We start from the raw sequence: 111,951 nt of genomic DNA, 5'->3' as shown, positions 1-111,951 counted from the left end.
GGATCTTTTGAGATTGGCCTCTTCCTCTCAGCGTAATGCCTTTGAGATTCATCCAAGTTATTGGTGTATCGATAGCAGTTCTTTCATTTTTATCGCTGACTTATTCCATGGTATGGATATACCAGTTTATTTACTCATTCACCGCTGGAGGGCATTTGGATTGTTTCCAGTGTGTGACATTTCTGCGTGAACTGAAATTTTCACTTTGCTAGTGCAAACACCCAAGAGAGGGCTTGATGGGTCATGTGGTGAGTGGATATTTACTTGGTAAGAAACTACCAAACTTCTCCAGAGCGGCTGCACCATCAAGCACTCCCGGCAGCAAGGTACATTTGCTCACCGGTCCCATCAGCACTTTACCAGGTGTCAGTGCTTTTTGAATTTTAGCCATTCTCATAGGCGTGTAATGGGGTTTCACTGGGGTTTCAATTTGCATTTCCTTAATGACTAGCAGTGAGGAACATCTTCTGATATTCTTATTTATCATTTATATATCCTCTTTGGTGAAGTATCTGTTCAAGTCTTATTCACTTTTCAGTTGAGTTCTTTGTTTTCTTACAGTTGAATTTTGAGAGTTTTTTTAATAAATTCTGAATACAAGTCCCTTTTCAGACGTGTGATTTGCAAATATGTTCTCCCAGTCTGTAGTTTATTTCATTCTCTTAGCAGTGTCTCTCACAGAGCAAAAGTTTTTAATTTTGACAAAATCCAATTTATCCATTTGTTTCCTTCTATAGACGGTGCTTTGGGTACCACAAAAGACACTTTCTAATGGCAGGGTGTACAATTCACAATGAAGATATGAAAGTTATGAACATCTGTGCACCCATTTGCAAAGCATCAACATTTTTTGAGCTACACTTATACAAAATATAAGAAGAAACAGACGGAAGCATGTAATAGAAAACTAATTCATTGCTCTTAGCCCAGGATAAATCAAATGGACCAAAAAAGAAATGAATGTAGAAAGGGTTTAATAGAATATAAAAAGTCTGAATAACATACTAAGGCAAATCCGACTGATCTATATAATGAATACTGTATGCTGAAAACAGAGAACAGATCTCTTTTGCAGGTGCCAATGGAACATTCTAATGCAGACTTTACCATGCATTAGACCAAAGGAAGAAAACACCTCCCCGAAAGAATTATACGGTATTTCATCAGTGGTCAGGGACGAGTCAGAGAGATGGGGCCTGGGGTTGCACTGGGCTGTGGGTCCTGAGAGCGACTCAGAAAGCACTGACCTCCCCTGACCATGGGCAACCCATGCCCTCAGGCCCTGTCCAGGCTGAGGAGGGTGGCATTCTGCTGTAGGGAGAGGCCTCTGGGTGTGGGAGTGGAGGGGAGTGGAGGTGTGAGGTCCCAAACTATGAGGAGGAGGCACCCCTGGAAACTGCAGAGACCATCACCTGTCCTTCTCCCCCAGAGTTCATCCTGCTTCTGCTCTTGCCCCTCAGAACGCTGGGGCAATACCCTAGCACCTCTCACCCGGACCCCGTCGTCTTAATGGTCCAAGATAGCTAGAAGGTCTGACAGGCAGAATCCCAGGAGGGAGAGAGCAACGGAGGGAGGGAGGGAGGGACAGTAGGCAGGAAGGGAGGAGGGGAGAGTGGGAGGCAAGTAGGAAGCTGTCCCTGGAAGCGCAGGGACCCACCCCCATCCCTTTTCATTTCTCAGACTCTAGGAGTTAACTTTCTGGAAGTCACAGGAGAGGTGACTGGCTCTGAAGCACAACCCCGTCTCAGGACAGAGCTCCTGTCCAAAATCCAGGGCCTCCACTTACCAGCTGATGAAAGTAAGCAAAAGCTTAACCTCTCTGTGTGTCAGTTTCAGTCTCCTGACTGTTAAGGTGTAAGGATTACAGGATTTATCCCTTTGGAATGTTGCGAGTGAGGATGAAATAGGGCGATGCTTTGCCACGTGATCAGTCCGGCAGCTGGCAAACAAGCCCCCAGCAAATGCTAATGTGGAAGTAACCCTGAGTCTGGGCTACTCACCAACCCCACTCTGGTGTCCCCATGTTGTAGACATTCACCTTGGGTCTACAGCTGTCCACAGGACCACTGGCCATGCGGCTAACCTTGCAGTCAGCCCCAGACCGGCCCTGCTGGCCTCTGCACCACTCCTGGATCCAATGCCTGGTGTCCCTGGACCACAGCCAGGTTCATTCAAGGAACCTCTGCTTTGGGATGGCTCTCATTGGCTGGCTGATACCTGCAGGGCAGCCAGGAGCAGCTGGGAACATTTACAGGAGCTCCCTGGGTGTCACAGATAGCACTTACTTCAACCTTGCCAGCTGTTCCCAAGAAGTCATCCAAGATACACTGCTAACCTTTAAACCGAAACCATCATCAGGGTTAGCTGGAGCCTGTGTGAAACCAGGATCTGAGCGAGCAACAGTTCAGCGCTCCAGGATCCATCAGGTGGGTGCTGCTGGATCCTGAGTTCCTTCAGGGTTCTGACACAGAGCAGATAAAATGATAACACAGGGCTAAGTGCACTCACTGTGAATTAAATTACACTTTTCATTTCTTTCAGAACCATTACGGCTTCTGGATGGAAACCAGCCCCAGAAGGGTCCTGATTAATTAGGCCGGGTCACAGGGATATGAAACCCCCGCTCCACCCTGTCCTCAGCTAGAAAAGGGGAGAAAATAAAGGATGTTTGATGAACTGCATGGGAAAAACTGTGAACTGGTTAAATAGTTAACAGAACTGTGAAAATAAAATTAGACTATCCAGAGACTGTCTTAAAAATGTGTGAAATACTCAAAACTAGCAAAAGAGGGGAAAGGTAAAAACAGGATGGATGGATGAGTCCAAGGAGGAATCATATGAAATGATGAAACTCGGATCAAGTATGAATGTTAGGCCAACCTTCAGGAGGGGTCACAGGGAGGGGTGGGGAGAGGGGAGGAAAGCCTCTCGCATGGCTCAGGCTCCCAACTCTGCAGATCAACAACCTGGCTTAACGTGGATTGTAGCAGAGGTCACATCAGGCGCCCTCTAGCCCTAGGTGGGGGCAGTCCTGCAGAATATCCTTGGCCTGAACTAGCGCCCCTGACTCGCTATGAGCACGGGGGTGATGGGAGGACCCCGGTGGGAGCGCCGCGTCTGGAAACCCTTTGCAGCCCTCACCCTTCCACCCCCAGCGCGCTCACTGGCCCCCGCCTAGTCGGTCCCTCCTCCGGGAGCGCGCGCGACGGAGACGCTCGGCGCTACCTGCCGCGGCAGAGCCGGGGCCCGGCCAGGCCCACGCCCAGCGCCCTCCAGCGGATGACCACCTCGCAGCGCCCGAGAACCAGTGCGTGTCCGTGGAGAAGCAGCTGGGGACAGCAGAGGTCCCAAGTCACAGAAATCGCAGGGTGGGGACGTTCACGAAAGAAAGGGGGTGGGCGGGATTCCCTGGCGGTCCAGTGCTTAGGACTCCGCGCTTTCACTGCGGTGAGCCCGGGGTTCAATCCCTGGTTGGCGAACTAAGATACCGCAAGCCGCAGGGTGCGGCCGGAAAAAAAAAAAAGAAAAAAAAGGAGCGGGGAAGGCGGGTACCGGGGTGGGGGACATCATCCCTGAATTGAAACATTTTAGAAGTGTGTTTCAGTCTTGCACTGACAAGGCAAAGGAAGCCTTCAGGCGGTTTGGCAAACGTCTGCTATCCCCAGTATCTGCCCCACCTTCTTCCTTAGTATTAGGACAGCCAAGGTTTAGATGAGTAACCTGTCATCCAGAACAAAAACTGTATCTCTGAACTTCCTGTATAGCCAGTTATGACCTTAGAATTAAGTTCTGACCAGTGGGATAGAAACTGAAGTGCTGTGTCTGTGATTTCCAAGAAATGTCCTTAAAGGGAGGAGCGATGCCCTTCTTCAGTCCTTCCTCCTTCCTGCTGGCTGGGAATGTAGATGTGATGGCTGAGGCTCCAGCAACCATATTACACCATGTAGTGGAAGCTACATACTGAAGACAGTTAAGTAACAAAATTCTCTGTAAAGGAACCAGGTCCCCGATATCAAGGGCACCCTGCCAACCCTGCATGGCCTACTTATGGGTCCCTTTTATCTAAGAGAGAAATACATTTCCATTACATTTCATTCAAGCCATTACTGTGTGGTTTTCTGTCTCACATAGCTGAACTGAATAAACAGAGGAGATAAGAATCCTTTTTGTTGGCAGAGGTAGGCAAGGACTGTAACGGAAGTAGGGGTTCCCCGTGTTAACAAAGGTGGGAGACAGAGATGCAAGGAAAGTATCAATAGAATTGGCAGCATTGGTGATAGAAGTCAGATTGATTACTGGATAAACAGACATGGTGAAGGAAGAAATGGATCAAGGATATCTCTGTAGTGGCAGCTGTGTAGGGTGGGGTCACAGAGGACATTGGGGAGGTTAACATGTTGGACTATGTAGGGACAGGTGTCACGGCTAGACAGGTGAGGTCCCTGTGTTGACAAAGGTTGGAGAGAGGCTAAAGGTAAAAAGAGGAATTGTTTCTGGAAGTTCTATCCATTTTAAAGAACGAGTTCAAGTCCCTGTCCATCTCCCTTGGTGGCCAGAAGCGTCCCTGTTAGTTCTTGTATCCGCTGACTGCCCACAGCACCTCCTGCTGACCCACACAGCCTGTTGATCCAGAGGAGGTCAGTTTGGCCTGACTGTGAGGGCAACTCGTCCAGCATTTCTCCTCATGTAGTCCTCAGACCACCCTCATGGGACTGCCCTGACGACCTGTTAAAAACACAGACTTAAGAACTCCCCTCAATACCAGATGGATCAGCCCCCTAAATAGCTCCATGATTCTGACATATACTCAAGTCCAATCCACCTTTTTTTTTTTTTTTTTTTTGCGGTTCACGGGCCTCTCACTGCTGTGGCCTCTCCCATTGCGGAGCACAGGCTCCGGACGCGCAGGCTCAGCAGGCTCACGGGTCCAGCCGCTCCGCGGCATGTGGGATCCTCCCAGACCGGGGCACGAACCCGTGTCCCCTGCATTGGCAGGCGGACTCCCAACCACTGCACCACCAGGGAAGCCCCACCTTTTTATATGTCAGGAAACAGAGGCCCAGACAAGGAGTGTGGCCCCTCCAGAGGTCTCCCTGCCCGTCAGCAGAACACTGAGAACCCAGTCCAGGGCTTGCTCCAATGCCCTGTGGATCTCCCAACACCTGCATCCTTTATCTTGGCTCTCTCCAGTGGTCAGCTGCTAATTTTAAAACTCTCTGAGATGCGGACACAATCTGCATGATCTCCTCCATGCTCACAATCCTGGGACAAACTGCCAGCTGAGGACACACCGTGTCTCCTCGGCGCATCTCCCAGAGCTGTGTGCGGCTGCAGAGCCCTGGCCTCCTTCTGCAGCACCTCCCGAGCAGGCACAGGGCCTGCATGCCCTAGGACTCCACGCAGACTTGCAGATTCTTCTGGCTGGACATTCAACTGACCCCTCCCTGACCCAGGGCCTGGGGAAGCACAGTAGGGGCTCCAAGATCAGAATACCCTCCTCAGATCCCAACCTAACCCCCTACCAGGCCTGCCTGCCCTTCCTCCCATCTCCCTAGTGCAGCCCTGCCCCTGCCTTCCCCATGCCTGTGGAAGGCGGAGAAGGGTATTGACATAACTAGCTGCATCCCCTTTCTGCCCCAGAATCTGAAGCGTCTTCATGCACAACTTCCCCTTCCCTCTCCTACTGGCCGACCTTCCATATTCCACCCCCAGCTCCACTCCACCCCACCCCCGCCAAAACAAAGTTCTGACTGGCTTCAGAAGACTCCACAAATCTAGAAAAAAGGTACAGATGAACAAGTTTGCAAGGCACAGAGACACAGATGTAGAGAACAAATGTACAGACACCAAGGGAGGAAAGCGGGGGTGGGGGTGGGGGGATGAACTGAGAGATTGGGATTGACATGTATACACCAACATGTATAAAACAGATAATAAGAACCTGCTGCATAAAAAACTAAATTAAATTAAATTTAAAAAAAAGGAAATCTCCACAACCAGCCTTGCCCTTACCTGCCATGGATTCCCCCACAGGTACTGCCCCACTGATGCCATTTCCAAGCGCAGGAGCCAGCACTCACCTCTCCGAGGAGGTCTCTGCTGGGCCAACTCCTAGAACATGCCGTCTTTTCACCTTCTAAGCTATCACTAGTTCATGACAACCCCAGGCTATAAGCTGTCCCTGACCTCGCTATCTCCGTGGCCCGGGCCTAGGACTTCATGACTACAGAAGTCAGGTGAGGCGACCGCGTGGCACAGCCCGTTCAGGAGAGTGACAAGGAGGCAAGCCCCCATCACCCCCAAGACCTTTAATGGGCCATCCCAGTTTCCAAGGCTGGAGCGGCTGCCTTCGGCGCCACCTGGCGGCCGCCGCCCGAAAGCGGAGAGTGGACCCAGCGCGGGCCGGCTCCCGCGGGACGGTTGGGTAGGCTGGAGGGGGGTCGCCCATCTTATAGAGCCGAGACCAAGCGGCCCAGGGCCTGGCACGTCTCTGGATTCCCGCGGATCCCGCGGTCCTCGCGAGACCCCGAGACCCGGTGCCACCCGGCCCCTAGCGGCGGCGGACGGCCTCGTCGGACGCTGCGGGGCGCTCGGCGGCCGAGTGAGCGTGCGCGCACGCGCCCGCCCCACGCATCGCCCCGCACCGCCGCGCGCTCGCACGCACGCACACCCCGACGCTCGCCCGCGCCGGGCGGTCTCCCACGCAGTGAGCGGGTAGCGAGCTCCAGAGCTAGCTACCCCGGGAGAGGAAGGCGCTTACGCGCGGCGAGCTAGAGCGGGCACACCAAGACCCATTTTTTTCCACCTCACTTCGCGCGCGGGGACGCCGCCGTGGCCGCACCGTCCTCATGGGTGACCCCCTCAGGGCGGGACCTGGGGGTCCGTGGGGCCCAGGGCCTTCCGACCAGGCTGCGCGAGCCCAGACCAGGCCGCTCCCACCGGCCGGCCGCGGCGGCCAATGAGAGCCTGGCGTGGTGATGTCATGCCCCGACCGGATCCTGGTGACGAGGAGTCCGAGGTCACCCGTCAGGGAACCGGCGCACACCCACCCGCGGGGGTTCCGGAAGTTTCCACTGCGGCGGCGGCCTCACCCCGCAGCCTCGCGCGTGCCACCACGTTGGCCTTCCCTGTCTGGTGTCCCGGAGTCACCTCTCCCTCCCCCCGGGGGTCTCCTCCCTCTTTGGGGGTCCCCTTCGTGTCCCCTCGTGATCTCATGTTCACATCCTCATTCTCACAGGTGTCACCTTTTCTCCACCGGTGCCACTCGGGCCCCTGAGGGGGTCCTCAACCGCATTTTCACGTACCGGTCCTCCCATGCCACCCCTGCTCTGTCGTGGCCAGGGACGCTCATTTATTCGGCCCCCAGCCCCGACTTGTCAATGTGTCCAAGTGTGTCCGTCCGTCTGTGAATGTCGGTCACTGCGTTTGTCTCTGGCTGTCACTGCATGAGACTGTCCGTCTGCATGTGTCTGTCTCCGCGGGCTTCTGTCCTTCTGTCTGTCCCTGTGGGTGTCTGCTCCGCCGCTGAGGGTCTTTCTGTCGTGTCTGTCACTGCGTGTCTGTCCGTCTGTCGGCGTCTGTCACTGGAGTGCGTCTGGGCCCCGGGGTCTCTGGGTCTGGGCTCCGAGAGAGGGAGAGGGAGAGGAGGTGGCAGCCCGGGGAGGCGGGGAGGGGCGGGGGCGGAGACAGTGGGCGGGGGCGGGCGGGGGCGCCGAGCGGCCCGGAGGGGGTGTGTGCGGGGGGCCGGAGGCGGCGGCTGTCAGAGTCGGCTCAGCCTGCGCTGGGGAACATCGGCCGCCTCCAGCTCCCGGCGCGGCCCGGCCCGGCCGCCTCAGGTGAGTCTCCCGCCCCGCCCAGGACCCTCCTCCGGCCCGCGGCCCATTCCGCATCCCGGGAACGGTGCGCGCCCCGAGGGACCCAGGCTCCCAAACAGGACGCCCACCGCGCCCCGGGGCCTGCCCAGCGACGCCCCCCGACGCCCCACACTCACCCTTAACTCTTCCCTCACCGCCGCATACTTAACGATTGCCCGCGCGGGAGACAGCATCCCGCAGGGCCAGCTGCCGCCTCTGCTCTCGAATTCCTGTGGGGACCCCCGAGCGCCGCTGCCCCTGCTCGCCCCCAAGTCTGGGGCCACTGGAAGATGCCTCCTGCTTGGGGGCGGAATCCAAGCTGCGCAGGTTCCTGGAGCCCGGCTGGGCCCTCCGGGATCCCGCGACCCCAGCGCCCCTGCGCAGCTCCCAGCCGAAGCCCCCTCCCTGGCCCAGGCGTCCCCCTCCCGCGGGGACTCCGTCTCTATTTTAGGGGAAGGGGAGGCTTAGCGGAAGCCCCGAGTTATAATTAGCCCCACTCGGGTTTCCTAGTTAATCTCCATCACCACCACCCCAGCTCAGGGCGGCGAGGGCTGGGTGAGGGGTGACCGGCGGGAGAGGGGGGAGTTCCGACCCGGGGAATTTTGATCCCTTGGCTGGAGATGCCGGAACCGCAGCAGCTGCTGCCCCAAAATAGCGCCCCTGCCCCTGCAGCCGGGGATCTCCGGAGCTCCGAGAACGCAGGCGTCCCGCCTCGCCCTTCAGACCCCTCGGCAATGCCCGCGAGCCCCCAGACCCCCGCCCCAAGTTCCCGTCTCCTGGACTCGGGGCGGGGAGCGCCGTCCTTTTCTCGGTCTTTACTGCCCCCCGCTGGCGGCAGCGTGCACCGCAGCATCGGATGGATGGGGGACTCGAGTCCTGTGGGGCCAGGGCTAGAGAGCCTGTTGGCTGAGGCTAGGCGAGGGGGGTGCGCAGTTGACGGGCATTCGCGGGTACCAACGCGCTGTGTCAGACAGTGGATGAGGCGGGGCTGGGTGGGGCAGGGTGTGGAGTAGGCAGGATTTGGGGTACCCTGGGAACTGCGACTCCCACACCCTGAATGCCCAACCCACACCCCCCCAGGGTACGGCCCTGGCCAACTGCATGAGAGGCTGAGCCTTCACGCCACCTCAAGCTCCCCCGTCGGCGCCTCCCGTCAGTGAGGGCCCCGCCTCTGTCGGGTGGACTGTGCGTGGCCTTCGGCCTCTGGTGCTGGTGCCCCGCACTGCTCGAACTGGGCCCAAGGCAGTCCACCCAGCTGGGGGAAGGAAGTGAGGGCGGTGGGTCTTCTGCGGGGCAGGGGAGGGTATTGCTTTGCAGGTCTGTCTCTGTTCCCTGCATTTGTCCGTCTGGGTGTATGTGTGTGTGCCTGACCTCTGTCCCCTCTTGCATCTCCCTGTCTGTGTCCTTGTCTCTGCCTGTCTCCCTCCCTCCCTCCATTTCTCTCCTTTCTGCCAACCTGCCCCACCTCCTCTGCAGCTCAGTGATAACCCCTGGGCAAGAGTGTTACCTAATCATCTTCTCCCTCCTGGCAGCTTTGAACCTTCACCCTCTGCCTTTCTTTCTCCCAGCAGACGCCTGCCTGCCCTGGCAGCCATGAGGCCCCCGTGGTGTCCCCTGCACACGCCCTCCCTGGCTTCCCCGCTCCTTCTCCTCCTCTTCCTCCTGGGAGGAGGGGCAGAGGCTGAGGGCTCAGAGGACCCAGAGCTGCTGGTGACGGTGCGTGGGGGCCGGCTACGGGGCCTCCGCCTAATGGCCCCTGGGGGCCCTGTCTCTGCTTTTCTGGGCATCCCCTTCGCAGAGCCACCTGTGGGCCCCCGTCGCTTTCTGCCACCAGAGCCCAAGCGGCCCTGGCCAGGGGTGCTGAATGCCACAGCCTTCCAAAGAGTCTGCTACCAATATGTAGACACCTTGTACCCCGGCTTTGAGGGCACCGAGATGTGGAACCCCAACCGTGAGCTGAGCGAGGACTGCCTCTACCTCAATGTGTGGACACCGTACCCCCGGCCTGCGTCCCCCACCCCTGTCCTCGTCTGGATCTACGGGGGTGGCTTCTACAGCGGGGCCTCCTCCCTGGACGTGTATGATGGTCGCTTCCTGGCCCAGGCCGAGGGGACTGTGCTGGTGTCCATGAACTACCGGGTGGGAGCCTTTGGCTTCTTGGCCCTGCCGGGGAGCCGGGAGGCCCCAGGCAATGTGGGTCTACTGGATCAGAGGCTGGCACTGCAGTGGGTGCAGGAGAACGTAGCAGCCTTCGGAGGGGATCCAACGTCAGTGACTCTGTTTGGGGAAAGCGCAGGTGCCGCCTCCGTGGGCATGCACCTGCTGTCCCCACCCAGCCGGGGCCTGTTCCACAGGGCCGTGCTGCAGAGCGGGGCACCCAATGGGCCCTGGGCCACAGTGGGTGTGGGAGAGGCCCGCCGCAGGGCCACGCTGCTGGCCCGCCTCGTGGGCTGTCCGCCTGGTGGGGCTGGTGGCAATGACACAGACCTGGTGGCCTGCCTGCGGACGCGGCCGTCTCAGAATCTGGTGGACCACGAGTGGCACGTGCTGCCTCAGGAAAGCGTCTTCCGCTTCTCCTTCGTGCCTGTGGTGGATGGAGACTTCCTCAGTGACACGCCCGAAGCCCTCATCAATGCTGGAGACTTCCATGGCCTGCAGGTGACTAGTGGCTGGAGGGGGTGGAACTGCTTCCTCTAGGCCTGTTCTTCACCTGCCCCTCCCCGTGGGGACCCAGGCATGAGGGCTCCTCAAAACCCACTCCCAAAGGCCCAGGCTTCTGGGCCCCATGGCCCGCTCCTCTCCCCTGAGGGCTCAATCCCAGGGTGGTCAGTGGGACAGAGAGGAAAGGAAATGTGGGTGTATTTTCTCTTTCTCTCTTTCCCTTCCCCAATCTCGAACTCTCTTCCTCCCTGGTCCTGGGTCTATAACTGTTCACCTCTCTGGCTCTTTGTCCATCTGTTTCTGTCTGCCTGTCTGTCTGTGCTTCCCCTCCCCCCATCCCTCCGTCCTGTCCCCTCAGGTGCTGGTGGGTGTGGTGAAGGATGAGGGATCCTATTTTCTGGTTTACGGGGCCCCAGGCTTCAGCAAAGACAACGAGTCTCTCATCAGCCGGGCCCAGTTCCTGGCCGGGGTGCGGGTCGGGGTCCCCCAGGCAAGTGACCTGGCTGCCGAGGCTGTGGTCCTGCATTACACAGACTGGCTGCACCCTGAGGACCCGGCGCGCCTGAGGGAGGCCATGAGTGATGTGGTGGGCGACCACAACGTCGTGTGCCCCGTAGCCCAGCTGGCTGGGCGACTGGCCGCCCAAGGCGCTCGCGTCTATGCCTACATCTTTGAACACCGTGCATCCACGCTCTCCTGGCCCCTCTGGATGGGGGTGCCCCACGGCTACGAGATCGAGTTTATCTTCGGGCTCCCCCTGGAACCCTCGCTAAACTACACTGTCGAGGAGAGAACTTTTGCCCAACGACTGATGAGATACTGGGCCAACTTCGCCCGCACAGGGTCAGCGGGGCTGAGGGGAGGAGGGCCTCCAGGAGCCAGGGAGGCAAGGGGCGGGGGGAACAGACAGAGAGGGAGGGAGACAAGCAGAAAGGGCGGGGGGGGGGGGGGGGGGAGGCGGGGGGCGAGTTCACAAAGGAAAGGAGACAAAGGGGGAGAGAGAAAATGACAAAGGAGACCCCAAGAGAAGGGAAGGAGGGAGGAAGGCAAGGTGGCAGATCCTGATGAGACAAGGACAGAGCTGAGGGAGGCAAAGAGAAGAGACAGACAAGGAGAGACAGACAAAGGAGTTACCAGAGCAGTTAGGAGTGTGGATTGTAGAACTGGATCAATTGGACCAGTGATGATTTTTTTAGCTGTGACACACACAAATGCACACACACGCACACAGTTTACCTGTCTGAAGAAGGGGACCATAAATATCCCATCACATGGGTGTCCGCAGAAGTAAACATGATGTTTGTAGAGATAGGACTGGGCCTGAGTATATAGTAAGGGCTCAGGAAGTCATAGCAATTTTTTAAATGGGAGAAACAAAGATGGAGCAGAAAAATCGAGGGGAATAAAAAGAGGAACAACAGAAAGAGGGAGGGCAGGAGGGAGGGGAAGACTCTGGAGTATGGAGCATATTGGAAAAGAGAAAGGATGAAGGAGAATGTGGGAGGGAGGAGACGGGGCTCTCCCTGGAGCCTAAGAGGGAACGGCATGGGTCAGGAAGCAGCCTGCCTCCTCCTACTCTCCATCTCCATTCCCCAGCCCCCAGGGGCTGAGCTTTCCCTTTCCTTCCGCAGGGACCCCAATGACCCCCGAGACCCCAAAGCCCCGCAGTGGCCACCATACACGGCGGGAGCGCAGCAGTACGTGAGCCTGAACCTGCGGCCACTAGAGGTGCGGCGGGGGCTGCGCGCCCAGGCCTGCGCCTTCTGGAACCGCTTCCTACCCAAATTGCTCAGCGCCACCGGTACGCAGGGGCCAGCGGGCAGGGGCTGGGAGGAGGCGGGGGAGAAAAGGGGCGCGGAGAGAGAGAGGGAACTGGGAGCCGGCCGGGTGTAACCCCTCTCTTCTCCCCCCAGCCTCGGAGGTCCCCTGCACCTGCTCAGGCCCCGACCACGGGGAGGCTGCCCCGAGGCCCAGGCCCGGCCTCCCCCTGTCCCTCCTCCTCCTCCTCCTCTTCCTCCTCCTCTCCCGGCTCCTGCGGCTGTGACCACGGCCTCTTCCCCCTCCGGCCTCAGGGGGCCCCTCCTCTAATGAGTGGTCTGACTGTGGGGAAGGGTTCCACTCAGGGATCTCCGACCCAGCGCCCCCTGCCTCCTCAAACCGAGAAACTCAAACTGGACAGGGCTGGGGGCAGGGGGGTGGGGTGGGGTGGGAGGACACCTACGACCCATCTCAGGGATCCACACGCCTTTATTGTTTAAATGGAAATGAAAAAGCCAATTTTCTTTTTTTATAAAATTATTATTTGGAGCCTGAGCTTGGTGTTGGGGTGGGAGGGAGGCCCTAGGGCTAGATAGCACCCCCCAGTGGGGCTATAACCGCCAACCATTTCTGTCTCTTCTCTTTTCCCCACCAACCCACGGATCCTCCTCCTCTGATCCCTTCTGTCCCCGTCTTCCGGTCATTTTCTCCCCCTCCCTCCTCCTTCCCGCCATCCTTCTCTGGCCCCGCCTCTACCCTCGTCCTTCCCCTGGTCTTCCGTCTGTTGCGTGTTCTCCTGATCCTCTTTCCACCACCCAACGTGGTCTCCTACATTCTCCGTGTGCCCTCCCTGAACTCACGCCCCCCTCCATGTCCGTTCCCGTCCTTCCCCATGTCCTCCCCCCCACCCACTTGCCGGGCACCCTGGCCGCAGACACGCTGGACGAGGCTGAGCGCCAGTGGAAGGCTGAGTTCCACCGCTGGAGCTCCTACATGGTGCACTGGAAGAACCAGTTTGACCATTACAGCAAGCAGGATCGCTGCTCAGACCTGTGACCCAGGAGGGACCCCCTCGTCCCGCTGCCCTACCCGCTCCGCCCGGCCCCTCAGCTGTATATACTATTTATTTAAGGGTTGGGATATAACACAGAGGATCCCTAGACCCTGCCCACCCACCCCCGACTTTCCCCTGGGGCTCCCCGCCCTCTGCATGCCTCGGGCCGAGCCCCCTCCCCCGCGGTGCCTTCGCCCCTCTGGGCTGCCAATAAACTGTTACAGCCACAGGAGTGTGCGCGCCTGGGGAGCCAGGGTCCAGGCAGAATGCCTCAACCACTGGGATTGAGTGAATGGAGGGATGGCTGCTAAAGCCGGCGGGAAGAGCGGATCTGAGGGGTGGGGTGATGGGCGCCCGCGCCACGCCCCCGCCGCTGCGTCGAGTACTTTCCGCCCGGCGAGGTGGAGCTCACGCCTGCGCAGTGAGGACGGCGGCGCGGACGCGGCGGTGCATTGTGGGAGCCCCGTGCGGCGGCTTGGTGGTGGTTGCCGCGGGGCGCGCCACGCGATTAAGCCTGGGGCCAGGCGAGAGCGACCCCAGGGACTGTACGCCCGCAGTTAGCCCAAGACTCGGGGCCGAGAGGAAGCGCTAGAGCGCGGAGTTCTCCCTGGAGTTCGCTCCGCGCCGCCTGGAGAACGGATCTGCCCGGCCCGGCGACCGCCGCTCCCGCCCACCGCCCTGGAGCCGCTGAAGGACGTCCACCTGGGCCTGGCCCCGCCCGGCCGCGGTGGCGGCCGCGCTCGCCTGGCCCTCCTCTCGGGCCATTACATTTACTATCATTACGGCTGCGACGGCGTGGACGACCGGGGCTGGGGCTGCGGCTACCGCACTCTGCAAACGCTGTGCTCGTGGCCAGAGGGCCGGCCGGCGGGCGTACCCGAACTGGCTGCAGTGCAGGCGGCCCTGGAGGACATGGGCGACAAGCCCCCCGGGTTCCGGGGCTCTCGGAGCTGGATCGGCTGTGTAGAGGCCAGCCTCTGCCTTGACCACTTCGGGGGTCCCCAAGGGCGCCTATGTCACGTGCCCCGTGGAGCAGGGCTTCAGGGGGAATTGGAGAGGCTTTATTCCCACTTCGCAGGGGGCGGGGGACCTGTAATGGTTGGAGGGGATGCGGATGCCCGGTCGAAGGCCTTGCTGGGAGTGTGCCTGGGGCCAGGCACGGAAGCCTACGTCCTGGTATTGGACCCTCACTGCTGGGGTGCCCCGAAAAACCCCAGTGAACTACAGGCTGCTGGCTGGGTGGGCTGGCGAGAGGTGAGCACAGCCTTTGACCCCAACTCCTTCTACAACCTGTGCTTGACCAGCTGTAACTCAAAAAAGCAGCTGCCCACCCTGGACTGAGGCTTCTCTAGCGCCATACCCGTTGATCTAACCCATCTCAAAGGCAGAGGCTGCCTGATGTCAGACCCTCAGGAAGCCCCAGCAGAGCCTGGGATCTTTGGTGTCAATAAAGTGGCAAGGCCCAGCCAACCATGGCCCCAGCTAATTTTTGGGAGCATCTGGGGAAGTATATTACATATATACATTAAGCCAGGAGTCACCACTCAAGTGTTTTTATTGGCAGTAGGGCTGAACGTACAAAAACTTCTCGGAGCTGGATGGGACAAGGCAGTCACAAGTATAGGTGATAACCAGGAGCGAGGAAACGTATATGACTCAAAAGAAATCCACATCATCTGGAGCATCCAGGTCACGGTATTCCACAATGGCCCGTGGGTCTCCACGGACCATCCTGTGAGATTAGAGAGAGGTAAGAGGGGGTGAGATTTGAGGGTCCCTGAAAGGGAGTTTGAAGAGGGCCAAGAAAATTTAGACACCTTAGCCCAGTCTCACCTGTTTCGGGGTTTCCCAGGATAACCTCCCTGGCCTCGGAAGGCATCATAGTTCCCTCGGCCAGCACCATAGGGAGCATGGGGATATGGAGGCCCTCCTGTGGGCACTGCAGGGCGAACAGCACCAGCTATGAAAAAGATCAGTGTTGAGTTGAAAAACTGTGACCTCAACTACATCCTAGCTAAGTTTTCTTTCTCCCAGCCCCAGTCCAGGTCCTTTCAACTCCCTCTTACACTTACCTCCATAGCCCAAGATGGGGGGCCGGGGCTGACCATAGGGCATCAGGCCCTGGGGAGTCTGGTGTGGGTAGGGGAGTCCCGGGGTCAGACCTGGGGGGAGTACAATACGGACAGGGACATGAATTACTGCGGGGCGGGGGGGGGGGGGGTGGGGGGGGGGGCGGGGCAGTGGCGGGAGATGGACAGCTGGCTTTTTAGTAATATGGCCTGAGAGTGGGGTAGAAACTTCTCAGGATACAACAAGTTAAAGAGAACCAGGAGGGGCTTCCGTGGTGGTGCAGTGGTTAAGAATCCGCCTGCCAATGCAGGGGACACGGGTTCGAGCCCTGGTCCTGGAAGATCCCACACGCCTCGGAGCAACTAAGCCTGTGCGCCACAACTACCGAGCCTGCGCTCTACAGAGCTCGCAAGCCACAACTACTGAAGCCCGCGTGCCTAGAGCCCGTGCTCCACAACAAAAGAAGCCACCGCAATGAATGAGAAGCCCACGCACCGCAACAAAGAGTAGTCCCCGCTCGCCGCAACTAGAGAAAGCCCGCGCACAGCGACGGAGACCCAACGCAGCCAAAAATAAATAAATAAATAAAACCAGGAGTCTTTGAACAGTCAAGGGAGAGGGAATGGGGCAGACCCTCATGGATCGTATCTTACTCTGGGCAGGGCCAGGTGGCTGAGCTGGCTTTATCTCAGGCAGAGCTGGTCGCTTGGCATCAGTGAGAAAGTTGTTAAAAAATGCAACCTCCTTCTTTACTTCCTCAATTTTCTCTGCATGCTTGTTGAAGATATGTTTGCGTACAAACTCAGGGCCCTGGGTGAACAGAGGAGGGGGTGAGAACTGAGTCAGCAATGAGGGTTCCCTAGCTCCCCAGATCCAACCTGCAAGGACACTCCACCTCCCCTCTGTCTCATCCCAATGAGCAGTTCCTCCCCAGGCTCTGAGGCGGCTTCCCGGCTGAATCCTGTCCTCCCACAGTCCTAACACACAAATGTCTAACATCCCAGACCTTGAATTTCTTGCCACTGAGAGGGCACAGCCACTTATCCTTGCCCAGTTCCTGGGTGTTGGAGGTCACAAACTTTTCCACTTCCTGCTCAGGGTCTTTGCGACCCATCTTCTGGGCCTCTTCCTCTGAAAGAGATTCCCGCACACTCAGCAGTGGAGTCAGCTTCTCCTCAAATGTCTTCTGCCATTCTAGCACTGTGGTTTTGGAACAGACGGAGAGCAGGTTGGAGAAGGGAGCCCGGAGGCGGGGATTAGAGGAGAGGGTGGCAGAGCATTGCTACCAGAGCAGAACTAAGGCCAGAGGCAGCTGGGAGAGAAGGAAACCAGGAGTGGGAAAGCTGGGAGGTCACCTTCTCCATGACTGATGCGGTTGGGCGGCATGGGCCCCCGAACATGGATGATGCCACAGCGGTTGGGCATCTCGTCCTCATTGGGGTACTCGCACGTGTTATAATAATCCAGGGAATGCACGATGCGCAAATATAGGAGGAGTTTGTCCAAAACCTAAGAGAAATGAGAAGCTGAGAGTTCCCCCTTTACCGCCCCGAGCCAGGCTCTCCCATGCCCCCACCCTCTGCGCCCACTGGCACCTTGATCAGCTTCTCGTCCCGCTCCACGTTGATCTCGGCGGGGTTCCCTTCCTTAGGGGGCTCCTCAGGAGGGGCCCCCCCACTGCTCCCCAGCAGCTCCTCCTCCTCGGCGCTCACTTCCTCAATCAGGTAGTCGGTGATATTCTTCAAGATGGGGTTCTGCGAGGGCAGACTCTGGTAGGGTGGGAGAGGCAGAGCAGACAAAACTCCTCAGGGTAGCCTAGGAACCTTCTCACTCGAAAAGGCAATGTGGGGCAGAAAGGAGTTCAGGGCTTGGCTGGGCTGTTACATTTGCCTCATTATTTGTCTTAATTTGTGTATGTGTTCTGCCCTAGCCAATAAATAATCACCAATACCAGTCTGTTTTGTTGGAAGCTGGAGATGCTGCTCAGGAGGAGAGGGGCAAATACGGGGGTGGGTACAAGGGGGTCAGTGCTACAGACCAGGTAAGGCCAGAGGTGCCCACAGCAGATGAGGGGGAACCAGCGGCTCTTTAACAAGTTCCACGAGGAGTCACTAACCGTTGGCAGAGGAGGCGTCCCAGGCTCAGAGGCCCAGAGCTGGGTCCTGTCATCCAGCGTATGGATCAGCTTGGCCGCCAGCTTGATGTCGTTGCGCACTATCTGCTTGTGCTGGGTGATGCCGTTGACGTTGCGGACGCGGCGCGTCAGGTCTCTGTTCACGCCAGGGCTCAGCTCACACTCCCGGAGCTGGAGGGAACAGAAGGCTCACCAACACTTGCCGAAGAAGAGCCACTCACAGACTGGCCCGACCGAGCACGCCAGCGATCCGACTGAGCTCCCCAAGGACAGGGGCCAGGGGTGCCTTGTTCACGGGAACAGTCTCAGAGCCAAACCGAGAGACAACTGCACACAATTCACGGGAGCAGACTGAACGGACGAAATAAGGAGCAGGTGGATGAAGCCACCAATGAACGAAGGGATCAGAGACTGTGTGGAGCGGGGGGGAGCCCCGCCTTCTCTCCCTCAACAGCCCCACTCCCAGGACTCACTCGGATATTCTGCAGGTTCCAACAGATCTCTTTAATGTTAACGCTGCGGTCAAAGGTCACCCAGCCACGACGGAAAAACCTAAACAAGAAAACGTCAGCATAATCCTGGGATGGACGTGATGTTGGCCACCAATCTTCCCCTGCACCTTTTCCCCAAGGTATCCAGGGTCACACCTCCCTCCATTCCCTACCTCCTCTCGGGCTGGGGCTCCGATAATGCCACGCGCATAAAGCCGGGGTATCTTTTACAAAGCTGGAAAAGCAGAAACAGAAGCCCCACTTGTGATTCAAGGATTCACTTCTTCCTCCAATCCCCATGTCCTCAGAACCCTGGGGAACTGCCTTTTCATCCTTCCTTGGACTAGGAAGAAACAATTAAGGGCTTAAGAATAACAGCACTTGAAAGCAAACCATGCAAGCAGGGCCAGCCCCTGTGAAGGGCGTGGGCCCATGGGAAGGGGGCCTCCCCATCAGAGAAACAGAGATGTAGGTCAGAAGCAGTGCCAGGTTATCTTCTCGCTGTCGCCCCACCCGAAGCAATGGAGCCTGGGCGTCATCCCTGCCCCAGTGCCATTCTTCCCCACTCACAGAAATGATCTCAGCCCGGGAGATGTTGGGCGCAATGTTGCGCATGAAGAGCGAGCAAGTCTTATGCAGCGGCCGGGGTTTACACTCCAGCCCAGCAGCGTCCTTGGGCTTCTCCCGCTCTTCTTCCTTGGGCTTCTCCTTTTCCTTGAGTGCTTCCTCTATGCAGGAAGTGGTGGGAGTTGGTGAAAATTTATTGTCAGTTGAGGAGGGGAGGATAGAGAAGCTGTCAAATCTCCCCGCACCAGTCCCTCCCAAAAGGCCACCCTCCCATCAATTTCACCAACCTCTCACCTCCCCCCGCCACACCGGTCCGTATGAAGAGACTGGACTAGAAGCAAAGAAAATAAAACCTACCAGCCTCCTCCTTCTCCTCCTCGGCCTGGCCACTCTCCGACTCCGACTCCGACTCGGACACACTGCCTTCGTCAAAGCTGTCATCACCACTATGCTTCCTATTCCGCTTCTTGCTGCTCTGTAAGAGCCACAGCAAGGGGAGATGAGTCAGGTACCAGGACCCAGCCCCGACACCGACCCTGTGCAAAGGAGAGCCCACCTTTTTGGCTTCTTTCTCAGAGTCTTCTTTCTTCTCTTCCTTGTCCCCATCACCCTCGGATTTCTTGGTTTTGTCATCACTAGAACTGTCGTTTTCGGCCTACAGGTAGAGACAAATCACCAGGGATGTTGGTCTCCCCTTCAGCCTTTGTCAGAGGGCCCCGCCCACCCTCCACAGCTGAGCCCACAAGTTCGCCTCTCCCCCACCCGAGACACAACCCCCGAGGCAGCCCCATTCTCCTGCCCAGGCGGCACAGGCAGCACCCAGAAGCCCCAGCACTCAGACCTGTTTGCCGTCCTCTTTCTTGTCATCCTTCTCATTGGTCTTGCGTTCTCCATCGCCCAGGCCTGGTCCAACCCGGCCTTCCTCTTTCTTGCTGGGCTCCCCGGGCTTCCCTGCCTGTTCCTCCTCCTCCTCCTGCTCCAGGATGCGTAGGTCATTCTCTGTACCTCCTTCCATCTTAATCACAGCTACCAACAAAGGGAGCAGAGGTCACCATCCAAGGGTCCTGGCTTTCAGCCTCTGGCTTTCTGTCCATCTATTTCCATTTTCAACCAAGGCCTTGGTGACCAGACAATCCCACCCCTCCCAATCCACCCACCTGCATCCAGCATCTTGACAATGGCATCAGCTTTGTCTATGTCCAGCAGAAGATTATCAAACCAGCCGCTCTCCATGAGGGACAGGAATACCCTCAGTCGGTTTTGCAGGGCCCCCCGGGCCTCCTGCCGACGCTTCCCCACCTCATCTGGGTGGTACTTAGACCGAAACCTGGGAAGGAAGTGGGGAGGGAAGAGGCCAAACCGTCACTGGAGGCCAGAGCCAGGACATGGGGAGGGGCCCAGGAAAATCAGGGGAAAGCCCCCATCCTCTCACACCCACAAAAGATCATAAAAGCAGAGATGAGGGGAGAGGGGTGCACTAGAACCACCCAATCCCCCCAAAAGGAACCAGAGGTTATGCTCTGAGAAGATCTAGGGAAGAGCCAGGAACTAAGAGCTCTGGATCTGGAAAGAGCATGACTACAGGGGGAGCCAGGGCTGGAGGCAGACTGACTGCCCTGAGCATCTGGGAAACACAAATTTTAAAAAGTGTAGTTTCCCAAAGCTTCCCAGAGGAACGCTAAGGAAATAGTAGGCCCCAAAGAACCTCCCTCTCCTTGCCAACCCCAAACTAGAGTCATTAAAAGGATTGCTCCCACCAGCTCCCTCCATCCCTTGGTGGAAGACAGGGAAACCTGAAATCACCAGAAAGGAAAAGCCAAAAAAGGCAGGATACCTTTCTCCCCCCTTGGGAAGATAAGCAGATGGTGAAGGGACAGGGGAAGAGCAAAGGGAGAAACTGAAGTGCCCTTATAACCTCAGGTACTGCCCACAGGGATCGAGAGAGGACAGGGTGGGGGGTTAGGATAGATCATGAAAAAGGAAACACTTAAATTAGGACCCTGGGCAGGGGGGCAGGAGTCGGGGGGAGGGACAGAAGAAATCAGGCTATGCAAAAAAGAAAGGAGAAAGTGAGAGGAAGTCCCAGAAGTCAAAAACAAAAAGGAAAACTAAAGACCAAACAGACTAGGGGGAGGAAAAAAAAACAGTAGAAAGAAGCGTTAGGCAGGAGCAAGAACAAGGACGGAGAAAGAAGGAAAGGGTCACGAGAGAGTGAGACAAAGACACAGATTAGGAAGAAAGAGGAGACGGTGACAGAACAGAACCACGAGTTGAGCGTAAGAGGAAAGGAAAGCCGCAGGCGTCACCTCCAGGATCTTTACCTTGGCCGCTTGGTCAAACAGAGCTCAAGATTTAACTAGCCGCGCCCAGGGCCCATGCTGGCTGGTGGGCCACCGGCTGGCTCCTGGCTGGGGCGCCCGGCCCGGATGCCCCACCCCCGCGGACTCCGCGGTGGCGGCCCTGACTGTCTAGCTGCCTGAGCAATCACACTGAGCTAGACCGCTGCATTGTGCACAGCGGTGCCCTGCCTGTCTGCCTGGCCGGGGCAGCGCCGTCAGCCCAGGGGCTCATGTATGGGCTGGGTATGGTGGGGGTGGAGGTGGGTTTGCTCCGAGCTCCGTCGATGAGCGGGTGTAGTTCCCAGTTCTGGCTCTTTTCAAGGAGGAGGAGCAGAAAGAGGATGAGGAGGAGGAGGAGCAGGAAGGGGGGAAAAGATGGTTGATTAAAATCAAAACATCCACAAAAGGAAAAAAATTAAAATTCTTTTTCTGTCAAACGACACTGAGATCTTTGCTTTTCTTGTCTGGATTCACTCGTTGCTTTTGGGAGGATGCCATAGCCACACAGGGTCCCGGCGATCAGGGATGACAATGACCCAGTATCAGCGAGTGGGAAGCAGTCTGTTTGCTGCCCCAAGGGAACAGGTGGCTCTGGCCAGCTGCCTGGAGGCGTCTCACTCACTGAGGACAGTGGGGAAGGGAGATGGCGTGGGGGCTGTGGTGGACGTGGAAGTGAGGAGGAGAACCCATCAGCCAGTGCTGTGACGCTTCCCATCCCCCACCCCCAGGAAGTTCTGGATTGGGGAAAATGGGAAGAGGACAGGGCTGCAGGCTCCGCTGGCGGGGCCAGGGGAAACATGCCAGGGAAAAGACAGCAGGAGAGGAGGGGCACTCACCACTCCTCATCTTTATGAGCCAGGAAGAAATCCTGCATCTGCTGCCTCCGGAAATCCAGCTTGTAGTCGTTATAGCGCTTAACTGCCTCTGTCTCATCCACAGAGTCATCCAAAGACAGGAGAAACTCCTTGAAGGTCTTCATCACAGGTGGCGGCACACCCAAGTCGATCTCTGCTATGCTGCCCAGCCTGAGGGGGGGCCCCGTCAGGAAGTCTTGGTTGTGGGGGAAGAGGGTGGGGGGATGGCGGGCCGAGGTAGCCAGCTGCCCCCTTCCTTCGCCCACCAGGAACATGACCCCAGGCGCCAGCTGCGGCCACCCCCACGGGCACGCCAGTGTGCCTGACGCACTTCTCCTGGCTCCAGCCGTGGTCTTCAGCAGCCCCAATCCACCCCCAGGCCTACCGACTCCCTTCTCCCAAGAACCCCAGAACCGCAGGTCTTTACCTGGCCTGGATAGGCAGGACATGGTGCTGCATGATGTGGACGTCTGGATGAACCCAGGGCTGAGGGGGGCCGTAAGCTGGGCCCCCACCCCCCCCAGCATAGGGCATCTCATAGCCACTGTGGTATGGGTCAGAGCTGTGCTCATCCCTGAGGGTGGGGGACACAAAAGTCAGACAGAGAAGGCCATCACGTCTCCTGAGCGCAAAGGCAGATGGGACAGAGGGAGGGGCACACCTGCCACGTGGTCTCTCACCCAAGGGTTTAGAGGAACCAAAAAAGATGGGTTTATGGGAGCTCTGAGAAAAGGAAATGACCAAGAAAGTTCTCAGCAGAAGTGAGGGAAGACAGCTGAGGCCCAGGCAGAACTGAGGCTGAGAAGAGAAGACAGAGAAACCGTGGCCATCTCACCAGTCTCGCCTCATGCGCTTCTGCGGGGGGCTGAGCTCGTGTCGGGGAGGAGAGAAGCGCTCTCGCCGATTCCTGTCATAGTCACGATATTCACCCCGACTGCGGCGCTCCCGGCCACGGTCCCACTCTCTGGAGATAAGAACAAGTAGCAGTAAATAAAGACACAGTTGGATATCCCAAGATCACACTCTTGGACAGGCCCTTCCCATCGTATTTGAGACACGAGACTAAAAGCCTGAAATTATAAAACTTCCCTCTAAGAGGAAAAAAACTCTTGTCTACTTCCATCACTTCAGCCATTCCCCACAAACTGATGGCCTGCCAACTCCTCCAGCCTGGCCTTTTTCCTGAGCTTCAGACCAACATCAACAACCCCTCCTAGACGACCACTATCACCTCAAAATCAACATGTCAGAATCGAGCCTATTATTTCTATCACTATGGGCCCAAACTTGCTTCCCCTCTCCTGTTTCCCACTCTCAGTTGCACCAACATTATCGCCAGGTATCCAGTTATCAAGTGTCACCCTCACCACTAATGTGTTACTGGCTTGTTAATCCTCTGCCTCAAATGAAAGCTGTCCTTTTCCGTGCCATCCCCACAAACTCTGCCCTAGTCCACGTGCCCTGGTTCTGGCCATTTCTCCTTTAAGTGCAGCCTTGGTTTGTCTTCCCTACCTCTGGTCTCTCCCCTTCCTCCACTCCAAGGTCAAAGTGATCTTTCTCAAACACAAATCCAACCATGCCATGCCCTTGCTTAAATGCCAGTACAAAATACAATTCAAAACCTTGGTTCCTGGCTTCCCTGGTGGCACAGTGGTTAAGAATATGCCTGCCAATGCAGGGGACAGGGGTTTGAGCCCTGGTCCAGGAAGATCCCACATGCCACGGAGCAACTAAGGCCATGTGTCACAACTACTGAGCCTGTGTTCTAGAGCCCACGAGCCACAACTACTGAAGCCCGTGTGCCTAGAGACCGTGCTCCGCAACAAGAGAAGCCACCGCAACGAGAAGCCTGCGCAACGCAATGAAGAGTAGCCCCCGCTCGCCACAACTAGAGAAGCCCACATGTAGCAACAAAGACCCAATGCAGCCAAAAATAAATAAATAAAATTTATTAAAAAAAAAAAAAAAAAAAAAAAACCTTGGTTCCTGGCTGTCATTCCAGGTTCTCTACCCGTTACCAGCCAACCCCATCTCCATCTAATAGAATAAAAAAGAAAATCCTCTGCTATAACCCAGTGGTTTTCAAACTGTTCAGTCTTGGGACCCCCTTTACACTCTTAAAAATTACTGAAGATTGAAGAGCTTTTGCTTATGTGCATGAGATCTCTCAGTACTTAACTGTATTCATAATTAGAACAGAAAAAAATACCTAATAATTTTGAAGTTATATAATAACACAAACTACCCATTTATACATTTTTATAAAAAATGGCTATTTTACAAAAAAATTTAGTGAGAAAAGTTGCATTGTTATTTCATTTACAAATCTTTTCAAGGTCTGGCTTAATAGAGGCAGCTGGATTCTCATAGTATATACTTCTCCATTCAACCTATTATGATACGCTGTTTGGTTGAAAAATAAGAAGATCTGGCCTCACAGTGATATGTAGTTGGAAAAGGGAACACTTTAATAACCTTTTCAGATAGCTGGGGATATTCTTTGCTTTTGATACTACCCAAAACTTGGCAAGAGATAGCTTCTTAAAGACTAGCTGCAATGTTGAATCTGAAACTAAATCAATGAACATTTTGTACTCTATATTAAAATTCATTATTCTACCTTGCTCTTTGAAAAGATCTTCACACATCTCGTTACACAGTATCAAAATATCATAATCATTAGTATCACTCCCTATCTCACCAGAAAAGTCTTTAAAGTAATAGGAAGCTGTCAAGCTGACACTGGTAGATACAAGTTTTCCAAAATTTTAGTTTACACTGGGAAGTTCCACTTCCCCACTGGCAACAAAACTGACAATTTTCCTTAAAGTAACAAGTTCTCTTTTTTCAAAATGTCTACCAAATACCCAGATATGAATAAGCACTGTTTGATAGCCTTCCATTCAGGTAACAAACCTGAAGTGGGGGGTGGGGGAGGATGAGGACTGTTAGTTCAGCTCACAACTCAATCCCACAAATACTCCTCCTCAAGGTAACCACCACACTACATGCAGAAGTGCTTTATGCATCCTTCCTATCATCACATGTATTGAAAACCATATAGTCAGCCTTCCCTGGTGGCGCAGTGGTTAAGAACCCGCCTGCCGATGCAGGGGACACGGGTTCAAGCCCTGGTCCAGGAAGATCCCACATGTTGCAGAGCAGCTAAGCCCGTGCGCCACAACTACTGAGCCTGCGCTCTAGAGCCCTCGAGCCACAACTACTGAGCCCACACACCACAGCTACTGAAGCCTGCGTGCCTTGAGCCCGTGCTCCGCAACGAGAAGCCACCACAATTAGAAGCACGTGCACCGCCACGAAGAGTAGCCCTCGCTCTCCGCAACCTGAGAAAGCCCACACGCAGCAGTGAAGACCCAATGCAGCCAAAACTCAATTAATTAACTTAAAAAGAAAACAACACGTAGTCAAGAATCCAATTTAATAAAGTTTAAAATTCTTATTGCTTCATTCATGACATGAAGTGAAACTTTTTTTTTAACTGTCTGGTGCCACTGCCTTGATTTGCACTAAGGCAGCAGCAGTTTTACCCACCACTGCTACAGTACCAAATGTCAGTACAGTGAAAACAACAAGACTATCTATCTTAATATTACTATGAAAATAGCTGTAAGCTAACAACAAATGCTGGAGAGGATGTGGAGAAAAGGGGACCCTCCTACACTGTTGGTGGGAAGGTAAGTTGGCGCAGCCACTGTGGAGAACAGTAATGGAGAGTCCTCAAAAAACTAAAAATAGTTGCCGTATGATGCAGCAATCCCACTCCTGGGCATGTATCTGGACAAAACTATAATTCAAAAAGATACATGCACTCCTATGTTCATAGCAGCACTATTCACAATAGCCAAGACATGGAAACAACCTAAATGTCCACCAACAAATGAATGAATAAACAAGATATGGTAAATATATGCAATGGAATACTACTTAGCCATAAAAAAGAATGAGATAATGCCATTTGTAACAACATGGATGGACCTAGAGGTTATCATACTAAGTCAAGTAAGTCAGAAAGAGAAAGATAAATACCATATGATACCACTTATACATGGAATCTAAACTATGACACAAATGAACTGTTATAAAACAGAAACAAACTCATAGAGAAGAGACTTGTGGCTGCCGGGGGGTGGGGAGGAATGCGGTGGGAGTTTGGCTTAGCAGATGCAAACTATTTTCTATAGAATGGACAAACAACAAGGTCCTACTGTAGAGCACAGGGAGCTATATTCACTATCCTGCAATACACCATAATGAAAAAGAATTTTTTAAAAATAATAAAAATTAAAAAGAAAATAAAAAATAGTTGTAAGCTTAGGGGCTTCCCTGGTGGCGCAGTGGTTAAGAATCCGCCTGCCAATGCAGGGGACACGGGTTCGAGCCCTGGTCCGGGAAGATCCCACATGCTGCAGAGCAACTAAGTCCGTGCTCCACAACTACTGAGCCTGCGCTCTAGAGCCCGCAAGCCATAACTACTGAGCCCATGTGCCACAACTACTGAAGCCCGCACGCCTAGAGCCCGTGCTCCGCAACAAGAGAAGCCACCACAATGAGAAGCCTGCGCACCGCAACCAAGAATAGCCCCCGCTCGCCGCAACTAGAGAAAGCCCGTGTGCAGCAACAAAGACCCAATGCAGCCAAAAATAAACAAAATAAATTTAAAAGAAATAGTTGTAAGCTCAAAGACCTCTTAGGGATTTTGAGAACCACTACTCTAAAAAAACTAGAACACGTGCTTTTTTCTGTGCACAACATTATGCCCCCAACTCCAAGGTGCACACTCCACCTGTGTCTGAGGAATCCCCACTCATCTTTCCAAGCCTTGCTAGGTGTCCCTTTCCTGTCGCTCTCCCCTACAACGCCTCCACCACTTGTCCCCTCCCTCAGATCTGTTCCCTCAACATTTCACATCTTCATCATGACCTCTCATATATACTCATTTGCAAAATACACCCAAGGCCATTTTGCCCCACACTCCAAGCCCCAGACTGTAAACTCCTTAAGGGCAATAACTATACCGTAGCCAGCTTCAGAATTAAGAACACCTTTTGTTGTCATCTGACATTCTTAGAAGATACTAAACAAAGTGCCACATAAAGTCTCCACAGTGAAGAGATATACTGACTGAACGAACGATTTACTGAACTCACTTTTCAAAACAACACTGAATGAATAAATGCTATTGCAATAAGCCACCTCAAACTTTTTCCCTGATAACCTGTTTCCAAATCAAGCCTGCGCCATCAGCTCACCGATTAGATATTTATGATGTCCCTTAGATAAAAGTCTTCCACAGTTCCTTTCAATATCAGCTGTTTCTCTTTTTTTAAATAAATTTATTTATTTAATTTTTGGGTCTTTGTGGCTACGCGTAGTCTTTCTTTAGTTGCACTGCGCAGGCTTCTCATTATGGTGGCTTCTCTTGTTGCGTAGCACGGGCTCTAGGTGCTCGGGCTTCAGTAGTTGCGGCACGCGGGCTCAGTAGTTGTGGCTCGCGGCCTCTAGAGCGCAGGCTCAGTAGTTGTGGTGCATGGGCTTAGTTGCTCCTCGGCATGTGGGATCTTCCTGGACCGGGGCTTGAACCCATGTCCCCTGCATTGGCAGGCGGATTCCCAACCACTGTGCCACCAGGGAAGCCCCTATCAGCTGTTTCTTAACAGAAACACCTCAACTATAATTAACTCAAGAACATCCCAAAAAGCTAATCACTAGCTGAGTCAAACCTAATCAATTAACCCAACCATCACTATTCAAAGAACTCTTTCAGTTTTTAGGCTAGACTATTACAAGAAATTTACATATCCTGCTAGGGTACTTGTCTGACAACCTCTCCAGTCAAGTCAATTCCGTAACAATTCCGTAATACTACTTTTTTTGAATCAACATTTTTGGGGTATAATTTACAAACAATAAAACACACACAAAAACACTGGTTTTTCATACTTAAACTCTTACCTCTATTGCTTTGATCTGCTGGACATTTCAAAAATCAAGTCACAGCTAGCTCCTTGGCCAAGAGCAAACAGGCTGAACCACATGAAACGGTCAAGTATGAGCGATTTCATATGGTTCGCTCTAATAAAACCTTAAGGGAAATGCAACGAGACTTGAATGCAAGAGAATAAGACGGGGGACGAAATTAAGAAAAAGCAGTGTCTTACCGATCATTCCAATCATCCCCTCGACGTCTTTCATCTCTTTCCCGGGAACGGTCATAGTCGCTGCGCTCTCTTCTAAACTTGTCCCTGCGCCTTCGATCATATTCGTCATCACTGTCACCCATGGCGCGGAAAGAAGGGGCCTGGAGCCCGGACAGGAATAATCGGGGTGTTGAACAATGACGACAGGAGCAAAGGATTCCCCCCCACTCCTTGAAGCAGCACGCCCGCCTCCCTCCGCAAAGGCCAACCTTCCGCTGTCCCCGCCAGCCTAAGCCCTCGGCCCCGGCAGCTGTAGGGATCCGACTCTCCACTCTCCCCCAGGGGCCTCCACGCCCACCTCCCCGCCCACCCGCAGGCCCCTGTCCCAGCTGCCGGCCACAGCCCGGCTCTCCAGGCCCCTCCCCTCCCCCACCAAGGATCGGTGGTGGCCGTTCGTCTCTCGCTCAGGCCAGCAGATTCTCCCGGTGACCTGGGCCCGCCCCTTGCCTCGGGCGCGCGACGGGGATTGCGAGTGTGAGAGGGAGACACAGGGCTCTCAGCGACTGGGCCGAGTAGACGCGAACAAAGTGGGACAGCAGAAGATGGGCGGTCGGCTCGCGCCGCCCGAGCTGCGCCTGCGTCACTCGCAGAACGGCGCCTCGGCTCACAAACTACAACCCGCCGAGCATGATCTGGAACCAACTCAAAGAAGCAAAGGCGGGGAGCACCAGGGACTGATGGGAAGGGGCGGGGAGCCGGAAGTCTCGCGCTCTTTACGGGACGAGAACTGCGGGCGAGAGGAACTACGGGAGCAGAGCGGGACCAAGCGTAGCTTCGGGAGGGAGATAGAACCCTCAGGGCGTGAGGGGAAGTTTCCTCCCGCCGAGGTCGAAGGTCGCGCTTTCCCGGATGTGCCCGGGGTCTGAAACAGTTCGCGTCCAGCCGCTTTCTCCCCAGCTGTGATCACGGAGCCTCCGGACCTCATCGGGGGTGGTTCCCCTTCTTGCGCAGGGCGCGGGTTTGGGGAGTGAGGACGTTTAGCGGATACGGCAACCATTTTAAAGCATTTTCTACCATTTTGTGGTCCCATCAGAGAACCAGCCTTTGTTGGTGCACGTGCTACCTGCAAAATCCATTGTTCCTACTCTTCTTCCAGACAGGCACCCCATCTTTAAGCAAAAGTGGCAAACCCCAACCAGTACTTTGATGAGATCGGTTATAGGTTTAGGGCCTGACCACCAAGCAGGATCTGGGTTGCCCCGGATTAAATGCACCCCCCCCCCCGCCTTGTTCAGTGAGTTGAGTGTGAAGACTTGCTTAGAATAGGAAATGCTGCAGCCCTGCTCCCAGCGCTGAGAGGAGGGGTGTCTTTACAGAAACTACATTAAAAAGAGTGTACAGTAGAGTTGCAAAAAAAAAACTGGCCCAGGACTAAGAAGACCCTTCTGAACTTGCTTCTGCCATTTGGGAGCGATCGATGTAAGCTGAAGTCACTTTTTGTTTTTTGGGGGGTTTTTTTGGCCGTGCTGCTCAGCATGAGGGAATCTTAGTTCCCAGACCAGGGATCGAACCTTTCCCCCCTGCAGTGGAAGCTCAGAGTCCTAACCACTGGACCACCAGGGAAGCCCCAGGAAGTCACTTCTTAGCCAAAAACGCAGGCAGTCACAGCAACCGTGCTTGTGTTGTTCTGCTGTGAGAATCAGATAAGAAAACAGACTCCAAAGTGTTTTACAAACTCTCGAGGGATGATTATTTCATGATTGGAGGAAAAGGAGACAGCATTTGGTGACAAAGTTATAAAGGTAGATGTCGGGGAGGGTGGTTGATGGGAAGGGAGAACACAGCAGGTGCTCCTGGGGGGACTCAGCAGTCGGTGGTGACGGTGGCTGAGAGCTCCTGGATGCGCCAGGCACTGCAAGCCTTGCACAAGATGTGCCCATCCAGCGGGTAGCAGCCCTGACACTCGCCCTCAGACGAGAGCAGCAGCCCACACTCCTGTTCGGAAAGAAGCAACAGCTTTCCATCAGGCCCGGACCCCTGAGTTCCTTCTCGCTCGTGCTCAGCACCCCAGACCCCAATAACCCTTTTTCCCTTGCCCAGCCCTCCTACCTCACACTTGTAACAGCCAATGTGAAAACTGCGATCCAGAGCTACGATTCGCACGGTCTCCTCCTGACCTGGCTCAGGCATGATGGCCCCACCACACACTGAGCATCTTGGGGCAAACTTCCTGGAGTGGAAGGGAACCAAGGAGGCTGTCAAGCCCCAGGGTTAGAGGGAACTAACAACAGAGCCCAGAGAAGGTGGGATGCAGGAGGGAACGGGAGAGGCCAGAGGTAAGGTAGGGTCTTGGATCTTAGGGAAAGAGAGTGATTTTAATGAGAAGGAGGCATGGCCAGGGGTGTGAAACAGGAGCGTCTGGTACCGGGATATGAAGGAGAGATGAGGTAGGTGGGAAAGGCCAGGCCAGACATCCTAAGACAAAAGGTGGGGACCCCGCTGACCTGTGGAAGTCCTCAATGCAGTGGATCTGGCTGGTGGCATCCACAGTGAAAGGGATGCCGTCGAGGCCGCGGTGGCACACCACACAGGTGAAGCAGCCAGGGTGGTAGGCCTTCCCCATAGCCCGCAGAATCCGGTCCAGGATGGGCTGGGAGCACGTGGAGCACTTCTCCAGGGTGGCCTGTCGGGCAGGAGGGCAGGAAGGTCGGGGGCTGGGGACACCCACGGCAGCCCTTACAGGCATCCTGCCAGCCTACCCATCTGTTTCTGTAGCCCCCTGCATGTGATTCAGTGAAAGGTGGCCTTGAACAGATCTGAGTGCACGCCCCAGCACTGCAGCTTCCTGGACAAATTATTTAACCTCCCTGAGCTTCAGTTTCCTTCAGTAGTAATATCTGCCTCACATTCCCTTAAATCTAAAATAAATGCCTCGGGACTTCCCTGGTGGTCCAGTGGTTAAGAATCCTCCTTCCAATACAGGGGACGCAGGGTCGATCCCTGGTCGGGGAACTGAGATACCACATGCCGTGGGGCAACTAAGCCCATGCGCCACAACTAGAGAGCCTGCGTGCCGCAAACTACAGAGCCCATGCACCCTGGAGCCAGAGAGCCACAATTGGAGGAGAGAAAACCCGTGCACAACAACGAAGAGCCCGTGTGCCGCAGCAAAAGATCGTCGTCCTTCCTCTCCAGCAGCCCGTGTATTGCTACTGACTTCGTTCATCTCCTCTTGTGTATCAGTTTTAGTCCCCCTGCTTCAAGCCCTATTCCTCTCTGGGGCTTGGATATCGAGTTCCCATCTCAGACTGGAAACCTCCCCCCCCGCCAGCCCCAACCACTCACCACATAGCAGCTCTCACAATATGCCCTCCTCTCCACGGCGTAGAAATGCTGGCCCCGGAGCTGGGCCCGGCACGTAGAACACACAAAGCAGCCAACGTGAAAGACGCGGTCCAGGGCCACGACCCCGGCCCCATCCCCGACCACATCTTCTCCGCAGCCACCACACCGGCCTGGGGACGGGCAGGGACAGGGTCAATCTGCACAGGCCGGGAAGTTGGATCCACGGGCCTTCTGACTCTCCAGCCCCATCTCCCCTTTCCCGCCCCACCCGGGGTCAGCTCACCCACCGAAGTACTCCCCGCTGGGTGGGTGGTTCATGTCGTGCACCAGCTTCTTGGTCAGCCTCTCAAGCTCCTCCTCGGGAGGCTGGCTCAGGGGGACCTGGGAGGTGAGAATCAGGGGCTTGGCCCTACCTCTACCTCTACCTCTAGCTCCTGACGCTGTCACTGAGGGTGACCGGGCAATTCTACCCAGAGAGTTCATCGGAGAACATCCCAGCTCAGGGGCCAGGGGTGCCCCTGCAGGAGCCAGTGTGCATATCTAGACCCCTTCCTCCTTTGTTTCCTGACCTGCCCCCACCCGCAGAGGATCCAGAGCTCCAGCGCCGCAGACCTCTGACAACCGGGACGTGAAACCCCACCCACACCCCACCTGGTCAGCGTCCAGTTGTCTTTGAGGACCCCAAATCCCAGTGCCCAGGGGCTTACCTGGGACCCGTACCCGCCTCCTCTTCCTCCGGCAGAGCTGGAGACCCCAGCAACCTCTTCTTTGCCCCCCGGCCCTGGCTCGCGGTGGCTCCTATAGCCAGCCCCCCAGACTTCACCTCGGCCTGGGAGAGGAAAGTGGGGCCCCGGGAGGGGCCCAGAGGCCTGAGAGGCCCCCCGCCTGGGGGGGCCACAGCCCCTCACTGGTTGTGCCACCTTCACTTGCACAGGGAAGGCAGGGCCGGCAGGGGTGCTGGCCGTAGCATAGGAGGCTGGAGTGGGGCCCCCATAGGGGGACGCTGGGAGCGGCGGGGGAGGAACACCCCCTCCATTCGGCTTCAGGGAGCCTGAGCCTGAGCCTGAGCGGTAGGCAGGGGGCTGAGGGGGCTCGTAAGCCTGGGGAGAAACGCAGACCAGAAGGAGTGAGCTGGGCCCATTCTAGGACACACATCTGTAGAACCCCCTACCCCATGTGGCACCCAGGCAAGTACTGGTTTTGACAAGGGGCCTCCCTCAAGTGGTTGACAACCTAGTGAGTCTTGGTGACCCAGCTTCCTCCACGCTGGTGTGGGCATCACTCACACAGAGGGGGAGAGCGGGTGAGAATTCAGAGTAGGGACCAGGCTTGGGAGGGGAGGGGGAGGGGTACGGGACAAGGACCGGAAGGGACAGGGGCAGGACAGGGGAGTCACCTGCCGGTCAGGCCGCCTTGGGGCGTGACCTCGACCCCCGTCCAACTCAGCCAGCATGCTGGTCAGGGAATCTATCTCAGCATCCAGACTTCCTGGGCGCAAGCCCCCCCTGTCTGCGGGGAGCCCCTGGGGATGGAGCAAAAGCAGGGAGAAAGCAAATCACACGGTCTCCTCTCCTGTCCTAAGCCCCCCCCACCCCCCAATCCCCGTGCTCACCTGCGAGCGCTGGGGTGCTCCATGGCACCCCACCCAGGCCAGCCCCCGATCCTCCGGTCCCCCAGGGGCCTGGTAACACTGCTCAGATGGGAGGGGGCAAAAATTGACCCTGGGGTGGGGCTGGAGTGCTGGGTTGAGGGAAGAGAGAGTGAAGGTAGGGTTGGGGAAGGAGAGGGTGACACTTGTGGACGCCGCCGTCTTGGGTCCCTCTTCTCCCCTCCCCCACGCCCCCACCCCCGCACTTGGGGTCCGCGGATGGGGCAGGAGGCAGGGAGGGCCGCGAGGGGGCAGGGGCGGCGAGGTCCAGCCGGGCTTGGGAAGGGGCGGCAGTGGCGGGCTCAGCAGGAGGCAGGAGCCACTGGACAGAGGTGAGCGCTGGTGGCCCGGTGGCCTCCTCGGCCGCACTGGGCTGCCTTACCTGCTCCGTGGGCCGCCGGCGGCCCCGAGGCGCCTCGGGGGAGCCCTCTCCCCTGAGGGGCTCTGGCAGGCTCCGGCTGCTTCGGGGTGAGCCAGGTGGGCCCGGACATGGCCTGGAAAGGGGGACCCCAGACAGCGGTCAGGGCCCCACGGAGCCCCGGGCCTCTGACTTTGATCCCTTCTTCTGTCCCACACCTCGCTTGGGACTCCAGGAAAGAAACTTTTTCTGGCTTTTTTTTTTCCCCTTCCTCCCTAATTTTGGGTACGGCCACGCCCCCGGTGACGTCACCGCATTCCTGGGGGAGGGTCACGTGGCCCCCTAGGCCCTAAACTGCCGTCCCTCCCCGAGTTGGGCCCCCTCCTGCGAGCAGGGAGGGCTTTCCTCGAGAGCCTGAGTCTGGGGGCTGCAGGAAGCCTCCATCTCCACCAGCTTCCCCCAGGCCCGGAGCCCCGGGTCCCGCACGTGGCCCCCTCGCCGCTGGGACGCTCCAGCGCCCCTCTTTCCCCATCCCCCATACAGATTTCTCCCTCTTTCCATCCCAGCTACCCGCCCCCCTCCAGAAACGCCAGGCCAACGCGTAGTGTTTTGATCTTTTATTCACGTTCGGCAGTTAGAAAAATAAAACAGAACAAAAACATCAAAACCCCAGTGGTCGGGGAGTCTGTTGGGCGAGGTGGGGAGACTGAGGTAGCCTAGAGTCACAAGCGGAGACCCAGCCCCCGTCAAGGCACGGGTGAAGGGAGGGAGTCCAGTGGGGGAGGGAGCCCTCCCCCGTGGTGGCGGGGACAGCTGCCCTGCGTTAGTTAGTGCACCGGGGCCCCTCTCCCAGAGACCGAGAGATGACAGAGACCAGGATCCCCTAATACCTCCACCAGGGTCCGAGTCCCATGTGCCAGGAGGGTGGAAGGCGGCCCTTCCCCTCCTCACCCCATAATCAAGGTGGGCCACCCGATTACGATTACCTAGACACTCTCTACCTGGAATGGGCGTCAGAGATCAGTGCAAGTGACGGGGGTGACGCCATGAACAAGCAGCGTGGGGCCCAGATCGCGGCTCAGAACTTCCAGCAGCGCCAGGTAGCGAGGATAGCGAGCAGGGTCAGCAGGTGGCCGAGGCAGGTACAGGAAGGTCAGGGCAGTGGCGGGCCCCTCCTCGCCATCCCCACCCTCAGGGCCACCAGGCCCCCCTCCTCCGCCGCGCCCCTGCTGGGCCCGAACCAGGGCGTTGGCGCTACATGCCAGGGCCTCTGCCTCGGCGTCTCCCCGCCTGCCGTTCACGAAGTCCCCTTCCTCCTCCTCCTCAGGCTCCTGGGACGACGCAGACCCCTCGCCCCACACCACCTCCTGCACCTGGGCCCGGATCCTCAGCTGGCTCAGCAGTGCCCGCAGCCGCCCCTCGGCTGCCCCTGGCGCCTCGCGAGGCCCCAGGCACAAGAAGATCCGCAGGCGGGCACTGTGCCAAGCAGGCACCATGCCCAAGATGGTTGCCATCTGCAGCAGGAAGAGGCCGCAGACATCCACGTAGCCGGGCCCGCCCCGGGGCCGCAGCAGGTTGAGGGGCCACACGTCCACGTGATGCAGCTGAGAGGTGCCCCCAGATCCCCGGCTTAGCCGCTCGGGGGGCAGGGCTCCACAGGCCCGGGCCAGAACCACATTCTTGTTCATCTTCAGGGCGTCTGCCACTGTAGCCACGTAGTCCTGGGGACTGAGAGCCCGGGGGCTTCCTGGAGCCCGGGGTGGAGGGAACAGGGTGCTCAGGGCTGGGGACCCGCCCTCCTGGGTGCCATCCGCAGGCTCAGAGAAAGCTGGGTCCGTCAGGAAGTGGTCCTGGGGTGCAGCATCATCGTAGAAACCCAGGACCAGCGTGTTGGGCTTCATGCCACCTGGCGTAGGCAGGAAGGAACCCACAGGGATCAGACTCATGGCTGAGTTCGCACTATGCTAATAGGGGTCCACTCCCACCTGCTGACAGCAACGTGTGTCAGCCATCAGGTATGACATGTGCATTACGCTTGGCCTCTTAAGGCAACATTATGCACATCTGCATAATGACTTTTAGTTTTCCCGAACACTCTCACATGCATTTATTTGATTTATCTCCATGACTAGTCTCCCCCATTTACACAGGCAAAGTTCGCCTTAGAATTCTTGTAACTAAGAAGCACTTCCGTTCAGGGGCAGTAGGATGTATTCACTCTGGGCTTCAACACCGTTTTCATGATAGGAGATACAAGTCTGACTCCACTGGCAGATGGGACCCCCTGATCAGTCAAGCTCCTGGCCTCAATCCCCAGGGAAACACCGCTCAGACCCTGCTAGGGGAGGATGAGAACTCAGGGCTGGGTCTGCACAATGCGTTTCTATGACTGCAAAGCCCTAACGACAGCGTGTCCAAAGCACTGTCCCCTGTGAGCCCCCATCTGCACGCTGGCTGGAGCCCCCATCCTGTTGAAAGCACTTGGTGTTTTAACTCATCTGATCCTTGAAGCAACAGTATGAGGTAGGGACTATTACTCACCCCCTTTTACAGATAAGGAACCTGAGACCCAGAGAGGTGAAGTCACTTGCCCAAAGGCTCATGGCTGATAGACACTGGGGCCAGCAAGTGAACACGATGTACCCAGCACCAGAGCCCATTCTCTGAGCCCCCAGGCTGGTGGTGCACCAACCACAAAGTCCCCAGTCCCTGCTGACAGCTCCTGGGTTTTAGTATCTCAACAACGAATATGGAATCGGATAATTTCCCCTGTACCAGGGCTGAGTTTACAGGAAGACTCAGACCTCCTCCAAGACCCCTTCTCACGGGACAAAAGGTGTACTCAAAATCTGCCAGTATATCAAATTCTCCATGCTGGGGGATTAACCACTTAAAGGAAACCTTTTCCTTTTCATTTGAATCATTTTCTGCAGGATGAATTGCGTGAAAGGAGTGGTCTCTTGGTCCAGAGACCAAGGGTCTCTCCCCAACAAAAGGTGGGGCTGAGGAGAGACGAGCCCTCAGATGCTCCAGGTTCTAGCTAACAACGCTTGATAACACCCCTAAAACACCTTGGCAGGTGGGAACTCCAACTGATCTTGCAAATTAAACTAGTCACACCCCCTCCTGAGCATTTCCCAGGGTTCTGATTGACACCGACCAGGGCAATGTCCAACACTTGAACTTTAGCCAGATTGTAAGTGGAGCAGGAAGCATGCGTTCAGAGACGGCACAGGCGCCAGTCCCGGGGTTGAGAAAGATGGAGGCGCTGAGTAGGGATCTGGAGGAAGCTGGTGAGCTGGGCTGGAGGCCTTGGCACAAAGACACAGTCACGGAGCTGGGACTGTTCCACTCCATGCGACAGCATCAGACCCACACACCCCTGGCATCCTTTGTAGTCTCTGGGAGCCACGTTACACGGCCCCCTACTTCTCTGCTGCTCTCAAGGCCCAGCTGAGATACCACCTCATCACAAAACCTCTGCTGGCCACATCGGTGACAGTGGTCTTCCTCTCTCTGAACTCTGGTGGTTAGAAAGCATCTACCCTAGATTTGATAGGGCAGCCCCACCTCAAATACTTCTCCCACTGCCCCCTGAAAGACGACATGTTCTGCAGAGCCTGTGCCCCAAGCATGGGTCAGAAAGAAAACAAACAAACGGTGTTGCTCCATCTCTAGTCCTTAAGGCATCACCTCGGAGACCTTATCACACACTGTCTTTTATCTTTGAGAACCAAGTCCTGTCTGCACTAGATTGTGGGTTCCTTTTGGAGTTTGCAATCTGTGGTTGACTCTCTGGGGGAGGGGAGCAGAGACTGAGAGGGGCCACGGAGTGAAGCAACTCACCAAGACCCGAGATCCGCAGCAGGTGCTGAGCCCCCTGGCGCACGGAGGGCGAGAGGGTGAGGTCCACGAAGGCCTTCACTTGGGCCCGGTCCACCAGGCTCAGCCACGCCCCGTACTGTGGCTGCACGGGGTCCGAGGGCAGGGAGTCTGCGGAGGAGGCAGGCAGCCCATGTGGGCCAGATTCACGTACTTTCTCCTAGAGTCCAAGTCCACATGGGCAGAAAAGAAAGGTCTGGGCGGGGGTATGGCTGGTAGGGAGGGTCATCTGGGAAGAAGCACGAGGCCTCTGGGGCACAAAGAACACAAAGAGCTTCTGGGAAGGGGAGGGAGAGAGAGGTCGGGGCGGAGGGGTGAGTGGAGGGCAACTGACCGAGGTCTCCCAGGGTGACATGGCCCAGCACATAGAGGCCCCCTTTCTTGAGCTGGTTGGCCAACCGCAGCAGAGGCAGCGCGCCCCGGGGGTTCCCCACCAGCAGCAGCAGCTGCGGCCGCCAGAACTTCACGTGGTCCTTCCGGACGTCCAGCCGGAGCAGGTACTTCCGCACCTGGGGACCAGGCGAGGTGACAGGAGGAAGGGCTCGGGGCGCGGCGCCCATTCACCACCTGGGCCGGAACCAGCCGCAGGCAGCCGGGGGAAGAGGAGGCCTCCTCCGGGCGTGGGCGTTCCCGTCCCAGCCCTCTCCCCCTCCCCTCCCCTCCCCCTCCCCCTCCCCTCCCCTCCCCCTCCCCCTCCCCTCCCCTCCCCCTCCCCCTCCCCCCCTCCCCTCCCCCTCCCCCCCTCCCCCCACCTGATGGAAAAGCAGGGCCTGGCTGACGTAACCCCAGCTGCTGGGGCCTCCTCGAGCCGTAAGCAGGGCAGAAAGCAGGCCCATGAGAAGCAGGGAGCCGCCAGCGGCCCCGGGGCTGATGAGGAACATCATGAGCAGGCAGGAGGCCACCCCCAGCAAGCACGTGTGCCAGGAGAAGAGGCTGAAGGTGGGGCTGGGGGCCGACACAGAAGGAAGGAGGCTGGGGCTGCCCCGACAGCGAGCCGCTCCACTCCATCCCCAGCCTCCGCCCGCCCGGTCCCAGGCCTTCCCACCCCTCCCTCCCTTTCTCTGGGGACACAGGCATCTCCTTCGCTCACCGGAAGTTGGGGGCCGAGGCCCACTCGAGGCTCAGGCAGGACAGGTCCACGGCAGCGTAGGCCACCAAGTAGAAGACAGTGACCACGGCGGCCAGCGTGTTCAGCTTCCCAGCCAGGAGCACCAGCTGGACACAGACCAAGAGGCTGGGCGTTCATCCACGCGCCCTGCTCCCCATCAAACGCCAACACATCCTGCCTTTTCAGGCACGTCTCCCAGTGCGCGTCTGACCCTTCCTGGTCCCGCGAGTGTAACCAGGGGAGGCTTACGGTGAGGGTGAGGGTGAGGGCAGCTTGAAGAGGAAAGCTTACCTGCACTAGGCCCCAAGAATACAGCACGGCTCCCCAGGGGTTCCCCCCTTGGGATATAACCTTAGCTGGCGCCAGGATCACTCCTGTGCAAACGGAAATGCAGCGTACACATCAGCCTGGGCCAAGGGGGGGACCGAGACAGACACAGGAGGGTGCGCTCAGAGCCGGGCACGAGGCAGGGGACAGCGCACCAAAGAGGTTGTCCTGGGCCAGGGCGTGGAGGATGCGGGAGGCGCCGATGAGGGAGCTCATGGAGGCTGAGAGCGATGTGGCATAGATACCGGTCAGCACCAGCGGGGACCACAGGCTGATGGCTTGGAAGAACCCATAGTCCTCCTGCAGCAGGATCCTACAGGGAAGGAAAGGAGGAGGGTGCAGATCATAAATGTACATCCATCCTAGGGGCCTGCTGAGAACAGTTCTCACAACACTGGCTGAGGTTAAGCGCTGGGTATTCTGAGCTGACCCCAGCCCTGATCTCAAGGACCGTATTAATAGATCGAGTGTGCCCAGGGGTTAGACTTGGCATTCACTGGCTGTCGTTGGGCCGCTTTGGATTTCATCACAGGGTGGACGTTCCCAACAGTACGGGCACAAGAAGCCAAATATTTATGGAAATACAAACGGACTAGAAAGCTCTTCCCCACCCCACCCCCAAGCCGAGTACTTACAATAGTACCAGGCACAAAGCAAATGCTGGCTTCGGGTTGGCTGTTACCATGTAGCCAGCCCTCCACATCCAGGGCAGCAGCTCTAACTCTCTCCCAGTGGGAGGCACAGTCCCCATTTTCTCCACACCACCCAACAGCTTGGGTATCTGCCCCCACCCCGCCCTGGCCCATGCTTCCCTTGGCGATCCAGGTGTGACAATGCCTCCACTCCACCCCCTCAGGACCAGGCTCACCCCCTCCCCAGGCACCTGTCACAGGTGAAGCTGGAGAGGAAGAAAAGCAGGATGTAGATGAAGAAAGTATAGGCAACGGCAACAATCGTGCCCAGAGGAATGGCCCGGCTGGGATCCTTCAGCTCCCCTGGAGGGCAGGGAGCAGAGAGAGGGAGGTCAACCCTCCACCATGCCCTGTATCCCTGAACCTTCAGTGCTCTGTAGAGGCGCAAGGTGGCAAGGCAGCCCCCTCCCCCAAGGACTCTCACCTGACATGTTGGCCCCAGCCATGATGCCTGTGCAGCCGTTAAAAAGGACGGCAAAGACGCTAGCAAAGGTCATCGTGGCCCCCGTGGTGTAGTCCTTGGCGTAGCCAGCTGAGGAGAGGGGAATCGTTCCCAGGGAGGAGAGGGGATCAGCATCCGTCCTAGGGATCCGGCGTTTTGGCCCTGCTACCCTCTCCTCACGTTCTAAACCTGCCCCCACTGCCTCTCCACCAGCCTCACCAGCTCACCGAGACCCAGCCCTGACCCGTCTCTGGCCCTGGCTCAGCTGACCTCATCACCTCCTTCTCCCCACACTTCTCCGTTCCTCCCTCCAGGCCTTCATCCACGCTCTTTCCTCAGACGCCTTCCCTCCACCTCCTATCTGAATTTCCCAACCCGGCTCACGCCACCTCTAGCTCCACCGGCCCGTGCCCTCCCCGGCCCAAACCCAGGTCTCCCTCCTCTGGACTCCTCTGTGCTTCTTGTCTACCTGAATTACACTCGGTCCTATTATGCAGTTTGTTTCCTGAATGTACATCTTATCTCTCCAACTAAACAAGTTCCTCTAAGGTAGGGACTGTCTCGTGGTCACTCTCGTGCCCAGCTGGGTCAAACAGACAGCGGCCAATACACGCCCAACAGATCTTAATCAACTTGTACTGCTCCAGGTCCAGACCTCCCGCCCCTGATTTTCTCTGACATCTCTTCTCATCCAGGGATTCCAAGCCCCCCCCACACACACACACGCCCGCCCCTCGCCCCGAGAACCCCAGGGCTCCTGCACCCAGCTCACCGCCCAGATTGGCCTTCAGGGTGCTGCTGTTGAAGCCGGTGAAGTGGCCAACCTGGGGCGGCAGGGAGGAACCGTTGGGGCCAGGCCTAGGGGTCAAGAGGATGTCCCTGGGCCTCACAGCCACAAAGCTGACCAGCACAGAGGCCAGGGAACCGGAGACCAGCAGGAATGTGAGGAAGGAGGCACGGGCGTAGAGACCGGCCCCCAGGGTGCAGACCCCGCCCACCAGGCCCAGCAGCAAGGAGCCGTAGAGCAGGTTCCAGCCGTAGCCCTGTGGTAGGGTGCGGAGCCCGCTGGACCCTGTGGCATCTGTAGAGAGGAAGGAACAGAGTTAGAAAGCCAGACCCCCAAGGAGGGACCCCAACCATGACTCAAAGCAGGAAGGGACCCCATCTTTGGCCCACCAGTCCTCAGAGAGGCCATCTTTCCCACTCCCCCGCCCAACGGTACCCCAGCATCCTAGCCCTGCCTGATGGGTACCACCAATCTTGCTCTGTCAATTTTAGGAGTGTTAATCTGGCCTCCCTGACTAGATGGGAAGCTCCTCACAGGCCAGGACATTCTCTCGGATGTCGGGATGTCTGCACGAGGCTGGGCACAGAGCAGGAGCTCAAGAAAGTTGAGCATCTCTCCTGGAGAGGGCTTCTCTCCCTGCCATGATCCCAGAATCCGAGACCCGGCAAATCCTCAGAGCTGCCCAGACCAGCGTGGGGAGCACAAACCAGCCCCGAAGACATCAAGCATGGCCTCCACCAGCCCCAGCAGGGAGACAGCACAGCCACAGACGTTAGCCAGGTAGAACATGAGGCCAATGCTGCCCCCGACCTCAGGCCCCAGGGTGCGACTGATCATGACTGAAAGTGGAAGCAGGGGGTGAGCGTTAAGGGAAAAGAAAGTGAACTGGAGCGTGAGGAAGGGCCCGGGCACGCAGCACCATGCAGCTAGCCCTCCAGGCCTCCTCTCCCTGAACACACGGGACTGTGCCCAGAGGCAGTGCGTCCCACTGCAGCCACTCCCAAGCCACGTGGCTTTGCCCAAGTCACTAACGCTCTTGAAGGTCCTCGTCCATAAGATGAATACTACCTAACTGACAGGACGGTCAAGTAGAACCAAAATGGCAGCTGGGAAGACACCTGGTGAACTGGAAAGTAGCACTACCGTGTCAGGTCGTGTTTGTCCGCTTCCCCATACCAACCTGTCTGCTGGACATTCATTAGAACTTGTCCCCTCTTGTCCTACCCCCCAGGGGATGCAGGGAGGGGCCCTCTCCTCCCCGCTATAAGACAGAAGAGCCCAGACCCCTGTCCACCGACGTTGGAGGATACAGTAGGCTCCGCCCCCTCGCACAGCTCCATTGGTAGCGATGGCACAGACGGAGAGGACAGTGAGTGCCAGGATGAGGTAGGCAACCAGGAGCATGGCCAAAGCCTGCAGCAGCCCAGCGTGGCCCACCACGAACCCTGCGACAGGAGTGGCAAAGCAGGTGAGACGGCGGCTCACCCATCGCACCCCCCACCCCACCCCAAGCCCTTCATCCACCCGCGTCTCCCAGGGCCCTTCCCCAACCTCATCCCAGTCCCACCCCACTGCACCCCCAAGTAAACCCCTGCCACTCACCAATCCTCAAGAAGACAACTATACTGAACATGGACAGGACCGTGGGTACCACCACACCCAAGAAGGTGGAGAGCTTCCGGGCAGACGCCCCTCCAGGACCCCCGGCCCCACTGGCAGGGAAGGAAACCCCCTCCTCCCCCAGGAGCCGGTAGGCCAGCAGAGGAGAGCTCTCATTGGCCATGGTCGACAGCGGGCAGAGGAAGCCGCCAATGGGTTATGAAGCCTGCAAAGAGTTTGCTGAGTGGAAGGCAGCTCCGTGGAGCCCCCCACAAAACACCTCTAACCAAACACCCAGAAGCTTCCCCAAAAAGGAAACACACACACAGACACACTCATGTTCACCAACAACTCAAAGAGTTAGTGGAGGGCAGACTGGTCCCGGCCACTGCCCCAACAATGGCAGACTCTTAAGCCTCAGCAGTGGGTACCATGGCCCCTCCCAGCTCCTGAGGCCACCCCTTCTCCCGTATCCCTGAGACTAGGGATGGCAGTGGCTCTGGAAAGGTGCAAAGATCCTCCGCCTTCTTAACTAGCAGCGCAAAAGGAAGCAAATCCTCCAGAAGGGAAGTGAGTGATGGGCAGGAGGCCCTCCTCACCCCATCCTCCGGAGTCCTGAGCCGCGCCCCAAGATCCTCCATGCAATCACCTCATCCCCGGGCGATAAGAAACTTCCGAATCTTCCAAAGCCCCACCCTCCATCAACACTCTCCCTCAACCCATCTCAAACAGCCTCCTCTTTCCTTAATCTCACCAGATTCCTCCCACCCACACAGGCGTCCCCCAAACTCCACCGCCCCAACGACTCCTCGACGACCAAAACAAAAACACCGTCCGGCGACACAAGGTGGTCCTCCTCCCCGCACCGGTTCCTGCCCACTTTCTCCCGGGGCGGGTTGGAGGGGGCCGAGATTCGCTCCTCCCCGGCCAGGCGCACCCTCACCGCCCGGGTGTGGCAGGGCGTTCACTTACCCACCGGAGGACGCAGCCGCTCAGGAGTGATCCCCGAGAGCCGGAGGGTCCGCTACTGGCGGAGGGGGCAAGGGTGCCGGAAAGACAGCTGTGGCTACCGGGATGCCAGGCCTCGAGCCTGACCCACCCCCAGCACACAAGCGCCCCATTGGTCCCCGGGCTCGGCCCCGCCCCGTGGGCGAGCCCGGGGAAGCCCCACCCCACCCAGCTCTCGCTGCCTGCGAGGCTCCCGCCCCACGTGCGACCCGGGTGCTGCTCGGGGTCGCCACTCGGACGGGCGTCTCCGGCAGGGTGTGGGCCACAGCTCCCACTGCGCCTATCACCCTGGTGCAAACAGGCGCCCGCCGCGCGGGCGGGACCCCACTCGGAGCTCGGAGGCGTCCGGAGGAGACACTGCTGAAAGGGGCGTGTCATGACGGCGGAAGGCCTCCGGCAGGTAGGCGGGGCCACAACACCTAGCCCAGGTGCGCCACCCGGAACGCGCGGCCCTACTCCTCCAGCCTCTCGGATCCTTGCAAAGCCCACCAGGTCCCAGCCTCAGCCCTCGCCCCTGCGGCGCCCTTCCCTCGCGCCCGGTCCAGCCCACTGGCTGCTCTCCTCTCTTCCGCCACCAGAGGGAGCCATTGGCCGCCGATCCGGGCGAGCCCTGGAGGCGCAAGCCGCCGTAGGTCGGACTGGTCCCCCGCCCGCTTTCGCGCCTCCCCGCAACGTTGTCCCCTCCAGACTTTTGAACCTCTGAGAGTTAGGACCCACTCCTCACTCTACAGGTGCCATCAACGTCGGCACCACCTGGCAACGTTTCCTCATCTGTAAAATGGGGATTAACTAGACCCTCCCGGTTAAGGTTGCTGTGAGTGTTGCAATAAACTAATAGGCACTTGAGAACAATACCGAAATGTTCAACAACTCATTTGCATAGGGTACTACATGACATATGCATAACCACTTTGTGAGGTAGATCCCGCTATGATTTCCATTTTTCACATTAGCAAACTGAAGTTTGGAGAACTTCAGTAATAATTTCCTAACTTTATAGAGTCCTTCATGGTTACACTGTCATTTGAGCCTCAGGAAATGAACACCGCTTTTCCTGCCACTGGCCTTTGGCTGTAAATTATCTGCAACCTTTCCCTAGGAGAGGAAGGGGCTCAAAGCAGCACAAATGTGGCTTTGCCAGGAAGAGGTCTCATGAGCAGTTAAACTGGCATTTTCAGTGGTCATCTCTGCTACCCACAACACGGAGCTTGGCTCCTGGGTCTCTCCAACATCCCTCCTGTCACAATTTTTGGTGATTTCAACATCCACATGGATGGGACTTCCAACACCCTGGGCTGGCAGGTGCTTAAACTCCACTTCTGCATAGATCTCACCCTCCATCCCACCCAATGGTGATGCCTAGACTTTGTCATTACCAGTAATGTACCCTCTCCTCTTTTCATTCACCACTTCTAGTTATGCCTGTTGAGGAAAAAAAATAATCTGACACTTGCTAAAACAGTAAAGAAGACTTTATTCAGAGCTATTGAAATAGGTGTCAAGACCCACAGTAGGGGAGAGAGAACGGGCTCAACTCCAAATACAGCAAAAACAGCTGGGGATTTAGAGCCAACAAGCAGAATGAGGGGGTCAGTGAATGTAGAATTACTAGGAGGAAGCACCAAGCATTGGGGGATTCTAGCTAAAGTGACTTAACAGGATCCTTGCTGAAGGCAGGCCAGGGTGATCAGATATGAAGGGTGGGTGGGTTCTCTCTAAACTGAGCTAGGAAGGCCCAGCAAGGATGGGGGCTAAGGTCGAAGCCTAGTCCAGAAGAAGGTTCAGAGGAAACTGACTGAAGTTTGGTCAAGGGGAGGGTCTTTGTCATGCCCTGACCCGAACACTCCTCCACCTCACTGGTGCCTCAATCCATTGATCCTGCCCTCTGCCCACTGTCCCCCACTGACTTCCCTTCTTACCCAGCTTAAAGTTCACGGTCACTGAAAAGCACTCCCTTGCCCCTCTCTCACTTTATTACACCTCCTGGCAAAATCACAGCCCCGGTAAATGCAACTATCCTCCCGTTCAGTCTCCTTTGCTGGTTCTTCCTCATCTCTTGTCTCAACTCTGGAGCACTCCTAGGTGTTAGAGGAACAGCCAAGAGGCCACTGTGGACTGGAGGCTCCACTGAGCACTGGAAGTTCAGTCCACAGACATCTTTTCACCACTTACACCCACTCCCTTGGTGATCGCATCCAATCCTCTAGTTTTAAATACCATCTCTATAACAGTGCCTTAAGGGTGTATCTACAGCCCAGATCTCTACTCTGAACTTCAGACTTCCAAGAACATACTAACATCTCTGCTCGCACATCAAACGGGCAACTCAAACTTGGCATATCCAAAATCCAACGCCTGAACATACCCCCACAACCTACGCCTCTTGTGCTTGTCCCACTTGCCCAGGTGCTTAGGTCAAAAACCTTGGGCTTGTGCTTGAAAACTCTCTCTTACACCCCACATCCAACCCATCAGCAATTCCTTTGGCCTCTACTTTTTTTTTTTGGCCTCTACTTTTAAAATACAACCAGTATCCAACCCCAATTTACCACCCTAGTCCAAGTCACCATCATCTCTTGCCTGCATTATTGCGACAGCTCCCTGACTGGTGGCCCCCTAACTGGTGTGTCTGCTTCTGCCCTGGCCCCTACATTCTATTCTCAACACATCGGAGTGATGCTATTAAAGCAAGTATCCATTCATGACACTTCCCCTTTCAAAACTGTCCAGTGGTTTCCCATTTTCCTCAGAGTAAAAATCAAAGTCCCTTAAGGTAACCGTACTTACCTTCTGATTCATCGACTACAGTCCAGCTACCAGGTTATACCTCCTGCCTTAGCATAAGTATTAACAGCATATCCTTCGCTCAGAAGTGACCCAGAGAGGTCTACATATTACATGGGCACCCTACGCATGAAGCCCTACCCGATCTGCATCCTGCCCTCACCTCTGCTCATTTCCTGATCTTACCCCACAACGACCTCTGGGCTGTGTCCAAGAACGCCCTGTGGGCACACAGGGCATGAGCCTCCTTTGTCTTCCGAACTCAAATATTATCTTCTTAGTGAAATCTTCTCTGCCGGTCCCATTTAAATATTGAACTACACCTTCCTTCCCATCCCACTTTCCTATTTTTTTTTCTCCATAGCTCTTAACACTAATAATACATGTCGTTTACTTGTGTATCTTGTTCATTGACTGTCCATTCCCAACAGAAAGTTAAGCTCCACGAAACAGGAACTTGTCTTTTCTTCTCTGCTCTGGCTCCGGTACTTCTAACAGCCCCCGGCACTCGAGGGGACCTCAGGAACCATTCCCTGACGGTTCTGGGAACCATCGCGGACCTGAGGGCTTGCTCCTCACGTGACTGCATGGGCCCCGCCCCGCCCGCTGTGAAAGGAATATGGCGGCGCCCAGGGTAGCCTCAGAGAGAGGGCAACCAAAGAGAGGGCGCCAGCTTGCTAGAGCGTCCGCGCCGCCGCCTAGTCTGCGGGCGAGTCCTGGGAAAGCGTGAATTCTTAGGCGAAGTGCTGGTCCACCTCCCCACCATTTTTAAAAGAAAAAGGAATTAGCTAACCCTCAGAAACTGCCTGGGCTGACCTGCCTACCGTCTCCCCACCGCTTGGGATTCCCGGGATTCGAGGCGTGTAGGACGAGGTTGTGGGATTCAGTATCTAGATTTTTCTCCCCTCGTGTTGGCTCCCACTTATTAGGTCACCTCGGGGTGTCCCCCCAGCCTCCAGTTCTAGGAATCCCCGAACACACACCCGGACCGCCCCTCGGAGATAGGACGTCCAATCCCCGCCCCCGGGTGCCCCAACTCCGAGTTCAGGCCCTAAAGGCCAATTCCCCGGCGGTCGAGCCTCCCTACCCCCGCCGTGAGCTCCCCAGGATTAAGTCTCGTGAATCCGGACCCCCCCCACCTCCACCAGGCCCCAGGGGCAGATGAGCCCTTGGCCACCGCCCCTACAGTTTCCTGCAGGCCCAGCAAACAAAAGGCTCGGGAAGAGAGGCGAGGCTGAGCAGGGCGCCCTTCCTGCAGTAACAGCTGATGGAGCAAAATGACCCAGGAGGGAGAGGAGGGGATGGATGAAATTCCAGGGTTCCTGGAGGACCGCAGCGGGAGGCCAGACTCCTGGATCCTGGGGAGGGAGGGAGGGAGTACAGGAAAGCGGCGGTGGAGGGCCCAGGCCGGACCCCGGAGTTCGCTGGGCTCTACCAGATCCCAACCGCCCTGGTGGGGGGGATGTCAACACTGGATTTCAGGTGAGCTCTCAGGCCCCCACGCTGGAATGGTGGGGGCTGGGAGAGGCCTGACGGGCTGCGTCATCTCCTCTGGGCGCAGCCTACCGCCCCCTGGCCCGACCTGCTACCCTCGGTGCAGGCCCCACCCTGGCCTGGCTTCCTGCTCCTCCCCAGGCACGGAGCTTTCCCTGCCAAGCTCCACGAACTAGCCTGGGGGCTTCTGGTCCCAGCAGGACCTCGGTAGCCTAGCCCCCAGCCACGAATAGTCCTTGTATTCCCGCCTAGAGCCATTGCCCCTGCCCCCATCCCGGTCAAGGATACAATGGTAAGGGAAGGGCCCTGTCCAGTGGGTGGGGGGATGCTGGCATGGAGGGGGGGGCTTGGCCTCATATCCTGTCAGGCTGCCAAGGGAAGAGAGGAAACAAAAGACTTCCCCCTGCTGGGACAATGAGCCTCCCATTACCTCTCCCCGGCCTCCCTCCCGCACTACCCACCCCCAGCCCTCCCTTTAAGCTCTGGTCCCCAGCCCCCTTGCCTCCGTTCTCTACCTCCTTGCCTTCTGGTAGCCTTGGCCTCTGTGGTGAGCTCTGCCCTTCCTCCGCCCTCCTTCTTATCGGCTCGCACTGATGCTTGCTCCCAGTCTTGGCAGTTTCAGTCCTCTGCCACTCCATCAGTGCTCAGGGTCCTTCCTCTTCCCCGTCACCAAGATTGGGGGCTGGCTGAGCCAGGCTCTGGTGACTGTTAGGGGCCAAATCACACCCCTTTAATGTCTAGTGGGGAGTAGGGGCTCCACAAGAGAAAGGGTCCAAGGCTGAGGGAGGGAAGTGCCCTCAGCCTGGCCTGGGTGAGCGAGGAAGGAGGAAAAGGACACGTGTGTCCTACAGGTCCTTGGAGGTGGGGCTGGAAGGCTGTCCTGTATGCTGAGTGCGGCGTCAGGCCCACCTGCTGGCTACTAGCTGAGTGCATTGCACAGGTCACTTAACCTTCCGAGGCTGTCTCATTTTTAAAGTGGATATCATGAGAACGCCCATCCGCTTACGGGGTTCCTATGATGATTTAAATTCGATAATGCTTGTTTAGAAAAAAAAAAGGTGAAGTAGTAAAGCTTTCCTCAGTCTTCCCAATCTCTACAGCCTCCCCCACACCCCCATTCCCACTCCCCGCAGTTTCCACCGCCATCATATGCCAATAACTCCCAAACTGGTATCTCCAGCCAAAAACCTGTCTCTGAGCTGCAGACCCATTGAGCTCAGATCTAGCTCACTTCTGGCCCCGCCTGGATGGTGCACAGGGATCTGAAACGCAACACGCCCATCATCTTCCTGCCCGTTTCACTAGCTCCCACCAAGCTGCCCAGTCCCTCACCGTCCCAGCCAGGCTCCAGGTCCTGCCCACTCTAGCTCCTTGGCATCTTTTGAATCCTCCCCCCTCCCCCCCCCACACACTCATCCATGTCAGTTCAAGCCCTCACTGTCATTTGGAGAACTGCATTTGGTTTCTCTGCCTTCAACCTTGATCACTTTCAATCTATTCTCCAAAGTTGTACAAGTGGGAACAAATCTGACGATGTTGCTTCTTTGCCAAAAACCCTTCGGTTTCAGGTCTCCAGCTCATCCATCGTCACTATCCCTGCACTCCACACCCTGGCGATGTGAACGCAGCTTGAGGACAATCTCACCACATCCATGCTTTTGTACTTGCTGTTCCTTCTGCCTTGAAAGCAACCTTTCCCGCCATTCTCCTCCGGGACTCATTCAGATAGCATCATCTTCTCCAGAAAGCTCACCTTGAACCTGCAGGCTGGATTCGTGTGCTTCCTCTGTGATACCATAGGACCCTCTGCCTGCCACCCTTTATGCTCAACACGTCACCTCCTGTGTTCTGTTGAGGTTTTATGGCAATTTTTACCCCTGGGCTGTCAAGTCCTAGCAGGTAGAGGATAACTTTGTATTTCCAGGCCTGGTTCATAGTAATTCTTCAAAAAGTAATTATTGGGGCACTTCCCGGGCAGTCCAGTGGTTGGGACTCTGCACTTCCACTTCAGAGGGGCACGGGTTCGATCCCTGGTCAGGGAACTAAGATCCCACAGGCCTTGTGGCGTGGCCAAAAAAACCCCCATATATATATATATATATATATATATATATATATATATATATATATACAAAAAATTATTGCTGAATAAATTAAAGAATGACCAATCAATAAGGGGATAAATAGTCCACAAATATTTATTGAGCATTTACTATGAGAAAGCCTTGCATGGGACTTAAAGCAGTGAACACAACGTATGTTGCACCTGCTTTCATGAAGCTTAGAGCCACATACAAGCAAATATACAATCACTAATAAATTAAGGCATGTGTCTATTACAACTTTGCATATGATGAGTTCAGGAAGGTTTGTGGTGGTCATAGGAGCAGTGGATTCAGGTTTTTTGGGTCCTGATGCTTTTGTTTGTTTGTTTAATTTATTTATTTTTGGCTGCGTTGGGTCTTTGTTGCAGTACGCGGGCTTCTCATTGCAGTGGCTTCTCTTGTTGCAGAGCACAGGCTCTAGGCGCCCGGGCTTCAGGAGTTGTGCCTCGCGGGCTCTGGAGCACAGGCTCAGTAGTTGTGGCGCACAGGCTTAGCTGCTCCGAGGCATGTGGGATCTTACCGGACCAGGGCTCGAACCCGTGTCCCCTGCATCAGCAGGCGGATTCTTAACTACTGAGCCACCAGGGAAGCCCGGTCCTGATGTTTTTACAATTTGGGGGAACCCTCCTTAAGAAAACAAAAACAAAACCATGAATATAAAATTAGATGTAAAAGTTAATGTTTACCTAGATTGAGAAATCACAACCAGTTGCAATGTTAAGGTGATAAAACACCATAAATATTACAAAATCTAGAAATATTTGTAGTTAATAGCTGCCAACACATCGCTATAATAATTTCATGTCCTTTTTCTTAGATACGAACTCTTTGACCACCTCTTCATATGATAATGATTTTATAATATTATTTTCTATTCTCTTTGTCTTTCTCTAGTATGGCCAATTCAGTTTTTTTTCTTTCATTGTTGAGAGTTTATAAAAACCTCATTGAGCTTTACAGCTTATTACTGGTACTGTCAGAATCTCTATCAAATTCCTTTCGTGTAAGAGGTGTGAGATTTGGGGCCATTTCAAACATTCTCCTATTGTGAGTCACCTTGAAAACTGTTTAAATTGATGGCACTCATTAACCAGGGTGGTGGGAGGAGCTTGGAAGGTGAGGGGTGCCTACATTTAAACTTGCTGAGCTCCCAGGTAAACTTAACTCTAGACTTGACAGGGTCAGGTGGGCCTTACAAGGGGAACTTGGATATGGGAAAAGGAGTGATGATTTCTACAACTGATGGTGAAAGGGGTGATTTGTTTGTTGTTTGTTTATTACATACAGAAAAAAGTCCAAACTCCAAGCCCACTCCAAACAATTGTAACCAGGTGGATAGCAAAGAGAAAACCCTACCAGCTGCTGGGGGAGAGGTGTGCTCCACACAGGCACTGCCACAGCGATATATTGATCATGGACAGGGAACAGGGACGACAGCCACATATTTGGGCTGGGAGGACAGTGAAGTACTCTAAGTGCTCTAATAATAAAGGAAGGAGGGCTCGAGGTTTGTTTGGGTCTGTGGAGCAAGCATCAAACCAGGTAGTGACATGGATGCTCACCTGACACTCAGTGGATACTGAATTAGCTTGCCTGCGAAGTGGTCCAAGGGTGGAGGAAATGACCTCACACCCCCAGGAGAGACCGAGGATGATTTTTGAGGATAGGAGTGAAAAATCTCAGCTATCATCTCCATGGAAGAGGGAAATAATGGGATTTCCACCAGAGTATATAGACCTTTGAGGTGAGAAGCCCTGTTTTACAAATCTTGCAAACTGGCACGGTGATCACCTGGCACACAGTAGATGTTCAATAAAGGTTTCATTTTAATCATTCCTTGTTTGGTGTACACTAGATATTAGGAACTGAATTACCTGCTGGGGGGTGGGGGCTGATGACCTATGATGGGGGATCAACTGGGTATTTTCTTAGCTGTGGTGCTTTGCTCGCTCTAGCTGAGGGAGTCCTGGTGCTCAGGGGGTCAGAAATACAGGGTTTGAATCTGCGGTGAGCTGTTGTATCTTTTCACCCCTCCAGTCTCATCAGCCCCTTGCTCCACCCAGCCTCATTTCTCTGTGCACCTGGGTTTCTCTTCCATTCTGGCCATGCACCGACTCCCCCCCACCCAACCATGATGATGAACTGCATCCCCCATCAAAGGAGACAATTCAAGCAACCAAGAGCCTGAGGTGGGGTTGAGGGCAGGGCCCAGGAGGAGACACAATCGTAACTCTTAGAGGCTAGAGAATGAGTGCAGAGCGAGAGCAGGGGAAGGTGCGTCCGCAGGAGATGGATAGCCTGGAGGAGAAACTGAACAAGGGATACTGGGCTTGGATCGGGGAGGGAGGAGGGAATTCCCAGCCCTGGCCTGGTCTGCCTGGCTCCAGCCAAGCTGGCTGTTTCCTGCCCCCTGTGACCCCCCACCCCCACCCCGGAGCAGGACCCAGGCAGGGCTAGGAGGAAGGGCAAGGGTGTGGGGAGCACCACTTGTGGCAGCAAGATAAGTGCGCTGGGACAAGAGGTCACTGCAGGCCTGGCTGTCCTCGCTGTGGGTTAGAGGGGCTTGGCAACCCCCCAAGCACCAAGGACTCCTCTTTCCCTCTCTCGACTGCTCAGCTCCTCTGTACTCGGCCCCCCTTAAATACCTTCTGAGTCTAAGCTCTTTCCTTCCAGCTCTTCTGGGAGGAGCTGCTTTCCTGGACCCTCCCCTCTAACTGATGAGATTTGGTAGGGGGTGGACGGCGACGAGAGGAAAGGCCCTCCCAGCCATGCCGAGGGCCCCCAGGAGCCCGACAGGAAACAGCCTTAGGAAAGACAGACAGCAGCAGCCCCGGCCCGAGCCCCAGGGGTCAGGACTGAGGGTGTCGCGGAGCCCTCCTAATCGCGACGGTGAGAGTGAGGACCATGATCTGGGAATCCGTCTGGGCCCCTCACTCTCTCGGACGCAACTACCTTTTACTTACCCTTGCTTCCTCGATTTTCTACACTCCCCATCTCAACCCAGGTGCCCCTCTTCCTCCGCACATTTTTCAGCGCTGCGTTGCGCGCACAGTAGGTCCCCAATACTTAATGTTTGTTGAATGATTGTGTGAACGTTCGCTCCAGGCGTATCTAAGCTGAGACCTCTGCCTTGGGGCCCGCTGGGCCACCCTCCATCTTTAAAACTTTCCCCCAAACACGGTCCCCTGCGCCAATCAGGGGGTGGTGGGAATCCGAAGTCCGCAGGAAGATCGGATAGGGCTTCGAGCGTGCGGCCCTCCATGCTGCGGCGTGTGCTTCTTCTCTGCTCCCTGGTGTCTGCCGGGCTCGGACCTGACCCGGGGTTTCCTGGGCTCCGGCCCCGACACGCGCGGTCCGGATCAGGGGCGCACGGCCACTGGGCAGGTCTGGGCGGTCCCCGGGCTCCGCAGCCGCCGCCCCTCCCCCTTCTCCAAACTTTCTCCCAACTTCCCGACCTGCTCAGCTCGACGCCCCGCTCCGCTTCCCTCATGAATTATTCAGCAGCGCGCGCTCCAATCAGCACGCCCCGGCCCCCTCGCCTCGCCCGGGCTGGGGGGTAACTCCCCCCCGCCCCCCGCGCGCCCCTCCCTCCCCGGCCAGGCGCCGCCCGGCCCAGCCCAGCCTGCTCGGCCCCGCGCCGCAGTCCCCTCCCTCCCGCTCCCGTCCCCGCTCCGCTCCCACCCTCCCTGCCGGCGCGGAGCGCACTCAGCCCGGCGGCGCGAGCAGCGGCACTCCAGGGAGGGGGGGAGAGCGCGAGCGGCCGGCCCACCCCCAGCCACCCGGGGCGGGACCCCGAGGCCCCGGAGGGACCCCGACTCCAGCCACGTCTTGCTCTGCTCGCGCCCGGCGCGGCCGCTGCCAGGACGCCCCCGCCCTCCCGTCTGCGCGCGCGGCTGGGACGCGGGGCCACACCTGGGCGCCGCCACCGGGTGCCCGGCGCGCCCGCATGGGCCCGCGCTGAGGGCCCGGACCGAGTTCAGCGCGGGGAGTCGACGTCCACCCGCTCGGGGGGGGGGTTAGACCTGGGGGGGCTAGCGCCCCCCAAACTCGGATCGGATCCAACCAGAGTGAGGCGGCGCCATGGAGCTCCGGGCTCTGCTCTGCTGGGCTTCGCTTGTAGCCGCTTTAGAAGGTGAGTTTCCTTGGAGTCACCCCGCCACTTCTGGGGCCCCCCGAAGATGGGCCTCGGGGTGGAAGGACCGACATCTGTCTCCCCCAAACCCGGCACCCCAACAGCGAACACTCCGGACCAATAGTGCTAGCCCGGGAGGGGGGCGGGGAGGAGGCGGCCCAGCGGGGAGTGGAGTTTTCTTTTGTTTGGGAAAGAGATGGAGGCGAGCTCTGTCCCGGGACATGCCCCGGTCCCGGCTCCCCACACTCTTACTCCTGACTCCAGACGCCCTTGGCAGCCTTTCCTTTTCTCTCCACTTTTCTACTCCAATCTTCAAAACTCTCTCCAAAGTTTCTGTCCCCTCCTCCCACCTCTGCCAAACAAGAGGAAACATTTCTGGAGGAACAAGAAGACAAGGCAGAACTTTGTGCTAGCCCATAAAACTACCCCCGCCCCCCCATTCCGGAGCATTCACACCTTGACCCTACAGTTCCACACACCGCCGTGGGGATGGCCACCTTCTGCACTCACACTCCAAACCTCCAAATCTCTCCCAAAGCCACGGCCCCTGCGCCAGGGAGGCCCCTTCCCTGGTTTCCCCAAGCTGCACCCCAGCCCTTTAAATGCAGTCTAGACCCTGCCCCAGTCCCACCAGAGTCCTTTCCTCTAACCCTAGGCCGGCAGAAACTGACCTACACAGCCCTCGTGTCCCCTGAACTCAGCTTAACTGCTGTCTACTTGTCTCTCTTAAACTTCTAATTTTTCTGCATCCCCCCACCCCAGCCAAAATGTTACTTTATCCATGAGTCTCTGCCCTCCCCCCAACCCCTAGAGGGGGAGCCAAGAGCTCTGTAAACCCTCCTCCCATGGCCCTAATCTCCTTTCAATGAGCTGCCTCCTTCGCCTCCTTCACTGCCTGGAATCAAAGGGGTCTCTGGGGAGTGGGCCATGGGGGGCTACTGAGGAGAAGGAATCAAAGGCAGTTAGAAACCCCTCTCCCCCAGGCTGGGCAGTGCTGCTCTGGGCTGGGGATCAAAGGCTGGGTGTGGGGGAAGAGGAGAGACTCGCTGGGCACGGGGAAAGATGGGGAAAGAACTGTGGGAGAGAGGGGAAAGTAAAGCAGGGAGAAAACCCATTGGGATGATGTGTGGTGAGAGAGAAAGAAAGATGCAAAGAGGAACAGGGAGTAACTTCTAATTTCTATTACCTCAGTGCTTTCCGGGCCCGAGGCCCATGCTGAGTGCTTTATGTTTTCATGGTTCCAACAACCCTGTAGGTGGGATGTATTGTTGCTCCCATTTTACAGATGAGGAGACTGAGACAAGAGTTCAGTCTTTTATCCAAGGCTCTGTGCCCCAGGGATGGTGAAAGGTGGGAGACAGAAAGCAGAGTGACAGTCAGAAAGAGAAATGGAGGTGGATGGAGAGCGGGAGAGAGAGGTGGGAGGCAAAAGAAGTGACAGATCAAAGAGAGAGGGTGAGAGAAAGTGAGCCGCTCAGAGTGCCCGGGACAGCCTGAAACAGAGACAGTGTATAAATTGGAGACAGGAAAACACTATCCAGTCTGGAACAATGGAGGGTGGAGACGGCAGCCTCTATCCGCCCCCTTCCCAGAACCCGGGCATCCTGTCCCCAGCGTGCTGGGCTGTCTCCCGCCATCCATGGGGGCCCAGGCCTCACCCCCAGCTGCCTGGCCGGCGTCCCGCCTGACCCCTTGCTCTCCGTGGACATCACCTGGTCCCTGGGAGGAGGCTGCCTGCCCACCAGCCTTCCCTTCTCTCCTGCAGCTCCCACCAGGGAGGGGGGCCCTGGTCCCAGGTGTACTGCTGGCTCCCCTGGGGGCCCCCTCTCGGCTCCTCCCAGGGCAGGCCTGTAGCACCCCACCCACAAATCTCCGAGGGGATTCCCCTACCCTCCTTCCCCCCCTCCTCAGCTGGGGGCGGGGGGCGGCTGTGCAGTTTCTCCTAATCCCCACCTTCCGCCAGAGCCGCGCCCCTCTCCTCCCCAGAGAGAGGCCGGAGCAGAGCCAGGTGTGCTCACCCCCCCATACACACACCCCTAAAATCTCTTCCCCTTTTCCTTCCCATAACCAAATCCAGATGTGAGGCCTCTGTACACAGGGGCCAAGGGCAGGAACCCAAGCGTCCTGGCCTCCAGCACTTCCTCCTCCGAGGGCAGCTAGCTGGTGGGGAGGGAATGGGGGGTCAGGGCTGGGCCTCAGGAGGTCAGCACCACCTTCAAGGATCTGAAAGGCTGGGATGTTTGGTCTGAAGGGGGGTGGGGATGGAGGCAGCACGTCCTTTGGATTTGGGAACGGATTTGGGAACGGACTGCAGAGGCTGAGGCAGGCCCTGGTGGGAGGGGTGTCCCTGTATCCCACCTCGGGGTCAGGGTCAGGTCTGGGCTCTAGCTTAGCCCTTTCTGAGCTGTTTGCCTTTTTCCCCTTTCAGCATCTGTGTCCCCCCTTCTCCTTTGGGGCACAGCAGTTCACAGAGGCCTAGATCTGGGAGTCCCGAAGGTCAGCTCCGTGCCTGTCAGCTGTCAGGGGCGGGGCTGGCACTCAGAAAAGAGGCTGGGAATCTGGGCTTGCTGGGGGGGGGGGGGGGGGGGCAGAGGGCAGGGCTCGCTCCCCTCCTCGGCCTGTCTGTCTCAGCTCCCAGGGGTCTGGGCTTCCTGGTGTCTCTCCCAAGCGCTCACTGACTCTGTCTGTCTGTCTGTCTGTCGTAGAGACCCTACTGAACACAAAACTGGAAACTGCCGATCTGAAGTGGGTGACATTCCCTCAGGTGGAGGGACAGGTAAGAGCTGGGGCTTGGAGAGAAACCAAGGCAGGGGGTCCACCTGTGCTCCTGCTTCCCAGGCCACACACACACACACACACACACACACACACACACACACACACACACACACACACACACACACACACACAGCCATCGCAGCAGCCGAAGCAGGTATCCTCTGAGCCCTTGCTCTCCAGGGGTCCCCCCAGCCCCTCATGGCGTTACGGCACTGACCTTCACCCACCCGCTTAGCAGCCCCCAGGCTGAGCTCCCTTCTCCCCGCAGTGGGAGGAGCTGAGCGGCCTGGATGAGGAACAGCACAGTGTTCGGACCTACGAGGTGTGTGACGTGCAGCGGGCCCCGGGCCTGGCCCACTGGCTGCGCACGGGCTGGGTGCCCCGCCGGGGCGCCGTGCACGTGTATGCCACGCTGCGCTTCACCATGCTGGAGTGCCTCTCCCTGCCGCGGGCTGGCCGCTCCTGCAAGGAGACCTTCACCGTCTTCTACTTTGAGAGCGACGCGGACACGGCCACGGCCCACACGCCAGCCTGGATGGAGAACCCCTACATCAAGGTAGCCAGGTGCCCCAGGCCAAGGTGGGGTCTGGGGCCGGCCTGTGGTCTAGAGGTGCCGGGGGCGAGAAGCAAGAGGCCCGGGTCTGAGGAGGGAAGAGGGTGGCCCGCTAGGTGGAACAGCCGCTCTACCCCGTGTGCTGGGGCCCCCCTACGCTTCCCCATTCTCTGAGTACACTTCGCCCCTTTACAGCCCCCCTGCCTTTGCACCAGCTTATGCCTCACCCTAGAATGCCTTCTCTCTGCCTCTCCCGCCCAGCTCCTCGCCTTGTAACTTCAGCTCCGAGGTGCCCCCCGGGACGCCTTTGCTCGTGTGCCCTGCCCTGGGGTCCCGCCTGCCGTAGCACTCATCACACTTTTAATTTATCATTAGCTCATCAGCGTTGCCTTCATCTCTGGCTCCTTGGCGTGGAGTCCAGGGCCTGGTACAGCGTGGCTGTTGATAAGTGTCTGTAGGATGAGTGAATGCACAGAAAGGGGGTGCGGGACAGTGGCTGGATGCACCATAGGAGCTCGGCGGGTGTTAACGGACAATGTTGGGGCCTGCAAGAAAGCGTACGTTGGGAACGGTGGAGAGAAGGTTCTGGAACACGAGCCAGGCAGGTCAGGGAGAGGGTGAGCTGGGAAGAAGACAGTCCAGCGGGGTCCTGGGGGAGCGGGGGACAGCGGCAGTGAGTCTCTTCCCCAACCTGGCAGGTGGACACAGTTGCTGCTGAGCATCTGACCCGGAAGCGCCCCGGGGCCGAGGCCACCGGGAAGGTGAACGTCAAGACGCTGCGTCTGGGCCCGCTCACCAAGGCCGGCTTCTATCTGGCCTTCCAGGACCAGGGCGCCTGCATGGCCCTGCTGTCCCTGCACCTCTTCTATAAGAAGTGCGCCCAGCTGACCGTGAACCTCACCTGCTTCCCGGAGACCGTGCCTCGTGAGCTGGTGGTGCCCGTGGCGGGGAGCTGCGTGGCCGATGCCGTGCCTGCCCCTGGCCCCAGCCCGAGCCTCTACTGCCGGGAGGATGGCCAGTGGGCTGAGCAGCCGGTCACGGGCTGCAGCTGTGCTCCAGGGTTTGAGGCTGCCGAGGGGAATACCAGGTGCCGAGGTGAGGGCCAGCACTTCCCCCACAAAGCTTGCCCATGTCTGCAGGAGGCCTGGCTGGTACCCTGCTCTTGGATCCACTTCTTAAATTTCCATTTTAAAAGTTCTTTATTCTCCTGGGCACTCAGTTACTGGAGGGTGTGTTTTCAGGGCCCCCAGCACAGTTCTGAGCTCTCCATCATTTCCACACTCATCCTTCTATCTATGTCCAGTTCCTTTCTGGGCTGTGGGACTGTCCTCAGGGCTGGGGGACCTTATTGGACTCAGAGGACAAAGGCTTCACGGTCTGTAGTCTTTTTCGTTATGGTTTCGTCTAATTTACTGATATTGAATTCTCACGTAGCCTTTTCTCCAGAGCAGAGTTTCTTAACCTGGGTTTTGTAGATAGAATGTAGGGGAATCTGTGAACTTTGGTGGAAGGGAAAAAAAATGACCATTTCTTTGCACTCATCTTTACCTGAAATTGGCCACTCCTCTTACGGAGAGTCAGCCACAGCCCAGCGGTCGAGCAGGACCTGAGACTTGGGCCCCATTCAAATCCTGGGTGTTTTCACAGCCCATTAGAGATGACGCAAGACTGGCAAAATGTTTTTCGCTCATGGTGACTTCAGTATTTCCTCGCCTGTCAGCCTTGCTGCTGTACCTTGTTAGTACAGAAACACACGTTGCTGTGTTGCAAAGTTTCTTCATGTTTTGATCACTGTATTTTTAGTTATTTGGTTTTCTTGGTAATCTGTATTTTGTGGTGTGCATTCAAAATTCCTCGGAGCAGGGGTCTGGGTTTCACCAGGCTGCCGTGGAGTGGCTGGGGGTACACGTCAGGGTTCAGACCCCTGGTCTGGAGGGAGGTCTTCTCTTAGAGGTGCGGTTTCTGAGCTTCTCCCTCCCTGTTCTCCCTTTTGCACCTCATGCAACTTTAATAGCTGCCGAATGTCCTTTTTTTGGTCCCCATCCCCCCCCCACCCCACTGCTGAATATCTCTGGTGCAAGTTTCTGATGGACGCTTTCTCGCAGCCTGTGCTCAGGGCACCTTCAAGCCCCTGTCTGGGGAGGGGTCCTGCCAGCCGTGCCCAGCCAACAGCCACTCCAACACCATTGGCTCGCCCGTCTGCCAGTGTCGCATCGGGTACTTCAGGGCCCGCACAGACCCCCGAGGTGCACCCTGTACCAGTAAGTGGCCAGTGACCCCTGGGGTGGACCCCCGACCCCAGTCCCATCCTCCCACACCTTCCTCCTCTTGACCCTGGCCTGGTGCCCGGCCAAGACAAGACGTCAGTGTGGCTGCCTGTCTGTCCCACTGCCCGTCCCCTGCCCGTCTGCTCAGCTTCTGCCTGACGTCCTGGTCTCCCGCAGCCCCTCCGTCCGCCCCGAGAAGCGTGGTTCCCCGCCTGAACGGCTCTTCCCTGCGCCTGGAATGGAGTGCCCCCCTCGAGTCGGGAGGCCGAGAGGACCTCACCTATGCGCTCCGGTGCCGGGAGTGCCGCCCCGGCGGCTCCTGCACGCCCTGCGGGGGAGACCTGACCTTCGACCCCGGCCCCCGGGACCTGATGGAGCCCTGGGTGGCCATTCGTGGGTTGCGTCCTGACTTCACCTATACCTTCGAGGTCACCGCCGTGAACGGGGTGTCCTCCTTAGCCAGCGGGCCAGTTCCATTTGAGGCTGTGAATGTCACCACTGACCGTGAGGGTGAGACTGGGGGCTGGGGGCAGGGGGCAGCCTGTGGTCGGATGGGAGAGGCGTTGGTGGGAAAGGCTCGCGAGGGATATGGACAGTCTAAAGGCCTGAGGGGGAAAAGGCAGCAGCTGGGGAGTGGGATCCCCAGGAAATATAGCGGGTCAAGGCCTCTGGGGCAAGAGGCAGAAAGAGAATTAAAAAGATGCAAAGGTGGGGCTTCCCTGGTGGCACAGTGGTTGAGAGTCCGCCTGCCGATGCAGGGGACGCGGGTTCGTGTCCCGGTCCGGGAGGATCCCACATGCAGCGGAGTGGCTGGGCCCGTGAGCCATGGCCGCTGGGCCTGCGCGTCCGGAGCCTGTGCTCCGCAGCGGGAGAGGCCACAACAGTGAGAGGCCCGCATACCGCAAAAAAAAAAAAAAAAAAGATGCAGAGGTGGACTGGAGAGTTCAGGACGGGGCAGAGAGAGCCACAGGAATTCCAGAAACAGCTGGGGGACCGAGACAAGTGTGGCCAGTAGAGGAGGAGCTGGGAAAGATGAGAGACAGACCTGCCACGATCAAGGGCCCCAAGGCGTCTGTCTCTTGCAGTGCCGCCCCCAGTGTCCGACATCAGGGTGACTCGGTCGTCACCCAGCAGCTTGAGCCTGGCATGGGCTGTTCCCCGGGCACCCAGCGGGGCAGTGCTGGACTACGAGGTCAAGTATCACGAGAAGGTGAGACCAGGCCCCGCCCCAGGGGTGGGGGTGGGCAGTGGGACCCGCTCCAGGGACCAGGACGCCTGAATTGCAGCCCTCTGCCACGTACTAGCCAAGTGACCTTGTGTCAACCCCGTTGGCCTCTCTGAGCTTAATATCCTCATTGTAAAATGCTTAGGATAGGACTTCCCTGGCAGTCCAGTGGTTAAGACTCTGTGCTTCCACTGCAGGGGGCATGGGTTCGATCCCTGGTCGGGGAACTAAGATCCCGCATGCCACGCGGCGAGGCCCCCCCACCCCCCAAAAATGCTTAGGATAATGGAACCTATCCCACAGAAGCGCTACAAGGATTAAATGATATAATTAATGCAAAACACAAGGCACAGTGCATACATAAGTGAGCACAAAGGCCGCACCTGCCACTCAGCAGGACAGAGATGCGAGGGATGCAGGCCCAGGGCGGGGGGAGGCAGAAAGAGCAGTGGAATCTGGGGGCCCTGGCTCACGGCCAGTCCCCTCTCCTGAACAGGGCGCAGAGGGCCCCAGCAGTGTGCGGTTCCTGAAGACATCGGAGAACCGGGCAGAGCTGCGGGGACTGAAGCGGGGAGCCAGCTACCTGGTCCAGGTGCGGGCACGCTCCGAGGCTGGCTACGGGCCCTTCGGCCAGGAGCACCACAGCCAGACCCAGCTGGACGGTGAGCCCGGGGAGCCGGATGCGGGTGGAGTTGGCTGATCTGACCAGGCGGGAAGCCTTGGCTCTGCCCTCAGGACCCCCAAAGCCACAGCCCATGCTTCTCTTTCTCTCAACCACGATGCATTTTGGCCTGGGGATAAGATGTAGAAACCAAAAGCAACAGCTGGGTGTGAAGGCCAGCTCAGCGGCTCTCCAGCTATGTGACCTTTAGCAAAAACTTGACCCCTGAGCCCCAGCTCTCTCATCCAAAAAAATGGAAATTTGAGGCCTCTCTCACAGGGCTCCAAGGATTAACTGAGGAGACACTATGATAGATTTTGTATGCTGGCCCAGTGGTTTTCTAAACCTTTGAATTTTTTTAACCATTTTATTGAGATATGACTCATACACCATGATTCACCCATTTAAAATGTATAATTTATGGGCTCCCCTGGTGGCGCAGTGGTTGAGAATCTGCCTGCCAATGCAGGGGACACGGGTTCGAGTCCTGGTCTGGGAGGATCCCACATGCCGCAGAGCAACTAGGCTCGTGAGCCACAACTACTGAGCCTGCGCGTCTGGAGCCTGTGCTCCGCAACGAGAGAGGCTGGGATAGTGAGAGGCCCGCGCACCGCGAGGAAGAGTGGCCCCCGCTTGCCACAACTAGAGAAAGCCCTCGCACAGAAACAGAGACCCAACACAGCCAAAAATAAAAATAAATAAATAAATAAATTTTAAAATAAAATAAAATAAAATGTATAAATAATTCATTGACTTATAACATGTTCACAGAGTTGTGCAACCATCACCGCAATTAATTTTAGATCATTTCAGCACCTCAAAAAAGAGATGCTCATAACTCCTCCATTACCTCCCAGCCCCTGGCAAACACTAGTCTACTTTTTTTTTTTGGCGGTACGCGGGCCTCTCACTGCTGTGGCCTCTCCCGTTGCGGAGCACAGGCTCCGGACGCGCAGGCTTAGCGGCCACGGCTCACGGGCCCAGCCGCTCCACAGCACATGGAATCTTCCCGGACCGGGGCACGAACCCGTGTCCCCTGCATCGGCAGGCGGACTCTCAACCACTGCGCCACAGGGAAGCCTAGTCTACTTTTTGTGTCTGTAGTTTGCCTGTTCTGGACCTTTCATACAAATGCAGGCATACGATACGGTCTTTTGGGACTGGCTTCTTTTACGTGGCATGATGTTTTCAGGGTTCATCCGTGCTGTAGAACATATCAGGGCTTCATTCCGTCTCGTGGCTGAGAAATACTCCATTGAATGGCTGTGGCACATTTTATCTATCCATTCATCCGTTGATGGACATTTGGGTTGTTTCCACTTTTTGGCTACGAACCTTTTCATTTTTAGCCTTTGGAACCTTCTGTTCTAGTGGAACTTTTTGTGGTTTCCAGTATTTATAACAGAACAAAATCAAACCCACCAAGGCTGGGGAACTTCTTTGCTTGCCCTGAGGGACTTGAGTGGAGCCCACGGGCCCGCCGGGTCCCCCTGATCACCAGTTCTTCTCCAGAGAACGAGAGCTGGCGGGAGCAGCTGGCCCTGATTGCTGGCACGGCGGTCGTGGGCGCGGTGCTGGTCCTCGTGGTCGTCGTCATCGCTGTCCTTTGCCTCAGGTGAGGGCTCTGGGCACCTGGAGAACCCTGCAAAGCCCCGTGTAGCTGGCCACCTGCCCTCCTGCTCCAGGGCAAGCCACCCCCGATGTCCTGGGAGCCTGTTTTCACCTGGAACCTTCTCTGATTCCCATCCATCCCCTCTGGAAACATCGAGACGCGTGACTCAGTTTACCTCTTCTTTCCCATCGGCTACAGGAAGCAGAGCAATGGGAGAGAAGCTGAATACTCAGACAAACACGGACAGTATCTCATTGGGCACGGTGGGTAGGCCCATCCTGGAGGAGATAGGGCTGGGGTGAGAGCTGTGAGCCAGGGACCAGGGCATCTGAATGCAGTGGTGGCTGACAAGCCCTGCATGATTCCTCAGGTACTAAGGTCTACATTGACCCCTTCACTTACGAAGACCCTAATGAGGCTGTGAGGGAGTTTGCCAAAGAGATCGATGTCTCCTATGTCAAGATTGAAGAGGTGATTGGTGCAGGTGAGAGGAAGATGCCTGGGTGCCCCGGTAGGGGGGAGGGGTGGGGAGAGGGACTGCAGGGCCAGACCTGGGGTTGGGGCGGTGGGGGGGGCGGGACAGGAGAGCTGACCCTCGGCCTCCTTCCTGAAGGCGAGTTTGGGGAGGTGTGCCGGGGGCGGCTGAAGGCCCCAGGGAAGAAGGAGAGCTGTGTGGCCATCAAGACCCTGAAGGGCGGCTACACGGAGCGGCAGCGGCGGGAGTTCCTGAGCGAGGCCTCCATCATGGGCCAGTTCGAGCACCCCAACATCATCCGCCTGGAGGGCGTGGTCACCAACAGCGTGCCCGTCATGATTCTCACCGAGTTCATGGAGAACGGCGCCCTGGACTCCTTCCTGAGGGTGAGACCCCCTGCTCCCAGCCTTCCGCATCCACCCTGTGCTCCCGCAGTGCAACCAAGGAGCTCAGAACCCGGGACAGACAGTGGGTCCTGCATCACTGCCCCTCTACCCTTCATTCTCCACCAGGGAAGGTTGAGTCCTGGGATTGGTCTCCCTGTGGGGCCGGCTGACCCTGGGATATGGAGGGGTTGTCATCTGTCCTCGTGACAGATATTTACTGAGCGCCTCGTTGTGTACCAGCCACTGTACTGGGCCTCGGGGGATAGAGCCGTGAACATCTCTGCTCTTGGAGAGTTGGTGGCGTAATGGGGGAGACTGAAGATTAACAAGTACAAACAAGGTTTTACAAAAAGTAAACATGATTTCAGATGTGAAAAATATTAAACAGGATCATAGAAATGAGAGAGAAGAGCTCATTTTTGCTACCTTAACAAAATTGTATGAATTTTATTATTTTTTTAACTTTCCTATGCATCTTCTGTAAAAAACCAAATTTTATTTTTTTTGGCCGCTTCACGCGGCGTGCGGAATTTCCCTGACCCGGGGTTGAAGCCGCTCCCCCTGCGGTGGAAGTGCGGCGTCTTAACCACTGGACCACCAGGGAAGTCCCCAAAACGTTTTTCTACATAACAAAGTAACATTGCGTTTAACAGAATTACAACAATTCCTTGGTATCACCTAATGCCAACTTGATACTCATATTTCTCTAGTTGTCCCCAAAATGTCCCAGCATCCAGTTCAGGATCAAGCATTGCACCTGTGGTTATTGTTTTGAGCCTTTTCTACATCCAGGACAGTCCCTTGTTGGGGTTCCGATACACTGAAGGGCTGGGCCACTTGTCCACTTGAATGTCTTATCTTCGGGATTTATCGGATTCTTCCTTGTGGGGTCATCTAGCTTGTTTCTCTGTGTTTCCTGTAAGGGAAGCAATGTCTATTAATGTTGTACTAAGTTCAAAATTAAACGTCTGTGGCCAGCCTCCATCAGGGGGAGCCGTGTACTTCCCGTGGCACCGCATCAGGAGACACAGGCTACCCGGCTGCCAACACGAGGGATGCTGAGACAGACCCTGGAGCACTGCCAGAATGGTCTGACCCTCCCTTGTGGATACGGGAGTCTGTTCCATTGTCCAGTTGCAGGAAAGGGAAGGGGGTCTATCTTAGAAGAGATGACGTTTGGGTAGATGAGAAAGCCAGCCATGAGAAGATGGGGGGAAGCGTGTCGGGGGCAGAGAGTAGCAACCCAGGGTGGGCGGAATCCCAGCCTGTTGAAGAAGCAGAAAGGCTGGTGAAGCTGAACCAGGTCAGCAGAGGAGTGATAGTGGATCACGTTGCGGTTGGCGGCTGGGCCTCGTGACCTTAGAAATTTGGATGTGATTAGAAGTCTGAGGGGAAGCTTTTCAGCAGGAGAGGGAGGTGATTTAAGGAGATCCCTCTGACGGATACTGGGGGATAGGAGCCGATGAGAACACTGGCATCATTCAGGCCATGGGGGCTGTAGTGAATGCGCAGAAGTGGTTGGTTTGGGGTGCGTTTTGGAGGCACAGTCAGCAGAACTTGCTGATGGATTGTAAGCCATGGATGCGGGAGACTCCGAGGTCTCTACCCTGAGCGTCTGGAAGTGAGTCCACCAGCTGAGATGTGAGGCGTGGGGTGGGTACAGGCTTGGAGGATGGATTCAGAATTCGGTTTCTGAACTCTGTGTTGCTGGCCCTGGAGGGCTGCCGAGGGTCCCCTGCGTGCTAGCTGAACCCAGAAGGTGGGCTGAGTTAACTGTCCATGACTGGTTGGCTTACCCTGTGAGAGGCAACTCTATAAAGCTCAAGGTCGGGCTTTAGACCTTGGTTTTGGTGCCGTGGTCACTGATCACACCCAGTTCCTCACTGTGCTCTTGCATCCTGCATACTGTTGGTCCAAGAGGGCTGAGCGAGACTGTGGCAGGTTCAGCACCAACGCACGCATCTCCGCCTGTCGAAGGACGGCTTCAGAGCACGCTCGTAACTGTCAGCGCTCTGTTGCTGTCAAATAAAGAGAACATAGATCAAAGGCATCTGTTGAGTATTTCCTGGACGTAAAGCACTATACTAGGTTAAAAGGAAGAAAATCTTAAAATGTCTCCTTATAATCTAATTATGAGAGACTGAAAGCAAATATTTGAAAGTGGGACAATTACAAGCATTGTGTCACGATACCATAGTAAGAGCTGAGAGAACTCAGGGTAAAAGAAAGGAGGGAGGGACTTCCCTGGTGGTCCAGTGGTTAAGACTCCGCACTCCCAATGCAGGGAGCCCGGGTTCGATACCTGGTCGGGGAACTAAGATCCCGCATGCACGACCAAAAAATAAAATAAAATAAACCGTCTATAGATTTCAAATAATAAAATTTAAAAATAAGAAAATAAATAAAAATACTTTTTTTTTTTTTTTTTTTAAAGAAAGGGGGTGGTTTACCTGGGATGTCAGCAGGCCAGTCCTACAGGTGGGTCTGTGAGTTGGGTCTGGGAGGGACAAATACTGTTTAGAACATGGAAGGAAGGGGGAGCGGTGGGGGAGCTGTCCGAACCACGCCCCCGCCATGTCCATCTCCAGCTGAACGACGGCCAGTTCACCGTCATCCAGCTCGTGGGCATGTTACGGGGCATCGCTTCGGGCATGCGGTACCTTGCTGAGATGAGCTACGTCCACCGAGACCTGGCTGCCCGCAACATCTTGGTCAACAGCAACCTCGTCTGCAAGGTTTCAGACTTTGGCCTCTCCCGATTCCTGGAGGAGAACTCTTCTGATCCCACCTACACGAGCTCTCTGGTGAGGCTGGGGCACAGGCATATGGACTAGGTTCTTAGGGCCAGGTGAGCAGGGCAGGTTGGAAAGTTGGGAGGCTGAGGGCTTGACAGCTCTGGTCCAAGACAGGATGTAAGAGTAGACCTTGTGGGGGCAGAGGGGGGCAGCTTAAGGAACCTGGCTACTGGGTGTCTAGGAAAAGAAGAGTCGGGGAGCTGGGTGTTTGGGTCCCAGAAAGAAAGGAGGCCTGAGCTGGGGGAAACGCAAAGGTGGGGGGCAGAATGCCTGAGTCCTGTGAGTCCCTCAGCTCACCTTTTCCTCCCCCATCTTTAGGGAGGAAAGATTCCCATCCGATGGACAGCCCCTGAGGCCATTGCGTTCCGGAAGTTCACATCTGCCAGTGATGCCTGGAGCTATGGGATTGTGATGTGGGAGGTCATGTCATTTGGGGAACGGCCATACTGGGATATGAGCAATCAGGATGTAAGTGTCCTACCAAGCTTTCCTGGAACGTCCTCTCTCTTGGGATATGGGGCGGTGGTGGGGGCGGGGGGTTGGTTCTCGGAGAGCTCATCACTGCTTGGTCCTTGAGGTGGTGAGGGTGGCGCTGTGAGGAGCTGATCTCTGTATCCAAGAGTTCAATACAGCCTATCTGGTCACAGAAGGACACAGTGATGGAGGGCAGCCTTGGGAAGTTACATGTCTGGATCATAGCTCAAGCGCTTCTGGGACGTTGAGCCACAGCCAGTGGCCTCGGCCCTGGCCAGGAGCACCCCCCAGAATTGCCCTTCTGGGGGGTGCTGTAGCAGCCATCCCAGCATCTGTTAAGTCGCCGTTTCCCTGGGGTCCTTTGGCAGCCTCGTTTTCCCTGACGTCCTCACCCAGTGCTTCTACCTGTCATTCCAGGTGATCAATGCCATTGAACAGGACTACCGGTTGCCCCCGCCCCCAGACTGCCCCACCTCCCTGCATCAGCTTATGCTGGACTGTTGGCAGAAAGACCGGAACGCGCGGCCCCGCTTCCCCCAGGTGGTCAGTGCCCTCGACAAGATGATCCGGAACCCTGCCAGCCTCAAAATCGTGGCCCGCGAGAATGGCGGGTGAGGACCCCAGAGGATGGGCCCTCTTTCCTGCACTCTGCCATCCCCTGAGAACCTCGTTTCCCCCTGAGAACCTCGCTTCCCCCTGAGAAGTATCCGTCCCTTTGGTGGTATGTGGGATGGTCCCCGTCCACCTCTCCAGGGCTGGGCTGTACGTCCCCACCCTGACACAGGCTGGTTCTCAGTGTGTCCTCCCCATCCTTGCCTCCCAGGGCCTCGCACCCCCTCCTGGATCAGCGGCAGCCTCACTACTCAGCTTTTGGCTCTGTGGGCGAGTGGCTTCGAGCCATCAAGATGGGAAGATACGAAGAAAGTTTTGCAGCCGCTGGGTTTGGCTCCTTCGAGCTGGTCAGCCAGATCTCCACTGAGTAAGTCATGGCAGGAGACGGAGGTGGGGGAGTGGTGAGGGCCAAGCAGCCAGGAGGGGTGGTGCCTGGGGACCAGAATCAGGCCCACAGTTTCAGCAGGGGCCTTTGGGGTCAACTCCTGGTGCCAACTCTGTTTTCTCAAGCCCCTCCCCTGCCAAAGCGGTAACAGCTGCAGGGGCTGAGAGCCCCAGGATTCTTCCCGGTCAGCTGTGCGTGCCTCACCCCCTTGCACCATCTCAGCCCGGGGCCATCTCACTCCCACCTCGCAATCTGTACGTATCTTCGTGCATCTGTCTGCATTCCAGACCCTGCTCTCACATTAACGACGTGTCAACTCTGGATGCTTTCCCACCCATAAAAGGAGAAGGTTGGACTAGGTTTTGGAGAGCCTTTCCAGCTTTAATGTTAAATGGTTTTATGATTCCAACGCCTCCCAAATACTGGTTTTCCCTAGCTGGCCTCTCCCTGGTCCTCCTTTCTGCCTTTGCATTTCTCTCCCAACGACTCTTCTTGCCCCAGGTTTGAATCACAGAAATAGAAGGAATATAAACCCAGACACAGAGGGTCCAGGAGGCCCTTCCTCTCCCTGGAAGGCAGGTCCCGGGCCAGTCTGCCCCACCAGGTCTGGGCATCTCCTCCCTGACTTGCTCTAGCCTCGCCTTGACACGGGTTCCCTGACACGAGCTCTTGCCCTCCATTTCTCTCACCTCTTCTTTTTTCCTTATCCCCATCTCCCCGCATCAGGATGGGGCTGGGAGCAGTTTGTTTTTGTCCTCTCCCGCCCCTTCCTCTCCACCCACCCAGCGCTTTCTTTCTTTCTCTCTCTCTCTCTCTCTCTCTCTCTCTCTCTCTCTCTCTCAGCCCGCCCCACCTCCTGCATCTCGACCCCCGCGGGTACCTAGCCCCGCTCCTTACTGCGGCTGCGCAGAACTGTGGAGGCTCCTAAATCCTCCGGAAACTGACTGGCAACTATTGACGTCAGCCCCCTTCCCCGCCGGCCATTCTGATTGGCGGACAGTCCTGAGGCGAGGATGGGGTTTTGGTAGGAGAGCCGCCCGCCCGGGAGCCCAGTGGCCTCACCTTGCCGTTCATTCTTCCCCAGGGACCTGCTCCGAATCGGAGTCACTCTGGCGGGGCATCAGAAAAAAATCCTGGCCAGTGTCCAGCACATGAAGTCCCAGGCCAAGCCTGGAGCCTCAGGGGGGTCGGGGACACCAGCGCCCCAGTACTGACCTGCGCCTCCTCGCCTGGCCCCCCCAGCTCTGGAGCGGCAGGGACTCCCACGCTGGGGACACCGCTCCCCTTATTCCTGGGGCAGAATCGGGTGGGGACCCAAGAGGCTCCCATCCCCGGGCCCCACTGGATTGCACTTTGAACCCATGGGGGCGGGGAGCTGGAGAGAAGGGATTTGGGGATTCGGCCGTATGGGAGTGTAGAAATCAGACCCTCCCCAAGCGGGGGACCCCCAAACTGAGGGTGTGGGAGCCCTTCCCTCGGGATTGGGTCTGACCAGAGGAAAAGAAGTGCCCAGAATCTGCCAACATCCCGGGGGTGGCTGGGCACAATCCCCACGGCCTCCCTCTGATCCCCAATTAGAGCCCCCAGGTGCCCCTCCTCACCTTGAAGGGCAGCGACCCTGCAGACCAAAGAGAAGGGGGGACTAGCCTGCGAATCGTGAGGCAGGAAGGGGCGGCACGGCCCAGTGACAAAATCATTGGACTTGGATGTCCCAACCTTGCTGCTGTCTCCACCGAATTCGGTTTTCCCTTGTAAATGCCCCTCCCCCATCTGCTACCTTCATATTGAAGGTTTTTGAGTTTTATTTTTTGTTTTCGGTCTTATTTTTCCTTCCCTTTTTTTTTTTTTTATACCGTCCTTGTAACTTTTTGTGTTAGAGGGGACCTGTTTATCGCCTCCTTTGCCCAAGTTGAAACAGGGACCCATCGTTGTGTGTTTCCAGAACAGTGCCTTGGTCACGCCACAACCCGACATTTCCCTGCCCCCCCAAGTACCCCTAAGCTGTGTCCATGAGGGGGTGTGGGGGGCAGTGGTGTTAGAAACAAGAGACAGACACTGGTGCTTGGAGGGGTTCTTAAATTATATTTAAAACAATTGTTTTGTATAAATAAAAGAAAATGGAAAGTGTGCAGGCTCTGGGGATGATTGGGAGTGGGGTGGGTGGGGGAATAGACTTCTGTGGAGGGTGGGGACTGGTGTGAAGGAGCTTTTGAGCCAGGCTGAGAGGGGTCGGAGGTCTGGAGACGGGGCTGGGTGCTTGGTTCCCAGCCCCACGGTGTGTTTGAGGTGGTAGGGTGGGGGCAGTGGAAGATAGTCATCGGCGGCTCCAGATGGCTCTGCCAATAGCCTGGGGCACCTCCGGGATGGGGTTGCCCTCCCTCCCCTGCCCTGGTTCCCTAGCCCTGGCAGGGGGCTTTGTGAGGCAGGGGAGGCCTTGAGCTCAGAGCCCGGCCCTACAGCCCCCTGAAGGGGGGAGGGGGGAATCTGGGGTGGAGGTCCAGTCACATGAAAGAGACAGATGTGGGCCAGATGTTGACAGCTGGGGTTGGTTTAGAGGCAATGTGGGGGGAGTGTCTGCATTGGCTGTGGAGGAGGGGCAGAGGCTGGAGTGGAGGACGTGGACCCCCCACAAGTACACACACACACACACACACACACACACACACACACACGTGTACAGACGCTGCGCTGGGTTGGGAGGACAATTCCCCCTTTCAAGATGCTGCCCAGGCAGGTTCTCCCAGCCTCTTGGGAAGGGAGGGGAAACCACCTGAGTATCTTCCCCTAACTTCTCCCTCCCAAACAGGAAGATGAGATGAGGATGGGGGTCAATGCCCTGAAGTCTTTCTCAGCATCTTTGGTTTCCCAGCCTGCCCGCCCCAGGGGACAACTGCAGGGGCAGCCCTGGACCGGGTCAGGTTTGTCAAGCTGGTGCAGCCCTGCCATTTCTGCATCTCAGCTGACCCCTGTTGTCGTGTTGGGGTCAGTACAGGACCCCAAATCAAAATCTCTGCTTCTCCCAGCCCAGGAAGCCTCCGGCAGTGATCCTGTCCCCAATTTCCTGCCTCTACAACTGCCTTTGGGAGTATAATACTCTGGAATCCTCTGTCCCCTCCCTCGATGACACGGCCCAGGTGTTGTACCCCTAAAAGGGGGTGGGTGGGAGTCCATCCTGCCGATGACAGCGGGGGTCTGGGTCCCCCTACTTCCTGAAGGAGGAAGTCTATCTCGAGGATGCTGGTCCAGGCCACCTCCTTCGCTGCCAGCCAGACATCCAGGCTAGATAAGGAGACCTTAGCTGGGTGAGGGGAGGAACCGAGATCAAGGGGGCAGGATATAGATGAAGAACAGAGAGGCAGAGGCTCAAAGAGCAGGAGAAGGGAGCTCAGTGCAGGCAGGCATGCCGCCGGGAGCCCCGTGATGCCCAGGTTAAAGCACGGCCAGTCCAGTTCCAGAATGCCTGAGCCTTCCTGTCACAAGCTCCAGAGTGTGAGCTGCTCCCCCCAGCTAAGGGGCTGGGTGGCCTGGCCAGGGACACCCCTCCCATGGAGCCCATTCCCCAGCCAACGTGGGTCTTGCTTCCTTACATGAAGGTGGCTTGTGGGGTCGTTTGCAGGACAAGCACAGGATAAGGATTCCTTTCTAGAACCAGGGTCCTGCCTGTTTTGGCATCCCCTGTCCTTGGGGGTCCCACATCCCGAGCACCCCTAGTTGACAACCTTCTTTTTCTTAGAGCCCAAGCAGGATGTTCCACCCCTTCCCCCAGGACCTGCCTGGTGAGAGGCACGAGGCACAGGGGTCAGGGTGGGAATGTTTGCGCTTTGGCCTTTGGCTGAGGTGAGCTGCTCACTCCTAATAGGATGGAGCTCCAAACTCCTCCCAAGCCGGCCCTCAGACTCCACCCTCAGTTACCATAGGAACCCCAAGGCCCTTTCGGTCACAGGCCGGCCGGTTCACCCTTTGGAAAAAGCCGCATCCCCGGTCCTTAGCCTCTGCCCAGCGCCTTAGTCGCATCGTTAGAAATGTAAAACCTCAGGATCACCTTTCACTACCTGCCGGTGGGGAGCTCTGAGGCCGAGTCCGCCAAGAACAAGGATTCCTGGCGTGAAGGCTTTTCTCCTGTATCCCCGAAGCCGGAGGGCGGGTGGCCCACCCTCACGTGGCTTTGTCTAAGGGACAGACAGCCCCTCACCTCCTCAGACCTCTGTTCCCCTCCCCTCTGGACGCTCTGTGGAGCCCCCAGCCCTAGACCCTCACACCCCGTCTCCCTCCTACTTCTCCCCTCAAGACCCCCCTCACAGAGCCTTTCTCTACCAGAATCATGTACAAATTCACATCTCAAAAATAAATAATTTTATGTCTCCTTCTTCTGTGGACAACTCAAAACTGAGCGACTTTGAAGGCATGATCTGGAGCAAAATCTGAGGAGAAAGCGAGGAAACCTTGTATTAGAAGCAGACTCGACTTCGCGGAGCCAAAGCTGTGGACGGTGGGGCTGGTGCTCACGGGTACCTGGCAGCTCGTCTCTGGTCTGGCTCTGCATTTTCTCCCTAGAGGGCGTGGGGAACAGACACCAGCTTGAAGGTCGGCGCCCGCTCCCCGTGTTTGCTCCCCTACCAGCCGCCCCTCCTCTTCCCCTTTCCTGAAACTCACCCCCTCCTTTTCCTGGAAATGCATTCTCTGGTCACTGCTGACACTATGACCAGCACAGGCACCAGCGATCCCAAGAGGATGACCGCAAAGTTGGAGGCTTCTGGGGCATGGGGAAGAGAAATAGGGATGTGGGATAGGAAGGGATGGCAGAGACACTCCCTTTCAGTCCTCGGCCGCCACCCTGGAGGGACTGCATCCCCTACATCCCGGGTGGCTGTTTCTCCCTCAAGGAGGCTGCTGCTCCCAGGGGTTTCAAGGCCTTGGTGCTGCCCTCCTGCTTCTGGACACACAACTCCCATGAACCTTCTAAGGGGATGTTTATCCAGTTGGTCCCCTAGAGTCCAGGGTATTATGTCAGTCCGTGCTTCTCAAAGAGTAGCCCAGGCATCACTTCCATCGGTCACCTGGGAGCGTGTGAAAAATGCAGATCTCTGGGGCCCCCTCCAGACCTACTGGATCCAAATCTCTGGGGACGAGTCCCGGAATGAACAAGGTAGACAGCCCTGCTCCACCCCGATCTTAGGCACGAGGATAAAGTTGGAGAACCGCTGGCCCAGAGGCTCACAGGAATTACAGTTTGGGATGGAGAATACCAATAAAAGGTACTGGAGGCTCAGAGGGACACAAGGGAGGGGGATAACAGCAGGGTGAGGCATACAGATCTCAGAAGTGGGGAGCTGAGGATCAGACAGAAGATTCCAGAGTGTGTGTGGGTAGGAGATGGGCAAAGGGACTCTGAGATCCTTGAAGGACACTGATCCGGCTAATCTGTAGGGATCATATTATATTATTATATTTCATATAGTAATATACCACATTAATACTATACTATCTATTATACATCTATAATAGATATTATAGGTTAATACTATATATATGGGATAATTCTGTGGCCATTGTTTGTGGGGAAGGGGCTGTGAGGATACAGGCTGGGATGAAGGATACAGGCTGGGATACAGGCTGTGAGGATACGGCCTGGGATGAAGGATACAGGCTGTGAGGATACAGGCTGGGATGAAGTTCTTGCCTGGCTTTTCGGGGGGTGGCACAGCCCGAGGCTCCGTGCAGAGGTGTCCCCCGTAACCAAACTCACACTCACAGGTGAAGTGGGTTCCCTGCTCCTGGCAGCGACCATCATTCTGACAGGGGTTCTGTAGGCACGGGCTGTCTGCAAGGATGGAAGGGGTTGGGAGGGGGGTTCTGAGAGGGGCTTCTCCACAGCCAGGGAGAGGGGCCTGGGGGCTGGGACGCCAGGGAAGAAAGCAGCAGCTGACAGAGACTCGCCAGGGTCTGCTGGCCGGGTTTCCAGTCCTGGCTCTACACTCCCTGAGCTCTGGGGAAACTGCTTACCCTCTCTGAACTCCATTTTCTTTACCTATAAAGTGGGGATGCTGTGCGTACCCCCAGGTGGTGAGTAAGGACTAAAGGAGATCCTGGGAAGCTAACGCTCGGCAAAGGGCCCAGCACAGTGCCCGGCAGAGAGCAGAGGCTCAGAGAAGGCAGGGCCTGTGCCTTTGCCCCTCCCGAAAAAGACAGAGTGGGATCGCATGGCACGAATTTCCTGACACTGATGAGATGGAGTCCCAGGCACAGGACTGGAAGGGACGCTCCTCGGTCCAGGGACACCTCCACCCTCACCCCCACCCCAGCCCGCTGTCAAGGGCCGGTCCGGGCTCACCTCGGAAGCAGCCACGAGTGAGGTTCCCCAGGGTGCATATCTCCCCAGGGCTGCAGCTGAGGGGCTCACACAGCAGGACCCCCGCGCTGGCACAGGTGCAGCGCTGGGAGCAATCCTCGGTCACGAAGCTGTCACCCTGCTGGAGAGGGAGAAGGGGCGGGAGGTGGTGAGGTTCTGGTTCACCTCCAGAGTCTGGCTCTCCTTGCCTGCTCTCCCGAGGCCTCCCACTTCCAGCCCGGACCTGGTAGTAGATGCCATTGTTGGTGCAGCCGCAGTGGGCCAGGGGGAGGCTCTGGGCACCACTGTAGATGTAGCCTGGGAGGCTGGCACAGCCCTCCACACAGGGGCCCTTGCAGTCCCTGGGAGCTGCCAGGGCGGCACAGGAGGCTGGGCAGGGTGTCATACAGCTCTGATAGACGGTATTGGCTGGACACGGCAAGGCTGAGGGGACAGAGTCATAGTCAGAAGGTGGCTGCGCTGGGGCTGGCCCCCCACGTATGGGCAACGAGGTCACCCAACAGAGCACAGAGCTTGGTAGAGGCAGGGGAGCCAGAAGAGTGGACCAGCTTTACGTGTCTTTTAGTCTGTGACACCAGCTCATGAGGTGGAGCGAGGATGGGCAACGGCTAGAAGGAGCAGGACGGGGTGACGGGGTGACAGGGTGACGGGGCTGAGGCTTCGGGTGAGGGCACAGAAGGAGTTAGCTCGGGAGGGCGTTGACAAGAGGAAAGTTCAGGGCTGGGGGAAGCAAAGCAGGAAACCAAGGTGCGGGTACCGGTGGGGGATCAGAGCGGAGCAGAGGGCGGAAATGGCCGGGGGCGGGGGAGGAGGCCAGGAGCCCGCTGCTGGGGAAGGTCAGGGCCTCACCGCAGTGGGTGTGGTTCCGCCAGCTGACCGGGGTGGCGCCCACCTCCTGGCAGATGATGGCGTACCCGCTGAGGACCTGGCAACGCCGCTCGTCCTGCTCTTTGGGGTCCCGGGCGGCACACAGATCAGACACACAGTGCCTGGGGGGATGGCAGGGACAGTTGGGTGCTGTCAGAGAGGGGGAGGCAAGGAGACCCGGCCCCACAGAAGAGGCCCTGGAAGCCCCACCAGGCAGTGTGCGTGTGTGCGTGTGCGTGTGTGTGTGTGTGCGCGTGTGTGTGTGCGTGTGTGTGTGTGTGTGTGTGTGTGAGACAAGGTACCAAGGCCACAGAGAGAACTGTGCCCAACAGAGCCGATCGGAGAACAGGCCCCAGGACCTGGAGAAAGGCCATTCCCACGTGTCCTGGGTCCCCGACTCACTCCAGGAAGGGTTCCGGGGCCACAGGCTGGTGGCAGGCAGCGAAGGGGCCCTGGGGGTCCACCAGCACACTACATGCCCGTGTGTGCTCGATGAGCTCCAGCTGCTCCGGGCTGCATTCTGACACATGAAAGCCTGACGCCTCCTCTTCTTTCACTTCCTCCTCTTGTACCTCCCTGGGGCAGAGATAGTGAAGGGCCAGGTGAGGCCCACCATGGCTGTGAACTTAGGAAGAACTGGGGGGCGGGGGGAGGGGAGGGGAGGGCTCGGGCACAGACCGGGATCCACAGGGCAGGTGCCCCACAGTCAGTGGGAGGGGAAAGAAACGATGGGATTAGGAGAATCAGGCCAGTCTGAGCCCTTGACCTCGGGGTTCCTCCTCCGCTGAGGATATGGGGGTGAGCAGGGTGTAAACAGATACTGCCGTGTCGCTCATCCGCCCTCCAGCCCAGGCTGGGCCTCCCTGCTCAGAGCCCCAGCCCTTTCACCTTGAGAAGCGGGGGAGGCCTCCCTTGGTCTTCTTCACCTCCCAACTGTTGCCAAAGACAAGGAGGTTCTGGGTGAGGGCACCGTTGGGCAGCATAAAATCATTCCTCTTGTTCTGGTCGTAGTTGCCGCACAGGCCGCGCACAAGCCTCCGGTACGTGATGGGCAGGGAGATCACTGCAGGAGGAAGGGGTCCCAGAATCGAAACTCCCCACCTCATCACTTCCCACCCCTCCTGGGTCCTCCCCTGGAGCTCGGGGGCCCCACTCCCAGGCAGAGGTCTTTTCACTACGTTCGGCCCAAGACGTGGTTTTCCCTACCCCCATCCTTGGAATGTCCCTTCGGCCCTCCGGTCCCCACGCTTAGGTACCTGCATTGTTCTTTCCATTGAAGCTGATGACCAGCTCAAAGTCTGTGATCAGATACAGGCGATGGCCTCGCATGGTGACCCGCAGCTGGTCGTTGGGCTCGTAGGGGATGGTCATCTTCTGACCGTTGACCTGGAGAAGGCAGACAGGAGCCGCACGGAGGCCTGAATCAAGGTGACCCTCTGCCGCTTTGGCCTCTGTCTCTCTGCACATCTTGGTACCTCTCGGTGCCGTCATTCCGGGGAACAAGATACCGCAGGAAGCTTTGCTACCCCGAGTGGCAAAGGCCTCCCTGAGGTCTGCTCCTATTGCAGCCTCAGCCCCTTCCTTGCAAAGAAACTGGCAGGTGGGTGCCCTGGTACTTCTTCAGCACAGCTCCACCCTCACACTGCATGAGTTTCCCTTCTCTCTCTCCCCCTGCCTCTCTCCCACCTTGTGTGTAATCCCACTGCCCTCCTCTGCCCTCCCCGCCCCCCAAGGAGGTGAGTGTGGCACTGATTCTGATTTCCAAAACTAGGCAGCCTCTGCTGGGACCTTCCCAGGGAACACAGAGTCCTGGCTTCACCTGCTCCAGGTGGCCTCCCATGGCCCAACCTGCCTCCCCAGACCCTCCCGGCCTGGCCTGGCTCTTACTACAAGTCCCAGTTCCGTCTGGAGCTGGACTGTGTAGCCGTAGACCGTCACGATGATTTCGTGCAGGAAGATGGGGTTGAAGGATGGATACACCTTGTTGCGGCCCTCCACGACCAAGGGCTCCACCCCATCAGGGAGCACGTCCAAGGTCTTGATCAGAAAGTAGGTCATGCGGCCCTGGAAGCGGTAGCTGAAGCCATCAAACGTGTGGTAACTGGGGTCCCCATAAATTGTGCATTGCTCCGACTCTGAAAAGAAGGGCCAACGCTGAGAAGGCGCCCTGAGTGATGTAACTGCCCCAGAGCCCCTCACCTGCCTGGGGCCTCCTGTCACCTTCCCTCTTAGCCCTGGGCTCCCCGTGGACTTGATCTTCCACTTTCTCCCTCTCCCATCTTGAGAGGATCTCCTTGTCTGGTTCCCTCTTTTTGCACTTAAGATAGCAGATCCCAGAGAGGATCATGCAGGCGACCAGGGAGCTGGTAAGAGCCTGAGAGCCTAGGCCCACTCCTGCCCACGCCAGGTCCCTCCCTCTCCAGAGCCCCCAGCCTCGGCCCCTCTGGCTCCACCTCCCCGAGGGCCCCCTTACTCTCGGGTGCGCAGTAGTCTTTGCCGTCCTTGTTGGCCTGGCACTGGGAGCCCGAGGGGCAGGTGAAGGGCCAGCACTGAATGGCGCCCGCTCTGCAGGCACACCTCTTGGAGCAGCCTCCGGAGAACCAGGACTTACCCGCCTGCAGACGCCGCAGGAAGAACGGGGAGTGAGAAGGGAAGGGCCAGCTCTCTTTCCTCGACGACTTCAGCCTAAGCCTACAGTCTGATGGCTCACTTGGCACGGGCCAGAGGCATTCCCAGTGCCATCTGCACCCTTATGGACCTGTACCGCCCCCTAGAGGCATTGTGCTCGGGGTGTCTCACACAGGCTGCTCAGGAGGTACTGCTGAACCTGTCTTACAGATGAGGAAACTGAGGTCACAGAGGTCCCCTGACTCGTGAGTGGTACCATCAGGATTCATATCAAAGCCACCGTACCGGCTGCATCCCTGTGGTTTGCATTTCTCAGTCCCCAAACCCAAACCACGCACCCTCTAGCCCAGACCTGGCAGGAGGCCACCCTGCCCCATCACCAGCCTTCACACCCAGGGCCAGCGGTAGAGGCGTGGGTGGCCCAGGCCGAGAGAGGCACAGGAAAGGAGAACATGGCATCCCGAAGGTGTGTTGCCCCCACTCACAGGGAGGGAGTTGCCCTGGGCGTCCCTGCAGCTGCACTGACTCCTGGGCACACACTGCCGTCCACTGAGCACGTAGCCGGGCTCACAGACACAGCCCTCCTCGCAGGTGGAGGGCACTCTGGAGCCTTTGCACTGGCCTTCCGTGTCCCAGCAGGAAGGAGGGCAGGAGGGAACGCAGGTGGTGTAGACGCTGTGGGCGGAGCAGTCCAGAGCTGGAGGGGGCGGGGGGGGGGAAACATTGACTGAGTGTGGGCTGTGTGCTGGCTCCGAGGACAGAAGAGAGCAAGAATTGGTTCTCCCCGCTCAGCGTGGGAATCCGGGGTCAGCCCGCAGCCGCAGCAGCGCGACCCTGGTGCATCTGGTCAGTAAGCATGTGACTGGCGTATGTGTGTGTGTACGAGGTGTGACAGGAGCACAGGGCAGGGAGGTATCCACTGTACTGGAGGAGCTAAATAAAGCCCTTTAAGTAGAAGTAGTTGCAAACAAATGGAACTGCTCACAGATGGGAAGATGTCAGTCTTCCCTAAGTTAATTTAATTATTATTTAGTTTTTTGGCGGCGCCACGCGCCATGTGGGATCTTATTTCCCCGACCAGGGATCGAACTTGTGCCCCCCATGGAAGCGCAGAATCCTAACCACTGGACTGCCAGGGAAGTCCCTCCCTAATTATACATTTAATACGATACCCCCAAAATACACCAACAGGATTTTGTTTTGTTTTTTAATAGGACAAGATGATATTAACGTGGAAATGAGGATCTAAACAAAGCAGAAAAGCTGGGAAAATTCTAAAACAAACCAAAAAAAACCTGGGGAAAAAAAAACCCAGCAGTAGGTAGTGTACGTCCTTACCAGAAATCTAAACACTATCTAAACTCTCAATGACCACATCATTGTGCTGCTGGTAAATGAAGATAAATGGAGCAGTGGAAGCGGAGAAAAAGGCCCAGAGAGGGATCCAAATACGTGTGGGAATTTAATATAAATCATGGCATCTGAGTCAGTGGAAAAAGAGAGAATGGTCATTTAATAATACTGGGAAAAAATAAACACAAAGTTGATTCAGTTCTCATCCTACACACCAGGACAAATCCCCATGGATCAAACATTTAAATGTAAAAAAAAAAAGAAACAATACAAATACTAGAGCAAAACACAGGCAAATTCTTTTTTAACTTCAGAGTGGGGAAGCCGTTTGTAACTAAGGCTCAAACTGCAGAAGCCATAAAACAAAGATTATTATATTTGACCTCACAAATACATACATACATATATATATATATATATATATATATATATATATATATTTTTTTTTTTTTTTTTTTCCTGCATGGTAAAAAAGAGTGAAAGATTGGAAAAAAGAGACCTGGACAAAATTTTTGTAACTCATGGCACTAATGAAGGGCTACTCTCCGTAGTAGACAAAGGACATCTATAAAACATTTCAACAAAGACCAACAAACCAGTGGAAAAAATGGTGAATGGGTATGAAGAAATCACAGAAAGGGAAATCCACATTGCTCCTGAACATAGGAAAGAATGCACAACTTCACTCATCATAGGAAAAATACAAATTAAGACTCTTTTTATCTTTCACATATCAGATAGGCAAAAATCCAAAAGCACGATAATGCTGTGTGTTGGCCAGTCTGTGGGGAAATGGGCACTCTCGTATGTTGCTGGTGGGAATGTAAACTCCTCAACCCCTATGGAAGGCCATTTGGCAACATCTCTCAAAAGCACAAATCCACACAATCCTTGATCCGACAATTCCAGGTCTACAAATTTATCCCACAGATAAGAGACACACGCGTAGAGAATGGTATCTGCACGAGGTTATCCTCGCAGCCCTGTAATAGCAAAAGACTGGAAACAACTAGAAAGTCCATCGCTAGAAGACTAGTTAAATAAATTATGATAAATGAATTATGACGCAGCTGCGAAAGAGAATGAGGATACTCTTTACATATCTGACGGGGAAGGACCGCCAAGCTAGTTTGTCAAGTGAAAAAAAATAAAGTGCAAACTACTGTGTCCCGTCTGCTGTTTGTAAGAAAATACAGAAAATAAATTTGCATTTATCTGTATGTGCAGAAATAAAAGACTTTGGGAAAAATACTCAGACGCTGAAAAGAGCAGGCTGGGACCAGGGCCCCTGGGGTCAGGGCGAGAGGGAGACTTTTCACTGGGGATCTTTTAATACTTTCAAAGTTTTTGAACCATAGGAATGCATCGCATAGGAAAAACACCGTAATCACTGTTTTAAAATCTAAAATGTCCTTGGGGACTTCCCTGGTGGTCCAGTGGGTAAGACTCTGCGCTCCCAACGCAGGGGGCCCGGGGTTTGATCCCTGGTCAGGGAACTAGAACCCACACGCACGCCCCAACTAAGACCCGGCGCAGCCTAAATAAATAAATAAAAATAAAAGGTTCTGGAATTAGATAGTGGTGCTGGTTGTACAACTTTGTGAAGATCCTGAAAATCAGTAAATTGTATACTTTTAAAGGGTAGAAGAATATGGTATGTGAATAATAATTTTTAAAAAAATTTTTTAAAGGAAAGAGCTAGAGGAGGATGCCTCAGAGTCTGCCAGGAGGGGAGAAGAAAGAACCTTTCGGGTGCAGGGCGTGGTATGTATAAAGGCAGGGAGGGGTGTGGGAAAGCGAGGCCTGTGTGGAGAATGGGATGGTTTGATGCAGGTGATTCTGGCGCACAGGAAAGGGGGGTGGGGGAGGGGCACAGCTTGCAGGATCTCTCAGACATCTCAGAGAGGAGCTTGGACTTGCAGGCAACAGCCGTGCAGGGGCCTAACATGATCACGTTTCTTTTGGAAAGGAGCTGCTGACAAGCAGCCCGAGCGGTCCTGGTGGTATGGGGCACTCACTAAGAGCTTGCTGTAAATGGTCCACATCAGAGAAAATGAGGTCAGAAATAGGTCGGGGACAACTGAAATGGAGAATGGGGGAGCTTTCAGAGATACACAGACGGAAAGAGGGTTTGGGAGCAGTTTGGGGGCGGCCCGAGGGCACACTCACGGCAGAAGCTGCTGTTTCTCCAGATCGGAGGCTTGATCCCCTGGGCCTGGCAGGCGGCCCCGAAGGCTTGTAGAGACTGGCAGAGGGCATGGTTGAGGCCTCCAGACTCACAGAGGCTGTGGGTACATCTGAGCAGGAAGGGACTGAGAATCACGCGGGTGGCACAGTTCGCCCAGGCTGGAGCCTGGAAAGCCGCCTGGCATTGCTCCTGGGCTCTTGCCAGCTCAGCTGCCTGGCAGTTCGTGTTTGGCTTCTCCTGAGGTTCTGCTTCAGTCTTCTTGTCATCTTCTTGGCAACTGGGAAGGGAAAGGGCGTCATCATAAGGACAGCCACTGCCTCATCTATGATGACTTGGCGCTCCCAAACCACACCCTGAAGACGCCTCCTGTCTTCACCGGGAAGCTGGCCTGAGTTCTGGCCAGCCTTCCATGTGGCCTCGGTCTCCTCCCACGTTTCGAAGCCAAGACAGGAAGACTTTCTCGTTTCCCCATATAGGTTCCTGGGACCCAGACGCCATTGCCTGTCAAGTTACACGCACAAAAGACCACTCTGGTCTTCCCATCCCAGGTGGGCCATACAGTCTGGAATCCCAACTCGTGTTCCTATGCAAAGGCAGAGGTTCTTCTGGGACAATTACTTTGGGTCGATCTCCTTGTCTTGCCAACTGTCCACATACATGACGTCATCCAGGGCTAGTTCGTCATTAGGCATCAATAGTTCGTCTTCTTCCTCGCCGTTGAAGTTCCCGCACATGCCGCAGGTCTGTGTGGGCAGAGGGGATCCAGGGATCTTCAGTGCCAGGGATGGCAGAGGGCATTTTTTGTCGGCATCCCCTTTAAGAGAAAGGCGCCCCCCTCCCTGCAGGCTGACTCCCCTACGAAGAGACCCAGGTGTTTTCCTCACCTTCTCATAATAGGCTTTGGGGATTTCGACCTCTAGGAAACCATTGCCGTCAAACTTGACTTGCACCCCAATGTTGATGGTGAGCACGGTGTAGCCGTCCCTGGAAATGACTTTGACTCCCCGGATCTGGGTGGTCGCTGGGAGGGTGACCCGTGTGCCATTGATCTACAGAGGAGGGCAGGACCCGTGAGCAGGAAGAAGGACCAGAGCCCCGTCCCCAGAGGCCATGTCCTCCCCGCCGGCCTCGCTCACCAGCACTTGTTCCTTCTTCAGGGTGACCAGTGTATTAAAGATGTCCACGTGGACCTGGCGGAGGTAGAAAGTGTGGGGCTGGTCTTTCCGCTTCCCATTCTTGCCACTGATCTTGAAGAAAGGCAGGTCCATGGTGGAGTGGCATATTTTCACCAAGAGGTAAGTGCAGGTGCCCCTGATCGCATGGTAACTGCCATCGAAGCTTACGTAGTGGGACGCGTCGCGGATGCGGCACTCTCCCATCCCTGGAGGACAGACAGGTGGCTGAGGAGTGGTCCAGCCTCTAGCGAGAACAGGCCTTCTCCCCTGCCTCAAGGAAAGGATGGGAGGAGAGGGAGCCTCAGAAGGGAAGGAGACAAAGAAGAGAGTCAAGACACGAGGAGGTGGGGCAGGTGTCATTCGGCCAGGGAGAGACTTACACTATCCCGTCTAAGTCCACGGCTGCCACGGGGAACCATGAGTGAACCCCAAGGAGCCCTTCTTGATAGAGGGGGAGTTGGGGAGAGTTCGTCTTGGTGGCTGAAGGTCCTCCTCCACACTCAGTGGAGGCCTACCTGCCGCCCGGCACCGTATCAGCCCATCCCGGGACCCGCACATCTGGCCAGGCTTGCAGGCGGTCTGGACGCAGGAGATGTTGTTGTGAGCGGAGCAGGTGCAGAGCCTGGAGCAGGTGTTGTCCGTGTACCAGCTCTCCCCGACCTGTGGGGCGCAGGCATCAGTGGAGCCGATAGAAACTTGGAAGCCAGAGGTGGTCGGAGCCGCCCGCACCCCAGGGCCCCCATGAGGCTCGCTGCCCTTGGCTGCCCGCCTCCATCGCTAGCCTTCCTCAGGCTCTTGGCTTCTGGATTTGCCCCTCAGCCCCCAGCACTGGCCCACCCTGCGCCTTTTCAGGCTCTGAGCCCTCTGGCCCCCAAACTCGGGGAGCTGGGAAGGGCAGGGCACCCCCTGTGGTCTGGCCTCTCACCGCGTGGTAGGAGCCCGTCTGGCTGGTACAGCCACACTGGCTGAGGGGCACACAGGAGGTCCCACTCAGGATGTGGCCTTTCTGGCACTCGCAGCCCTCGGCACAGGGCAGCGAGGACGGGCAGTATGACGGAGCACTCAGGCTGAGGCAGGTGGCCGGGCAGGAGTTGGCACAGGTGCTGTAGCTGCTGCCCGATGGGCAGTTCAGAGCTAAGAAGAAATCGGTATTTAGGAAGGAAGAGTGATTTTCAGCTCTCTGACCTTGGGCCGTCAAGAGTTCCTGGGAGGGACTTCCCTGGCGGTCCAGTGGTTAAGACTTGGCCTTCCACTGCAGGAGGTACGGGTTTCATCCCTGGTTGGGGAGCTAAGATCCCACATGCCTCGAGTCCAAAAAAATCAAAAACATAAAACAGAAACAATACTGTAACAAATTCAATAAAGACTTTAAAAATGGTCCATATCAAAAAAATCTTAAAAAAAAAAAGAGTTCCTGGGAACGTCCATCGGACGAATGGATAAACAACATGGGGTCCAATCATACAACGGAATATGATTCAGCCTTAAAAAGAAGGAAATTCTGGCACTTGCTACGACATGGTGAACCCTGGGAATATAAAGCTAAGTGAAATAAGCGAGTCACAAAAAGATGAATACCGTGTGATTCCGCTTAGATGAGGTCCCTAGAGCCTTTGCATTCACAAAGACAGAGAGTAGATGGTGGTTGGCAGGGGCTGGGGGAGGGGATGGGGACTCACAGTGTTGAATGCGGACAGAGTTTCAGTTTGGGAAGCTGAAAAAGTTCTGGGGGCGATGGTGGTGATGGTTGCACAACGAGGTGAATGCGTTCAGTGCCACTGGACACTTAAAAATTGTCACAATGGTAATTTTTATGTTCTGTATGTTTTACTACAATTAAAAAAAAAAGCATTTCTGGGAAAGAAGAAAGGTCACAGAGCTGGCCCAGGGAAGAAGGGAAGGAGGCAGTAACCAAATGAGATCAGAACTTTTTTGGGGGCCACGCCCCATGGCATGTGGGATCTGAACCAGGGATCGAAACGGTGCCCCCTGCAGCGGACACGCGGAGTCCTAACCACTGGACCACCAGGGAATTCCTGGGAGATCAGAACTTTCTGGTGAAGTGAGAATCGGATGGAGGCTCCCAGAAGAGGGAGACAAGTAGAGGATGGGGGCTGGGCTCCGAGAGACTGGGGAGACGGGAACAGAGGAGGGTCCCACGTGGGGCCTGGGGGCCGGGCTGCGTAGGGAAGAGTGAAGGAGCAGAATTTAGGGAGAGGAAGAGAGGGCAGGGCTCTCGGGACTCCTCCTGGCTGTCAGGTCACTCACGGCAGAAGGTGGTGTTCCGCCAGGCGAGGGCCTGGCCTGCGCGGGCGCACAGGGACGCGTAGGCCTGCAGGGAGCGGCACAGGGTCGAGGTGTCGCCCTTGGTCCCACACTGGCCGTACACGCAACTGGTGAAGCTGGAGTGCGGGGCCACCACCCCGTGGCACTGGGAGAAGGGTCCTGGATGAAACATAGGTAAGACTAAGCTTGGGGAGGGAGCAGAACCACGCGGCTGCTCTGGGGCAAATTCAACATCCATTTCCATCAGAACCCGTAATTATTGAGAACCTACTGCCTGAGATGCAAAAACACGCCACAGATCCGTCAGCATTCCCAGGTGACCACTGCCTCTGCATTCCGTCTGCCTGCCTCTTGAGGGTCACTACTTCCTGTCTCACCCTTCCTCCCTCCCTGCTCAGTGCCCCTCCTCTGTCTCCTGCCCCCGGGGAGCAAAAAGGGGCCCCCTGCGTGGCTTACCCTGAGGGTTCATTAAGATATCACAGTTCTTATTCCAGGCCTCCGTCACTTTCTTCCCCAGGCACCTGGGTGGCCCGCCACCCGCAGCAAAGCAGCTGACAGAGGAGGAGGGGAAAGGACAGGAGTTTAGGATTGGAGGAAGCTTTCCAAAAGCCAGAGCAAAAGTGGAGAGGGAAACAGGGAGGGGAGTAAGGACGGGAGAGGAGAACAGTGATGGCCTCAAGTAGTAAGGTCAGCAAATGCAGCAGGAAAGCACAAGGTTAGATCTCAGGGTGGACTTCCCAAGAGACAGATCAGTCATCAGCTCCAGGAAAGACTGGGGATGCACAGGGAACACCTCCAGGCTGCCCGCCAAGCCTCCTCCCCTGGTCCAGCTCCGCCCCCCGCCCCCCCCCCGCCCCCGTTCCGGCTCACCCAGGTTCAGATAACTCATTTAGCTTCCAGGAGGCCCCCAGGTGCACGGAGCTGACTGCAGGCCTTTTATCAGGCTGCAGGTTGTCGTCTAGGCTGTTGTTGTTGAAGTTCCCTGCAGGACGGAACAGTCAGCAGAGGCCTTGAACTCAGCCCCGGGACCAAGAAGCATCCCTCCCTCTTCACGCAACCAACAAAGACGAGCCCTTTCTCTTCCTTCATCTTCGGCTTCCCTTCATGCCTACCCTAGCGCACGACACCTTCAACCAAGTAAGAGGTCGACAAGCACCAAGGACGCCTAATCACATGTGTGGATGAGCAGGACCGGGACAGGCTCCAGCCCATGACCCCGGCCTCACCTGCTGGTGCCCTAGGAACTCACCGCACATCCCGCAGAGCCGGCCAGCGTAGGAGGAGGGCACGGTCACTTCCACCAGGTGGTTCCCATCATAGCGAACTTGAAGCCCGAAGTCCGTGTAGAGGAGGATAAAGGAGCCACTGGACCTCACGTTCACCCGGCCTTGGGCAGGCCACACGGGCAGGGCTACCCGGCGACCGTCCAGCTACAGAGGCAGGGAGGACACTGTAGGGAAAGGCGCCTGGGACAAGAACAACAACGAGGCCAAGACCAGGGAGCAGGACGGGGTGGCGGGGGTGTCTCAGAAACTGGGGCTGCGTCTGCCAGACAGGGCCTGCAGGCAAGGAGACGCGGAGAAGAGATGCAGCGTGGGCTGGGGGTGGGGCCTCTGCCGGCGCAGGCACGCACCATGACCTTGCGGCCTTTGATCATGGAGATTCTGAGGTTGAAGACCTGCACTTGGACGGTTTTGACATAGGAGGCCTCCAAGTTTCCGCCGCGGAACTCGTTGGTGGCGCTCACGACGAAGTAACTTTCTGGGGACCTCAACCAACAAGGCTGGGTCAGGGTGTAGGTGCAGGTGCCCATGAAGTGGTGCAAGGCTCCGTCGAATGTCAGGTAATGGGGGTCCCCCGAGACAGTGCAGGTAGCGGACCCTGGGCAGGAGGAGATGGCGTTCAGAGAGGCACTGACCCTGAGCTGCCATCTTGGCGAGTCCACATTGGAATGGTACCCATGGCTCATCGGGGTGGTTGGTGTGACTTGGAGAGGTCAAGGTCAGGGACTGCCCCAGCCTCACTCTCTGGGTCCTTGAAGACGCGGCTTTGGCTCTGGGCAATTGCCTTCCAGCCCTCTGGTTATGGTCCAGCTCTCTGAGTTAGGACAGGACCATGCCTTTGCTCGAGGCCACACGGGCAGCCCCCATGAGCACCTTCTTTCGACTGCTCACCTTGAGCGTGGCAGCCATAGATGCCATCCTGCCGACCACACACCTCCTGGGCCTGGCACCTCCACTGCACACAGCGAGTTCTGTTGCTGCCCTCACAGATGCAGAGCTGTCTGCAGCCTGGCTTGAACCACCGCTCCCCTACCTGGAGGACGGACCGAAGGAAGGGAAATAAGTTATCCGCTGATCTGTTAGCACTGCTATTCAGATCACCGACCTGCTCACCAGGAAGGCATTCGTGTCATCCTAAAGCTCCAGGCTTGGTTGCAAAACTCTGGCATTCGCTCACTCGTTCAGTCACTCCACTGTTTGTTTGTTCACTAGTTCAACAGACAGTTAGCATCTGCTTTGTGCCAGGTGTCAGGGATTCAGTAATGAGCTGGATGGATGAGGTCCCTGCCCTAACAGAACTCACAGTCCAGAGAGGGCAGTCAACATGTAAACAGATAGATCACGTGATCCAACACACTCTGCACCCAAAGACGATAATCAGGGCACCCAGGGAGAGTTTCGTGCCATTGACACAGACAATCGGCGCTCGCCACAAGAGCTTAGAGATGCTTCTCAGGAGGGCTTCAAGGAAGAAGCAGCATTTCAACAGGGCCTCAAAGGAGGTGAGAGTGGCTAACAGGCATAGTGCCTGGGAGGCAGAGCAGCGGGGAAGGGCTGAAAAGAAGGTGAAACTGAGAGAGCAAAGCGCAGACGAGGAGAGTTCCGTGGGCCAGCCTGGAATGCGGCACCGAGCAGGGAGAGCCCAGGGGACACCAGGTGGGAGGGGGCTGGGATGGACATCAGTGTCACCGCAGGCCTCGGGTGAGGGACAGGCAAAGGAAGAGAGAGAGAAGTTTCAAGGATGAGAGTCTAGCTCCAAGTGCTGCCTCTGAGAAGATGGTGAAGACGGGGCCCAGGTAGCAGCTGAAATCCTTCAGCAGAGAAAGGGACCCTCAGTAGGAGAGAAAGAGTACAGGTGAGATGCAGACATGCCTGGGCCTTCAGAGGATGAGAAACCAGGAAAGTGACTCAGGGATGTGACGGGCAGGGAAGGTAGGAGGGGAGAGAACTAGGGGTCCCAGGCTCTGCTGGGCAGCGTGGGAAATAACTGTGCTATGACTCCATCCCGGTCTGCAGGGATGAAAAGTACTAGAACTGAAGAAAGAAAAAAGGAAATTAGACCTAAGCCCGAAGTTCCTTAATCCCAGCCCGCCCCCACCCCCCGCCGCCCCCCGCCCCCCGCCTTTTCTCTCGTGCCCACAAGCTGGCCGTAGACTTCAGAGCTCGGATGAGTGCCCTCTGGCTGCAGGGCTGAGAGAGGCCCAGCCCCAGCGGCTCACCTGGAAGTAGCCGGCCGTGGGGTCAAGGCAGCCACATTCGGACCTGGGGACGCACTGGAGACCGCTGAGGACGAAGCCCGGGTTGCACTCGCAGCCCTCCACGCAGCGGTTCTGGCAGGCCATGCCCGAGAACTCGGAATGGCAGGTGTCGGGGCACAGCTTGGCACACAGGGTGTATCGGCTGTTGGGTGGACAGGCCAGCGCTGGCAGAGGGAGGGAGCACAGGTGAGGCGGGATGGGGAAAAGAGGAAAGAGGTAGCTCCCAGCCCAGAGTTCAGAAGGCCGGTGGCTAGAGGCTTCCGCCCCATCTTGAGAAGAAGACAGTGACTGGGAGAAACCACCGAGGAGCTCAGCTTCCACGTCCCGGGCCTGGAAGGGGGCCTGCAGGGAACTGCCAAGAGGCAGGACCAGGGGAGCAGACTGACCCAGAAGCCTCAGCGGCACTGCTGTGTAGGGTGGAGGGGAGCAGAGGGAACCCATGTGGCCCCATCAAGGCCCCAAAGCAGGCTCCCCAGAGGGCTGGGCCATGCCCAGGAGCTATGGGGCCGTCATGACGCGCCATCCCACCCACCAGCCTGTACTGTATCCACATTTTGTGTATTTTATGTGTGCATCCCTCGACCTGGGTGTGCATTTACACACATATGCATTGCTCTGCATACCCGTACCTTCAGGTACCTGGGAAAGCTTTCTTTCTTTTTTTTTTTTCCCCCCCAAAGAGCTTTAATTAAGACTTTAATAGAGCAAAAAGAGGTCAAAGAGCAGTCAGGGCCCAAATCAGAGGTAACAAAACCAAGCTGGATCCAGGTTGAAAGTGTTGCCTGGAAAATCCACAGCTGGGAGCAAACCCTGGGAAGGCTTTCTGAGTTTGCAGGTGACCGTGTGATTTTCTCAGTGCATGTTTCTGACTCTGCAGAGTTCCCTGTCCTAGTGTGGAGGCACAGGGGTTCCACCAGGGCGCCGCCCAGCCCGTGCCATGACTCTCAGATGCCGCCGGCCCTCCACTGCGTTTGCGTCTGAAAGAAGGGGCCCTTCATCTTGGTACAACTCACGGCAGAACTGGGGTCCTCTCCAGGGCTTCACCACGTAGCCGGCATCCTGGCAGGTCTCGGTCAAGGCCGACATGTGGGCACACAGCATCTGCTGCAGCCCCTGGAAATTACACATGTCAAACACGCAGTTGTCGAAGAAGGAAGAGGCCCTGAGGTGAGGCAGGCAGGCCCTGAGGAGAGAGGCCAGGTCAGAAGGAATGAGGGGGCAGAACTTCCCGCCTCCTGCCACGGAGGACCTGGTCCCCCCGCCATGGCCCTTCCTGTCCCCCAACCCCGGGCCCCCACACATACTCAAAAGCTCCGTGAGCGACCGTGAGCCGTCCACAGAACTCTGGCCCTGACACAGTGTTCTGCAAGGCAGTGTCGCAAGATGGGGGAGATGCCTGGTTCTCCCGGCACCTGGAAGAGACCCACCCCAAACGCCCTAAGGACCGAGGCTCACCTCCACGCCCAGCCCGCCCCAGCAGTCTCCCGGCTCTCGGCATCCCCTAGTGGAGAACATCTGAACACCAAGAAGTGGGAAAACTTGGAGCCGGGCAAGCAAGAGGTGGGGCTGCCCACAATTGCCTGGGGACGACTGACTGATGGTGGGGCTGGGGGTGAACGTGGTGGCAATGAACTCTGCTGGGAATGGGAGTGGGGAGAAGAATGGCAGACGTGGGGGTGTGCGGCAGAGGAGAAAAGGGGTGATGCCAGTCGGGGTTCTTGGTTCCTCGAAGGGGCAAAGGAGCAGGAGGGTGGAGACGGAGGCGGGGAGGCCCTCACTCGTGGTCTTCATCCTCCGAGGCCTGCCAGCTGCTACCCAGCTCCGTCTCATCTCGCGCTGGTCTACCATCCGGCTTCCGGTTGTCGTTGCTACTGTCTCCATCATAGTTGCCACAGAAACCGCAGAGTTTGCCAGAGTAGGTGCTGCGGTGGGGGGGGGGGGGCCGGGGGGAGGGGAGGAGGAGGTGTTAGTGGAGAGGAGGGGCCTCTGGCATCTGAGGGACCACAGCAGAGAGGGGATGAGTCGCGGGGGCCACTGGCACAAGGCGGGTGGAGGATGCAGAGGTGCAGACTCGAAACAAGGGTTCCACGCCAGGCACCAGGCACACAAGGGCCCCAAGCTCTCACTCTCGAGCCACCTTGACGTCTCCCCTCGTCCTCTTCTGCTCACACTTCATCTTCCAGCCATAACAAACTTCTTGCTGGCCCTAAGACATTCTACTTTTTCCCTCGCAATGACTGTTCACTACTTCTATAGTCTTTCTTTCCCTTGTTTGGCCATCTGAGGAGCTACTCATCCTTGAAGACTGCAGTCAAGGGACCACTCTTCTGAAGGCTCCCACGACTCATTAGCAACTCCTTCTAGAACATTCCCAAAGCCTTGTGTATATATCCTGCTACTATCACACTGCCCTGAAACCATTTCCTCCCCCTCCTCAACCAAAGGGAGGCCTGCCCATTGAGCTAGGTGTCTCCTACCCACGACTGAGAATTAGCGCCTGGGATGGCAGGGGCCAGGGATGGGAGGGTCCCGGGAGAGGGAGGGGCAGGGTGGGAGGAGTGGTAGCTGCCTCGCTGGGTCACCCCCTCACCTGGGCACGCTCACAGACAGCTGCTGGTCACCATCCCATCTCACCCGCAGACCAAATGCCGTCTGCAGCTGCACAGATCGCCCACTTGGAGTCAGGAAGATGCCTTTAGAAGGTATGGCTGGGAGGGTGACTCGCTGACCCCCAACCTGGAAGGCGGGGCCGAGGGAGGAGACAGAGAGATAGATCCGGGGGTCAAGGAGGACCCCCAGCGGACTCCCAGATCCCCACCGCCACGCTAGTGACCTCTTCTGCTCCACGTGGAACGCTCTGGAGGAGATGGGCGGGACAAGGCCACAGCCAAGGCCGGCAGCCCTGCAGGGCTGAGTGGAGAACGGACTCACCAGCGTGTGTCTGCCCTTGAGCAGGGTGATGGTGGTTTCGGGCAGAGTCACGTAGACCTTGCTCAGGCAGGACACGCCCTCCTGTCCTCGCTCCTCATTCTTCACCATCAGCCTGAAGAATGGCTCTGGGCAGGGAGAGGGGCGGAGAGCGCCCAGGGGCTCATTCCAGAAGCATCTCTGAGCGCCCACTGAGGGTGCCATCCCCAACCGGCCCTGCGCCCTGAGAGGATAAAGGGCCACAAAGGTGGCGGCTCTACGGTTCAAGAGGGGAGGAAGGACCCTGGCAGGAGTGGGGCGTCATCCAGAACAGCGTGGGGCTGTGTGCTACGAATCTGTCCCCCCAGGGGACAGGGACCTCCTCTGCCAGGCACTCCCTAGTCCAAGCCAGCCAAGGAAGCGACGGATCCAGAGAAGAGTCCTAACCCTCATTTTCCCCATGGTCTAGTCCTCACAAAGTCCTGCTTGGGGATGGACGTGTCATCCCTTGCTCGACCGCCGGCCTTGCTCCCATCTTGCCCTGCCAGCGGCTCTGGCCCTTTCCTGCCGGCCAGTGCACCCCATGCCCAGCTCTTCTGATCTCAGACTCCACGCCCAGGCCGTGGGGGGGCATCTCCAGGGGCCTACCTGTCGAGTTGCCACAGGGTTGGGCCAGGATGTAGGTGCACTTGCCCATGAAGCTAAAGTGCCTCCCGTCGAAGGTGAAGTAATGAGGGTCTCCGTAGACGAAGCAGGTGGCAGTGCCTGCCGAGGGGACACCGGGGACATGTGAAGCTGCTTTACCAGGCCAGGCACCAGGGCCCACCTCACCCACCCAGTGGCCTGCCCGGGCTCCCCTGGTCGAGGGAGGGATGGGGACCCTGGTGTCACACCCACGTGGACAGGTGGGAACAGCCTGAGGGTCTCACCATAGGGATGGCATCCGTACTGGCCATTCTTCAGCTGGCACACTGTATGTGTCCCGCACTTATAGGGCTGGCACTCCGTCCGACCACCAGGCTGGCAGCGGCAACGTTCTGTGCAGTTGGGGCTGAACCACCCCGTCCCTGGCTGAGGGAAAGGGGGCCGGAGTCACGAGGCCGTAGCTCCTGGGCAGACTCTGTCATCCCATGCTGTAGTCCCCTCTCCTCCTGCAGACCTCACCTTGCTCAGACTCCTCTCCTCATCGCCTACCAGACATTCCTGCTCAACCCAGGCCCTTTGCACATGCTGTGCTGGAACGTGTCCCTCTCCCTCTCTCTAACCCATTCCTGTGCAACTAGCGGAGTTCAGCTCAAGGGTTGCTACCTTCTCAGGAAGACTCTCCAGACCTCCTTGACTACCTCTGGGTACCTTTCCTTCCCAGGACTTACCACAATTGCACTTTTATATTCATCTTTGTGATTATTTGATAAGCGCCCCTATGAGGGACCATGTCTATCTTTACTCACTATCTCAGCGCCGACACGTAGCACAGTGCCTGGCGAAGAGTTCTCATTTAATAAATACTGAATGAAAGAACGAACCAATATCCTATGTGCCCCCCGGAATCTGACAGCATTAGGAGAGCGAGGACATGCCCTATTCGTGGTGACCCCAATGCCGAGAGGGTTGAAGGTACCCAATACGCGTTTATTGAATGCATAAGTGAACATACAATAAGTTCGTATGTGTCTCCTGGGGCAGAGGGAAGAGATGCTTGGTACTGATGGTTGTGACAGATAGTTCTACCCGGGCTGCAGCTGAAGCGACTCCCAACACTGACGCAGGGATGCCCGGGAGACCGGTCAAGAGGGCTGGAGGAGGAAGGGGCCCCCGAAGAGGCAAGCAAGAAACCCGGACGCCCCGTGGGGAGAACGCCGGAGCTGAGAAGAGGAACTGATGCTAATGAATAGCTGACCAAACTTTTACTTTACAGGTCACATATATTTACCATAAATTGCTAACAATAGTGATTAGCATTTATTAAGTAATTGCTCTGTGTCAGGATCTAATCTCACCTTCACAACAACCTAATGAGGTAGAAAATCTTGTTGTGCCCATTTTATAGACATGGGAACAGATTTGAAGAAGGCAAGAAAGAACCTCGCCCAGGGTCACTCTGCAAACGAGTGGCGGAGCGGGGATTTGACCTCAGATTGGCCTGACTCTTGGGCGGCTCTGTCCAATACAATGGCCACCAGCCACATGCCACTGAGCTCCTGAGATGTGGCCGGTGCAAACTGACGTAGGCTGTAAGTGGAAAATACACACTGGAGTTTGAAGACTTAGTAGGAAAAAAAAAAGGTACGTAAATGATCTCATTGATAACCATTGATTACATGCTAAAACAGGTAGATGACTGGAGTTAACTTAACCTGTTTCCTTGTACTTTTTCTTTTTTTTTGTTTTTTGGCCTCACTCGCGGCTTGTGGGATCTTAGTTCCCCAAGCAGGGATTGAACCTGGGCCCTCAGCAGTGAGGGTGTGGAGTCCTAACCACTGGGCCACCAGGGAATTCCCTCCTTGTAGTTTTTTTTTTTTTAATGTAGCTATTAGGACAAGTAAATGCTGTGTGAGGTTTGCACGCCATCCCTTTTGGACAGCGCTGGCCCAGAGCCTGTGCTCCACCAGAATCTCCCGGGCGGATGGGGATGGGCATCAATTAGGAGAGACAAGAACAGTATCTCCTCTCCTTTGACCTAGCCTATCAAAATTTGCAAGTTCTGTTGGAAGAAGGTTCTGGAATGCCTCATTCTGCCCTGAAAATGCCTGAACACACTCAGTGTCCAGGGCTCTCTGTATACTCAGGGACGCCTGACTTTCCTCAGGATGGAGATAAGGGCCCTGCACCACCTGGCTGGTCTATGATCTAATGCATCATGGCTGCCAGTGCAGGAGCACCGAGGACAGGGCCGCGGGCTGACAGGATCTTCCACACAGCCTAGTGTCAGGCTGGGCCAAAGCAGGTGCTTAACAAGTATTTATTGTGTGAACAGAGCCGAGGGACTTCCCTGGTGGTCCAGTGGTTAGGACTCCACGCTTCCACTGCAAGGGGCACAGGTTCAATCCCTGGTCAGGGAACTAAGATCCCACATGCTGTGTGGCGTGGCCAAGAAAAAATTATAATAAAATTAAGGCATAAAAAAACACACACCGAATGAATGACTCCACCACCGTGTCACAGCTGCCGGAGAGATGACCCCTTGGGAATGTCCCATGGAGCCAAATTCATGTCACCTGGGGAACAGGTGGCGCTGGACCCCAGGCGTTCGGCTCGCAGTCTCCCTCAGAGGATCCGGGCATCCTGGGGTCTCACCTTATAGTAATTGTCATTGTAGGAGCAATTGCAGGAAGAGGCATTGATGCAGCGGGAGTCGCTGAACAGAAAGCCAGGATCGCAGACACAGCCGGGCTTGCAAAGGAGCCCACAGTTGGGCGCGGGGCTCTGGCAGGATGCTGGGCAGGCGCAGCGCTCGTAGTGGGCGTTCGGCGGGCAGCTCACTGAGGGGAAAACAGCCTCCGTCAAGCCCCCGGCTTTCCTCCTGTCTCCCCTCTACCCCCCACTCCCGTTCTTCTTGAAGGAGGCCCATGTTACTCCGCCATTCAAAGGAAGGAAGTCCTGACACAAACTACAATCTGGATGAACCTTGACAACAACATATGCTGAGAAAAAAGAAGCCAGTTCCACGGTATGAAATGTACCGAACAGACAGAAAGCAGATTCGTGGTTGCCAGGGGCTGGGGGGCGGGGGAATGGGAGTGATGGCTATTGGGTATGGGCTTTCGTTATGGGGTGATGCAAATGTCCTGACGTGGAAAAGTGAGGATGGCTACACAGTCCTGTGAATATGCTAAAACCACCAAATCGTACACTTTGAAAGGATGAATTTTTACGGCAGTGAATTATATCTCAATAAAAAAAAAAAGCAATAGTAAGTCTAATGCTTGGTTCCCAACAACTCCCGCTCCCCCATGCCCACCCCACCGCGGCCCTCTCACTCAGGGTCGTCCTCATCATCCTTTCTAAAGTCATCGTGTCTGGTGCCCCTCTCCTCTGAGACTGCAGTTTTCTACTGGAAGCGTCCGTTTCCCCAGCCCTCTCTCCTCATCACTGTCTCTGACTTTCAGCTCTTTGTCCAATGCTCCACCACAAACCTGGAGTAGGTCTTGGGGTTGCAGTGGTGGCTGGGGTCACGGTGGTCATGGAGGTACTTGGCATCACGAAAACTGTTGGCCAGGTGGGTACAAGAGTTGGGCTGGGCTGGGGTGTCGTGGGAACTGTGGGCCTTTCAGTGGGGACTGTGGGTTTTTCCGTGGGGATGGTGGTCCTTTCGGTGGGGACCGTGGGTTTTTCTGTGGGGATGGTGGTCTTTTTAGTGGGGATGATGGTCCTTTCGGTGGGGACCGTGGGTTTTTCTGTGGGGATGGTGGTCTTTTTAGTGGGGATGGTCGTCCTTTCGGTGGGGACCGTGGGTTTTTCTGTGGGGATGGTGGTCTTTTTAGTGGGGATGGTGGTCCTTTCGGTGGGGACCGTGGGTTTTTCTGTGGGGATGGTGGTCTTTTTAGTGGGGATGGTGGTCCTTTCGGTGGGGACCGTGGGTTTTTCTGTGGGGATGGTGGTCTTTTTAGTGGGGATGGTGGTCCTTTTGGTGGGGACCGTGGGTTTTTCTGTGGGGATGGTGGTCTTTTTAGTGGGGATGGTGGTCCTTTTGGTGGGGACAATGGGTTTTTCTGTGGGGATGGTGGTCTTTTTAGTGGGGATGGTGGTCCTTTCAGTGAGGACAGTCAGTTTTTCTGTGGGGATGGTGGTCTTTTTAGTGGGGATGGTGGTCCTTTCGGTGGGGACCGTGGGTTTTTCTGTGGGGATGGTGGTCTTTTTAGTGGGGATGGTGGTCCTTTCGGTGGGTACAGTCGGTTTTTCTACGGGGGCCACAGGTTTCTTTGTGAGGATGGTGGATATTTCAGTGGGGACGGTGGGTGTTTCCTCAGGGGCCACACGTTTCTCTGTGCAGACAGGGGTTTCAGGAGGGCCAGTGCAGGTAACGGGAGGTTTGGAAGGAGGCGCTACTGATGCAGGTCCTGCAAAGAAAATAAATCCCTGGAGTCTAGTCAGAATCGTACCACCCCGCCCTTGACTCACATCTAATTGGAATGGGTGCGCTCAAAGCAGTAACTCATTCACACCTCTCCTTCTCCTCCCCGCCCCAGCCTCTACTCAGGTAACACTGGCAAACACCGTTCCTAACTTATGTCCGATCTTGCGCCGGGTACAGGAAACAAATAACAAATAGGATATCAGCCTTCCCTTCGGGATCACCATTCACTAGGTGAGGGGTCTGACCACAGCAATCCACGGCCTCAAAGTCACACGCACTCAAGCAAGCATTCTGATGGGGCTGGGAAGGTACGGGTGCGCAGAATATAGGAAACAAAACTGCGTGAGGACTCGAGCACAAAAGAGGACTTGCATTTTAAGCAGCTCACGCAGAGAGGCCCAAGAGATGGTCATCCTGCCCTTTCCGGGACCTGGGGTTTTGTCTTACCTTGACAGGTCCCGTGACTGATCAAGATGAAACCCAGAGCAACAATGAAGGTGGTGCTGGTGCCCCTCTCGGCCTCAAACATCAGCTGAAGGTACGAGGGAGAAAGAAGCAAGAGAGAAATGAAAGTGAATCCCCATCAACTCAGCGACTCTCCGGGCAGAGGGTCTGTCCTCTGCTAAGATGTCGCCTTGTTCTGGCCTCAACAGTGCAACGGGGGCCCGGGCCCCTTCCAGGAGCCAGAGAGCCTCACAGGGAACACAGAGCACCCTCTGCTCTGCTGTTTTTCCAGTGTCCCATCCTCTCAGCCCTGGTTGTGCTCCCTGATCCCAGGCGTCATGTCCCCCTCACCTGGCCTCACGGTGACACTTAAAGAGCGACTCTCTCTGTCTCTCACCTGCATGGGCTGTTGATGTCCCGAAGGGACGGTGATGGAGTCGTTCAGCCAGTCAGCGCTTTGAGACCCAACTCGTTCCCAGAGAGGAGTTGGGGAACTGTCCGCAGGGCTCCCCAGCAGTAGCCTGAGCTTCGTGCCATTTCCGAGGCCATACATGTGGTAGGTAAACTCCACACAGATCGCACCCGGGGCACAGAAGGTCCGGCTCGCCAGTATGAAAGACTGGCCTGCCTGGGAGAACTTGTCAGCCTCAAGGTAGACAAAGTGACCGTCTGGGCAAAAGAAGGGAACAGGCAAGGTGAGAAACCTGCAGAGCACAAGTCTGGTGCTTTCTTGAGCGACATCTTGCTTTCCAAATGGGGATTTGATGCAAACACCCAAACTCTCCACATTGCAGTGGGTTTTTTGTTTGCTTGTTTTGTTTTTTTCTCTGCTCATTTTAGACTTCTAACTAAGAAGTCAGGATCAGAAAGAAAGGGAAAACCAAGCCAGCAACCCAGATTCCTTTGTTGGCTGTACCAGTAAATGTCTTGACTGAAAATGACCCAGTGGATTTTGAGGCCTTGGGCTCAATGAAGCACTATACCTGGATCTTCTGGGGGTTTCAAGTGATCCCAGAACCACAAGAAGCGTCAGGTCACTCTGCCTCTGTGGCCTCCACAGCTCTGGCCCCATGGCGGCTTCCCAGTAAACACCCGCTGGCTGACCCTCACCACCTACATCTTGCACCAGTCACACCAGTCCACCCCCTCGCGGGGAGCAGATTCAGTAACTCGTTGGCTTGAGGGGTCCTCCGTCTCCTCACCTCCATTAAGGGAGGCTCCCAAGGGGCCTGTACCCTGGATGAGCGTGTTTTTACTTCCCTGGGTCCAGTGTCCGCCATCCTGTAATACCTGGACCCAGTCACAGAAGGGATGGGCCTCATCTTCAAAGTCACACTGAGGAAAGCTCTCTGGGGGATCAAAATGGGAGATGGGAGAAATCTGGGCCATGCTCTCTATTCCTCCCCCATCCCCAACCCCCATTCTCAGAGCTGCTCTCACCCCCGCAGGGAGCAATGCTGATTGCATCCACCGCCACCACTGGCTCTGGGATCTCTCCAAACACGCCCACCACGGTGAACTGAAGAGAGGGAGAGGGGGCCGGGAGTCAGCAAACAGCCCAAATGTTCAGTCCCCTCCATTTGATTTTACTCTCTTCAGGGACCCAGGCACCCGGCTTCCAGGGCCCAGATCTTCAGTCCTTGTCAATAACAGGTGCGCCTCCCACGTCCAAGGAGACCTGACACCTCCTGCTCCTCTGTACCTGAATCTGTCCCTGGCCTGTGTAATTGACAGAAACGGGCTGCCAGTTGGGTCCGGGTTGTCCTGAAAAGAGTGTGTGTTTCCGGCCACTGCCTACAATGGAAGGAACCCAAGAGAGCAGTGAGATGACTGGGGGCTGGAAAATGACTTCAAACCTATACTCAGAAGGATGAGTAGCAGAGGGACCACTTGGAGTGGATTCCCCTCCCCGACGTGCAAGCACGTCCTTCTCTCTCTCACTCTCCTGGCGTTTTGATCTATTTTTCCAGAACCCTGTGCCTTCTGCTCCCAAATTCCACTCCGCAGAATCATCTTGCAAGTATCCCAGATTTCCCTAGACCCCAAGAGATGCCCCCACGTTTCCTCGTCAACCCAACCCTGAGAGGAGAGTCTGAGGACAGTGTAAATGCCATGACGTTGTCACTCTCACCCAAGTCAGAAGCATAGACGGTGAGGGCTGCGCCAGGAGACTGGCCATGTAGGGTGTAGTGAAAGGACAGGCTCAGGCAGCCGAAGGACTGGATCAGAGGGCTCAGGAGGGCAGAGCTCTGCCTTGGTTTTGCATTCTTGGGGTCCAGGAGCATGTAGAAGCCACCTGGGAAGGAAAAGGCCAGTAAAGTGGGGGACGGCACAGGGATAGGGGCTGCGAGGGCAAGGAGCCTGGCCCTGGGGAGCCCTAACAGTTGCCTAGGATCAGCCGGCGCTGAGATGGGCCTAAACCCATCACACGACTGGCTGAGGCCTTGGTTCCTTCCAGAAGTGCTTGGCAGGTCTGGGTGAGGACGCGGGCGCCGCCCAAGAAACGCGGCATCCTCTCAGAAGCAGCCAGAATCCTGTCCTTTGGATTCAGACTTTTGAGGTCCCCCCACAGTCACATCCTCTTCCTTTTCTTAACCCACTGGACATAGCTGATTCACGCAAAGTGGTGAGAGTCCCGATCTGATGCTGACCGGCAGGGATCTCCTGCCCCCTGCCGCCAGCTCACGCAGCCAATCAGCCTGGACCTCGCTCCGTGACGCAACTGGTAGCCGTGGGAAGGAGGGGGGAATTAAAGAGGCCTCAGACCGCGCGCACGCACGTGCCGGACGCCCCACGGGGTTCTGCCTGGAGAGTGAAACCCGGAAAGGTGGGCTTCTGAAAGGGAGAGAAGACGGCTGAAGAGGAGGGAGTGGGCAGAAGTGCGAGAGAAAAGAAAGGAGCCAACAGGGAAGAAGGAGGGAAAGAGTAAAATGGTGAAAGAACGCAACAAGTGTCCATACTGGGACGTCTGAGAAATGGAAAAGGAGATGCAGGAGAGAAAGAGGAAAGATGGAAAAACGTAAGGAAGGGAGCAAGGTGGAAAAAGGAAGAGAGAGAAAATGGAAAAAAACAAACAAACAAACAAACCCAACAACGTTTACTGAAACTGCTGGGCACGGGATTTGGTGCTAAATCTAATGGGGATGCAGAGATGGGCGGGCCCTGCCCTGTTCTCCAGGGGCTTAGAATGAACGTGGGGTGGGGTTTTCACCAGGTTTTTCTAGAAAGCAAACCTCAGGCAGCAGGAAAGATCAGAGGAAGGAGAGCAAGGATTTGGGGGGAGGGAAGGATGGAGAAGAATGGCCTCTGTCCTTGCCCCATCCCTTCAGTGGATTCTCATACAAAAAAACCCAGGTGATCCTTGTAAACGTAAGTCAGATAAGGTCACTCCTCTGCTCCAAATCCTGCAAAGGCTCCCCATCCACATAGAATAAAAGCCACAATCAGTCCTGACAATGGTCTGCCCCTCCTAGGACCCGTCTGAGCTCATTCTCTCCATCCCAACCACGTGGCTCCTTGCTGCACTTCAACACCCACCCCCCAAGCCACTGCTACCTCAGAGTCTTTGCATGGCTGGCCCCTCTGCTTAGAATGTTCTTCCCCTCGATAATTTCGTGCCTCACTCCCTCACCTCCTAAAGGTTTGTGCTCAAATGTGACCTGTCTGAGATCTACTCTGACCACCCTATTTAAAACTTACAACCCACCCTACCCTGCTCTCCTGATCCCCTTACTTTGTTCAACTTTTTTTTTTTTTTCTGATAGCACTGGTCATCTTAAAGCTTATATAATTTACTTCTTTATTGTTTCAGGAACTGTCTCCTCCTTGTCCCCCACCATCCTCTGTCTGTTCTGTAAGCTGATGCATCTCAACAGCCTGGGACTTGGCATATTGTAGGTGCTCAATAAATATTTGTTGGATGAATGAAGAAGGAAGGGTGCCAGGGAAAAGAGGTGAGGAGTCGGCTGTGTTGGGTCTACCGGCTGTAGGGCTTTTGGGGTGGCAGTGGGGGAAGCTGGCTGGGTGCTTAGAATCTGTTTTCTGTCCTGTAACTTAAGCTGATGGAGGTCTGAGCTTGCTGACGGTCGCCCCAGGCCATCCCAAGAGAGTTACTGTAGGGTGGTCAGGCAAACATCGTAAACTCCCGCAAAGGTCACTAGAAGCTCAGAAAGTCAAAGGACGGAAGAAGCATGGCCATTACTCACGACCAGGGCTAGAGAAGTCATCCTCAGGCCCCACGTTCAGCACCCCTGTTGACCCCTTCTTCTGGACCCACTTGGCCCCAGAGGCCGTCGGGATCCAGCTCCAGCCACAGAGATCATTTGGAGTGTCAAAACTGCACGTTTGCGTCTTGCAGACTGAGGGAAAAGAAAAGAGGAAGGATTTAGCTTTTTCTAAGGGGAGGCAGCTCAGAAAAGTATGCCTCAAACACAACATTGTTAATGAACTATACTCCAATATAAGATAAAAATTTTTTTAAAAAGAAAAGTATGCCTCAGTCTGGAGTCAGAACTCTTGAGTCTCAGTCTGGGTCCTAATGTGAGCCACGGCCGGCTTGCAAGCCAGATATGGACTTGCTCCCCAGTGGCTGTGTTCCTGGCACGGATTACTTAGGCTGCCCAAACCTCAGTTTCCCCATCGATAAACTGGGAACAACAGCACTTGCCTGTTGTAAGTTACACCCCGTGTGGGAGCATCTAGCACAGTTCCTGTGCTCAGTAAGTGTTGGCTCCTTGCATGCAGCTTCTGGAATGTTCCTTCCCTTGAATTCGCTCCCCTCAAATCTCTAACATCAGCCTAGAGTGCTAATTCTGGATAGATCTGGGGTAACAGCCAGGTTGACCAAATGTCCAGGTTTGCCAGAGACTGAGGGGTTTCCTGAGATGCAGCACTTCCGTGCTAAAAGAGGGACCGCCCAGGGCAAATCAGAATGGCTGGTCACTCTAGGACAGGTGTCACCACAATTCTGTGTTCCAGGAGAACATCTCTTTAGATGTGGCTGCTTCAGGGGTCAGAGGTGTGGGGTGTGGAAGTAAAGGGAAGCAAGTCGCCCCAACTCTGGAAGAAACCAGGGTCACAGTCCCTGAGCTACTTACTCCTGCCACCTGGGCAGATGTATAGGCGTGGGGGGAAAGAGGAGGAGGGACGGGGGCTCACCCTGACTGCAGGAGCCCCGACGGATAGAGATGGCATCCAGAGCGATGTCCAGATAAGCTGTGCTGCCCCTGACTCCTTCAAATGTCAGCTGCGGGAGGGAGGGGGATCACCCATGCTGTGAGCCCCTTTGCCTCGGGCTCCCACTTTCCTGCCTGAATTCAGGTTGCCCAGCCCCCGTGCCCCCTCCTTGTCCCAGCCCAGCCCCTCCTGGACCCCCCACAGCCAGATTCCCACTGGGACCCCAGGCCATGTCTTCGGCCTCACCCGACTGGGCAGGATGCGCCCGATGGGCACCGTGACGGCGGTGGGTATCCAGGAGGGGCTCTGGGTGTTGCTGTGTTTCCAGAGCACGTTGGAGTGCTTGCCCTTGGGGTCCGTGGTCAACAGCAGCTTGAGCTGGGCGCCCCACGACGGCCCGAACATGTAGTAGGCGAAGCGCACGCACAGGAGGCCTTGCTCCCATACAGGGGGGCTGCGCAGGCGGGCCACCCCGCCCGGGCGGAAGGTGTTGGAGTCCATGTGCAGGTAGTAGCCCTCTGGGGGAGGCAGAGCCAGGGATGGTGAGGCCCTGCCACCCCCCTTCCCAGAGCCCAGGTATCACTTCCGGCCGCCTCCCTGCACCCAGATCCGCCAGCGTCCACCTCCCAGATGCCTCCCTAAACCTTCGGCTTCCTCACCTCCATTGGGGTACCCGCCGGGGGGCGTGGTGCTGCTGGTCGGGGAGGGCTCACTGGCCCGAGTCCAGGCCCCGTCATCTTTGGACACTTGTCTCCAATCACAGAGGGGTCTGGAGTCATCCTCAAAATCACACTGGGTGAGAACGGCTGGGAAGAAAGGGCCACTGTGAGACCAGGAGAGGGCAGAGGGGAGGGGGTCAGCTGCAGAGCCAGTGGGGCTGGGGGGGGTGGGGGAGGGCGGTAGGAGGTGGGGGGAGGGAAGCAGAGCAGGGTTGCCAAGTGGCCACTAAGATTTAGGGTCCAGAGCAGAGATTTGGGAAAGGGAAGCTGAGAAATAAGTCTTCTCTTAGGAGAAATTCAGGGCTGGGGTCGGTGAGGGGCAGAATGACTAGGCCAGGGGTTGCAAACGGAGGTCGCAGTCAGGCAGGCTTGTCTGGGTAGCATACATTTGTTGTTCGTTCGAATGTGGATCTTTCAGGCGGGACTTGTACTCTACTCCTCCCCGGTTCCCTCCCCGCTCCATCCTCTGAGGGCTGCCCTTCACACATTTATTACATATTTATGTCATCACCCTGCCTGAGGGCACCTGGAGTGGCCACCCCTGGGAGGGACTGAGCAGCCCCGGGGTTCCAACTCACAGTTTTCCCTCGAGCTGCGAGAGACGGGCTTCCAATCCAGAGGCTTCTCTTTCCTTGGCATTGATTTGGAGACAGAGAGAAAAAGAAACAATGTGATCCTCGTCGTTACCAAGAACTGTTAAGCCTCCAGGACTGTGAGCTTTCTGGAGGATTGTTCCTTTCTTTTTATCCATATTGTATCAACGTGTATGCAGTGACATATATTTACTTGAAGGTTTTCGAAAAGGTCACTCACAGCCTTCTCACCTTAAGTTGTCATCTGTCTCCTAGAAAGCATCTCCCCTCCAAGCTCCTCACATCCCCACTGGTCCCTCCACCCCTCTATGCTCTGGATGTCACGCGGGGTTCTCTCGCATGAGAAAGAACCACTTTCTTTGTAAGGGAATTCTCACGCAGCGCCTAAGCGTTTGGCCCTGAGCAATCTCCTTCCTTCAGGTCGAGGTCTTCCTGTGCTATAGCCCAAGTTTTCCCCACAGAGTAGGGACTGTATGGGTCCCATGTTGCCAGATAGGTGTCAGGGATGGTATTGCCCCAACTGAACACACAGATAAGCAACTCCTTAGAAATTCCACAGAGAAGCCAGCTGCCCTTTTCCAGGTGGTGTGGGCCACGTAGAACAGCCCTTTGTTTTAGTAGTTCAAGTCCTACTCGTTCAAACGAGCTCCAGGACACCAAGCCACCCATCATTTCTTGCTGCTTCCTACTTGCTGTCTGTCTGTCCGCTGGGTCTGCTCTGGGTGTTGTCCTTTTTCTGAGGGCCCGACCTCTCTCTCCTCCCCTGCCATGCTCAGACCTGTCTCCCCGGCTCTGCACCTCCTTCCTCTCTCCTCGCCCTTCAGCTCTGTCCTGCTCCCACTGAGCTGCTCACGCGTCCCAGGTCCAGGCTTGTGGGCTGCAGGGCTCCACCCACTCCTGTTCAGCATGCTTCTCACACCCATCACTCCCGCCTTCCTTACCAGGGCCGTGCCCTTCATCGCTAGCCCACTTGCCCCTTCCAGCTTCGCCCCTCGCTCTTCCTCAGAGCCACCCCCAGCTGCCCCCTGAGCCCAGCTTACCGGGCAGGGGCAGGCATGAGGCCCTGGCCCCAGGCAGCCCCCAGCAGCAGCAGCAGAGTCCAGACTGGAGGAGCCATGCGGGACCTCAGAAGCAGCTCTCAGGGGAGAGGAGAAAGGCAGAGTGAGGGGCTCAGGCCACCTTATTCACCCCCGCCCCTCCTCGCTTGGCACCCTCCTGAGGATGCCATGAACACTGGACAGAGAACACAAGAAAGCTCTGAGAAATGAGAACTGTGAGCGCCGAAATTTAAAAGCCAGTAGAAGAGTTATACATTGAAATCAAGAGAAATCAAAATGAGAGCAAGAGAGAAGGAAAGAAAGAAAGAAGGGAGAGCCTTGGAGGGTTGGTCCAGGAAGCCTAACATTCAACCAGAAGGGTTCAAAAAAGAAAGAACAAAGGAAAAGAAATTACTTAAGAAAAACCACAGAAGAAGATTTCCCGGAACAGATGTATGAGCCTCTTGATTAAAAGGGGTCTGGCACGATGAATGCAGAGAGACCCATGAAAGGCACGTCATGAAATTTCAGAACATCAGGGCTGAAGAGAAGATCCTAAACACTTTCAGACAGGAGAAAGCAGGTCAGTACTAAGGATCAGGAATCAGCATGACACGGGACTTGTCACTAGCAACCACGGATTCTATGAGGCAGTGGAACATTGTCTGCAGAATTCCAACAGAAAACCATTTCAAACCTAAAGTTCTATAGCTAGCAACAGTATCGAAGGCGACGGGAAGATGGAGTAAAGTGAGGACTGAAAATGCTTCTTGGCAAAGAATTGAAAAAGACAAGTCACGGAGGAAGACCTACAAGCAGCCAGTATACGTTGGAAAAGATGTTCTGCTTCTGGGACTTCCCTGGTGGTGCAGTGGTTAAGACTCCACGCTCCCAATGCAGGGGGCCCGGGTTTGATCCCTGGTCAGGGAACTAGATCCCACATGAGTGCCACAACTAAGAGTTTGCATGCCACAACTAAGGAGCAGGTGAGCCACAATTAAGGAGCCCACATACGGCAACTAAGGAGCCAGCAAGCCACAAGTAAGACCTGACACAACCAAATAAAAATAAATAAATAAATATTAAATTAAAAAAATGTTAAATGTTCTGCTTCTGTTATAAGAAGGGAAATGCTAATCAAAACTACAGCTTTCATGTTGACAACAATTTAAAAGATTGAAGCATTGAGTGTTGGCCAGAATGCAGGTAGACACACTAAAATACATTGATGCTATGACTGCATGTTGGTGAAAACGTCTTAGAAGATAATTTGACAATGACCGTTTAACTTTCAAATGTGCTTATCTTTGACCCAGCGATACCTTTGTAGGAATCTTCCCACATAAATACGTGCGTATTTTCACAAAGATGTACATACCTTAAAGACGTTAATTGCAGCATCATTTACAGTAGGAAAAGAAATCGAGGTTACCTAAATGTTTGCCAGGAGATGTGTGTTTGGATCGTATTCAAGGAATATTATTTATACAAAGGAATATTATACAGGTATTAAAAAGAATGGCACTCCTCAAAAAATTGACAGTAGAATTACCATATTGCCCAGCAATTCTGCTTCTGGGTATATGCCCAAAAGAATTGAAAGCAGGGACTTGAACAGATATTTGTACACCTATGTTTATAGTGGCGTTATCAAAATAGCCAAAAGGTGACAGCAACCCAAGGGCCCATAGACAGATGAGTTTTTTTTTTACTGAGATATAGTTGATTTACAATGTTGTGTTAATTTCATATGCACGTGTTTTGAGTAGAGGTGTAGAGATGGAACTAGGACACACAGACAGCTGTTCACGGTGGCTCCCTCCGGGAGGGGGTGGCCGGGCTCTCCATGCATTCTGCATGCTTATGTGCACGACGAGGATGTTTCCAGGCCTTCCTGTGTAACGGGTGTGGTTCATTATAGGGACCTTAGTGAAAGCCATTTGAGGGGCCTGGTTGGGAGGAAATCAGACTGGAGGGTTCAAGGAGGGAGCAGAAGTTGAAGAAGGAATCCCACCGGGAGGGGACAGCGTTTGGGGGCTGTTTGGCCATCTAGAGGAGACTCGGAGGGCAGGTGCTGAAGTTAGGACGAGGTAAGGTCTTTTCAAAATAAGAGAAATTTTAGCCTGTATAAATACTCATGGGAAGGTGGGTGGGAAGAGCTCAGAACGAAAACGGCAGGAGGGGCAAAAGCCAGCTCTGTGTTGGGGGCGGTGGGGGGATGCACCATGCCGGTGCACATCTAGCGGCTTCCGTTTTATCTGTGAAGTAGCAGGTGAATGGAGAAGGTTCTGCTGACAAGAAGGTCACAGGAGCGCCCCTCCCAGGCGAGCTCCCTGGTGGTGCTGCCCACAGCCAGCAAGTCCCTACCTCCCAGCCCTGCCAATGCTAGCCCTCCCTCTGCCGCCCACCCCTTCCCACCTTCTGCCAGGCTCGACAGCTGTATCAATGTGCATTCCTGGGGCTGGACAGATAAGTGCTTTGCTACGGAGCGGAGCGTGGAAAAGGAATCCGTGACTCAGGTCACTGATGACAGGAAGGGAAGGGAGCTGGTTGGGGAAGGCTTTTGGCAAGAGGTGACACCTGAGGGGCTTTCTGAAGTATCAAGAGGGACTTCCATGGCGGTCCAGCGGTTAGACGCTGAGCTTCCGCTGCAGGGGGCGCAGGTTCGATCCCTGGTCGGGGAACTAAGATTCCCCCATGCCACGCGGTGTGGCCAAAATAAAAATACCAAGAGATGGTAACTAGGCAAAGAAGTTGGGAAGGCACATTCCAGGAAGAGGGAATGTTCAAGCTTAGAGGGAGCATGACACTTGGAGGATAGCTGAGCATGCGTGCGTGTGTGTGTGTGTGTGTGTGTGTGTGTGTGTGTGTGTGTAGGCAGGGGCCCTGTCTTGGAGGACCTTGAATGCCATAGCTTTGTGGAGCCACCAAAAGTTTTGAAGCAGTAGGTGTGACTTGATTCCACTTGCGTTTTCAAAAGGCTACTCCAGCATCCCCAGGTGGATATGGATGAAGGAGGGGCTGGGCAGAGCTAGGGAGACGGGAGAGGAGGTTGTGGAAGGTGAGAGATGGGAGGGGCCGATGGACGCTGATGTCAAGGTAGTGGGAGTGGGGTATGCGAGTGGATCGAGATCTTTCCAGGAGCCGGAAACAGCAATTCTTGCCGGCTCACCTAACTGAATCTCATGTTCTCCCTCTTTCTTAAAAAAATGTATTTTATTGAAGTAGAGTTGATTTACAATGTTGTGATAATCTGCTGTACAGCAAAGTGATTCAATTGTACATATATATATACTTTTTCATATTCTTTTCCATTATGGTTTTTCACGGGCTATTGAATATAGTTCCCTGTGCTATACAGTAGAACCTTGTTGTTTATCCATCCTATATATAATAGTTTGCATCTGCTACTTCCAAACTCCCACTCCATTCCTCCCCCAGCCCCCTCCCCCTTGGCAACCACAAGTCTGTTCTCTATATCTGTGAGTCTGTTTCATTTGTTTTTGTTTCATAGATAAGTTCATTTGTGTCAAATTTCAGATTCTACATATAAATGATATCATATGGTATTTGCCTTTCTTTCTTTTTTAAAAAATATTTATTTATTTAGCTGTGCCGGGTCTTTAGTTGTGGCATGCGGGATCTTTTAGTTGCGGCACGCAGGATCTAGTTCCCTGACCAGAGATTGAACCCAGGCCCCCTGCCTTGGAGTCTTAACCACTGGACCACCAGAGAAGTCCCTGTCTTTCTCTTTCTGACTTACTTCACTTGGCATGATCATCTCTAGGTCCATCCATGTTGCTGCAAATGGCATTGTTTCATTCTTTTTTATGGCTGAGTACTATTCCATTGTATATATGTACCACATCTTCTTTATCCATTCGTCTGTCGGTGGACATTTAAGTGCTTTCCATGTCTTGGCTATTGTGAATAGTGCTGCTATGAACATAGGAGTGCATGTATCTTTTTGAATTATACTTTTGTCCAGATATATGCCCAGGAGTGGGATTGCTGGATCATACAGCAACTCTATTTTTAGTTTTTTTTTTTTTAGTTTTTTTTTTGCGGTACACGGGCCTCTCACTGTTGTGGCCTCTCCCGTCGCGGAGCACAGGCTCTGGACGCACAGGCTCAGCAGCCATGGCTCACGGGCCCAGCCGCTCCGCGGCATGTGGGATCTTCCCGGACCGGGGCACGAACCCGTGTCCCCAGCATCGGCAGGCGGACTCTCAACCACTGCGCCACCAGGGAAGCCCTATTTTTAGTTTTCTGAGGAACCTCCATGCTGTTCTCCATAGTGGCTGCACAGGTTTGCGTTCCCACCAACAGTGTAGGAGGGTTCCCTTTTCTCCCCATCCTCTCCAGCATTTATTGTTTGTAGATTTTTTTGGTGATGGCCATTCTGACCAGCTGAGGTGACACCTCACTGTAGTTTTGATTTGCATTTCTCTAACGATTAGCCATGTTGAGCCTATTTCATGTGCCTGTTTCACGTGCCAATCTCATGTTCTCTTCATCGCAAAATTCTTGTCCTCATTTTCCACACGTGGAAACTGAGCTCTAGAGAAATGATGTCAGTTACCCAGCAGAAGGGCATGGTGCTGACGGTCCCTACGAGGTGTCCTGCCAAGTCCCATGGTTCCCTGAAGTGCATCTAAATGGGGGCGGGGTCCCATCCCAGCCAGAGCAGATCTGCCTTTGTCAGTTTCATCAATAGCAAGTCTACAGGAGAATGCAGCTAAGAGGGTGGTTTTGCCGCTTCTTAAAAACAGCATTGACGCTTGCTCATGGCTCTATCTTGGCTGGTGGGCTGACCTGGCAGCAAGATGAACTATGGTGAATCCAGAGTTCCTGTATCCCACGCCCAGGTGTTCCTAGAAATCTTCAGTTTCATTCCCTTTACTTTGGCAGCCCCCGTCCCTACTGTCAAATCTATGCCCAGTGTGCCTGGCCTTGGCCCCTGATGTGTGACCGGGTTGCCTGGGCCAGCCATTCTCATGAGCTGTCAGGGAGGGGCCAGTGCTGTCATGCCCCAGGTGTTGGAGCGGGAAGTCCCAACCCCCTTCGGAGTCCTGGGGACTCCTTCTGCCCAAGTGAGCACCCACAGAGCCCACGGAGGGGGTCAATCCCGAAAAAGAGAGATCCTCTGCCCCTTTACATCAAAGCTGGGGGTGTAAAGGATGCCCAGCCCAAACCCCGATCTCCCCTTCCTCCAGAGCAGGTTAGGAGAGCATTCAACAAAGGGACAAAGCCAGGAAAGGGTTAACCCGGGGAAAAGCGGCAGAAGCCAATTGATCCCCAGCCCCTCCAGGTTAGGCAATAAGTCCTCTGAGGGCTGCTCTCCCTGACCTCCCTCTGGCGCCGCAGAGCTGGATGGTCACAGCTTCCAGCCTGTCTGGGGGTGGGGGGTTGGTGCTCAGACAGGACAGGAAGGAATGTGGTATGGGAGGGAACCACGGGCTCTGCCTTTTGGGGAGTCCGGAACGGGCAAGGCCCCAGAAGCTTTGTCACCTGACAAGACTGGCAGGAATAGGTGTGAGGGACCCTGGGATGTGGAAGAACCTGGGAATTACTCCAGGAAACTGCAGCCAGTCCCGGCTTCCCTGTGTGTCCTTGGACACTTTGCTCATCTGCTCTGGGCTTCAGTGTCCTCATCTGTAAGATGGAGAGACCAGCACAGCTAAGGTTTTTTAAAAACCAGAAATTGTGTGTGTGTGGTATAATTTTTTTAATAACTCATTTTTTAGAATCGAGGAGGGAGTTTATAGACATTTGGGCATGACTCACGTAGGCTGGGAAACCATCCTGCCATCTGTTTTTCTATTGCCAATAATCTTTCATAATGTCACAGTTTTATGATGGAATTTTAAGAGGAATGAGCCTTGACCAGCTGGAAATAATGTAGCTAACACTCAGCCTAGATTCCAGTGTCTGAGAGGCCTCATTTAGCTAACTCAGCTCTAGCAACAATCACCTACTGTGGGAGACCAGTAGACTGAGTAGTTCCAGGAGAATCCCAGGTGGCCTGGAGGCTGGGGTCAGGCGGATGCATTGGTCAGCCTGATGCTCAGGCCCAGGAAGACCGTTCGGGCCAGTGATACCCAAAGCCAAGAGGCTGCAGTCAAGGTGGGAGCTAGCGCTGCAGGAGGCAGATGAGGTGGGCCCCAGTGCTGGGAGATTTGGTGGTGGGGAGGGTGATAGGCACTTTCTGCCTTTCCAGGGAGGAAGTGGGCACCGGGGGCAGGGGATGGAGCGGGAAAGAGTTGGTAGCGAGAAATGGATGGGACTCATGCCTCTCTGACTGAAGCTGTTTCCTCCCCTCTGTCCACTCCCTCTGCTTTCTCTTCTCCCCATGATCCTTGCTTCCAGGAGAAGAGGGACCCAGAGTCCGAGAGCCTGGCTCCTGGTCCTGACGCGTCCTCTCAGTGTCTTACGACCTGGGCCAGACCCATTCATAATCTCTCCGGATCTCGATTTCCTCTTCTGCAAAACGGGGATCCTCTTCTGTCTCTGCCTTCCTCATGGGGTTAGGAGAGCAAATGTGAGACTGCCCGGAAAAGCACCTCTCTACAAACAGAATGCATCTCCATGAAACAGTTATGTAACCCGCTGACTCAGAACCGGGCTGAGCTGGCTCCTGTCCCACCCGGAAGTCGGAAGAGCTGGCTTGGTCACTTACCTGGAGGAACTTAGTTTTACTTTCCCTGTCTGACAAAAGAGGATGATGTCCTCTTTTGTCCTCCTTTTTTCATGGAGTGATGGTGAGAATCAGAGCAGATCGTGTAAGTGTCAGAAATTAATATGTTATTCATCGTCCTAACAGTGGTGCAAAAGAAACTTTACACCCCTGGTCCGCACTTGAAGAACCTGGGAAATCTGGCAACGCCCTCCTTGCATACCTGTGTCTCTTCGAAGGGACTGTGGGTGTCACCAGGTTCTTCCCATCCAGGCCTCTCAGCCCCACCCCCCTCAGGACTCAGTCACATGCCAAGCTGGCTCTGTCTACACCTACATTCATGAGCACCTGTCTTTTTGCCACCAGGACTGCCCGCTCTAGGAGGACACTGGGCTGTGAGTGGCACAGACCGTCTTTCCAAGTTTCCTAGCATTTAGTGCAAAGGCTGGAACACAGTAGGCACTCCATAAATGTGGAATAAAGTATGGTTTTTTTTAAATATATTTCTTTTATTTACTAAATCAGAGTTTCTAAAACTGTTCCATCTGTCCTGTAAGATGTTCCACGAAAAAGAAAAGGACTCCTGTCTAAAAGTTCATGAAATAGGAAACCCTATTCCTTCCCTAGAGATTTATCAAGCACGCCTAGCACACTAAAGTCTGTGAGAAGTCCTATAGTCGAAAAAGTGATTTAATGTTTTTGCTTAACATCTTTATTGCAGTATAATTGCTTTACTAAAGTATGTTTTAAAATTATGTTCTTAACCTACTCGCCCATCACACCTGACCCAGGTCATATACTTCAGGTCCTGTTAACTCCTTTTTTTTCCTTTAATTGAAAGCAGTAAGAAGTCTGAAATGAAGTCGAGGAATAAGGTCAGGAGGAAAAAAGATCCAGGGGATGTTTAGGCAGTACATCAGGCTGAAAGGTGGACAGGACTTTGGGGTTATGAGTCCTAAATCTCAAATTCAGGTCCCAGCTGTAACTTACTAGCTGGATTCCCTGGGCTTCAGGGCAAGTCTCTTAGCTTCAGTTTTGCCAGCGAGAAAGAGAGATTCCTTCC

At 55.8% G+C, this 111,951-nt stretch overlaps 7 protein-coding genes across 11 annotated transcripts; 3 read left to right on the top strand and 4 right to left on the bottom strand.

Annotated features, from left to right (window-relative positions):
• Positions 1-7,764: 7,764 nt before the first annotated feature.
• ACHE (acetylcholinesterase (Yt blood group)) lies at positions 7,765-13,555 on the top strand. 4 transcript variants are annotated; one of them, XM_065892506.1, is made up of 5 exons: positions 7,765-7,835; positions 9,425-10,511; positions 10,873-11,357; positions 12,146-12,315; positions 13,207-13,555. In XM_065892506.1, exons 2-5 carry the CDS (start codon positions 9,447-9,449, stop codon positions 13,326-13,328), a joined length of 1,842 nt encoding a protein of 613 aa, XP_065748578.1. In that variant the 5' UTR covers positions 7,765-7,835; positions 9,425-9,446; the 3' UTR covers positions 13,329-13,555. The 4 variants fall into 4 exon arrangements, with proteins under 4 accessions (XP_065748578.1, XP_065748577.1, XP_065748580.1 ...); XM_065892505.1 differs by lacking the exon at positions 7,765-7,835 and adding an exon at positions 9,090-9,121; XM_065892508.1 differs by lacking the exon at positions 7,765-7,835 and having other exon boundaries at positions 9,447-10,511; positions 11,137-11,357; positions 13,207-13,328.
• Positions 13,556-14,238: 683 nt separating this feature from the next.
• On the top strand, positions 14,239-14,667 carry UFSP1 (UFM1 specific peptidase 1). The gene has a single exon (XM_065893551.1). The coding sequence runs from the start codon at positions 14,239-14,241 to the stop codon at positions 14,665-14,667; it is 429 nt and encodes a 142-aa protein (XP_065749623.1).
• A 315-nt stretch (positions 14,668-14,982) lies between these two features.
• On the bottom strand, positions 14,983-28,082 carry SRRT (serrate, RNA effector molecule). 2 transcript variants are annotated; one of them, XM_065892046.1, is made up of 19 exons: positions 27,961-28,082; positions 22,617-22,745; positions 22,209-22,355; positions 21,764-21,952; positions 19,746-19,915; positions 19,430-19,614; positions 19,145-19,243; positions 18,946-19,063; positions 18,592-18,749; positions 18,195-18,256; positions 18,004-18,082; positions 17,513-17,701; positions 16,992-17,165; positions 16,752-16,905; positions 16,403-16,596; positions 16,050-16,206; positions 15,399-15,524; positions 15,160-15,286; positions 14,983-15,058 (listed from the first exon to the last, which is right to left on the bottom strand). In XM_065892046.1, exons 1-19 carry the CDS (start codon positions 28,080-28,082, stop codon positions 14,983-14,985), a joined length of 2,655 nt encoding a protein of 884 aa, XP_065748118.1. The 2 variants fall into 2 exon arrangements, with proteins under 2 accessions (XP_065748118.1, XP_065748119.1); XM_065892047.1 differs by having other exon boundaries at positions 15,399-15,488.
• Positions 28,083-29,671: 1,589 nt separating this feature from the next.
• Positions 29,672-33,521, bottom strand: TRIP6 (thyroid hormone receptor interactor 6). The gene is made up of 9 exons (XM_065892662.1): positions 33,315-33,521; positions 32,897-33,024; positions 32,681-32,806; positions 31,992-32,384; positions 31,572-31,665; positions 31,285-31,454; positions 30,444-30,622; positions 30,049-30,169; positions 29,672-29,934 (listed from the first exon to the last, which is right to left on the bottom strand). Exons 1-9 carry the CDS (start codon positions 33,421-33,423, stop codon positions 29,803-29,805), a joined length of 1,452 nt encoding a protein of 483 aa, XP_065748734.1. The 5' UTR covers positions 33,424-33,521; the 3' UTR covers positions 29,672-29,802.
• A 371-nt stretch (positions 33,522-33,892) lies between these two features.
• On the bottom strand, positions 33,893-43,205 carry SLC12A9 (solute carrier family 12 member 9). Its single transcript, XM_065892168.1, has 14 exons — positions 43,100-43,205; positions 42,131-42,353; positions 41,839-41,973; positions 41,236-41,367; positions 40,514-40,822; positions 39,724-39,831; positions 39,491-39,602; positions 38,763-38,920; positions 38,572-38,654; positions 38,263-38,387; positions 37,925-38,117; positions 37,507-37,681; positions 37,137-37,283; positions 33,893-35,196 (listed from the first exon to the last, which is right to left on the bottom strand). Exons 2-14 carry the CDS (start codon positions 42,309-42,311, stop codon positions 34,304-34,306), a joined length of 2,751 nt encoding a protein of 916 aa, XP_065748240.1. The 5' UTR covers positions 42,312-42,353; positions 43,100-43,205; the 3' UTR covers positions 33,893-34,303.
• Positions 43,206-53,598: 10,393 nt separating this feature from the next.
• On the top strand, positions 53,599-69,622 carry EPHB4 (EPH receptor B4). Its single transcript, XM_065892101.1, has 17 exons — positions 53,599-53,650; positions 56,356-56,426; positions 56,697-56,984; positions 57,680-58,076; positions 59,087-59,242; positions 59,426-59,758; positions 60,334-60,458; positions 60,970-61,135; positions 62,647-62,749; positions 62,945-63,009; positions 63,117-63,230; positions 63,360-63,607; positions 66,196-66,411; positions 66,721-66,870; positions 67,294-67,487; positions 67,700-67,855; positions 68,958-69,622. The coding sequence occupies exons 1-17, from the start codon at positions 53,599-53,601 to the stop codon at positions 69,085-69,087; spliced, it is 2,964 nt and encodes a 987-aa protein (XP_065748173.1). The 3' UTR covers positions 69,088-69,622.
• ZAN (zonadhesin) lies at positions 69,471-104,292 on the bottom strand. Its single transcript, XM_065892360.1, is given in 49 exon segments — positions 69,471-69,491; positions 71,080-71,171; positions 72,386-72,423; positions 72,527-72,623; positions 73,554-73,694; positions 74,205-74,343; positions 74,446-74,490; positions 74,492-74,645; positions 75,137-75,211; positions 75,492-75,665; positions 75,978-76,152; positions 76,346-76,475; positions 76,977-77,224; positions 77,563-77,704; positions 78,203-78,414; positions 81,240-81,535; positions 81,877-82,001; positions 82,143-82,307; positions 82,395-82,639; positions 82,949-83,093; positions 83,359-83,567; positions 84,702-84,878; positions 85,176-85,270; positions 85,590-85,701; positions 85,969-86,149; positions 86,353-86,600; positions 86,894-87,035; positions 88,222-88,424; positions 89,274-89,443; positions 89,565-89,672; positions 90,039-90,182; positions 90,851-90,996; positions 91,192-91,316; positions 91,816-91,932; positions 92,097-92,238; positions 94,465-94,649; positions 95,304-96,150; positions 96,675-96,776; positions 97,086-97,357; positions 97,891-98,037; positions 98,129-98,207; positions 98,391-98,482; positions 98,820-98,984; positions 100,894-101,046; positions 101,846-101,933; positions 102,110-102,381; positions 102,523-102,669; positions 103,161-103,220; positions 104,247-104,292. Coding segments are annotated over 49 exon segments (7,833 nt in total).
• Positions 104,293-111,951: the final 7,659 nt, after the last annotated feature.

The sequence above is a fragment of the Phocoena phocoena genome, chromosome 15 (genome assembly GCF_963924675.1).
Source record: "Phocoena phocoena chromosome 15, mPhoPho1.1, whole genome shotgun sequence".
Taxonomy (NCBI): Eukaryota; Metazoa; Chordata; class Mammalia; order Artiodactyla; family Phocoenidae; genus Phocoena; species Phocoena phocoena.
This window is presented reverse-complemented; position numbering and strand designations above follow the sequence as displayed.

What these genes read in the sequence shown, in the direction of transcription:
- UFSP1 (XM_065893551.1), top strand. Translation starts at nt 14,239, where the DNA reads ATGGGCGACAAGCCCCCCGGGTTCCGGGGCTCTCGGAGCTGGATCGGC.
- SRRT (XM_065892046.1), bottom strand. Translation starts at nt 28,082, where the DNA reads ATGGGTGACAGTGATGACGAATATGATCGAAGGCGCAGGGACAAGTTT. An exon ending in GGAACCTGCAGAATATCCGA is followed by an intron (nt 17,702 to 18,003) that starts GTGAGTCCTGGG and finishes TGTTCCCTCCAG; the next exon opens with CTCCGGGAGTGTGAGCTGAG. An exon ending in CCTGGGAAACCCCGAAACAG is followed by an intron (nt 15,059 to 15,159) that starts GTGAGACTGGGC and finishes CTAATCTCACAG; the next exon opens with GATGGTCCGTGGAGACCCAC.
- TRIP6 (XM_065892662.1), bottom strand. Translation starts at nt 33,423, where the DNA reads ATGTCCGGGCCCACCTGGCTCACCCCGAAGCAGCCGGAGCCTGCCAGA. An exon ending in GCCGGCGGCCCACGGAGCAG is followed by an intron (nt 33,025 to 33,314) that starts GTAAGGCAGCCC and finishes CCCTCAACCCAG; the next exon opens with CACTCCAGCCCCACCCCAGG. An exon ending in ATTGTGAGAGCTGCTATGTG is followed by an intron (nt 30,623 to 31,284) that starts GTGAGTGGTTGG and finishes CCTGCCCGACAG; the next exon opens with GCCACCCTGGAGAAGTGCTC.
- EPHB4 (XM_065892101.1), top strand. Translation starts at nt 53,599, where the DNA reads ATGGAGCTCCGGGCTCTGCTCTGCTGGGCTTCGCTTGTAGCCGCTTTA. An exon ending in ACAGTATCTCATTGGGCACG is followed by an intron (nt 63,010 to 63,116) that starts GTGGGTAGGCCC and finishes ATGATTCCTCAG; the next exon opens with GTACTAAGGTCTACATTGAC. An exon ending in GGGATATGAGCAATCAGGAT is followed by an intron (nt 66,871 to 67,293) that starts GTAAGTGTCCTA and finishes CTGTCATTCCAG; the next exon opens with GTGATCAATGCCATTGAACA.
- SLC12A9 (XM_065892168.1), bottom strand. Translation starts at nt 42,311, where the DNA reads ATGGCCAATGAGAGCTCTCCTCTGCTGGCCTACCGGCTCCTGGGGGAG. An exon ending in GCTTGATGTCTTCGGGGCTG is followed by an intron (nt 40,823 to 41,235) that starts GTTTGTGCTCCC and finishes TCCTCTCTACAG; the next exon opens with ATGCCACAGGGTCCAGCGGG. An exon ending in TCCAGCTTCACCTGTGACAG is followed by an intron (nt 38,921 to 39,490) that starts GTGCCTGGGGAG and finishes CCTTCCCTGTAG; the next exon opens with GATCCTGCTGCAGGAGGACT.
- ACHE (XM_065892504.1), top strand. Translation starts at nt 9,447, where the DNA reads ATGAGGCCCCCGTGGTGTCCCCTGCACACGCCCTCCCTGGCTTCCCCG. An exon ending in GAGACTTCCATGGCCTGCAG is followed by an intron (nt 10,512 to 10,872) that starts GTGACTAGTGGC and finishes CTGTCCCCTCAG; the next exon opens with GTGCTGGTGGGTGTGGTGAA. An exon ending in GCCAACTTCGCCCGCACAGG is followed by an intron (nt 11,358 to 12,145) that starts GTCAGCGGGGCT and finishes TTCCTTCCGCAG; the next exon opens with GGACCCCAATGACCCCCGAG.